Source organism: Onthophagus taurus, chromosome 8 (assembly GCF_036711975.1).
Source record: "Onthophagus taurus isolate NC chromosome 8, IU_Otau_3.0, whole genome shotgun sequence".
In the NCBI taxonomy this organism is placed as follows: domain Eukaryota; kingdom Metazoa; phylum Arthropoda; class Insecta; order Coleoptera; family Scarabaeidae; genus Onthophagus; species Onthophagus taurus.
Window position 1 is genome coordinate 15,903,742 of NC_091973.1, and position 144,179 is coordinate 16,047,920.

A 144,179-nucleotide genomic window follows, 5' to 3' on the forward strand; every position below is an offset into this window, starting at 1 on the left:
TGTTTTGTTTTCAAAATAACGTATCCATGGTAAGTTGCGTACGTAAAAAGAACAAATGCGTAATTTTACTAAGCACCATGCACTACGACGCATCTATCAATGACGACGCTAAGAGAAAGCCTGAAATCATCTCTCATTATTAAAAAACAAAGGGCGGTGTTGACATCATGGATCAAATGGTGTCGACATACACGTGCAAGAGGCAAAGTGAACGATGGCCCATGACATTTTTCTTCAACATCATTGATGTTGCAGCACTCAATGCATATATGTATAGTCTTTACGAAGGAACATCCAAACTACAACATAGGAGTGACTCACAAACGCAGAATGTTTTTGAAAGATTTAGCGAAGGAACTAGTGATACCACATATGCAGAGAAGATCTACTAACCTTAACCTACGGCGTACTGTCCGGGAGTGTATGAGCAGATTTATTGATATATGTGGTCCGCCAGCCGCTCACACAAGTGCAACAATTAAGAGAAAAAGATGTTCAGTATGTCCGGCAAGTATTGATCGTAAAAGCACAATGATATGTATTACTTGTAAAAATAATATCTGTAATGAGCATAGTATTAGAATGTGCACTAAATGCTTCTCTAATCCCTAAAACCAATAAACAATAATGTTTTTTTAACAATAATGTTGACTTTCATATTTAACCTCACGTTTGTAACGTACATACGTATAAATAAATAAAGTTTTGCTTCAATAACTTTGTTTCTGTTTTGACTACACGTGATTTTATATAACGGGTCTCAAAAGCCCGGATTATGTAAATGACGATATTTTATTGGTTAAATATCCTAAGGTTAATCACAAGTTTTCATTACCTGAGGACGCCAGCCCGGTTGAGCTCGCTACTAAAATAGAAGCACAATTATCTTACAACACTAGCATAAGATCTATTTTTGATGACAACCACGATATCATAAAAAATGTTAAGTCCGAGCACGGCAACTCCTTTACACTCCGCTCAATCAGACAAAACCTTAAGTCCTTCAGACAAAAAATTAAAGACAACAAACTTATCATCACCATGGGTGACATGGGTATCCTGCACCAGGATACGTCATTTTAAACGACAATGATTACATAGAAAAAACTGAAAACTTTTTTAAAGAAAACAACATTATTGAAATTAAAAAGAACCCTACTACATATTACAACAACACACTCAGGAAGCACATTAAAGATAATATAGAATGTTTAAAAAATTTTGATATTAACCCATTTAAATCTATTGTAATGAACCCATTTATTCCCACTTTAAAAAGTCTTATCAAATTGCATAAGGTTGAACAACAACAACAACAACAAGGTGATCAACACACCTGCCAGCATGATTGCCAAAGAACTTCAAATATTCCTTCAGAAAACCTTTTACAATCAGTTTCAATATAACATACAAAATTTACTCCAACTCATAGATAAACTTAAAAACATTCACTTCACTAAAGAACACAAACTTATATCATTCGACATCAAAAATTTATATTCCAACATACCCACGAATATTACAGTAGATATCATCAAACAGTTTCTTTTAAAAAATCTTAACACATTTAACATTAGCTTCATTGAAGTTAACACTTTTATTGATACCCTCAAATTAGTAATAGAACAAAATTTGTTCATATTCAATAAACATTTTTACCAGGCTTGCCCATGGGCTCACCAATTTCTGGCATCATGGCTGACATTTTTGTTAATCAATTAGAAAAAAAAACTTCTCCGATAAATACAACCTTTTCACTTCAGACATTTCCTTTTATGGACGTTATGTTGATGACATACTGATTATCTACAAAGGCAACAATGCCAAACTTTTAGCTCTGTTCAACCTTTTCAATAATATCAGCAATCTTCAATTCACTTTAGAAATAGAAAAACAATTTTCACAAAATTTTTTAGATCTTCAAATTTCCAGAAACCTTAACAAAAATAAACTCGATTTTAACATTTACTGTAAACCTACCACCACAGACTCCATAATCCCCAAAAAATCTATTACTTGCCTTCAGCATAAGGAAGCAGTATTTAGATTCTTCTTCAATAGACTCTTTAATGTGCCTCTTGATGATAACAACTACAAACACGAACTCTTGAGAATAATAAAAATAGGTCTTAATAATGGTTATAATTTAAACGACATCCAAGGTTTTTATAATAAAGTACATAACTCTTTAATCGAGTACGGTTTTAACCATCCTTGAGCAAGCACGTGTTTCGTTGTGCTCCGCTTTTATGGTAAAAATCGTTGGTCTGTGGTTATTTCTTGGGTTGATTATTTTTGATAGTGGTGTGTTATATGCATTTTAACGCTTGATTTGTTGAAGGTATAGTTTTATTTGTTTTTTCTTCTTTTTGGGTTTCCTTTTATTTTTCGTTAAAAATTTTTGGTATCGGCGTAGACGGCATGGTTCGTGTTCGCCAACCGGTCTGGTTCACATCAAACCAAACACCCAGGGTGGGGTGTTTCACTCTGCGCCGACCTTTTCTTTCTTCCTTTCTTATTGTTAGTAGTGTTTATCGCGTAGGAGCGACACTATGGACCCCGTTACTATTGTTTCTCAGGGTGCTTTCGTTGCGGAAGGCTCTCCTCGGGACATTGATTTAAACAATTCTACTACTGTTACTACAAACAATTCTTCTGCTTCCAATAGTCAGACGTTTGCTAATGTCACTAAAGCGAAACCAAAAAATTTTATTTGGCGGCATTACAGTTAACGGTAAATTTCTTTCCGCTAGACGAATGGTTTCACCGGCTAAAAGAGTGGTCATATCAAATGTTTCTCCCTCACTACCACACGAAGTAATAGAAAAAGAATTAAAAGCTTTAGGGTTGCAGATGGTATCGTCAATTACTTTTATTGGCGCTGGAATTAATAAGCCAGAATACCGCCACATATTAAGTTTTCGTAGACAAGTGTATTTGATACTAGAGGATAACACTGCCCTTCCCAGTTCTATATTAATCGAATATGAGAAAAACACTTTTAGAATATTTTTGGCAACGGACGAAATACGCTGCTTTATTTGTAAAAAGGCGGGCCACATTGCCAATCGATGCACTTCCAAAAGTAATGCTGGCATTGGTGACATTGGGTTACCGTTGCAGATGTTTACTCTCCTCCCAATGTTGCGTCAGTAAGCGCTACATCAGACAGTGATGTGGTTTCAAATTCAGTTAAAAAAATCACTAGCAGTTCTAATCTTGACGACAATAATGATTTAACTTCCCAACGTGACATTGTCAATATTGTCAACAAGGACACCATTGTCATTGACGATGATTTTGAAATTGTTAAAAAGCGTGGCAGAACTCCTTCATCAGTTGAATCTGAATCCAAAGATGTTGGGAAAACTCCAAATAACCCTACTCCTGTTACGGATTTTGTTAAACCCCGTCCTAAAAAGCGTAAAGAGGAGAATATAGCTGACAACGACACTGATTCCGAATGTTTTTCCGAATAATTGAATAAAGGAACTGTTCGCTAATGAAATGTTTATTTCATATGACAACTTCTGTAAATTTATCACTGATTCCAAAGGCAAACAGGACGCAAACGCTGTAACGTCCGGTTTTGTGTTATTGTGATTTGTCTGTAATTGTTCAGAAGTCGGGGAATTATATACCATTTTGTTTATTTACCTTGTTATAATTTTTGTTGTTGTTTTCTTTTACAGCAAGCCGAACTTGGAAACACTTAAAAATCCTTTTCTTTTCATCACTTTTCGTAAATCCTTTCCTTTCGCTCATTTTAAACGCCTTTTTCTTTTCCATTACCTTCATTACATTCACACAATAATCTTAACCTTAAAACTTTTCTTTTTCTCTTCTTCATTTTTGTATTAAAATTTTTGTCTGCATTTTTTTAAGTTCATACTTTCAATAATAGAGGGAGGGAGTGGTTTTGAATTTTTGATACCGCGCGATTTGGGAGCAAGTTTTTTGGATAAAATTTTGGGGAATGAATACCCGTGCACGATTTTACTCTTCCTCTTTTTGAAACCAGCCTTTGTAGTGTTTGGATGGTTAACAAGAATTTTAAGTCGACATTTTGGTATAATTCTGTGTAGAATTTTGGATCGATTTATATCCGTATTTATCGGGATCTGAGTTAATTAATCCTTTAATTTTTCGTTTGGAAATTATTCAACGATTACGGTTTCACCGGATTTATTGCACATTTTTTTACAAAGATTATTCATTTTGCTGGTTAAAACCTCATACCACCTTGAGGTAGGTTTTTCTTTTTACATTTTCTTTAATTTTGGCTTAATACTAACTTAAACCTAAATTCATTTAAACTCCTTTCACGCTACATAAAATCATCCACCCCTACATTCTTGCCTAATTATCTATTTACATATTTACAGTTTTTTCTTTTTTTACACGTTAGGTTTTTTTTTGTTCTTTGTAAAGACACCTCTTTACATAGAGCCTTATTCGTTATATAAGATCTTGGGAAATCTCCCATCCCGGAAACAAGTACAACCTGGAATAAAGAAGTAAATTAGAATCCACATAACCCAAGTTTCCTGTACTTACCATCGAACAAGTCTTTCCAAATGAGGTGTGCTGGATTTCGTTGCTGTATCTACGTATAATTGTTGTCATCGTGAAGTCATCAACCGTCGTTCAAAAGAGTCTGGAATAAAGGTCAGAATTTTCCTTTTTTTATACAGAAGAAAAAAATATCAGTGTGGTTAGATAATTTTGTATTTTTTTATAAAGTAAGATTTTCTTTTGTACTTACCATTTAATTTTTTTGTTAACTTCACTGGTTCATTTCACTTTAAACCAGTTCTTTATTATTTATTTTTTTTTTCCTTTTGTCATTATTTTTTTTTAATTTCATTAATTAATTTTCTTGTAAAGTTATCGGATTTATTAGGGGTGTTATTAATTTCGGTTTTGATTTCGATTTTGTTTTCCTTTTCCGTTCACCTGATCGAGCGCTCGTGTCATTCGGGAACGTGTCGCGGTCAATACTTGGTTCAATTTTTTTTTTTTTTTTGAACAATTTTCGTTATTTTATTTACTACTTATATACTTGATATTTTGTTTTACCATATTTTTTTCCCTTTAATAAATTTGTTTTTATATGGTATATGATTCTGCGATTTCTTTGTGTTTTGTTATATGTTGGTGTTGTCGAACCTTTTCCTTTCCAGCCCTCTTCGCAGTTAGAGCGATCTGTAACTGAAACTGCGTGGCGCCTTATAAATTCAAACCCACCCCATCTTCACTGGGAAGCCGAGGTGTTACAGATCTGTATTTTTTTAAAGGGGTTCGATTGTGTTGTTGTCGTTTTGTTGAAAAGTCGTCACAAAATTTTGGCGCCCAACGTGGGGCCTGTTATTTTAATAGGGGGGTCATTTTTTTTTTTTGAACCATCTTGTGTCTTACTCTGTGTCTTACCACCATCTGACTAGAACCGGTGTTATTGCGTGTTTGGGGTTAGAGCTTGTCGCGCCACCTATTATCGAAGCGGAAAACCAACTTAATAAATCCAACTTAATATTATCCCTGATAGTATCTATCGTTATGGCTCTTCGTGTGACTGTAAATTATTTGATTAAGGAGGAACTCCAGTATGAGTTGATTGCGAGGGGTTATCCTGTAGGTTCGGTTGAGGAGATGCGGAAAAAATTGACGGAGGTTTTACAGAGGGAGAAGTTGGAAGGAGTTTCATCGTATCCTGATTATCCATATACAAGTGAGGAAGATTCGATGGCTATCACCGCAAAATTGGTCGAGGTTACAGCTTTGGTGGATAAATTTACAGCTAAAGATGCTAAAAAGACGGAGAGTAAATTGTGGTATGTTTTGAGTCGTATACAGCGTATGGATGAGTTGTCTGATGATAGGGCTAGATTCTGTACGGAGGCGATGGCTTTGAAGGAAAGATTTCAAGCTAGGTTAGGTGCTACTACGAGACCTGCCGATCTGGAGGTTATCGAGACGAGTCTGAGGCAGGCTTTGGATATTTCGGGTGCTCCTGGTTGTCCTCCTGCTGCTTCATCTCCTTTGCCCAATTTGCAGCCTACTCCCCTTAGAGTGATGCAGAAGAGCGTGCCTGTTTATAAATGGGATTTAAAATTTTCGGGTAGACCTGGTACGTCAGTTGCAGCATTCTTGGAAAGAGTAGCGGAACTATCAGTTGCTCGTGGTGTCACGTGTGATCAAATTCTTACATCAGCCTTAGATTTATTTGAGGGTCCAGCACTTACATGGTATAGGTCGATTAGAACATCCGTAGGTACCTGGAATCAATTGGAGAGATTGCTTCGTGAGGAATTCCAACCTGCAAATTATGATGAGAAATTGCTCGATGAGATTAAGTTACGTACTCAGGGCGAGTCGGAACCCATTGGAATTTATGTTGCTACCATGACGGCATTGTTCGCGCGCTTGTCATGTACCATTTCTGAGGATGCTAAGGTCAAGATTATCCGTCGGAACGTACTCCCTTACTTCCAGAATCACTTGGCCTTGCGTTCCATTAGAACCGTTGAGGAATTGCGTGTATTGGGTAGGCAACTTGAGGAGAGCCGTCGGTCTGTGGAGGATTTTATACCTCCTCGACGAAGGACAAAAACCTTAGAAACGGATTTAGCCTACGTCGAAGTAAGTCGGATTGATGAGGTGAACAATGTGAGTTCTCCTGGAGTGGCAACGGTATCTTCGTTTAATGGCCAGTGTTTTAACTGTGGAGCCACAAATCACCGTGTTCGGAATTGTCCCGCACCAAGACGAGTAAGATGTTACGGTTGTCAGCAACCTGGGTTTACTAGGAATAATTGCCCGAAATGTAAGAAGAATGGTTCTCAGCAGGTTAACGGGGGTTCGTTAAACTCGCAACGTCACCATTGAAGGGTCGAGCGGTGGACGGCGTCGAAGAAACAAACTCGACTGGAAAGATAAGAGCGGTGTTAGAATTTATTATTGAGCATGCAGGAACAGACGAAAGACCTTACCTTGCTGTGGATGTTTTTGGTATTAGGATTTTGGGACTTCTTGATAGCGGTGCTAGTAGAACAATTCTCGGTGGACCTGGCTTGTTGGAGATTCGTCATTTGGGACTGGAGTGTCTACCTTCGCGAACACTTAAGTGCACGGTAGCAAATGGTGGAGATTGTCTTGTTGAGGGTGAAATTTCGATACCTTTTCGATTGAGGGACAGGATCATCGTGTTGCGGGTTCTCGTGATACCTTCCGTTTCTCAACGATTAATCTTAGGTACTGATTTCTGGATTAGAATGGGAATTGTACCGAATTTAAGACAGAATGAGTGGTCGTTTGGGGATTCCTGTGACGTTTCTTCGATATCAACTGATTGTGACCTTACTATGGAACAACGTGCAGAACTGGATTTTTTATTGGATGAGTTATTTTCGGGAGATGATGGGAAATTAGGTTGTACTAATCTTGTGGCACATATTATTCGCACATCAGCTGAGCCGATCAAGCAGAGACATTACCCTATTTCTCCTGCATTACTGAAATTCGTTAACGCAGAACTGGATCAGATGTTGCAGAATGGTATTGTAAGACATTCAACATCACCTTGGGCTTCACCTATCGTTATGGTACCTAAAAAAGATAAAACATATAGATTTTGTGTGGATTACCGGAAGGTTAACAAAGTCACAGAGCGTGATGCGTACCCTCTACCTTTTGTAACTTCTACTTTGGATAAACTGAGAGACGCGCGTTACTTGTCGTCATTAGATATAAAAAGTGCATATTGGCAGGTTCCAGTTGAAGAAGAATCACGTCCTATCACTGCTTTTGTTGTCCCTGGAAGGGGGTTGTTTGAATTTTGTCGCATGCCCTTTGGTTTGCATAATGCTCCAGCGACTTGGCAACGTCTTATAGATAGGGTGTTGGGCATTGATTTGGAACCTTACGTCTTTGTATATTTGGATGACATTATAATTATCGCAAATGATTTCCAAAAGCATTTAGAGGTGTTGCGTGAGGTGTTGGAACGTTTAAGGAGTGCGGGATTAACGGTGAGCAAGGAAAAGTGCCAGTTTTGTCGTTCGGAATTAAAATATTTAGGTTATATTGTGAACCGGAGAGGCTTGGCTGTAGATCCAGAAAAGGTTGCGTGCATAATGAAAATTCCTGTACCAACTTGTGTGAGAGAAGTACGTACTATACTTGGTATGGCGTCGTGGTACAGAAGGTTTATACCAAACTTTTCAACGCTTATTGCTCCTATGACAGCTCTGCTTCGTAAAGCACAAAAGTTCATTTGGACCGACGAATGTACCATTGCTCTGGAAAATATCAAAACTTGCTTGATCTCTGCTCCCATACTTACTTGTCCAGATTTTCAGAAGTCATTTGATGTACAGACGGATGCTAGCGATTACGGTTTGGGTGCTGTGTTAACTCAGACATATCCAGATGGTGATCGCGTAATTGCATATATTAGTAGATCGTTAACAAAAGCAGAACGTTCTTATTCCACTACAGCGAAAGAATGCCTAGCGGTAGTCTTCGCGGTGCAGAAATTTCGTCCATATATTGAGGGAACTCACTTTCGAGTTATTACGGATCACTACTCGCTGAAATGGTTAAATAATCTTAAAGATCCTTCTGGACGGTTGGCGAGGTGGAGTGTGAAGCTTCAACAATTTGATTTCGATGTGATTCATCGCAAAGGTAGAGAACATTTGGTCCCGGATGCACTTTCGCGAACCGTTGAGAATATTGCTGAGGCTCAAGTGAGGTTAGAGGATGGTAAAGGTGAAAAGGGAATTCAGGATCGGTGGTATCATCGTATGTGCGATAAAGTGGTTGGTAAACCCGATAGATATCCATTGTGGCGTGTAGAAAATTCTAAATTGTTTAAACATGTGAAGAAGCTTTATGGTGATTTGGATGATACAGGGTCTGAGTGGAAAGAAGTCGTTCCTAAGGATGCTAGAAAAGCAATTCTTTATGAACACCATGATATACCTACGGCGGGACATAGTGGTGTAACGAAAACTTTGCATCGTGTGGCAGAAAAGTATTACTGGCCGAGTATGAGACAGGACATTGCGCGGTATGTACGCCACTGCAGGACTTGTATTGCTACAAAACCTGAACAGAAGTCTCCTGCTGGTCAACTTCTTGGTAGGCCGAATGTATCGCGACCTTGGGAAACAATTTGTGTGGATTTGGTGGGACCGCTACCCAGAACGAATCGTGGTTATATGTATATTTTCAGTGTAGTTGATTACTTTAGTAAGTTTTGTTTATTTTTCCCTTTAAGGACGGCTAGTGCTGTGAATGTTGTAAGGGTGTTGGAGGAAAGTGTCTTTTTACTTTTTGGGGTTCCCCGAGTGATAGTGTGTGACAACGGAAAGCAGTTTACTAGTAGAGAATTTCGAAACCTAATGAATCATTATTCTGTGAAGATTTCCTATACTGCTCTTTATCATGCGCAGGCGAACGCAGTTGAGCGAGTTCATCGTGTGCTTAAAACGATGTTGGCTGCTTACGTTGAGGATAATCACAAAAATTGGGATTTATATCTGCCTAAAGTTGCTTGTGCCATTCGTACTGCGAAACATGAAGCTACGGGACTTACTCCCTATTTCGTCAATTTTGGTAGACAAATGAGATTGAACGGGGAGGGCGATGAGGTGCCCGAAGGTTTCGAGGACAGTGTTGATCGTACTGATGATCTCCGGGGAAGGTCCATTGAATTTCAGAAAGTATTTAATGATGTTAGAGCACGTTTAACAAGAGCTTTCGCGAAGAATAAGATCCATTATGATCTTCGTCGTCTTCCTGTACAGTTTAATGTCGGACAGAAGGTCTGGCGACGGAATTACACAATTTCTAGGGCGGTAAATGACTTTTCGGCAAAGTTAGCACCAAAATATTTGGGCCCTTTCGTTGTACATAAGAAAGTTTCGCCGTGGACTTATGTTTTGATTGATGGAACTGGAGATTTGCGAGGTACCTGGCACGCTAAAGATTTAAAGGCACATCCTCCTGAATCATCCTAAACATTTTTTTTTTTTTTCATTCACAAGCCACATTTTTTTTCCTTTCACTTTCTAGCCCACCTGGTTGGGGCTATAATACGCCAGAAGTCCGGTTGTTTTCCTTTTTGTCATATTAACATCTAGCGTTGGTCACGTGTTTTATGATCTTTGGTAGATCGATTTTGATCTATTGCTGGTTTTGGGTTTTTGTTTTTTTGGGTTGGGAACGAAGCACCCCGTCTTTGCTCTTCATATCCCTTTCCAATTTGGTATCCTTTTTTTGTAGTAATAAACCTTTTTTGTTTTGTCCTGTTCGAGTCGTTTTTTTTGTTTTCGGAGTTTCCTCGCTTCACGAAGTTCTCTGTTTTACAGATATTGGTTTGAAGCGCGTATCTGATTGCGTCGTGCGGTGGATGTTTTGGTCTTTTGTAAGCCGTCATTTTTTTTTAATTTTCATTTTCCTTTCACTACCGTCTTTTGGTATTCTTCGCTTTTCCGGCCTCCGAAGTAAAGTAAGTGTAAGTCCAGATAGCTCTTTCCGCTTGTGTACTTGACACATTTTTCTAATCTTCATCTTTTTATTCTGTCTTATTATTTCCATTATTTTAGTTGACGGACGTTTGAGACCGAAGTAGCTACTGCATGTACGTTTGATGGTGCGTGCTCATTACTTTTATCTTTGTTTATTATTTCTTTTTATTTTCGTTATTTTTCCTTCCGGCCGATTTGCCGAAGACCTGGTGGCTTTGGGCACGTGGTGGACCAGGTATTTGTTTCGTTGGGTTTCATATTTATATTTGGGATTGGTTTTTTGTTTTGGGGGGGAGGGTTTATAATTTTTTTTTTAGCTGTAGTCGAGAAATTTGGAATAAATTTCTGGTTGGTTAGGGTGGAGTTTGTAACGTCCGGTTTTGTGTTATTGTGATTTGGCTGTAATTGTTCAGAAGTCGGGGAATTATATACCATTTTGTTTATTTACCTTGTTATAATTTTTGTTGTTGTTTTCTTTTACAGCAAGCCGAACTTGGAAACACTTAAAAATCCTTTTCTTTTCATCACTTTTCGTAAATCCTTTCCTTTCGCTCATTTTAAACGCCTTTTTCTTTTCCATTACCTTCATTACATTCACACAATAATCTTAACCTTAAAACTTTTCTTTTTCTCTTCTTCATTTTTGTATTAAAATTTTTGTCTGCATTTTTTTAAGTTCATACTTTCAATAATAGAGGGAGGGAGTGGTTTTGAATTTTTGATACCGCGCGATTTGGGAGCAAGTTTTTTGGATAAAATTTTGGGGAATGAATACCCGTGCACGATTTTACTCTTCCTCTTTTTGAAACCAGCCTTTGTAGTGTTTGGATGGTTAACAAGAATTTTAAGTCGACATTTTGGTATAATTCTGTGTAGAATTTTGGATCGATTTATATCCGTATTTATCGGGATCTGAGTTAATTAATCCTTTATTTTTTCGTTTGGAAATTATTCAACGATTACGGTTTCACCGGATTTATTGCACATTTTTTTACAAAGATTATTCATTTTGCTGGTTAAAACCTCATACCACCTTGAGGTAGGTTTTTCTTTTTACATTTTCTTTAATTTTAGCTTAATACTAACTTAAACCTAAATTCATTTAAACTCCTTTCACGCTACATAAAATCATCCACCCCTACATTCTTGCCTAATTATCTATTTACATATTTACAGTTTTTTCTTTTTTTACACGTTAGGTTTTTTTTTGTTCTTTGTAAAGATACCTCTTTACATAGAGCCTTATTCGTTATATAAGATCTTGGGAAATCTCCCATCCCGGAAACAAGTACAACCTGGAATAAAGAAGTAAATTAGAATCCACATAACCCAAGTTTCCTGTACTTACCATCGAACAAGTGTTTCCAAAGGAGGTTTGCTGGATTTCGTTGCTGTATCTACGTATAATTGTTGTCATCGTGAAGTCATCAACCGTCGTTCAAAAGAGTCTGGAATAAAGGTCAGAATTTTCCTTTTTTTATACAGAAGAAAAAAATATCAGTGTGGTTAGATAATTTTGTATTTTTTTATAAAGTAAGATTTTCTTTTGTACTTACCATTTAATTTTTTTGTTAACTTCACTGGTTCATTTCACTTTAAACCAGTTCTTTATTATTTATTTTTTTTTCCTTTTGTCATTATTTTTTTTTAATTTCATTAATTAATTTTCTTGTAAAGTTATCGGATTTATTAGGGGTGTTATTAATTTCGGTTTTGATTTCGATTTTGTTTTCCTTTTCCGTTCACCTGATCGAGCGCTCGTGTCATTCGGGAACGTGTCGCGGTCAATACTTGGTTCAATTTTTTTTTTTTTTTTTTGAACAATTTTCGTTATTTTATTTACTACTTATATACTTGATATTTTGTTTTACCATATTTTTTTTCCCTTTAATAAATTTGTTTTTATATGGTATATGATTCTGCGATTTCTTTGTGTTTTGTTATATGTTGGTGTTGTCGAACCTTTTCCTTTCCAGCCCTCTTCGCAGTTAGAGCGATCTGTAACTGAAACTGCGTGACGCCTTATAAATTCAAACCCACCCCATCTTCACTGGGAAGCCGAGGTGTTACAGATCTGTATTTTTTTAAAGGGGTTCGATTGTGTTGTTGTCGTTTTGTTGAAAAGTCGTCACAACGCAGTAGCTCAACTTTATTCTGAAGATATCGATTCTCTGTGTGAGTTGCTAGTTATGGTTATACGTGTTGTTAAAACTAATGCACTTAAAGCTCGTTTAAAACGGCTACTTAAAAAACTACGGTCTAATGGTAGTTCATCTAATGCTGGTTCAAGGTGTGGATCTCAAGATGACTATTCTTCTGATTATTCTACGTATTAATTTTTTTATGCCTCCAATTAAGATTATGCAATGGAATGCGCAGTCGGTGTGCTCAAAAAGAGAAACCTTGGAGCAATTAGTTTTTGATTTTGACATTGATGTGGCACTCATTTCTGAAACCTGGTTTAAGCCTGATACGACAGTTAAATTTAAAGGTTACAATATTATTCGAGACGACAGAGCGGATGGTTATGGTGGTGCGGCTATTTTTGTTCGGAAATCTATAAGGTTTAATAACATGAATTGTCAACTAAATGTTCAGAACTTAAATGTTTGTGGAATTCAATTAGCTGATTTAGACATTTTCATTTGCTCGGTTTATCGGCAAGATGGAGCTAATATGCAATGCGATGATTACCATAAACTGTTCTCTATTTCTGCTCCCCTCTTGATAGGCGATGACTTTAATGCACACCATACTTTGTTTGGCTTTTCTAATAATCATGCTGGTAATGTGCTTTTGAAGTCTATAGATTACCACGAACTTCTACACTGTAATGACGGATCTCCTACCCGTATAACTAGGCCCGGGGAGGGTGCCTCTGCTGTCGACGTCACCATTTTATCGAGCGACATAGCTCACAAAGTAACGTGGGAGGTTTTGGAGGACTCCTTTACTTCTGATCACTTTCCTATTTTTATTCAGTATCACTCTTCCGTTTCTTTATCTCAAACAACATATCCTAAGAACAAATGGAAAATTATACCGGAAAAGTGAAATGATTTTATAGGAACTATCATAGAAAATTTTGATTCTACAAAAATTCATCTTCCTCTTCAAGATCGTTATTCTTATTTAGTTCGGCTGATGACCGAAGCTGCCAATTCTGTTCTTGCATGCAGGCGACCATACAGAAGAACATCCAAAACGTCACCGCCTTGGTGGGATGAGGAGTGCACTAAAGTTATTAAACAGAGGAAAACTGTAATTAAAGTGTACAAACAGCACCTCATCCTGGATAATTATGTTAAGGTGCACGCGACTATAGCCTACGTCAAACGATTTCTGAAGGCGAAGAAACGGAATAAATGGAAAAATTATTACAGTAGTTTAAATAGAAGCACACCTGCAAAAGAAGTATGGGATAATATTCGAAGATTTTCTGGGTTGCCTGGCAGTAGATCTTTTCTTATTAGTGAGGATAAGCTGCAAGATTTTCTGAATTCATTGACTCCCTCCTTTGTGTGCAATAACCTTCCGCTTAGTACTGATCCATACCTCCCCCTACATTTCATGATGACTCCTTTTACCTCCCACGAGCTACAAAATACTTTTTCTTTTCGCAAATCTACAGCGCCTGGTATTGATTATATCACCTACGATCTTATAGAACGTCTTCCTCTGGATGTGAAACATTTTTTATTGGGCGTTTATAATGAGATGTGGGCTACAGGTAATTATGTCAAGGAATTCAAAAGTATTGTAGTTGTGCCCATCCCAAAGAACGGCTCGTCTTGTGGGGCAGATTCTGTCCGGCCTATTTCACTACTGTCGTGTTTTTTGAAAACATACGAGCGATTAATAAAAGCGCACCTTGAATGGTGGCTAGATCAAAATAAGATCCTGCCTTGTCAACAATATGGCTTCAGAAAATCGTTTAGTTCGCGGTAGCGGATTTTGTTACCGAGGTTCAACTTGCTTATTCAAAAAATCAATATTGCGGCAGTTTATTTCTTGATTTGAAAAGCGCATACAATTCCAGCTTCCAGCTAAAGTGGCACGTAGTATTGTAAACATCTTTCGCGATCGAGATATTTATGTCCGAGATCACAGAGGTAATTTTATCGGTCCTATTCTTTTCAATATTTATTCCATCGATTTTCATGAGCGCCTGGGGAGTACATCCAAAATCATTCAATAATGCTGACGATTTTTGCCTTGTATCATCTAAAAACACTTTAGAAGATCTCAATCACAATCTTACAAACACAGTCAGTATTCTAAAGAGGTGAATAGAGGATAACGGGATGACTCTTGCAGCCAATAAGTCCGCAATCTTGTACTTTTCTCGACACAGAAATATCCCTTTAGGTAACATAAGGCTAGATGATATCATCTTTCCCATTGAGAATTGTATAAGATATTTAGGGTTTATGATAGATAACAAATTAACATGGCGGAGACATATCGATTACATTATCGGGAAATGTGAGAAAACTATAAACATATTCCGTATTTTTGTGAAAATAAAGTGGAGCGCAGATTTTCAGACGGCACATAATTTCTATAAAAGTTGCATTAGGTCGCATTTGGACTTTGGATGTACTGTATACGCTAGCGCGAGGGTAAACCAGCTTGAGCGCATTCGGGTCATTCAATGCAAAGCGCTTCGGATTTGTTTAGGTGCAATGAAGTCTACTCCTATTGAAACGCTTAACGTTGAAGCTATAGAACCCCCACTTAACTTCAGACGCAATTTATTGTCGACGAAGCAGATGGTTAAACTGTCAGCTTCGAACCATAAAACGTTTAAGGCTAATTAAACTAAGATTAGAACTAAAACTAGAACTAACACTAGAAACTTTCGGGTTTTGCCGTGCGTCTTTTAATAAAAGGTTTGAAGTTTCGGATGCCATGTTGCAACCTTCTTCAGAAACTTGTTCGAAGTGTCACTTCGAACCAGCATCCGAAACGTCAAACCTTTTATTAAAAGACGAAAGACCGAAAGTTTCTAGTGTTAGTTCTAGTTTTAGTTCTAATCTTAGTTTAATTCACACCGGCCGTGAAAGCCTTCGTACTTATATTTAAGGCTAATGTCGCTAAGTTAGCAGTGGAAGTCACGGGTAGGTTCTGGAAAAACAGGCCTACTCCCCCCCTTGTCGCTGCGTTCAGGTTTCTCTCCCCTACCTTACTTTCTGTTTTGAGATGTTCCGTTTTTCCAAGTGCGACCTTTTTTGAGTACTTTGGCTCGCATCAAGTGATTATTCCTCCATATGGGAATGATGTTTGGCAAAATGAAGGATTGTTTGTTGAGACCCTGCAGTTGATAGAGGGTAGTTTGGTTGTTTATACTGATGCTTCCAAATCTGCAAGTGGTGGTGTTGGTTGTGCTTTTTTGATACCTACTATACCTACCATGCCAGTTTTAAACTTAATCCATAGACTAGTATTTTTGCGGCGGAAGCAACAGCAATTTTGGAGGCCTTAAAGTTTGTAGATAGAAATATACGCCCAAATAATAGCGTTAGTATATGCACCAATTCAAAAAGTGTCCTGCTATCTATAAAACACAGGAAACACTTCTCGAAATACCACCCTGTTATAGTGGAAATTTCGAATAATCTCACTAGGTTGAATGATCAAGGATATGTGGTAAAACTTTTATGGGTGAAGGCTCACGCTGGTTTTGTCCATAATGAGCGCGTAGATAAGCTAGCTAAGGCGGCCTTTCGGGACGGCAAGCGGGTTGAAAACAAACTTTCTTCTTCTGAGGTCTTATCTATCTGCAGGGAGAAACTTGTAAAGGAGGTGCAGACACTGGAATCAAGCATATCAGCACAGGCAGACGCACTACATTCGAGTTAATCCCCGTATACTTTACCATCAATGGTATAGTGGGCGTGATGTTTCTAGACCGTGCCCATCTATATAAAATTAATATTTTACAGTCCCCCAATTGTTCGTGCGGGTTTGAGACGGAGGATTTGAATCATATAATTTTCAACTGCGATAAATACGAATCATATCGACCGGAATTCATCAGTTCTTTGCTATCGCACGGTTTCTCCTTGCCACTTGATGTTATTACGATTTTAAGTACAAATTGTTTTGAGATATTTAAAATTATTTTTGTTTTCATGAGGAAAAGTGCCATTATTATTTGATATCTTTTATTATTTAAAATTACTTCTTGTGAATCTTAATTAGTCGTTTTGCACTGTGGCTTATGAGTTGGGATCCCGCAGAGCCATAAAAAAAAAACTCTTTAATCAACAAGATGATCTACCCTCACCTTAAATCATATAAACGTTACATTACTATCCCCTTTGAACCATCTCTCTAATTTAAATTTAAAAATAACCGTGATCAACATAACATAATTCCCGCTTTTACTTCTGGTTTGAAACTTTGACTATTGATAAATAACACTAAACATAAATTTGAAATTGATGAATCGCGCGAGGTGTATCGGATAGATTGTGGGGACTGTGATAGTTATTACATAGGACAGACCGGTCGCAACCTTAAAACGCTTTTCAGAGAACATCTTACCAAGGACTCATCAGCCATCTACAAACACCTACGACGTCGACGTCGTGTCAGTAGATTTTTTACTGTACATCCGCTGCGCGCACCATTGAAATAAATGTCACAACAAACTTTTATGTCGATGATAAAGATCACGCACTTATAAGGCAGCAAATAGCAAGCGTAGCATCATTGCGCGCAGCGTGTGCACTGTAGCAAATCTGAGGACGCCATATAAGGCAAGTGAGACTACTGATTTAGTTTATACACTCGTTGTTCAGTCGCCACAGCGTTAACACGCGTTTTTGAAGCGCTCTGATTTAAATCGTTGGATTTAGCAGTTAAAGTATTGTTTTTTCGTGAGAAAAGAGTATAAACATTTGTATAAACAGTTATTCCTAGTGTTAAGTTAGTGTTTAGTGAAAAAACAATTATTGAGTGATGTTATTAGTATTTTAGTGTTTTAATCATTAGTATAGACGAAATAAGGTCGATAATCGCAGCACAATCGTCGGGTCAGTGTGGGACGCAAAGAGTCTCTGTGCGAGAAGGATAAAGAGTTTTTCGGTGTGGCGTGATTTTCCGTCAGGTGACGTCAGTTGTTTGCCGCCGGACTTAAAAAAGGTTCGTTCGCCAAATCGTAAAATTTTTCAATTTTTCGAGTTTGGTCGAATAGTTCCAAAGAGGGTTTTCTCGGGGGAGTGAGCAGTTCGGGGTAAGTGGAGTATCCCTACTTATAGGAAATTTCCGCGGGAGAGGAATTGCGGTGAAGTGCCGTGGTTTGCCGCGCGTTGCAGCGCATTGCTGCGCAGTGCCGTGCGGTGTGGCGCGGTGTTGCTCATCGTGGTGGAGCGGGTGTCGACTCGGTCGATTCTGTCGCGGACGACTCGGTGTGCCGCCGTTTGTCGTCCTGTGCGTTCGGGGCCCGTAGGACTTTGATTTGCCGTGATGTGCGGCGGTTTGCCGTCGTGAGCTCGGCGACGGGGAGCGGAATTCTTCACTGTGGACGGTTTGGTGCGCCGCGAATTGCGGTTTTGTGCACTCGGGGGCAGTGGTTTGCCGTGCGAACAGCCGTTAAAAGCTCTTTGGATGAGGAAAGTGATTTGCTGCAGGCGTACGCGGACAATCAAATAGTCCTAATAGGTGATGTACTCGTTAAGAAATTGGGAGGAGGTGGGAGGCGGTTTGGGAAACGTGTAGGGCGTGGGCGGAAGAATGCAAAGTTCAATATGCAGGGGAGAAGTTAGAGGGTATCTTTTGTTCGAAAAAGAAAATTAGAGGGCCGGTTTTGCGTACGTCTGCAGCAATAGTTAGGATGGGTAACGTGGTGAAATATTTGGGTGTGTTGGTGGGTCCGGCACTGCTCTTTATTGAGCATGTACGGTACGTTAGAGGAAGAGTGGCTGGCTGGTATGTTGGGAAGAATGGCGGTGATTACGGGGAAGGAATGGGGAGTGAGAATGGAAATGAGGAAGATGGTAGTGGAGAGAGTCGTGTTGCCGGGTTTATTATACGGCATGGAAATATGGGGAATGAGAGCATTGGATTTAAGAATAGTTAGATGCCTGAATGCGGCAATACGACCCTTTCTCCTTTGGGCGAGTGGGGCGTATAAGACGACGCCGACTGATGCCTTGGGGATAGCATTGGGGATACCCCCGCTACAGCTCATGGCTAAGTATGGGAGAGAGAAATGGATGAATCAGATAAAGGGTGAATGGGAGATGAAATGTAAGGGAAGCGAATGGTGTAGGAGTTTAAAAAGAATGGAAGGGGAGGAGGAAGAATGCGAGAATGGAATAGAAGTATTTACAGATGGAAGTAAAGGAGAGGAAGGTGTCTATGTGGCGTTTGTTGTTAGGAAGAACGGAGAAACTATAGATAAGGGTAAGAGGCGTATCAGCGACCATGCTACAGTTCTGCAGGCAGAGGTGCAGGCAATAAGATTGGGGCTGGAATGGACATGTGGACAGAATAACGGCAGCTTCTGTATTTATAACGATAACCGTCTCGTAGTTGAGAAGATGTGCGGAGTTGGCATGAGAAGCGTTGAGTTGAATGAGGTGTGGAAGGTGCGTGAGAGGGCTTTGTCGGTAAATACAAATATCTCCTGCAGAATGGCTGTATCTCAACAAATTAGTGTCTATTCTTCACCCATTTGAAGAGGTTGCCAGAAACATGAGTGATAGTAATACTAGCATTCGGTAATTCCACTTATACACATTCTAAAACATACATTAAAACTGGAAGACTATAAACCAGATACCTCTATAACATTTAAGTCCGCAATAGAATGTATAAATCAATTTAGAAACTTCTTTGCAATAGCAACATATTTAGTTACTCGTTACAAATCAAAATTTTTTAATGAAGTGACTAAAGAAAATATTGAGCATGAATTGATGAGTTTGTTAGACAGCTGATGCTCCTGCAAAAAAAGAAACGAGCAAGGTTCAAATCGCCATCAGCGGATGTACCTAACAATAATATCCAGTCAATTTTATCAAATATATTGATGAGTAGCGATGATGATGATGATAACACCGCAAAGGATAGCCAATCGGTTGACAAATTCATCATATGGAAGACCTTACTTAATGAGTACAACAAAGAAAAACGTATTCCTGTCAGTGACGATTCCTTGTTATGGTGGAGAGTAAATACAAAATTTCAAACATTGCACTCAATTGCTCACCAATATTTATCGTGTCGTTCAGGGTCAGTGGCAAGTGAGCAACTTTTTAGTGGCGCCGGTCTCATTCATGATCCATTGAGAAAACGATTGAACGGACCGAAAGCCGCCAAGCTTTTGTTTATTAAGTACAATTTGCTACTTTTAGAATCACTTCATTTGATTTAAATTAAATTTAACACTATTAAGATATTTTCCTATTGTTGCGTACCTACGTACGAGTGTGTGTGTAATACCTAATTAATATTTTAAGTATTGATCAAAAAAAACTGATTGCTGTATTATGTTTCTAACATTTTATTAGGATTACTCTTAACAGTTAACTATCACATCTCTCTTGTACTCCGCTTCCTACTCTTGCTCCGACTCCAAATCCGGCTCCGATTCCGACTCCTATAAACCAAATCTAAAAACTCCGATTCCGACTCCGGTTCCGGTAAACTCACCTCCGTAACATCCCTACTCTAAACACAGTAACTTATGGTGTTGCTTCCGCAACATTTTTGGCTCTTAGAACGATTTCAGAGCTTGCTAAGATTTATCATTGTGAATATACTAAAACTTGTGCAGCACTAAACCATAACATTTATGTCGATGATATTGTCACCGGTGCACAATCTTTTAATGAAGTACTTACATTACAAAAAGATTTGATTGCGGTCTTAGAAACAGGTGGATTCGAACTCCGTAAGTGGGCTAGCAATTGTCCCCAGGTACTTGAAGCTGTATCACAAAATAATTTACAACTTTTATTATCACTTTATTATGAAGAATCGACCTGTGTGAAGATACTTGGATTACAATGGGATCCAAATACAGATAACTTCAAATATTCTTATTCATCTCGAACGTCAACTCCTATGAAAAGAGCCATTCTGTCAGACATTGCACGTATTTACGACCCCTTAGGGATCCTAACATCATGTACCATGACAGCAAAGCATTTCCTTCGATGTCTTTGGCAACTTAACTCTAACTGGGATGATATGCCATCTACTTATTTAACAGACAAGTGGGAACTATTTAAACAAAAACTTTCTTCGTTGTCAAGCTTTAATCTACCCCGTATGATGTTATCAAACTCATATAAAACTTCTCAACTTCATTTGTTCTGTGACGCTTCTGAAATTGGATATGCTACAATCGCTTATTTGCGTTGTGAAGAGCTCGATTCATCAATTAAGACTTATTTCATCGGTGGAAAGTGGACAATTTCAATCCCGAGACTTGAATTATGTGGAGCTACACTTGTCGTTGATTTTTTTTCAGTGATAAAGGATGTTCTTTCGACCAGAATTGTTTTTGAGTCAATCAGGTCTGATTCTCAGGTGGTTCAAGAATCAGACCAATCAATGATCACTCATATTCAAGATGTCTTACCAGCAACATCGTAGAAATATGTTCCGTCACATGAAAACCCAGCCGTTTGTGCTTCCCGAGATCTTTATCCGGATCAGCATCTTTCTTCCAATCTGTGGTGGAACGGTCCCAGATGGCTCCCTGAAACTTCAACATTATGGCCAATAAATCTAGGTCACATAAAAGAAAGGGACGAGATTAACAAAGAGAAACGATCATTAGTAGTTTGTTCTACTGAAAATAAAGCTCACCCTTCCTTGACAGAGAGGGTTTGCTCAGGATGGGTGGTCGATTACACCATTCGGGAGTGCCATTTGACCAAAAACATCAACTGTTATTACCTAAAAGTTCGCGATTGACTGAACTTGTTATCGAAGAAGCTCATCGTGTTTTTACATCCTGGAAACCGCACACTATCATCAATTTTGGTGCAATAATATTGGATTCTATCTCCAAGGAGAGCTGTCAATAAAGTGTTATCAAGGTGTCTCCGTTGCTTTCGTGTCAGACCGACGTCACAGGTTCCATCTATGGCCGATCTTACTGCATCTTCTGTCTCCGAAATGAAAGCATTCAACGTAGTTGGAATCGACTTTGCCGGTCCGATTTTAACAACAATTTCACAAATTCGAGAAGCTCGGTCTGTCAAATCATATATATATATATCTTTGGTTGTTCAGTGACTAAAGCTGTACACCTTGAGCTCGTTTCAGACTTGTCTATGGCGGCCTTTATAGCAGAGATTTTCGGATCAAGGAACCAATTCTGTTGGAGCTAACCATAAACTCAAAGAGATGGCCGAAAGCAGTGGATCATCTTTAAACATCATAATGTTTAAAGATGATCCACTGGCGCTTCAATCCTCCTGGAGCACCGCATTTTAACGGCTTATCAGAAGCTGTTTAGTACAATTTTGTCATTTTCTTGAGCAATGTATAAGAACGTATAAGATGCCTCGCTTACTAGGACAACGTGAGTCAGATTTGTGCAAAAGAGCATCAATTATCGCGCGTTATGAAGCAGGAGTACCCACATTGGATATTGCTGAACGTGTAGGCCTATCGGTAATTAAAAAAAGAAATTATAGTTGCAATACCTAGAGTTGATACAAATTTCACTGGTTTGCAACAAAATCTGCCCAATACAATTTATTATGTACTGACATACCTTATACTATTAATTGTAGTCTAAAAGGATAAATAAAGGTGATTTGATTTTAATTTGATATATACCTTTTTTTTGCATAATTATCAGCACAACAACACTTATTAGTTATTACTACATATGTATTACGAAAAACGTCATTATGTAAATTGTATTTTTTGTGATTTACTTAAAAAAAATCCAGAAAATTGTAAACGATACAAAAAAACTTATTTGAGTAAATGTTACTTATAATTAAACTATCTAACAAAGTTCAAAATAAAATTTTAGAATTGCGTAATTTGAGCTTTCAGCTTGAGAAAAAGTAATTTTTTGCAGACTTGTGATTATCTTCATTTTGTATTTAACAAAAACATCATATAACATTATACATTTTTGTTATAAGTAGAGGTTACAAGTAAACCGGTGGCTAAGAAGATTTGAAGAAAACGGAGAATACGGACTTGTGACCAATAGCCGGGTCCTTCACTACTCCTTAATGTGGACCAACAAAGAGAAATCGTCAATTAAGCCACTGACAATCCCTTTACTACTTAATAATAATAATAATAATAATAATAATAAATGACTTTATTCGTTCACTTACACCTATATACATTATACAAATTAATTTATGCATATAAAAAGATGAACGAAAAGGCGAAGTTCAGTATAATACTGATTTTCAACTTAACCTTAAGAGAGCGAGAAAAAAAAAACAGATACGTAATATAATAACGAAAATAATACCAAAAAATAATAATAATACAACCAAAACATAATAATATAAAACAATAATTCAAAAGAAAAAGAAACAGCAAATAATACTGCCATCCGTAGTGAGAACCTTGCACACCCTCTAATGTTTAAACTCAGCGATGTCACGGCGACGGCTGCTATATTATCGTAAATCAAATTATGTACTAAATAAATGAACAAATAATTTATTTTTGAATGACCTTATTGTATTACAACTTCTGATATCTATCGGGAGACTGTTAATAACTGTTGTAATCTGATACGTAAACGAACTTTTAAAAAATTCAAGCGAGTGTAGAGGAGGAGTTAGTGTACCTTTAAAACGGACATTTATTGTGTGTACGTCTGATCGAAATACTATTTTTCTATATAGATACGGTGGCTTTTCAGTTTTTAGTATTGTAAAATATAAACACGCCGAATGCAGAGCTCGTCGCTGCGTCATATTTAACCAATTTACCTCCCGCAACTTATGAATTATATGTTGGCGACGCCGAACACCAAAAATCAGCCTCAAACAAGAATTTTGCACTCGTTGTATTCTTTGAGCTGTAAGCGCTGTAATAAAGGGAGAATACACGACATCGCAGAAGTTGAAATGGGAAAGAACCAAAGCATTACAAAGCATAGTTTTAATTTTTTTGTTTAAAAACTTTCTGTTGCTATATATTGACCGCAAATTAGCGTAAGCTCTCTGAGTACATTTATTTATATGATCAATAAATCTCAGCTTTTCGTCAATAATCAGGCCCAAAGTCTTTGCCGACGCTGCAAAGGGTACCCTCACGTCACCAACACAAACATCAAGGCTAGACTTAATTGAATCACGATATTTCTGAGTTGAGAATAAAACCAGTTCAGTTTTCATGGAGTTAATTTTAAGGCCATGCCTGCGAGAGATCTCAACAACATTCTGCAAGTCATCATTAATGTGTTGATTAGCTAACGCACACTCTGTTGGCAAGAAACTGTGATACAACTGAGTGTCGTCTGCATAAAAATGTATTTTGCAATATTTTAAGTGAGAATAAAATCTACTAGTGTAGATAGTGTATAGAAGCGGACCTAGGACAGAACCCTGCGGCACACCGAACCTTAAATCCATAGGACACGATAATACCTCATCTATAATAACGTGTTGTTGCCGATGCGTTATATAATTATATAGCAAAGTTACTGCAATATCATCCAGCCCAATAAACTGTAACACAGATCGCAACAGTTCATGATCAATTGTATCGAATGCCTTCGAAAAATCTAACAGACACAATACAGTAGCTCTGCCCCTATCCAACTCCCTCACAATATCGTCAACAATTGTCAACAAAGCAGTTGCACAACTGTACCCCGAGCGAAATCCAGACTGTACATCTGGTAAGATTTTATTTTTATCAATATAGCGTTGCAGCTGGCCAGCAATAACCTTTTCGGCAATCTTTGATAACACCGGAAGTACACTTATAGGTCTGAGATCAACAAACACTAAGGGCCGACTAACTTTAGGCAACGGCTTTACCAGTGCTATCTTCCACGCTATTGGAAAAACACCCTCCGTCAAACAATGATTTATTATCTGTGTGATATAATCTGTAATGTAAGGACAACAAAGTTTAATTAGGTTTATATTCAATGTATCTATTCCTGCTGCACTTGTTTTTATAGAATTTATAATTTCGTATATGTCAGAGTTACTTATCCTTTGAAATGTAAAAGTGTTACTATTAATTCGATTACTACTATAATATCTGTACAAATCATCATCGAAAGGTAATAGAGATGAAACAGAATTGACATAATAAAAATTTAAATCATCAGGTCGTTGAAGATGCCCTGGTATTGAATTGCCCGCAATACCGCCCATACCTACCGACCGCAACGCCCTCCAAGGATTACCTTTTTCACACCGAACCCGATACTCCAAAAATGCCTTACGTTCACTGTCAATGGCTGCATTAACCGTATTTGTACATGATTTATAATACTCCCACGCATGCACTGATTTTTTTAATTTAATCTTTTTATATGCATCATCACGGAAGCGCTGCATTAATCTAATAGTGTCCGTTAACCAAGGAACGGGTGATTTTGTAAACCTATAACGTTTTGAGGGAAGATGGAAATCTATTACAGATAGTAAACTGTTAGTAAGGTAGTTAATTTTATCATCTACGCTTACCATATCAAATATCGAGTAAAGGGGGAGCCTATACAAATCATTCAAAAAAAAATGTTCTATACTGAGGATAACGTGATGGCAAAACAGGCGCAATCTCACAAAACATCAGCTCATGATCTGATATACCACGTGCAACACCCTTTGCCCTTATCATCCCTAAATCAGATGTGCAGATCACATCTAATAATTTATCAGTGGTATTTGTAATTCTTGTTGGCGAATCAATTATTTGAATCAAGCCCACTGAATCAAGCATTTCTAAGAAGCTCACACTGTCATTGCCACCATGAAGCACATCAATATTGACATCACCCACCAAAATAAACGTATCGTGCGTTGCAGCTACAGTAGCCAACGCATTTTCAAGTTCTGTAATAAAAGCTGAAGAATTAAAATTCGGCGGTTTATAGACAACGCCCAAGGCAATACGCATTTTATCAACAAGAAAAGAAATCCATAGCTGTTCAATAGTATTCGGAATAGTAATTATTTTATACCTTAATTTGTTGTTTATATAAAAAGCAACACCTCCTCCCCTACCATCTCGATCTGCGCGCTCCAACGTAAAACCAGGAACAGCAACCGTCGCCGAGTCAACATCAGTTGTAAGCCAAGTTTCAGATAAACCGATAGTATCATACTTAGTTTCATTAATGACGTCTAATAATCTACTGAACTTTGCTCTCAGTGACTGAGCATTCAAGTGTGCAATTTTCATACTCTACAAATGGGAATACGAGAAAAAAAAAATATATATATATATATGTTAATAATAGCAAAAATAATAGGAACGTATTATACCCACTATAACTTTTTAAAATAGTAGAATAAATATTATTTACTTTCAAAAAAAAAAGGTTTACTAATTTATAAGTTATAAAAAAAAAAAAAAAAAACAAGTAAACAAAATAAAAGAAAAGTATAATGCAAGGTATAAAACTTTAATCCACTATAAGCAAAATTGAATTAATTCAAAATTGGTATATCTACCAGATCTTGGTCCCAAGCTACCACTTATACCACTTGTACCATTTATTTCATTCAATGTCTTCGGCGTCTTTGACTTCTACTGATACCGGTTTTCTCTTGCGGTGTCGATTTCCGTTCTTGTCGCCGTGGCTCCCGTTCCTGCCCGTGACGTTGTTTTAACACCTCCATATCTTCATTCGTACGTATCGTAAAGAAATCTCTTCCAATTCGCAGTGTTATTCTACCATCCACTGTCCATACTTCTTTATCGCCAAATACTTTTCGTGCTTGTTTGTATAATTCCAATCTACTCGCCGATAACGATTCCGTAATTAAGTACTTCTTACCTCTCAAATTCTTCTTTCTAGACCACACCATTTTCCTTGTTTTGTACGATATAAATTTTACGATAACAGCTCTATTTTTGTCGCTATTCTTCTTCACTCGACCCAATCGGTGGCACCGGTCGATATGGTCACCGTTAACAGTATAATCCGGAATATCCAGTTCGTTTATTATTTTCAAGATTTCGGTTTCCAAACTGTCAATGGATTCACCCTCTTGTTCAGGGATTCCGTGGAATATCAAACAATTTCGCCTGGAATAATTTTCCAATTCATCGATACGATTATCATTACGCTTAATCATATCATTTAATTTATTAATGTAGTCCAAAACAAAGTTTTGAAATTTATCAAAATTTCCACTTAGATTATCCAGAACCTTATTCATTGGTAAATCCTGTGGCTTAATGGCTTGATCGAGTTGTCTACGAAAATCCGACATCGTCTTTCTAAAGTCATCGGCAAACCCGGCGAAATTCGGCACATTCATCGACATTTTACAGTCAAACCGGTTCTCCACCCACTTAGACCGTCAACGAACACGTTGAAATTCACAAAAATACGTTTACAAACAAAATAGCAAAGTTATTAAATCAATTGTTCACGAATTCTTCAAACTCGAACACAGAGAATGTTTATTAGTAACAAAAACAATTATTTTAGTCCGATACAATTATAAATATTCAAAAAAAAACACGGACCGATCTTAATACACCTTATCAGTGCAACATCTCTCCACTCTTATTCGACGTTAATTAAAGAAAATCTGTGATTGGAATGTTCCCGACTAAGTATTCGGGGAGCATTACATAAGGAAGACGTTCATAACCGCGTAACAGCCAAAAAACCCAAAATAACGCCGAAGTTAGTTGCTAGACGTTTACAATTCGCCCGCGAATATTACAATTTCAATTGGGAGCGAGTCGTATTTACCGACGAAAAAATGTTTCCTACGTAATCAGATCATAGAAAACTGCTTTAGCGCCATAACGGAACAAGATTTAATGAAAACCATGTCCAGCCCAATACGAGAAGTGGTCGGATTTCTTTAGGGTTTTGTGGACTATGGTCCGGGGGAATTTGCTGAAATTCAGGGACGATTTAATTCGGCAAAATATATCCATGTGTTACAAGATATATCAATACCTTCTGTAAGGATATTGTACCCAGAAGGTATTATAACCATTGTTGAGGATAATTCACCAGTCTATACCTCAAGGATGGTACAACAATAGTATGAAAATCCCAATGATGTAAGGCGAATACTTTGTCCAGCGCGATCGCCAGATCTAAATCCCATAGAAGATCTATGCGGTTTGGCTGAAAAAAGATTTCAAATGGTAAATGAGGTCTTTGCTGTTCGGAACGGGAACAATCTGCGCAGAAACATAGAAGCCATGTGGGAAAGTGTTCACGGAACGAACATTTGCGAATCGTTAGTGACATCGATGCCTACTAGGCTTCAAATGTGCATCCAAAATAACGGATGTTACACTAAATATTAGTGCTGTGTGGAAAATAACGACTTTTATAACTATTTTAGTATTGTTACATTATTATTAATCATAATTATAGTGTATTTACATAGTTTATTTTTGTTTCATTTAACGCAAATTTCTGCATTAGTTACCTATTTTATATATTAATTAAATTTACATGTTTATTCATTGATAAAAATTTATTTATCTAAAAAATTTCAGTAAAAATAATAAATAAATAATAATAATTTCTGTTTTATTAAATGAATAACCATTTTTGTTAATATTATCGTTTGTTTCCATTTGTTGTCTTTGTTATTATTATTATTTTTTTGTATTTTGCATGTAATTATATTAACCCTTGAACTTGTTTTGTAAAGATTCGATCTTTATAAAATAATCATTATTATTATTATTACTTCTTTTCTTTATATTTACGGAACTTTTAAAAATAAGATCATAAATCACACTAAAATACGCTTACCTGCCCGGGACCGCCACAAGTTCCTTCTCCGCGAGCTTCGTGTGCGTTTCCGTATAATAGGTACGCATTTCCCGTGAACACGACTGTACAGGGTGGGCAAATTTGGGTGTTATTATAGGCTATCTCAGAAACTATAAGAGATACAAAAAAAGTAGGTGCCATGTCCCGGTCTCTTTTTCCGAGACTAATCCAATCCCGTAAAGACCAAATCTCTATCTTCTTTTATTTTTAAGTTATAGCCAAAAAGTCAAATTTTAGTGATTTCAAAAAATGCTCGTATTTCATTTATTTTTCAAATTAGAGAAATGGGGTTAATGCATTCTTAAGACACTTTTTTGAGTAGAATATACTGCCGTTGAAATTTTTTTAACATAGCTGATAATTTTTGAGATATAACATAAAGTTGTATTTTTTTAAATACAACCTATACTTTATTATGATGTTACTGAAAAGAGCATATTTTTAGCTTTCCAATGATGTATCGCACGCATGATGTTTCTGCGGAAAATAAGCGTTATTTTTCAATTTTTAAAATATTAAAGATTAAAATTCAAATTTTTAATTATAGTAGGCGAGGAAAACGCTAAATACTACTTAGTTACTATAGCAACGTGAGTTTACTTGTCATTTCATTCATAAATTTTGTGAAACGAGTTTCCCGTTTAAGAAGTTCCGCATTATCTTTAAAGAAAACGATAAAATTAAATATAGAATATATTGGAGTCCGCTTTGAAGATGATACATAAGTCTTCATATCCCCATTCAAACGGTGTTTCAATGGAAAGTCCACTCCCAGTTTATGATTCCTAATTTTCCTCTATCTCACCCAATTTCAAAAGAAAAGATTGCTGATATCAAAAAACTTCTACATCTTATGTTTGGGGAAAACTGGGAAAATACTACCGAAGATTTCATTCATTGATACCGAACTGTTCTAATCTTACAACCAGTAAGTTGAGTAGAAGAAGATGACAGTTTATGACTCTTTAGTTCCTCAAGTTGTGCATATTTAATTATTCATTAATTAATACATTTCTTGTATTTTTAATAAACAAACTTTAAATGCCAATCATTTTTTATTGGTGAACAAAGTCAGGGATAAGATGCTGAGAAATTTAAATTAACTATTCAAAGTTTTTATTCGTTGGTACAAAACCAACTTATCCTGAATAATGGTACACAACCAACTTTATTCTGTCATATTCGTGCAAAACCATATATTATAGCCACTAGGTAGTATTTACTGTCCGGATCCGCCTACTATAATCAAAATTTTGAACATTAGCGCTTACTATTTTCGAATTGAAAATTAACGCTTATTTTCCGCAGAAACATTATGCGTGCGATACATCATTGGAAAGCTAAAAATATGCTCTTTTCTTTAACATCATAATCGAGTATAGTTTGTATTTAAAAAAACACAACTTTGTATTATATCTCAAAAATCATCAAGTATATTTAAAACTTTTCAACAGCAGTATATTCCACTTAAAAAAGTGTCTTAAGAACGTATCAACCCCATTCCTATAATTTGAAAAATAAACGAAATATGAGCATTTTTTGAAATCGCGAAAATTTGACTTTTTGGCTATAACTTAAAAATAAAAGAAGATAGAGGTTTGATGTTTGCAGGATTGAATTAGTCTTGAAAAAAGAGACCGGGACATGGCACCAACTTTTTTCGTATCTCATAGTTTCTGAGATAGCCTATAATAACACCCAAATTTGCCCACCCTGTACATACTGTACTGCATTCCAATCGGAAGTATTTGCTGTTGACATGAGTGCTAAAACCCGTCTTGAGAGAGGGGTGAAGAACGTACGATTTTTCTCAGACAGTCAAGCCGCTCCCAGGCGCTGCAGGCCGTGAAAACGGTGTCGGCTCTGGTAAATGACTGTAAAAGAACTTTAAACACACTGAGTTGTGATAACAGAATTTCTCTGATCTGGGTCCCAGGTCACTCTAGGGTTGCTGGCAATGACGCGGCAGAAGAGCCAGCACGAGAGGGCAGCGCTAAAGCGTTTTGTTGGGCCAGAACCAGCAGTTGGTGTATCATTTTCGTTGGTCAAACATAGGATTGGACTGTGGGCTGAAGAGAGACTTCGCCTACTGTGGACCAGTTCTCCTGGAATGAGACATGCTAAGTTGTTTATTAACATCGCCACTGTCAAACCCGGGAATAGTTTAGGACTTGCTCGTAGCAGCATTAAAGTTCTAGCAGCTCACTTGGGTCTAGCCGACGATATTGAATGCCGGCTATGTGTGGAGGACGAAGAGACGGTTGAACATGCTTTATACCACTGCCCTGCTGTTGCCCCACTGTCGTATCAGATTTTTGTTTGGGTCGGAGTTTATCTCCCCAAAGGATCTGAATGACTTTTCACACGAGCAAGGTATTAATGTTCGTTATTGCATTGGAGTGCACGGTGAAATTTGATGACGTTATCTATCAGGGCGCAATAGATCCTTAGGGTAGCAATGCAAGGTTGGTTGGTCCGCCTACCCGATATGTTATTTATGTAGATGTAATTACAGACGTTGAATCTCCATTTTTGCGATTTACGAGGTCAAGGATGTGACAATGGAGCAAACATGGCACACACTGTTCTAACCGCACACTAAACCTTGTAGTGAATAATGCGGCAAAAATATCATTCGAAACTGTTAATTTTTTTTACTCAAAAGGTATACAATTTTTTTCAAGTTCCACTAAATGATGGGCAACACTAATAATAATAATAATTTATTAAACATCTGGGCCACAATAGTGGATATGCGTTGTCAAAACACAAAATAAAATAATAATAACATAAGAAAAATTACAGAGCACACAAAATTCACAATTAACATTTTAATGAAATTAGATTACTAAGGTATCAGAGAGATACTCCCGCTGGCTGTAGTATGCGCCCTTTATCAGAAATATTTTAACTTTACTTTTAAAACTGTTTAGTTCATTTATTTGTTTTAGACTATTCGGAAGCTGATTATATAATTTAACAAAATTATATTGAGGACTTCTTTCATACTTTCAAAAATGTTGGGTTCCAATTTCAATAATAGCACTAAAAAAAAAAGAAATCTAAGTTTTTGAACATTTCCTTTAGTATTTTTTATTACTTGTCTTGTAATTTTATGTCCCTTTTTTATTATTCCTGTTAGTGTTGTCGTTTTTTTGTTTATTTTTTGTTGATTGTTATTTTATTGTTTTTTGCATTCTTTTATTAAACCAACTAAAACAAATTAAAAATGTGATTTAGCTAAATCTACACTTGGACATGTTGCATACCTATTAGTTATGACAGCTCAGTTCGATTTTCCCTTGTCAATGCCAATTCAGATTATTTATTTATTTTTTTTTAGTGCTATCATTGAAATCGGAACCTAACATTTTTGCATTTAATACGAAAACGGTGGTTTTTATCAATATTCTCTAAGAGTGATAAAAGTTTTTAAACTAAATTTACTATTAGAAACTGCAGAAATAAATGTAGGGTTTTGATAGAATAAAAAAGTTCTGATCAAATAAAGTTTAGGAACAGCCTGTATAGCATTGTTCCCGCGTAACGATCCAACTCAACAATTGCCTAGTGATTTTAGGTGATATTAGTTTACACTATACCAAATTTCAACGCTTTACCATAAATAGTGTTTAAGATATTTAGAAAAATGTGTTAAAATTTCCTAACTTGGATGGCCTGTATCTTTGCAATTTGAGGACTTTTACTAATTTTTTTTTACATGAATCGTCATCATTTTCACTGTAGTACATGTGGTTGCATTTGTTCCCCGAGTCACCGAAACACCCTGTATATGTGATGTAAACCACCAACTTTCGAATTCTTCAATCACTGCCCTGACCCTGCGCGATACGGTTTCGGTGTCAGAAGCAGCAATGGCAACGGATGTGTCGTCTGCGTACATTGTCCAGTGAACTTACCTGTCAATGTGCTTGGGTAGGTCATTAATAAATAATAAAATGTAATAATAATAATAAAAAAGTCATAAATGAAATGACGCAGTCGAGTATCGGACCACGGATCCCTAATCTGAACAGTTTGTGTCCAACAAACTCCGGAGATAAGGAGTAGAAGGCACGGGTCAAATAGAAAAATAAGCCAAAGACGAAGTTACCCCTATCTATAGTCGTGCCGTTGAATTTGTGCAATGATAAATCGGTAAGTAAATTTCTCATATCGTCGGTCACCCTGTCCGGATTCGTCAAAGTAAGTTCATTTGGTTTGAAGTGATTTTGTGCCTATTAAATATTAGTCTTTATTAAGATCAAGCCGGCACGTCATCGAAAAGAACCGTAACACTATTATGGATACTCCGAAGAGAAAACGTGGTAAGTTATGTATAGAAGAAAAAGTAAGAATTTTAAACATTTTCAGGACCCACCAGGAAGAACATCCAACATCAACAGTAAATAGCGTACCATTTACTGTAAAAGCCGTAGGTAACTATATTGTATATAGCATCGTGCTTCCAATTCAATTTGTAATTGGGGTAGGACTAAGAGGAATAAATTTTAATTACAATTTAAATACAATTTTGATCATAAAGTAATTTTTTAAAGTGACGATGGAAATTTTCATTAAAAAAGGGAGCCTAAATTTTGTTTCATTTGACATTTTATGGTTTTTGAGAAAAAGAAATTAAACCAAAATTCTCCGCCATTTTTGGAGGGGTGTAGCTCCTTAGGGGAGCCGAAGTCGCCCATGGTTCATATATCAAAGTACCCTTAAAATTCACTAAAGAATCACCCCTTGAAGTTTGTTGCAGTCATTCAGATACACCCTGTATATGCATACAACAAAAATAAAAAAAGTTAAGGGGTGAGAATAGGGCTACCGACCAGGGTCTTTCTGCCCGTGATTTTTGTAGGCGGCGGCTTGTTTCAGTCTTCTCTGACGGCCAGGAGTTTTTGGAAGAGAAGATGTGGATTGTTGCGAGGGTGGAGTAATCGAGGCGATATAATTGCTAGGGTTAAAGAGGGGATTACGGGGTTCCTAATTCGGGTGATGGATCTCAGTGCAGATCTTTCCGCTACTTCCAGGTGGTACTTCCTGGAAGGAATTAGTTGATATATTTTGTTGTGGTTCGCGCTTTATGGACATATTATCGGTTCTTTTTAGAATCAATCTGCTTCGATATTTTCGTTAATATTTTTGTGTATATAATATATTGTGTATAAGTGTTGGTATTTAATATATAATATATATATTAATATTTTGCCGAGGCAACGACGTCATTATTTAGGAGCGCGGTCGAAGTTCATAAAGAAATAGTAATATTCAGAAATTTATTTTTATGTTAATAAATGTACCGGGAATTCCTTTTTAACTTCTTTTCGGTAAAAAGGTCACACTTACGCCGGCTTTGGCCAATCATAGCCATGGATATTACTGTAACACAGGTAAGAACTTAATAATATATAAAGGTTCCTCAGCTATTGCAGAGATCAGTTGTTCTGGTTATCTCTTGTTAAGAAGTGACCAGTGAAGATGCCGACGAAATAACTGTTTTTGGGCGATAGTAATTTTTGCCGAATGTTACGTACTATACAAAGTGTTTGTTTTAACAGATGTGAAATTAATTCCTACTAATGGTATATATTTTTAGGACGACAATCAAAACGGACAAGCAACGGAAAATATTTCCTCGATTTAGCAGTAGGCCGTCAAACAATACTAAAACTTTTGCGGCGCGCAAAGTGTATTCCAAAAACATGTTCCCCTTGGTTTTGTGGAGATATTGCTAAACGACATATCGTTATAACGATAGGAACTAACGATATACTCCACAAAACATCGCCATCCCAACTGAAGTCCCAATATTCTCACCTCTTCCGTTTCCTTCTTTCCTTAAATCCTAAAAGAATACAAATTTGCACAGTTCCTCCCTGCAAAAACTTCGAGTCTGTGAACGTAAGATATTATAATTTCTATGTCATGCTATAAATAAATAATCTCCATGTCTTTATAGGAAATCAATCATTACATTCGACGGTTTTGTGCTGAAAAACAAATCAATTGTATCGACATTGAAGCAATTGTTAACAGAAACATGATGGAAAGGTAACACAATGTAAAAATGTTTCTTTTCTTATGTATTTAATACAAATTTCTACACAGGGATGGCATTCCCTCATTGCTACACACGGTAGCAAGTAATTATAATAATATTCTCAATCCATTACGCAATTTAATTATAAGTAAAACAGACCATTAATATAATAAATTTCTTTCTCTATCAAAAGTTTTTTTTCTATCAAAAATCCACCCCCAAAATCATCCTAAAATTTCAGCAATTTCAGAAAGGGGTCAAATTCACCCCCAAAGTTCACGACGCGGTGTATACGTATAGAGTCTAATAACAAATTTTTTTTCTCGAAAACCGTTCAGTGTTACGGTGTTTTGACCGTCGATTTAAATCGCTAAAGGCTTAGAGGATGCCTAAAATTTCATCAATTTCAGAAGTGCCCATCGGTGTTAAATTAACCCCCTAAGTTCGAGCCGCGCTTTGTGCGTATAGAGTGTAACAACAAATTTTTCTTCTCGAAAACCGTTAAGGGTTATGGTGTTTTGACGGTTGATTTAAATCGCTAAAGGCACCCTCTAAATCATCCTAAAATTTCATCAATTTCAGAAGTGCCCATCAGGGTCAAATTCACCCCTAAAGTCGCATGAGGGGTTTATAACAATGATTTTTTTTCTCGAAAACCGTTAGGGGTTACGGTATTTTGAAAATTGATAAAAATACTTAGAACTGTGTTCTATTATGTGGTAGAATTTGGTTTAATTCGAAGGTGTCCATCAGGACGAAAACAATTTTTCAATCCCCACCCCCTTTTACGGGGGTGGGGGTTGAAAATTTTTTTTTTACCAAATGGTGGTTGTAAGCTGTTCTTGAGGGTAAGAGTGACCTGTGTGTAAAATTTGGTGACCCAAATCGTATTAGTTACGGAATTATTAATATTTTAAATTTATGGCTGAGATTTAGTTTTTCGGTGTTGTTCGATTTTCGCGATCTCTGAGAAAACTTTAAAAACTTTTCGTGTCTTTTGTTTTTTTTTCTGTCTGTCTTCGATATATTGTGTATAGATGGTAGAAGGGGTGTAGAAGGAACGAATCGAGAAGGTAAAAGGAAGAAGATGGGGTCTCCGGAAAGGGAAAGCAAGGGAAATAGGGAAGAAAGAAATACTATTGGAAGGGGGATAGACCTGAAACAACGGAAAGGTAAGGGAATGGAAGAAATTGCAAAAGCTCTTGTGAACAAGATGGGGGTAATTAACGGCCTGATACAACAAAACACCGCTGTATCTATGAAGGTTGGAATCAAAGAAGTGCAAAGTATGATGAAGAAACTGCAAAGAGTACAGAAGGAGGAAAAGATGGAGATGGAGAAAAGAATAGAGATGTTGGATATGGAAATGAACAGACAAAGCAAATGTGAAAGATTGCGGAATACATAAGGGGAGAGAAAAGCTCCGAAAAATTACAAGAAATAATTGGGATGAAATGGCAGGAAGGGAAATACAAAAAAAAAAAATTAGAAGAAATAAACGAAAACAGCTACGCGGCTCCTAGACTCATCGTCTTCGTAGAAGCCGACGAGGAAGCAATAAACAAAAACAGGATAGTACAAGAATTGGTTGACGAAGAAACGAAACAAGCACTGGAAGAAACAAAACACGTAAGAGAACGTCAGGAACACCACGATAACTTGGGAGGATAAAACGAATACTTCCAGGCAAAGGAAGAACATATATATAACAAAAATAAAGACGAACGAGCAAACGGAAAGTAAAATAAATCTTTGTTTACTTTTTTGTAAAGACCTGTATGACAATATGGAAGAAATATTACGGGAAAATTGCAATAGGGAAACGGAGATCAAACTCCGTGCTCTCAGCATTAACAGAAGCGAGCGAATCCATAAAATTATGGAATACTTAGCTGTAGGCCTGAATATAAAGGTCCTACTAGAAACAAGAGAGAACGAAGAAAGCAAAATAAGAGAGCAGCTAAAACGAGCCTTAAAACATCGACGAAACAAAGAAAAATTAACGAATAGAAATACGTAGAGATAAAGCCAATGGAAGGCCAAAGCTATGAAGATACCCTCAAACTGCTAAAAGAAAGAATAAAAATAGAAGACACAAACGTCAAAGTGGAAAATGTATTTAAAACAAAAGAAGGCAATGTTAAAATCGCCATCATAGAAAAAGCAGAAAGTGCGGGAGAAGAATTTAAAATAAAGGCAGAAACGACGCTTAACCTGAGAACAACAATTAAAGAAGTAATGGGGAAGACTATCGCATTTATCATCAGAGATTTAGACAACGCAGTGACGGAAGAAGAAGTAAAACGAGGTATCGAAAGGACGATCGGTAAAACGATGAAGGACGGACGATATAAAATCAACATTATACATGATCAAAACAGGAAGGAAAATAAGGTTGCTTTTGTCACAGTAAATCGAGACGATGCTAAGGAACTGTCAGACACAAGAAGAATCAACCTTGAATGGGCCTAATGTAGGATCAGCGAATTGGTAGAACCGAATAGATGTTACAGATGCAGGAGCCTAGAGCACGAAATAAAAGACTGTAAAGAAGTGAAAATGAGAGAGTAGGGGCTTTGCAATAACTGCCAAAAAGGGGGGCATAAAAAGGAAGATTGCACAGAGGAAAGTTTCTGTACAGACTGCAACCAGGGCGGACATGCTCTAAACACAATGAGCTGCCCGATATACAGAGACGCGGTCAATAAGACGAAAGACAGAAAGCGAAAGGCCAGGAAGGACAGTACGGTCAGACTGAGTAGGGCAGAAGCCCCAGAGACGGTGTAAATCCAAAGCCAAAATGACGAATAAAAAGAACTACGAGAATCGGAGGGACTGGGAGAAAAAAGGGGAAAGAAAGACAAAGAAAGAGCATAAAATTAAAATAACGCAACATAAGAAAGAAACGAAAAAGGATCATAAGGGGAACAAAGTGAAAGGTAAGGTGGGGGGAAACGATATCAGAAACATAACAGTATTACAGATAAACACCAATAGAAGCCTGGAAGCTATGAATATGGTGGAAAAAAGTATAGTGAGTAAAGGAATAGACATTGTAGTGGTGTCAGAACCCAACAAAAGAAAGGCGGAGGCGGGAAGGTAGTTTACAAATGAGAACAGAGATGTAGCAATAAAGATAGTTGACGGAAACATAAGAGCACATAACTGGGAGGGATTAGAAGGTTACGTAGCGGTGACAACCGACAAGGTAGTATGGATGGGATGTTATTTAACGCCAAACGAGTCTTTAGAAGCATACGAAAGCAAACTGAACCGGATGGGAGAATAATAAGGAAACAAACATAGTGGTAGCGGGAGATGTTAACGCGAAATCTCCGTATTGGGAGGCGAACAAGGAGGACGCAAGAGGAAGAATGCTCTGCGAGTGGATGGGGGAAAGAGGCCTGGTGATCGCTAATACAGGAAATCTGCCAACTTGGCGCAGGGGGGAGCAAAAGTCATGGATTGATGTTACCATGTGTAGCAACAACATGATAAATGATATAAAAAATTGGAGGATAGACGAAGAAGAAAACTTGACGGACCATGAAAACATTTTCTTTGAGATACACAACAAAACGAGATCCGAACAAAAGGGCGAGGACAGAGAGACCGAATATAGATGGAGAAGATGCCCGGAAAGGATAAACGCCTTCAAAGAAGAAGTTAGAAAGAAATTTATATCCTGCGATACGATTACACCTGAAACATTGACAACTATCACTGCAGAAACATGCGATGAGATATATGGAAGAAAGAAGAGAGTTGGAATTAAACAAAGCCAAATCTATTGGTGGAATGAGAGAGTGAAGGAAGCGAGGGAAGAGGCAAATAGGTGCAGACGTATAACGATACGAGAAAATGCTAAACACGAAAATGATAACAGGAAGGAAAAAGCCAAGCTTGATTACATGGATGCTAAGAAGAACCTTAAAAGAGAAATCAAAAGATCCAAAAAAGAAGCATGGACAAAACTGTGCAATGAGATTGAGGAAGATGTATTTGGAGACGCATATAAGATCGATATGAAAAGGACAAAAAATCTACCGAGAGTTCTTTTGGAAAAGGGGGAGGTTGGCAAACTGATTGAAGAGCTATTCCCAAGCGGAAGTAGAGAAACGTGGGTAATGGAACAAGTAAATGAGACGCAGATGTGTGATAAACTTACTGTCGAAGAACTATATGTATTGTCAAGCAACATGAGTAACGGAAAAGCTTCCGGTTTGGCTAGAATAACAACTGAGATTGTTAAAGATGTTGCGACGGTGGGTGCAAAACAGATGGTTGCTATGTACAATAGACTGATAAAGGAAGACTGCTTCCCGGAAGAATGGAAGATTGGAAGGCTTGTGCTAATTAGTAAACCAGACAAAGAGAACGAGAGGAAGTACAGAACTCTGTGCCTCCTAAATAACTATGATTACTAAGGGAGTGCCACAGGGGTCGATTTTGGGACCACTTTTGTGGAATATCTTCTTTGATGAATTGTTACAATCTGTCAGAAAGACAGAAGAAACAGCTGGTTGCTTATGCTGATGACGTGGCGATAATCGTCACAGGCGGGAATATTGAAGAAGTTGAACAAACGGCACAGAAAACAGTCCGGATGATAGCTGAGAAGATGGAAGAAATGGGCTTGGAGGTCGCTCCTGAGAAAACTGAGGCTGTCCTACTAAAGAGTAGAAAGGCAAAAAAAGAAGATGGAGCTAGTGATTAAGGGATGTAAGATAAAAACCAAAAAAGAGTTGAAATATTTGGGGTAATTATCGGAAAGGACTTAAGATGACACCAACATATGCATTACGTAACGCAAAAAGCACAAAATACGATAAGAGCATAGATAGAACATAGAATAATGGGAAGCACATATGGACCTAGTGCCCAAAACAGGAAAATAATAGAAGCTGTGATATATTCGCAATTATTATATGCCTGTAGAGCGTGGAAGGACGCGGTTAAGGTTAAAAAGAATCTAATGCAACTGACAAAAATACAGAGAGGAATACTTATTAGAATAACAAGTGCATATAGGACCGTCTCAACAGAAGTACTGCAGGTTCTGGGGGATGCTATGCCCATGGGTCTGATGGTCGCAGAACGGACGGTGGCTGGCGACGAAACGCAAGATAAAAATGAAATAAAAAAATGAACATGGAAACATGGAATGACAGATGGAAGAAGGACACTGGGAAGGGCGCATGAACAAAGAAAATACTACCAAACATTGAATCTTGGTTAACAAGAAAACGGGGAAATGTTAATTATTTCGTAACCCAATTCATGTCGGGACATAGGTGCTATAAAGCCTATTTGTTCATTCATAAAAGAGCGGAAAACGAGGACTGCGTCTACTGTGGCGGGAGAGATGACGCGGGGCACACCTTTTTTCGGTGCCCCCGTTACGAAAGGGAGAGAGAGTTAGTAAATAGACAGCTTAATAAAGAAATAACACCAACAAACTGCATTGAGATAATGCTTGAGACCATAGAAAGGTGGAACATGATGGAAACCTTTATAAGAGATGTTATTAGTAACAAAGAGAGAGACGAAAGGGAACCCTGGTGAGTGATGGCGGATACTGGAAGAAGAAGAAGGGGGGGAGGTATATAGCCTCTCCCCCAACCCAGGTACGGTATATGATAAAATATCTTTAAAAAAAGAGTTTGAGAGGCCTCGTCATGGGGATGGAAGGAGAGGTATACAATTTTCGACCTTACGATGGACAGGAAAATAGGGGGGAGGTCTACTGCCTCCACTAAATAAAATAGTTAATTGAAACAAAATGATAATAAAGATAAATAATAAAACAAAAAATCGCAACTGACTAAATTTAATATAAATAAAATTGAAGATATAATTACCTTGATTTAATATAAGTGTGAGCGTGGGTGAACGTGATAGCAGAACGTGAGTTTTCGAATTATTGACACGTGTGATAAAAAGTATGATTGAAAAGTAAGTGAGTGAGAGTATTTTAAACTTGAAAACTCCAGGTTGGGCCGGCAACAAACAACCCGTGCGACGATAGCAACAAACTTTTACCCGTAATTTCCTATCTACTTTCTTAGCTAATATTTTCCTTATAATTAGGGATAGCTAAAAACTAAATGCACCACTTGAAAGCTTGAATCTTTCTCTATCTAAAACCGGGTTTTCGTCTGCCAATAAGTTGATATTAAGATCAATAAAAAATGAAGAACACCGCGCTGTACTTAAAATAGCTCAAAATTACCAAACCTCATGGCCTTGTGCAATTGTTATGAAACCGAATTTTAAAAAACTGTTATCACAGTCAGAAAGGGCACTCCTTCAGCTATCTTAATTCGGGTTTTCGTCGGTCAATATCTATCAGCGTCATGCTTAAATCACCCTTAATGTCCATCCCTACACGCAGAAACGTTTTTCTGCTCACAAGTACGTTTTTGGTTAAAAACTGCAAAATTCATACTTTTTAACGATTTTTAAACCTTGTTCGGGTCGATAACTTTCTTATATGACCAGGAGAAAACTCTAGAACCACATCTATCTTATCGAAAGAAAATTTCCTGCTCTTTCTAGTGGTGTATAACACGCGACGATCACGCGCTTGCACAAGCACATTTTTGGCCAAAAACTGCTAAATTCATACGTTTTAGCGATTTTTAAACCTTGTTCGGGTCGATAACTTTCTTATATGACCAGGAGAAAACTCTAGAACCATATCTATTTTAACGGAAATTTCCTGCTCTTTCTAGTGGTGTATCATGCGCCTGCACAAGTAAGTTTTTGGCCAAAAACTACTAATGTTACGGATTTTTCTGTTTCTAGTTAAGTCCCATTTGTGACTGTACAAGGAAACCCACCATTTATCGTATTGAAGATATTGGGAAAAAATTTGCTTTATTGTGGGCTGTGATAAAATGCTTAAATTGGTAATAACATTTGCATATTGGGGTAAACTTAACAAGTAACAAAACCAACCTTGGATAATTCGGACGTAAGATATACTGAGCGATACTTAGGTGATACAGTGGTGATGTGAGTACCAGGTATTAATACAGGTCTGGGTGGGTTTTATTGTATACGGACACATTTGAGTCAATATTACTTTTGTTTTGTCATTACAAGAAGTTTTGTCAGTCAAAAAGTCAGTGTATAACATTGCAGTTTTCTTTTAGAAAATTTTTTTTATAATTTATGAACATAATTCGCAAAAATATGGTTGACTGGTTTTGATAAGTAACAGTTTTGCTGGGTTACAGTCTCTGTGGATATATTGACCACACTTTTTACAGATTATATCTGCCTCTTTTTCTGCGCAATACAAGCAGTGTTCTTGAGTTTTATCATTATGTTTTTCAATTGTGTTTCGTATTTGCTTCCTATAGGATGTAGGATTTATGCTACAAAATGGGTTTTCAGATAGCAAGCATTCAACGTAATGGCATATGTAAACGCCACAATTGTAACTATCTTGTTGTTTGGGATAGTCTGAAATTTCTATTAATTTGTATTTGATGAATGGGTACGGACGTGATATTGGCTTCAGAATAGTTTCAAACAATGATAAATATTCAAGAGAAGTCTGCTTACTTAAACAATGCAGAGGATCGAGGACAAAAAACGTATGAGTATTTATATTGGCAACGGCTAAACGCCAATGGTTGTTGTTCACGTTTAATGGAAAAATTAAACATGAAACATGTGGTGCAGGTCGAACCGTTATTTCTCTTATCGATACAAGATGTTGACAGGGAAATATTTTAATATTATTGTTTTTATGTAACTGCACTAAAAAAATGAATAAGAATGAATACTCTAATGCTACCAAAATTTCAAACCTCTACGAATAATGGAACCTTAAAAAGTTCTAACGAACCTGTTACGTGACACAGCCTGTATATATATACTTTTTTATTTTTTTATTTATATATAAATATTTTTTACAATTATATTTGTTATATTTATTACATCCTTGCTTTTCACACTAACTCTGTGGGTTGGGTTAAGTGAGTGAATATGTATTTTACTTATGTAAAATACGTTTTCACTACTACTTTCTCACTAAAGCAATACATTTTTTAAATATTTGAAATTTTTATATTTCAAATAAAGACCAACGCTAGCAGCGCCTTCTGCGGTTTGAGGGAACACTACATACACGATTGTGTATACGGGGTTAACGTCCCCTGCTACTGCTATTTGTATCTAAAATTATTCTTTATAAGATAGCGTGGCCAGATCTTATATACAGTGTGTCCCAGGATAGATGTTACAAGAGGTATAATGACTTAAAAATTTTTGAATTTTATTTTAAGGCTAAGGAATTAAGCCCTGCTTGGTGTGGAGAGAATTTTAAGTATATTTTCATATTTGGAAAATCAACTCGGCCTTGATAGTGAAGCGAAAACTATTTTTAGTTCAGGTAAAGTAAGCTTTTTGTTCCTGATACGGCAAAATATCATTAAGAAAAGTTGTTCAGAATGAGAAATTATGGCACTATGCAAAATTTTACAAAGATCTACCTACAATGATAGAAGAATGAAGAATTGACATTGCTGATAGAAAGACAGGCACGTATTCTACAGCACGTGTAGCTGGTTAAATGTGTGAATGTTTAAATTTAATATTTCGAGAAAAGATTATATCTAGAAATGGTCCAATTACGTGGTCCCGATCTTACAATATTAGATTTCTTTCATGGGGTCGCCTTAAACAACTAGTTTTCGCTCAACCAATACAGAACAATCGAAAAATATTAAAAGAACGGATAACAAATGTTATACGACAAATACGCATCGAAGAAATTCAGAACAACTTTAGAGAAATTAGGCATCGTATAGAAAAGTGTGCAACAAAATGTGGATGTTATGTTGAATAAACGACAGTTAAGTTTACGTTCGATTTTCTATAAATAAAATAAAATTATACAATATTTATGTTATTTAAACTAAAATGTGATGGTTCAATTAAAGTAGATAGATCCTTCTGAAATTTTGCATAGGACTATAATTTCACATTTTGAACAACTTTTCTTAATAAAATTTTTCAGTATCATGAACAAAAAGGTTACGTTATCTGAACTAAAAATAGTTTTCGCTTTACTATCAAGGCCGAGTTGATTTTCAAAATATGAAAATATACTTAAAATTCTCTCAACACCAAGCAGGGCTTAATTCCTCAGCCTTAAAATAAAATTCAAAAATTTTTAAGTCATTATACCTCTTGTAGCATCTATCCTGGGACAGACTGTATATATGTATATATACACAAAAAATATATATATATATACAAAATAAATATACATATATATACACAACAAAAAAAAATATATATACACAAAAATTATATACACAAAAAAAATATTAAACTTAAAACTAATCATTACAAATATACATAAAAACTTATATGCAATTATATATACAATAGTGTATTTTTTTTCTTGATGCCTGTCTCTTCAGGCATTTCAAGGCACCAATTTTTTTAATCTTATCATTGATTAATGCAGGTCTCGACTCTTTTCCATTTAATATACTATTTACATTTTTTAACCACATCACCAAGTGATATTTTCCAAAATTCTGACAAATATGTCAAATAATTTGTGTTTTTCACACATAAACTGTGTTACAATGTTCAACTTGTTTAGTTGAAGTATCGAAAACTTTTGTATTCCAGGTTTAGTGCAATTAGCAACTAAAACTTGATGGATCACAGCTACGGAAGCTCCAAATAACTTGATGAGTGTTGTATTGGGTTGCAACAAGCTATCCCGACAATACGTCCTCGCTTCCAATAGCTCGTGATCAGCTAGCACCACCTCCGACAATAGGTCTTTTTTGCAAACCTTGCAATCCATCCTTTTCAGCATTTTTTTCGCCATGGTGCTAACAATATATGCGTGCTGAAGGGCAGCCAATGGGGTTGGTACAGTTCTTCGTGGGTATTCGCCCGTATCTTCAATGTCCACTCTTCTTTCTATGTTATCTGACGACAACAAGCGCTGTAAACTATCCAACACAGTATCACAATTATCCAATTCACAATTTGCTCCTGGCGATTGTGCGGAGGAATAATTGTTGATCACTAATGTTTTAAAGCTGTGGCGAAAGGATGCAGGTGTTGGATGTGTGTTTTGAACACCATGCATCCTAACATTCCCAAAGAAATTTTCGAGAGGGTCCTGATTAAAATTTCTTGGGACAAGATGTTGCATCCCACAGGCTTTCACCTTTTTCCACAGCGCTTCAAACCCTTCAATAGTTACTAACCAATTTCTACCGATTGGGGGAACCAAAAATCTATTGTCGGCTTTTTTAAAGAAAATACTTTTCAAGATAACCTTCGCTTCCATCCAAAACTCGAATTGCTTCTCATTTTGAGCGGAAACTGTTGATCCATTAACTGAATCGAACAGTTTATCGGCAAATAAAATAAACTTTGATGTCCCCTCCGCTTCCGGTGGCATCTTGTCAGGTGCTCAAAGAAAATAAATATTAAATTAATTATTATTGAAATAGGAACAAAAATGTTAAATTAATAATAAAGTAAGAAATAATTACCATTTCTGGCTATCCATCCCATAATGGCACCAACACGGCGTGATAAAACTTGTGCCGCAAGTTTCACAGACATTTTTTTTCTGTGGTGGGGAAAAATATGTTCTGTTGTTAAATTGTTTAACATTCTGGTATCATGATCCCCTTCATCCACTTCATATAATTTGATAATATGTTTGTACGATGCCGTGTACTTCACACCACCACTTTCAAACATGACATCGTACTTCATCAAATTATTCCTCAGTCCCTTTAAGAGATGAGGGGGATCGTACAAGATGACTATGTCCTGATCATCAACCATATAACCAGAACCTGCATATTCCTTCGATAGCCGTAAAAATGTGGCACGTGTTTCTTCGGTCAACATTTTTAGAGCCATGCTGTTTGTCGAGAGCTTATCACAAACAGTGGCTATGATCTTCAACCTATACTATTGCATATTACAATAATCTCTCTTATGTTGTCTCGTAGGACAGTGGCTGACATGCCATATTCGGTGAAATAAAATGCGATGGACTGTTTCCATTTCTTCGTAATGCCTCTCACCATGAATACCATGGCATGGTCCGCAAATTGAGGAGATCGTCCCCGGCCGCAATCCACCCAACAAAATATTTGCAAAATATATTTGCCAATTGGAACCTGACTCAACAAATTCATGAGCGTCCTCCTACTCGGCAAAGCAAACATCGTTCGCAGTAAGCGGTATGCTCTTGGGCTGCTTTTGAATATTGTTAACCCAAATTTTTTTTTTTTTTTTTTTTGCGATAGTTTTTTCAATGCTCATCGTTAGGTAGTAAATTAATAAGTAAAAAAAGAAAAAATTTTTAACGATGAATAATGTTTATTATTTAAATTCGGTGTGACAATGTTTCGATTGCCTAGCAATCTTCGACGGGCACGACTAAAAGTACAAATATATGGTTAATATTTAAAATTATACAGATAATTATGTTTATAAATACCCTCAAAAGGATGAAAAATACAATATAACATTATAACAAAAGACAAATGGCGACAGCGAAACATAGAATCGGAAGAAAACAGGTACTCACACCGCTCATAAATTTTGGCAGACTGAATAAATGTTCAAAAAAGAGTAGCGCGTGCGCGTTTAAACAGGTGGAGGTGGTAAAGTTACTCTAAAGCAATTGACTAAAATGTTAAATTTGATTGACGTATTTAAGAAAAAATCTGTTGTTGTTGATGTCTGTAAGATCATTTAGAAGAAGGTCGCTATATATGTTGTTATATTTATGTATGAACATTTCCTCTAGAAGATTTAGTTCTTTAGACTTTTTAACCTTTTTTAGTAAAATTATTTCGTTGTCAATCTTATGTTTAGTGTCTTGTATATGTTTATATATTGCAGAATTTTCTCTTGATATATGTTCTTTCGTTCTGGTTTTTAAATTACGGCCGGTCTGTCCTATATAGAAAGATTCACAATCAGTGCAATTGATTCTGTATACGCCGCTCAATTCATCTTTAATGAACTTATGTTTGTTGTTTAAAATGTATGTGCTTATCTTATTGTTTGACGTATATGCGGGGATAATGTTAAATTTATTCAGATTTTGTTTAAGTTTATATTGAATTGTAGGTATGAAAGGGACCGACAAATATCTGAACTTCTTTGTGTAATGTGGGAAGATGAGTTTGTTAATGTGGGATGCATGAGTTTTGTTGTAAATCGTTTGTATGTCTGAGATATTTTATTTATTGTTCAAACGCATCTTTATGATTATTCCCATTTCGTTATTATAGTCATTTTCGTGTAAGGGAACATTAAATATTCTATTAAATAGAAATCTAAATGATGCTTCTTTGTGTTGTAAGCAGTTATAAGAGTGTTTCGGAATTATGGTGTCAGTAGCAGTTGGTTTTCTGTAGATCTTATAAGATATAGAATCATCAACATTATCTCTCTTGATGGTCAAGTCAAGGAAATTTAGTTTACAGTCGTGTTCGATTTCTATTGTGAATTCCAAGTTTGATATGTTATTAAAAATGTTGGTAAGGGCTAGTAACTTGGCGTTGTTACCCTTATATAAGATGATAATGTCATCTACGTATCGGCCATAGAATATTATGTCTGACACAAAAAGGCTATATCTATCTGAAAAGAGCATCTCTTCGAAGTGCTTAATATAGATGTCGGATAGAATTCCCGAAATTGGGGAACCCATAGGCAATCCATTTTTCATTTGATAAAAGTTCTTTTCAAAAATGAAAAAGTTTTGATCACAAACCACTTCCAGAATATTTATAAAGTTGTTGATTTCAATTATGTTAAGATTTAGTTCCATATATTTGTACTTTTAGTCGTGCCCGTCGAAGATTGCTAGGCAATCGAAACATTGTCGCACCGAATTTAAATAATAAACATTATCCAAATATTTTGTTTTGCAACGTAAAGCGTTGCCCTTGCTTCTTTTTCGGTTGCTCTCGTAATTGACTCACAATAAAGTTGAATGTTGGGGCATTCACTGTTTTTTTTAATACATTTTCGGCAATTTCTAATTTTTTTGTTTTCGTCAATATCGATTTATCCAATTTTTTTTATATCTGCCTGCTGTCCGCTTATACTTGACCGCCAGCTTGTGCACCCTCCTTGTCTCCATACTTAAATGAGCAGTTCTTATGCTGACCGGTTTTAAAAGGCAATCTAAACAGAAATGAAAGATTCACCATCAGTTTTTAATAATTTTAATTTTATACATATACTAGTAAAATTACATCATCTCAGTTATAAGTAAAATATGATGTAAGTAAAAGTAAAAACTTTTTGAGAAACACTAAAATGTTTAATTCAATTCAAGCAAACATGTTTCGAAACAAGAAACAAATTAACAAATGTTAACCGGACGTATTACTAACGGTAAGGAGAAATCGGAATTTGAAAAGGAACTTACTTAGAATATTATACAAAATAATGGAAAAATATTTTGTTAGTAGGTGGGGTTTAGGAATGGATTTAAATTTCTTTCAACTTAATTTACATATAAAAAATTATTTTAACAAAATCAAAATATTCAATATTTAGTTAAATCTTGGAAGGTAACATATGATACGGGTGAGGCGTAAAAAACGTTACATCAGTACACGTACGGAATACAAAATAAGGAAAAAATTTTTGAAGTAATCAGTTACATTTGTGGTAAATTTGATATCAATTGTCGCTGAACAAAATTCATAACGCAGCGCTAGCATACTATTCTTTTAACAGATTTTGTGTTTTAAGCTTTATTACATTTACGGCTGCTTTACTTATAGCTACTTAAAAGTATAGGGAGTTTAAGCACGATATCAAAATTTATACAATGCGTTCAAACAAAACTTCAAGAATTTTTCTGCTGTATAGAAGGAAAAGAAACGAGGTTACCGTTTACAAGACAGTGCCAAACACCTAATTAAATTGGAGAATTCTTACATTCAGATATTTGTGGACCAATTAATCCAATAACCAAATAAGGTTATAAATATATTCAGATAATTTTGGATGATTATTCACATTTTGGAATGGTCTGTTTATTAAAAAATAAAAATGAGGCAGAACAGAACTCGATTAATGTCATAAAATTATGTAATAAACGTAAAATGTACGTCCTAAAATTCACAAAACGAATTAGAATGGAAAATGGAGGAGAATTTCTAAATTTAAAATTTAAACAATATTGTGAGAACAAAGGAATGGACAGACAATATACTGTCCCATACAGTACAATGTACGAATTGAACAGATCACTAACAGTTTGTAACAATGGAATTACACAAGCAACAATTTGGTACGGTAATAACGACTTAAAGAAATTAAAAGTATTTGACAGTAAAGTGTGGTATACTATACGGGACGTTATAGAATATGGTATCCACAAGAACATAAGATAATAATATCAAAAGATATAATATGTAATGAAAAGAGTATGAAACATGAAGACCACCTAGAAGAGAATCAATCAGAGAAGAATATAGAGAGTCAAGAAGAAAATAAGATAGATGGAATAATAGAAGATGATGAAGGATGTGAATTGAAAAATAATGGGAGAAAAATAAAGAAACCAGAATATTTGAACGAATATGAATTGTACACAGCTTATTGTATGTACGTAAATAACAAAGAACCTGATAGTTTTGACACAGCAATCAAGGACGAAGAATGGAAAAAGGCTATAAACAAGGAAATAAACTTTTTAGAAAAATTACAAACGTGGCAAGAAGCAATGCTACCAGATGAAAAGAAAGCGATAGGAATTAAATGGGCGTTTAAAATAAAAGAGGATGATTCGAGAAAGGCAAGACTGGTAGCTAAAGGTTTTGAATTACAAGAAAACTATGTATTAAGTACGCACCAGTCGCAATAAGAATAAGTACATACAGTACAAAAAGGTTGGAATATTAAAATTGAATATTCCCTCAGGTTTTTTAAATGGCGACTTGGACAGTGAAATTTATATTAAAAAATCAGAAGGTTGTAAAGCTGGAACAAACCATCTAAAATTGAAAAGAACGTTATGCGGGTTAAAGGAATCTCGTTGAGTTTGGAACAAAACATTGAATGAATTCGCTTTGAGAAATAATTTATTGAGATCAGTACATGACTGTTGTTTATATTACAATGAAAAAGTTTGGTTCATAGTATATGTGAATGATCTAAAAATAAGAGGAGAAGCAGATCAAATGGAGAACCTAATAACTTTATTAGGATTTACAGACTTTGTTTGGGCAGCTGACAGGAAAGACAGGCGAAGTATTAGTGGGGGGGTATTATATTTTAGAGAAGAAACGTAGTTCAGTGGTTTTCGAAAAAGCAAAGAAGTGTGGCGTTGTCAAAAGCGGAGCCGGAGCATTTGGCGGCGGTATCAACAATACAAGAAATAATAAACATTAAAGGAGTGTTAAGTGACTTTGGAGACATTCGGAAATTCAAAAAGGTCAAAGTATATAGACATTCGCTATCACTTTATTAAAGACGTGATTCATTATAAAACAGTTAGTATAGAATATGTTATGAGTTCAAATAATGTTGCGGATATATTCACAAAGCCGGTAATCGGAAATTTATTTGTTAAATTAAGAAATAATAGATTGAGCGATCTCAAGTTTGAGGAAACTTATAATCGAGGGAGTGTGTCAAATATGTACCGCTAGGGCCATCTATCTATCTGTCTGTAAGTAAGTAAGAGATAAGATAGAAGAGGTGTGGTTTTGTAAAAGGCAGATAAATAGTAATAAGTTTGGCGATAATTGATTCAATGTTCATCGTGGGTTGTAAGTGACAAATAAAGAGTCCTTGCGAACGATGAAAAAATTTATTTTGTTATTACAAGATCAGTGCAACATGTTTCGAGATTCAAAATCTCTTCATCAGGCACGACTAGAAACATAAACTTAAAGCAAGATCATTGTTATACATAAATTTAATTTTGTTTAGTTACCGTCAATTCTTTACGGAGCATAAAATTGATCATTTGACAAACAAGGTAAAATTTGGAAGCGATTGGAAGAAACAAGGCAAGAAACAAGGGCAACTTAGTTTAGTTAAAAATATACAAAAACAAAGTAAAGACACGTGTTATGTTAAAGAAATCGAGAAAAATGGCCACTTACTTTTCATCGTTAAAAAACTGGTTTTTATAGAAATTGAAATTAATTGAACTGCTTAAAATCTGAAAGGGGAAAATTTATTTAGTAAAATTGAAAAAATTAATTAAGAGTTGCATAAACTTACAAGAAGAAATTTTATAAAATTATCGAGAAATTAAACTTTTATTCTTAGGAGTCCATCTGCGACGTGATGAAACTTGCGCCGGAAAAGTAAAATGGAAATGGAGGGGAGAGGTTAAATTTTAAATGAATTTTAAAAATTGGCGGGTATTATTGAGTTCTGTTGTGTCATTTAGAAGTTTGTTATTGTGATTGTTTAAATTAATATGCAACTCTTCAAGAAGGTCCATTTCTCTCGATTTCCCCACATTTAAAAGTAATTTAACATTATTAAATTCTATTTCATGTTTATGTTCATTGATATGTTTATAAACTGCAGAAGAGGGTTGGGTTGGGTTGGGTGCTTAGGTGTTCTTTAAAACGTTTTTTAATGCTGCGTCCAGTCTGACCAATATAAATTTTATCGCAATCTGGACATTTGACTTCATAAATACCACTCAGCTCCTCTTTGTTAAATTGATGTTTATTATTAAAAAGATGTTTGTGAATTTTGTTTTGAAAGACAAAGGCCAAATTTCAATAAATTTTGTTTAACGCGGTTAACAATAGATGGGTGGTAAGGTAAGGCTATATATTTGGTTTTGGACTTAATGTGAGGATAGATTAATTTAGTAATTTGTGAGTTCTGCACTTTATAGTAAATGTTTTGTAAATCTTTTATAGAAAAACCATTATTGAGTCCTATTTTATAATCTTTTTTATTTCAAGGTTGAGATTATCATTATTTAAAGGAACGTTATAAATTCTATTGAAAAAGAAGCGAAAACTGGCAAATTTATGTTGATCACGAGAATAGGAACTTTTTGGTATTATACAATATCAAAACACGTGTCTATACTGTGGTAGTGGGTTTTCTAAAAAATATTGAAGTTGATAATATTTTCTTCAATGTTTCTAGAAATCTCCAAATCTAGGAAATTAATTTTATAATTATTTTCTTTTTCGAGGGTGAATTCTAAATTGCAAATGTTGTTTACCAGATTGAAAAGACCACCTATAGTCGAGCCGTCGAATTTGTGCAGTGATAAATCACCGTGACAAGTAGGTAAATTTCTTACATAGTCGGTCGCCCTGTCCGGATTCGTCAAAACAAGTGACCACACCCCTTCTGGGGGTAGCGCACTGAGCGCGTTACTGGAGACAAAAAATAATAAAAGCCGCCGACGCACTGTGAACGGTATTCACAACTTCTTATCTGACTGTAAAGGAAGGTTTATTCTCGTATAGTGTAGCTGCGCCTTATAGACCCTGGTGGGAGTAGGCGGTTACATAACGAAGGAACCGACTACCCCTTTTTTTGTAAGTACCTGTCACGGTGATTTACCACTGCACAAATTCGACGGCTCGACTATAGTTTAGCATGACTTTCTTCATAGACAACAAGAATATCATCCACGTATCTGGCATAAAAAGCAATATCCTTATTGAAAAAATGGTTTTTATCTGACAATAGTTCTTTTTTAAATTCATTAACATAGATATCTGAAAGAATACCCGAAATAGGTGAGCCCATAGACAAACCGTCTTTCATTTTGTAAAATTTATTGTTAAAGATAAAAAAGTTCTGACTACATACAACCTCCAAAAGACCAATGAAACTATTTAAGTTTTTAATTTTGAAGTTCTTTAGTTTATTTATTAGATCAGTACAATTTTTGATTGTGTGTGTGAAGTTGTTGTGAAAATGTTTATAAAGGAAGTTTTATTAGTTGTGAAATGTTATTGGTTGGAGTGTTATGATTACTAATAATTGGTCTTATGCTTTATTCGGGTTTATGTAATTTAATTAGACTTTTTAAGGAAGCAATCCCAGTCATTGCTTCATTTCTAAAGCGTTATATGAATTAATGTTGAATTTAGACAAATAGGTTGAATTTTCTCTTTAGTTTATTACTAAAGGTATTGGTGGGATTATTTTTGATTTCGATGATGTTGTTGTCCATGAAGAAGTCTAAAGTTTTTATTGAAGAAGTCATTTTATCTAAAATGATCGTGCCCGCACCCTTGTCTCCTATTGTTATAATTAAATTGTTGTTTTTAACTTTTTCTTTAAATTTTTTGATATGATTAAGAATAGCTGAATGGTTTACATTTAAAGAATTAGGAGTTTTATAGACATCTCCAATCAATTGATGGTTTCTAAATTTGTTTTATATTAGGATTATTAATGAGTTGAGATTCTAATTTTATTGCGACCTCGATAGGTTTAATTTTATTAGGGAGTGCAAATTTGTGTCCAAGATTTAGTATATCCATATCTTTCTCATCAAAGGTGCAATTACTAAGATTAGTGTAACGTGGGGCGAAACTCATGTTATCCATATCAGTCAATTTTATGGACAACATAGGTTTGGCTACCAACTAATTAGTTCCTCAAAAAATCTTTTTATTAATAACATTTTTAATTTTATTATAGCCGGAAACAAAATTTGGGTTGGGGTAGTTTAAATTGAATCGATTAAGCTGGGTTGAATTGGGTTGCATTAATTATGTAAATCAACAAATAGATTTCCGTGAGTTCCTACTAATTCATTCCTCAATAAATCTTTTTATTAAAAACATTTCTAATTTTGTTATAGCCAGGCAAGAACGCATCCGGAAACTAATGCACCAAACTAAGCACAGCAAGTAGAAGAACTAAAAAATGAAGTGAATACGACGCTTCAACACAAACTGAGGAGCTTCCGTTTTCAGCTAAACATTCTCTGAGCAGTACAACGGAAGAAAATTCTGTTATAAGGTAAGTAAATTTATTAAAATATAACATTTTTAGGCTTATATCTGAATAAATAACGTAAGATTTCTGTTAGTTAAACCGAAGTCGCCTTCTCTGGAGAGAGAAAACATCGCCTCCACGTTCCTCTATTTCTAAAATATCTGCAGAGAGAATCATGAATGAGGAGAAATCTGATCAACGAAAGAGACCAACGAACAGATATAGCTTGGCAAATCTGTATGGACAGACGAACAAAAGACTTACCAGTACTTTGAGATTCCACGGTTATTGACTGGATATAAGGTCAATGTTGAAAGTCATACATTTATGACCAGATCAGGTGAGTCTTCGCTGGATCCAGTTTTATGTCGCATAACGTAGTCACATCTTCATTTTCTATATCATTTTCAGATTATCTTCATAACAAGATCAGGCGAGTCTATTAATTAAATAAAAAAATCTAAATTAAGGAACCAAAAAAGAAACATAATTAAAACAAAATTTTAATTTATTTGGATAAATTTACCTCGTGATATAATCGTTGCAGTTTTTCATGAAGCATCGTTTTCATTCCCATAATTACTTGAACCATCACATTATGGCTTGATCTTTCGATACTAAAGGTGTCAACCGATTCGTAACCTGTTGGTGATGAATAGATTGCCATTTTTGATGGTTGTAATCTCTGTGCATAAGGTTTCAGTTTTAGAGGAGTTTAGAAGACAATAATCTTGAAGCTCTATCGGTCCTTAAAAGATTATATTAATTTATAAATCAATTTATTAATGAAAAAATAATAGTAATTAGAGTTTAAATTTAAATCGTTTGCGATTTGGTCTTAGTTCTAGTGTTAGAGTTCGCTCTAGTTTTAGTTGTTATTCAACGCTAGATTGTGTACATTTTTATTGAAGTAAAAGTAGAACTAACACTAGACTTAGAACTAGAACCATTCTGGTTTAGCCGTTTAAAGAGACTTATGGCTAAACCCGAATGATTCTAGTCTAGGTCTAGGGCTAGTTCTTGTTTTAATTCAACAAAAATGTATCAATTTTCTTGAATCTTTATTCAAATCATATCTTACTAATAATTAAATAATATTATGTTTATACTTATATGACAAATTATGGTTAAAAATTAAACGCCACTACTTAAAACACGTTGAAGTTATTACGTCTTACAATAAAATGCAACGAACCACGTTGAAGTTTAGGAACAGGTTTTTTTTTGGTTTAAACGAGAACTTGAACGCATATGTGAAATGAAAGCTTGGGAAAATAACAAGGTTTTGTAAAAAATTGAAATATTGAATTTTAAATTTAAAAATAGTATTTGTGAAAATTGGAAAAAAAGTAAACTCGAAAGAAAAATTCTGTAGAAAAGAAAATCAAAGAAGAATTAATTCTAAAATGAATTACGAAAATTAAACTACGCGCTACAACTAATCTTGTTGTTTTCAAGCCTCTAAAGATCCTCTGACAGGAACAGGATGCTCAATATAGAGATTTTAGGTTCCAAAAGTTTAGAACCAACACAACTTTCCAAGCTTTTCACAAAAAAAAAGTTTACTCACTGTCAAACATAAAAGGAGAAAAGGAAAAGAAAAGGTCTGTAGAAACAAAAGGAAAAAATAAATAAAGAGCTTTTAAACAAATGATATATAATCAACTCTCAAAAGAAATCTTACCTCAGGAGGTCGAAGCCGAACACCAGACCAAATTAAATCGTAAAGAAATCGGAAAACATTACACAATACGCAATCAGCGATAGTTTTAAAATCACAACAAACAAAATTACGTCGTGACGAATCCCAAATACCAACCACAATGTTGAATCAAATCCTCACTTCACCAGCGTAATTAATCTTTCGATGTCTGATGTTAAATTGAAAAAGAGCGAATTCGGCGACAAAACCGAAAACTGGCTCAAAAAAGAAAGACCTGCGCAATAAAATTCAATCGTAAAACGAAAGATGAACTTTCCCCAAAAACTTGTACAAAATTTATTTAGAAATTGTTGAAAACTGAAAATTAAGAAAAAACGATTAATTCGAACATATAACAAATAAAATTTGAGCCAAAATGACGATGACCTCTATAGGAGAGTAGGAGGACTGAGGAATATTATTACAAAAGGAAGCGCAGTTTTCGTCCCTGTATGTATAATTTGTTATAAATATGAAAAATAAAATAAAATTTTAAAAAATCGTACCTCAAGAACCAATTGAGATATAATAATAAAATAAAGAACACTTTAAAACAAATTTTATGAATCAATGTGCCACAAATAATTCTTTATTTTCCAGTTTGATTGGTTAAAGTATCAACTTTTATACAAAAGTTGTTTAATATTGTATTTTCCATAATAAGACTGCATTCAATTGTTTTTAATTCAGAAAACAAATGAGTAACGAATAATACTTCAATTTTTTTAAATGGCAAATTACCCTTTCGTTAGGGTCATTTGATACAGATTTTTTTTCTCTTTGCGATAACGTAAAATTTTAGAACCCTTATATCAGAAAATGTAAAAATTGATTATTAAAAAAATTTGACTAATAACATCGTATAATAATAACATAACATAACAACGAGATACCCGACGAGTCCTAGAATTATGATTACTATTATTTTTATATGCTTAGTTATATTTTTTTTTGTTTGTTTCAATTTACGTTTATTTATTTTTTAATTCAGTCTGTACGAAACTATTGTAGTTAAAGCAACAAGAAATAAAACTTTTTTAAAAACGGTATCCGAATCTTATTGTTTATAATTCACTCACACACGCGAAGGAAGAGAAGAAATTTCTATTCTTTAATTTACTAGGGACACACTCCGCTACCTTTTTTTATGATTGTATACTATATTGTAAATAATTATTGTTAAGATAACTATAACTATAAGTTGTTTTGTATCATGTCTTTAATTCCTTGTATATACTTTTGTAAACCTGTTTTGTAAATTTGTATAAAAGTGTGCTTGTCTAAAAATAAATCTTTTTGTCGTCCAGTCTTCGCGAAGTGTATTATTTTTCCAACCAAATCGAGAGACTTGATTAAAATATTAAGTAACACTGTAATTATTAATTCATTATTCTGAAAGTAGTAGAATAAACGTAACGTTATAAACAATGATGTTTTAAGTAACTGATGGCTGTAACAAATTTACTGACAAAATACACGTTATCTTTAGCAATCAAAATATTATTAATAGCAATATCTTAATAAAACAGTTCTTATGTGGTATACCTTGCACGTTAAGAGAGGAATTTCTGCCAAAAAACTATAACGACAAAATTTTGAATCAAATAAAATCACGTACACAAGGACAAAATGAATCAATTGGATTGTATGTGGCTTATATGAAAAATTTATTTAATAGATTAACATCTCCCGTAGATGAACAAGTGAAATCGAAAATTTTAAGAATGAATATTTTGCCTTATTATCAGAAACAACTTGTTTTGCTTGAAATAGATTCTATTGATAGTCTAATAGAGCTTTGTAGAAAACTAGAAAATGAAATATATTTAGAACTTAACTTTATTCCACCTACTATTGACAAAAATGTTGTTGAACCAGATTTAGCGTACGGGGGAACTGTTGGACAAATTAGTAATATCCAAATGAGTAGACCACAAGTTAATTTTTCTGATGTTACAACATACCCAATAAGAAAAAATAATAATAGAGACAACAGAGACAGCCAAGATTATAGTAGTAATAGAGAAAGAAGTAATAGTAGAACAAGAACTAATTTAAGACAAATGATAGGCGGGATTCTTATGGGGAAAGCAACAGAACTAGGGAAAGATCTAATGATAGATTTCAATTTGAAAATAGACATTCTTATCAAAATGAAAGAAAAAGCAGATTTACGGAATTCGGAAATAATAGACAAGGAAATAGATACAGCAGTTCTCATAGAGATAGAAGTTTTAATAGAGAAAGGAATTTTAGTAGAAACAGAAATGATGATAAAAGTCAGGAAGGACAGAAGAAAAATTCTGATATAATTTGTTACAGATGTTTGGAAAAAGATCATTTTGCAAAACACTGCACAGTAAAAAAATGAGAACAATGGAGAACGAAATGGATCATTATAATAATAAAACTAAACCTATATTAGACTATTTAATGTCGCAAAAAACTGAATCAGAGTGTCCTTATATAACAGTATCTATATATTAATGTAACATAAATGGACTCGGCTCTGGGGCAAATGGTGTCATTTTGGGAGAAAAGGGATTGGTACTTATTAAAAAGCTGGGAATAAAAATACACTCAATCAAGAATTTTTCATGTAAATTAGCAAGCGGCGAATGCGTTGACAATATAGATTATATTGAGATTCCAATAAGATTGATGAATAAAGTCCAATTGTTTACTGCGTACATATTTCCCAGTATTAAGCATACTTTAGTACTCGGTACTGCATTTTGGATAAAAATGGGTATAGTGCCTGATTTGAGAAGAGGTGAATGGTATTTTAGTAACACTGAACCTATTACAAACAATATGTGTAACTTATTACAAACGAAAGACGATTTAACAATAGAACAAAGATTTTTATTGAATGAAATGTTTACGGACTATTTTGATGGTGTAAAGAATATACAACTGGGATGTACAAAGCTAACAGCTTAAACGTAATTGTATTTTTAAGAATGTTCATTTTATTAGAGATCTATCGGTTGAAATTCACTGTGAATTATGTGCTGTAAGTGTCATGATGAACAATAATGAGATTACTTATGTGTGTTTGTATAGGTCGACGGAGGGCTGTTTTCGGATATTTCTTGATGCCTTGACGCGGCTGCTGGAGAGCTTAAGGGATCGTAAGTATGTAATTGTGGCTGGTGATTTTAATGTACACTTTGGTAGAAGTGACGCTGCTACAATCGAGGTATGTGATCTCTTTCTGTCCTTCGGCTTTGTGCGAACTATTAATGAACCAACTAGAATAAGTAATTGTATTGATAATATATTTTTGAATTTCGGTTATAATGATTGTACAGCAGGTGTACTTAAGAATAGCAACCTATCAGATCACTACGCTCAGTATCTAAATGTGCCAATGACTATTACATCAGAAATAACGTATGAGAGAAAGATAACTCGCCCAATTACTCGGTACGGTTTGAATATGTATTACAATATACTAAGTAAACACAGCTGGGATGTGTTGCTGTCGGGCGATCGCCTTACGGCTAATGATAAATATGAATTGTTTTCCAACATATCCTGGAAGCTTTCTATGTGGCGTTTCCCTTACGCCGTCAAGTGTCAAGGTCCACTGATGGCAGTGTAAAATGGTTTAACCAGCCATTATCAGACTTGAGGTCTAGGTACAACCTGCTTTGTGAATTGTACACAGGAAAAAATATAGAGTAAAAATCAACTCTAAAACATGGTTCAGATCGGTCCAATTTATTTAGAGTTATTTTTTTGCACTATAAAGTGTAGGTGAATAGATTAAAAATTTACACTAAATAGTGAGAAGATATTGGTGTATATGGTGTTTATTAAATAGTGTAAAATCGTTACTCTATAACAGTGTATTATATGTAATCTAACTAGATTTTGTCGTGACTCTAATTAGACACATTTCTAATCTAATCAGTGTAAAATTAGCACTATAAATTATTAAAGATTCGCTCTAATTTTACTCTATTAATTGACAAAATATCACTAAACAGTGTGTATCTTTCACTTATTAGTGTTAATTTTTAATAGGAAGTAGAGTATTTTTAGGGAAGTTGTACGTTTATAATAAAAATCAAAATTATAAAATATTTGTTTTTACTTTTACTTGTAATATAAGTACTATTATTAAAGCTTAAATTTAAATAAAGTATTATATATTCACAAACGAGTTTTAATTTTTTTTAAATAGAAAAAAACTACTTAGAGGGCTCGGGTGATTGAACTTAATTGAGTTGTTAAATTCAACACTTTTTTTTTATGTAGAATTATATATATCTACTAGATATATTAATATTTTGTTCAACTTTTTATCTCCTAAACTAAAAACAAAACTAATACATTAACAATCGTCCGAGCACTTGAATTATAACAATAACAACTGTGAGTTCTAATGTCTATTTAAAAACAAAACAATATTTGGGCACAATAAATAATTCATTGCTTATATGTGACATATGTGCATTGTAAGGTTCTCTATAAAGTAATACGTTTACATGAATTAGATCGAAATCTTCCGTTGGAAGAATTTTAAAAGCATTAAGTTTATTCACGAACATCAGTGTTTTCATTTTTTTTGTTATAAAGAAAACATTACATCTTGTGCGCTCTAATTATAGGTGACAATAACAGCGGAGGTGCTGGTTTCAAAAATTAGCAATAATAAAAAAAAAACAAGATGATTGTAATAAAAAAATATAATTCTTAATTAAAAAAAATTAAATAAAACAAATGATAATTGATTAATTACCTTCTGAAGCGGCGTAGCGATGCGGTAGAGAACTAAACTGAATTTTTGGCGGATGCGTAGTATTCAAATACGGGTCAACTGAGCTGAGTCGTAATACGTAATAAAATTAAAAGCGGAGTGCGTTAAGGGTGCGCATGCGGACCAAGCGGGTAAAACTCACACTGAGCGGGGGCGAATGTCGCACATACGCACTAAAAATATAAGCGGAGCGAACAAACACCCGCCAAAAACGAATGTTTTTAACAACAAGGAAAAGTAACTAAACATAAATTGTGCCGCGAATAACAGTAAATGTACAAGCAACTTAAAACATGAAACAAAATAAAAATCAACAATATTCAATTGGCAACGGACAAAGTTGCGAAACAGGTCGCTGTAATCGACCATGCGCGGTCTTAACCGTTACGACGCGGATGACACCATCTCGCCCAGGAAAACATTCCTCAACGCGGCCAAACTTCCATGTCAAGGGCGGAAAACATTCATTTCGAATGATTACAAGTGTTCCAGGTGAGATATTGTTGTACGTTTTATTCCATTTTGCCCTTTGCTGGATGGTATGAAGATACTCTTGACTCCACCTCATCCAGAAATGCTGGACCATTTTTTGAAGCAATTCCCAGCGCGACAATCGGTTGGACGGCGTATCCTGGAAATCTTTACAGGGAATTTCAGTATTTAGCGGTGTTAATACGAGGAAATGGCCAGGAGTGAGAGCTTGACAGTCAATCGGATCCGAACTGAGAGGACAAAGCGGACGAGAATTGAGGACGGATTCTATTTGGGTAAGTACGGTATAAAATTCTTCGAATGTTAAGATTTGGTTACCCACAACCCTTTTTAAATGGGTTTTTACTGATTTAACTCCAGCCTCCGTCAAACCATTAAAATTAGGTGCAGCCGGAGGGTTGAACAGCCACTCAATACCAAGTCGTCCACCCGCCTGTTGTGCAATCTGTAGCATTTGATTGTAGGCGCCTACGAAATTAGTTCCCCTGTCGGAAAATATTCTGATACATCTTCCTCGACGTGCCACGAAGCGCCTAAATGCAGCCAAAAATGCATCGGAAGACAAATCAGTCACCAATTCCAAGTGCACCGCCTTTGTGACGGCACAAACGAAGATGCATAGGTAGGATTTAAAGGCTTTGGCTCCTCGATGTTTCCGTACTGTGGTTGTGAAAGGTCCAGCAAATCAATGCCCACCGTAGTAAATGCCTTCATCTGATTCACTCGAAAAGCTGGCAAATCGGCCATAATTGGTGTATAGGATTTTGGATTGTTTCTAAAACAATTAATACATCGCGATAATACTTTATAAATTGTGTTTCTGGGCGATAAAATCCAAAATTGGTTGGCAATAATGGCTGATAGTGTACGAAACCCTGGATGTAAATGTTGACGATGCAATTCTTCGACGATCAATTCACTCATTCGATGCTTGCCGGGTAAAAGAATTGGATGTTTAGTGTCGAAGCCGAGTTCCGAGTTCCGAAGACGTCCACCCACTCTTAGCAATTTCTCCCGGCTTATGAAAGGTGCGAGTTTTCTATATTGTTTTGCAGGCAGCTTATTATTTTTTATTTGTTGGTATAGTTCAGAAAAGTACTCCTTTTGGACTTCACGTGCGATTGTGTGTAAAGCCTGTTGCTTTTCGAAAATGGAAAGAGCTTGGTGATAATGTTTGTTCTGTTTCCGACACCCTGAAACAAATCTCAAAACATATGCGGTTATATTTTTAATTTTATTCAAAGATGAAAAGCGATTGAGTAAGGTAATTAGAAAGTTATCAGGTTTTTTTGTTACGTGAGTCACAGTTTGTTGTTTTTCTTCGGATAAGGCCCCATTGTTGCATGTAATGGTCCGTCTGGATGGCCAGTTCGATGATGAGAGTGACAACCAATCAGGTCCCTGCCACCACAGCCTGCACTGAACCAAATCGGCGGGAAGAAGCCCTCGCGAACCTGGATCGGCAGGGTTTTCGTGCGATGGTACATGATGCCAACAATCTCTGGGGATGATGTCCTGAATGTGGCCTATCCGATTGGCAACAAAAGTCTTCCAGCGGTGCGGAGCTGAATCAAGCCAATTCAGCACTATCATGGAATCACACCAGGCGAAGATCTTCGGTTTAAGGAATGATGGGAAGCTTGACATCAGGAATCTTGCTAAATCCACTAACAGGACAGCACCACACAACTCCAGCCGAGGTATAGAAATAACCTTTAGCGGGGCAACCCTAGACTTAGCATAGACAAAATTCAGTTTAATAGTATTGTCAAATAAAACAGTACGCAGATACGCCACCGCACAGTAGCCCACTGAAGAGGCGTCCGAGAAGAGATGAAGTTCCACAGTTTCACTTGATGATGGTTGTATTTGTCGTGGAATCTTCAATTTTGACAGAAGTGGCAGCTGCATTTTATATTGATGCCAATAATTCTGGATTTCCTGAGATGGAAGATCATCCCAATTTAATCTCTCCAGCCAAAGCTTCTGAATAAGATGTTTAGCGGCGAGAATGCAAGGAGTAATTAGCCCCATTGGATCATAAATACAAGCTATGCTTGATAATATAGCTCTCTTGCTACATGGTGTCTCTTGAGGAATGTAGGAAAACCCAAAGGCGTCGGCCTGAGGATCCCAATGGAGACCCAACACCTTTATGAAACCATCCTCCTTTTGATCCAATGATACAGCAACCCCATCCTTGCAGCCGTTGATTGATTTGTATAATTCTGGCGAGTTACTTGCCCACTTCGCGAGCTCAAAACCTCCCAATGATAATAATTTTATAATTTGCTGTTGCAGACTTAACGCGTGTTGTACCGAGAAACTGCCGGTTACGATGTCGTCAACATACATGTCGTTCAAAACCACTCGCGATGCTTCCGGAAACTGCTCCGAGTAAATTGTAGCAAATTCTCTTACCGCCCGCAGTGCCAGGAATGGAGAAGAAGAAACCCCGTATGTGACCGTGTTCAACCGATATTCAAGTAGCTCATTAGTTTTGTAATCCTTCCAGATAATTCTTTGAAAATCGCGCTGATGAGGCACAATTAATATTTGGCGGTACATTTGTTTGATATCACAAATGAATACAATAGGAAAACAGCGAAAATTAATGAGAATGGAAACGAGATCGCGCTGCAGTTTGGGACCGGTAAGCAGAATGTCGTTTAAAGATTTCCCAGAGGAAGTCTTGGCGGAAGCATCAAAGACAACTCGGAGTTTGGAAGAGTTAGGATTCATAACATAATGATGCGGGATGTAATATGCGGTAGTATTAGAATAATCTGTCTTGGGAACAGGAGACATGTGGCCCGTTGACAGGTAATCTTCCATAAATTGCTTATATTTCTCAAATATATCAGAATCTTTGATTAATCTCTTTTCTAGAGATAAAAATCTATGAAGAGCTTGGGAATAAGATTCACCCAATTCCAAATCTGTTGCCCTGAAAGGCAACATGACCATGAATCGACCAGTCTCAGTACGTTGGTACGTGGATTTGAACCGATCTTCACATTGATTATCCTCCGGTGACCCAGCGATGATCCCCTTCACCTGATCAACCTCCCAAAACTTCTGCATACAGATGTCCAGAGACGGCTTAGTCATTAAAGACGTATTGGACGTTGACGGTGGAAAATCAGTCAGTTTACCCATCACCAACCACCCGAAAACAGATTCCAAAGCGGCTGGCTCATCCATTTTACCTATTTGACGATTTCCAGTTAAAATATATGGCACTAATTCGGACCCCAACAATAAATCAATAGATCCAGGTAATAATTGACTCTTTGTTATGTTGAGATTACGAAGATGAGGATATCTTGACAATTCAATAGGTACTCTTGGTTGCTTGGAACAAATTTTGCTGGTTACGACAGCAGAAAATTTAATCGTAGATTGCATAGAATTACATGGTTTGATGGCACAAATGACACTGCCCTTCTTACATGTCGAATTACACGAGCGAAGTCACTAATTATAGACCGATTAGCATCCTTCCCGTGTTCTCCAAGGTGTATGAGCGAGCGATCTATAATCGAATAATGTCTCACGTAAAAAAATATAATATATTGTATGATAATCAATTTGGATTTCAGGGGGGTAAATGTGCGGAGGATGCAATAATAAAGTTTACGAATGTTTGCATGGATACTTTCGAGAATGGCGAGTATTGTATTTCTTTGTTCTTGGACCTGTCTCGTGCCTTTGACTGTGTATCGCATACTATTCTAATACATAAATTAATAAATATATATCACTTTGATGATCTTTCTATCAGTCTCATTCACTCATATCTAAACGGGAGGACGCAGGTGACAAGAGTTAATAACTCTACATCTGACTCCTTGCCGATAGTGAGAGGGGTACCACAAGGATCAATCTTGGGCTCTCTCTTATTTCTGTTGTTCTTCAATGATTTTGCTTATTACATAAAACCAGGTCTTGATAACTGTGATTGCATCCTATATGCTGATGATGCTACGGTCTTAATAAGAGGTAGAAATCGGGATGATACTGCTAGTGGGGCTGAGATGGCTCTGCCGAGGGCGCGGGACTGGTGCCTTGCGAACGAGCTTTGTCTTAATGAAAATAAAACTGTCACACTTCCGTTCATATTGAGGCAGATTAACGCTCCTTGTCCCGAAGTAACCCAGTTTTTGGGCCTCTACGTCGCCGCTCCTGCGTTGCGTTTTCACGAACATAGTGTGGAGATGGGCAAAAAAGTTAACCGTAATATATTTCACCTAAGGCGGCTTGCAGTAACTGTTACGCCAAAAGTAGTAAAAAGTGCTTATTTTGCATTTGTTCATTCCATACTGTCTTACTCTATACTAGCATGGGGAGCAGCCCCTGAAGCTGCTCACATGTTCGGGCTGCAGCGCAGGGCGGTAAGAATAGTAACGGGTTTAGGTTATCGTGATGATTGCAGAAATGCTTTCATTGCGCAGTCTATACTCACCATTCCATCTCTGTACATCCTTCGCTGCGTGGGATACATCTTGGAGAGCATGAACTCCTTAAGGATGCACGGTGATATTCACCCGTGTGAAACGCGTGGGAGAAAAGACCTTAAAAGACACAATCAGGTCCTATATACATGGGACAAAAATTGTATAATCACCTGCCACATAGTGTGAGAGCTCTTCCAGCGGACGAGTTGCTTGGGAAGTTAAAAATATTCTTGCTAAAGAAGGGATTCTATTCTATACGGGAATTCCTTGAGACCTCCGTAGACCTATTTAGTGCTTGAGATTCATTTTCTCTTTTTTTGTATACTGTAATTTTGTGGTTTGTAGGGTCGTTTTATTATATTCTAATTAATTAATTGATATTTTATTGTACTACTGATTGACGAGTGTAAAGAGTGTAAGTTTCTTATTAGCACAATAAAGAGAAAAAAAAAAAAATAACACAACATGAAATTATAACAAAAAGTTTACCAATTAAATCTCGCAATTATCAAGTTATATGCAGAAAAAATCGATCAAGAAGTAACAATAATGCTAGATTTGGGAGTCATAGAACGAAGTAATAGTAGCTGGAACTCACCAATTTTGATGGTGCCTAAAGATAAAAACAATTATAGATTTTGCGTGGATTTTCGTAAATGAAATGCTGTAACCGAAAAAAGTGCATACCCTTTACCAAATATAAATACGATACTGAATCAGTTAGGAAATTGTAAATATCTCAGTAGCCTTGATATAACTATTGGCAAATTAATCTAAAACCAGAAAGTAAAAAATATACCGCATTTTCTATGCCAGGGCGGGGTTTATTTCAATTTGTGAGAATGCCCTTCGGCTTGACAAATGCGCCTAGTACCTTTCAATCTTTGATTGATGAGATTTTTGGTCCTGAACTGGAACCTTACTTATTTATACAGGGTGGTCCGTTACTAATGGGACACAGAGCAACAGTGAATTCCTTACATATAATTATTACGATTTAACCCAATTTATCTTAGTCCAATTGTTAATAATAACGAAGATACAGATGGTTAAAGTTAATACTTTATTTTCGTTTTTCTTTAATAATTTCGTTGTCTCTTACATTACGAACATGAAAATTGGTACATTAGTATTTTTTAGACGATAAATAATAAATTGGTATTAGTTTTGATTTCTTTTTCAGATGGCGTTGTCTACCTTAAAAAACCACCCTTAAAGCAGTCATATCTTTTTCATCGTTAAAATTTTTACAACTCACATAACATAAAACAGTTTCTCAGACATTTTTACATAAATTTGGTATACCTATCAATATTCTCTAAAGTTCTCCGTTCCCGAGATAATCACTGTTTAAGCGCACATTGCAAAATTTCACTATGCTCAATAAACATTAGTTGGCGGTGAAAAAGTCTTTATTTACAATTGGACTAAGATAAATTGGGTTAAATCGTAAAATTATTACGATTTAATTCAATTTATCTTAGTCCAATTGTTAATAATAACGAAGATAGAGTTGGTTAAAGTTAATACTTTAATTTCGTTGTTTTTTTAATAATTTCGCTTTTTCTTAAATTATGAACATTAAAATTTTTATATTATTACTTTTTAAGATGATAAATGATAAATTAGTATAGTTCTGATCTATCTTTCAGATATAATTTAACTATCCACAAACATAAGTTGATGTTACAAAAATATTAACATAATTACTATATTAAAAATCGATTTTAATAACGACTATAATTTATTTAAACATTTTAATAATAATAACATCGAACAAAAAGAGGAAACAATAATAACAATTAAAATGAACTGCATTAGAGTAAGTGTTCAAAGTGACCACCGTTAGCTTCAATGCATTTTCCAATCCGTTTAGAAAATGATCTTCTTATGTTAAATAATATTTGTTCATTCCTAATGATATCCACTGCCTTTACAATTTTTTGCCACAGTTCCTCACGAGTTTCAGGATTGTCTTTGTAAACAAGGGATTTTACAAATCCCCATACGCAAAAATCCATAGGATTACAATCGGGACTTCGTGGTGGCCAAGTGTAATGACTACCTCGGCCAATCCATCTTCGTGGAAAATTCATATCGAGATAATCTCGCACTTGCCTGGAAAAATGGGGTGGTGCTCCATCTTGCATAAACCACATGACAGTCCAAATATTTAATGGTAACTCAGCCAACATATCGTCTACTTGGTTTTGCAAAAACTGTAAATAATTGTGGCCGTTCAAATTATTTGGTAATTCCCGCGGACCCAACACATAATTTCCAATTATTCCACACCAAACATTTATTTTAAATTCATGTTGAAAATGCCGTTGCCGTGTCATGTGTGGGTTTTCAGTTTCCCAAACATGATAATTTTTAAAATTAAAAACCCCACTACGAGTGAATGTCGCCTCGTCAGTAAATAAAATGTTGGCAATAAACGATGGGTCAGAATTTTGCCGATTTTTGATAAAATTAGCAAATTCTAACCGAACTCTTAAATCAGTAGGCAGTAAGGCGTGTACAGGTACAAAATGGTATGGATACAGTCTTTCTTTTTTTAATATTCGTAGAATTGACGACTTGCTTAACCCGGTTGCAGTTGACAAACGTCTAGAGCTAACTTTTGGGTTGTTACTAACTCGTACTAAAACTTCATCTTCTTCATCAACGGAAATCTTTTTTGGACGACCTGTATTTCGTTTAGGACGAAATGAACCAGTCTCACCTAAGCGGTCATACAAATTTTTAAATAACTTGTGATTTGGTTGTCTTCTGTTGGGGTATTTTAATAAATATCTTCTGCACGCTTCCCTTCCATTAAACTTTTCTTGAGCGTATATGCACACCATATCACGCATTTCCGTGTTAGAAAAAAAATTATGCCGGGGCATTATTTCAAAGTAACAAATACATTGATTACAATAATACTGAGCGTAAAATGAAACTGAATGTCAAACTGATTGTCTAGTGTTTGACTAAATAAAAACTTTGTCAACGCCAACTGATGTTACTGAGATATTAAATTTTGCAAAGTGCCCTTAAACAGTGAATATCTCGGGAACGGAGAACTTTAGAGAATATTGATAGGTATACCAAATTTATGTAAAAATGTCTGAGAAACTGTTTTATGTTATGTGAGTTGTAAAAATTTTAACGATGAAAAAGATATGACTACTTTAAGGGTGGTTTTTTAAGGTAGACAGCGCCATCTGAAAGATAAATCAAAACTAACACCAAATTATTATTTATTGTATTAAAGAATGATAATGTACCAATTTTCATGTTCATAATGTAAGAGACAACGAAATTATTAAAGAAAAACGAAAATAAAGTATTAACTTTAACCATCTGTATCTTCGTTGTTATTAACAATTGGACTAACATAAATTGGGTTAAATCGTAATAATTTAATGTAAGGAATTCACTGTTGCTCTGTGTCCCATTAGTAATGGACCACCCTGTATATTTCGATGACATAATTTGCACATCAACGTTTGAAAAACATATAGAAATACTTCAAGAGATTTTCAGTCGCCTAAGACAAGCAAATTTAACACTGAATAAAGAAAAATGTAGATTCTGTAGGAACGAACTTAAAATTTTAGGTTACATAGTAAATAGAAATGGGTTAAACGTTGATCCTGAAAAAGTAAGCGCTGTAATTAATATGCCAACACCAAAAACCCCAAAACAAGTTAAAACATTATTAGGAATGGTATCATGGTACAGAAGGTTTATACCAAATTTATCTCCAATAGCTGCTCCATTAACACACTTAATAAAAAAGAATATTAAATTTAAATGTGAACTGTGAACAATCTTTCTAAACAATCAAGAATACCTTAGTAAGCGCACCAATACTTTCACATCCAAATTTTAATTATGAATTTATTTTACAATGTGATGCATGTTCATATGGGTTAGGAGCGGTACTCACTCAAAAATATAACAATGAAGAATACCTTATCTGTTATTTATCACGAGCTTTGACAAAAAACGAAATCAAGTATTTAGTAACAGAAAAAGAGTTACTTTCAGTTATTTGGAGTACAGAAAGGAGGTTACGATGTTATTTGGAACATTATATCGTAATTACAGACCACCATAGTCTTGTGTGACTAAATAACTTAAAAAATCCTAATGGTACGCTTAGTAGATGGACTTTGAGACTTCAACAGTTTGACTTTGATATTATTCATAGACCTGAAAAAATTCATGTTGTACCTGATTGTCTTAGCCGAGCCATATCAGAAGATAGTTTAGGAAGTAACAACAATAATAGATTCACATTATCTAATACCTTTATGGTTGACGATGGGAAAGACCCTTGGTATGACAAAATGTGTAATAGAATCAGTATAAATCCTTTACATTTTCCAAAATGGCGTTTGCATGACAACAAAGTATACAAGCATCTAAAAGATAATGAATTCAATAATAGCACAGAAAATTGGAAATTAGTAATAAAAAAGTCACACAGGAAAGACATTTTAAAATCATTTCATTGCGAACCTACAGTAGGACATTTAGGCATGTATAAAACTTATAATAGAATTCTATCAAATTTTTATTGGCCAGCTTTGAAGAGTGACGTATATCGTTTTGTAAAAAAATGTAAAGTATGTTGTGAACAAAAACCTGAACAACAAATTAAACCCGGAGAAATGAGAGAAAAATGTCTTCATATTTAGAAACCAATCAAAAGAAATGGGATGAAAACTTAAATGAATTATGTTGTGCATATAACACTGCTAAAAACGAAGTAACCCTGAATACTCCTTACTTTGTAAATTATGGTACGGAAATGGTACTTCATGGCTCAACATATTGTAACGGTCTGATTGTTTGGTAGGTCTTTAATGTATTGTTTTGGTGTAAATTTGTTTTGTGTTGTCAAAGAAGGAAGATTTTGGGTTGCATAATACGCGTAACGTAATATGTTTATTTTTATTGATTATTAATACATTTGTTTGTATTTTTTTTTTAGCAGCGTACTTCTAGAACTTCCTTAATTTTCCAATTTTATATTCCTCTTATTTGTAATTTCAATTCTCTTTCCTATTTTCTTTTTATTTCTTTTATTCAAATTTTGTTTATGCGCAAGTTCAGTTTTTTATACAACGAGAGTATTTTTACAGCTCTTCAGAGACTATTCTCGCTCTCTTTAAAACCAGCTTTGATACGTGCCACACCTGTGAGTTTCGGAAATTTTTGGTGATAGCCATTTTGGTAATCTAAAATTATTTGGGTTGAAATTTCCATTTTCCTTATTTGGAGGATTTATCACTTGTGTGCGAAATAGTTTGGGAATTGATTATTTCATTCCTATTTACGGTTTATCCGGATTTTCTTCGTATCATATTTAAAAACAAAATTTTTATCCTGGTTAAGGCCTCGAAGATCTGAGGTAAGACTTTTCTTTTAATCCTTAATTTACAACTCTTTAACAATCTTTGCGTTATTTAACAAAATTCCTTTTTTTCCTTTTTCTTCTCCCTTCTTTTACATTTCTATTTTTTTTTCCTAATTCTCTTTATTTTCGCTTTAGGCCTTTTGTATTGGAGAGCATTTTCTTTGGTTTATTTGTATTTCCTGTTGAGAGAAAACAAATTATTAAATTTTGTATTGGAAGTCAATTTTTGGAGTCCAATAATGGAGTATATCTTTCATCAATATCCTTTTCTAAGTTCTGGAAGGCGTTACTGAGGAAGAAGACTTACTGGATTAGGTTCATCACAGTCAAGGTCAGATAAAAATCTAAAATAAAATAAAAAATTAGAACTTAACAGTATTGTATATAATTCAGTTACTTTTTTTTGTACTTACCGTTTTTTTTTGATCTATTGAATTAATTAGTTTTTTTGTTTTACCAAAAGTAATTGTTTGATCATTTTTGATTTCGGTTTTATTATTTTTTATTACCACGGCTTTACTTTGAGCTCAAATATCGTGCGGGTTCAATTTAGGGATTTTCTTTTTAGGTTTTTTTTTGTCTTATTTTCATTCATTGTTATCACTAATGATATTATTTTTTTTAATTTTAATTATTTATTCTAAATTTAATTTTTTTCTATTTTTTTTTGTTGCTTTTCGTTCTTTGGGTATTATCCCAAATAAATATTATTGCAACTCAAATCGACTTCGACTTATTTTTGTTGTTGTATTTGTTATTTTTGTCATTTGTTTACAACACTCACTTTACCAACTTCACGTCACAGTTCGTGGACAATACGGAAGCAACTGTGTGGCGCCTTAAAGAAATTCTACCCAACCCAATCTCCAATTGAGCTAGGCGAGGACCCGTGTTGTGTTTGATGTTGTAAATGTGTTGGTTATTATATGTATTTTTTTGTTGTCGTAATTAAGGTGTGACAATATAAATTATTACGTGAAAAAATTTGTTAAATGAAGACAATACACAGAATAGAGATAATATTTTATAAAAAGTAGATAAATTAAATCAATTGAGAAAATTTGTGGAAGATAAATTAAAAATTGCTCATGAAAAGACTAAACATCACTATAATTTAAGACACAGACCAATAACATATAAAGTAGGAGATAAAGTATGGAAGAGAGAGTATAGTTTATCAGACGCAAGTAAATCATTCTCAGCTAAATTAGGAAAAAATATAGTAGTCCTTATAAAGTAAGAAAAAGTTAGGTATAAACACGTATGAATTAGAAAATAAAGACGGTAAAAAATTAGGATCGTGGAATGTAAAAGATTTAAGAGCGGATTGTACAGAACTGTAAGTAGAATTAAATTAGAATTTAACATATATTACTGCATACAAAAAAAATTTTTTTCTGGGAGAAAGAGTTATTACGGTTTATTTTCTTAGTTTTATTTATTATCGATATATTTATTTATTATAACTGATGAGGTATTTTTTTAATTTTATTGTTTTATTTTTTCGCGATTTCCCTCAATGGTTATTTTTAAGAGTTGATCGATATTCAACATGTGTTCACGGGATTTATATTTTTCGGCGAGATAACGGGTTTTTTATTTGATCGTTCAACTTGTGGGAGGAAGAAAGTTTAGTCTCTGACTGAAAAGCAGTCCGGACGTTCCTAGAAGTAAAATTGGAAGAGATTTCCATTTGGCGTCTTTAAACAAATTGGATAATTGGTGGACGGATAATTTAATTAGGAAGGAATCCATAGAGATTGAAGAGTAGATCTTAGTATCTATTTTTCTTTTTCGTTAATTCGGATTGCTCCTTTTTTTTGTTTTATTTGAACACCCCGTTGTCTCGGGTAAGCACATTATTATTTTTGAAATTATAGTCGTGTGAATTGTCGATCACTCATTTGTTTTGTATATAATTTAGGGTGTTTAATGGTGATTGTAAACCATCAAGGGGAATAAGTTGACTTCAAGTTTGGAAAAGATCCTGTTATTGAAGAATCAAGTCGTGCCGTTCCGAAACGTGAAAGGATCGCCATTTTGGAGTCGTAATTATAGAAATTTATTTTATTTGATATTTGTTGTAAGGTTAGATTAGATTTAATGAATAATTATTTCGGCTCAAATTGAAACCAACCTCAGTCAATAATTACTAATACAAGATGTTTATTATTTTACATATTGATTTTTCTTGAAGTAATAAAAATTAGCCGTGGCAAACCCTTGACGAAGACAATACAAAAGTATTTTACAATTTTAAGAAAAAAAGTAATGTTAACAATTGGAAAAGTAATAAGGGGATCCTAGAGCAACAGGTAGATAGTAAACAACGACATTTTAATCGTTGTACGTCGAAAACCTAAGATGGAAGGGTATTTTACCCGAAAATGTGTTCTAAAAAACTGTTAATTCTTTCATTGTTGTAAAAATTATTTTATTTCTAATTTTATTGGATTAATGTAATGTGATTGGTTGTGAAACATAAAGAAACGATTGGCGTTATCGGTAGTGCTGCGAAAATATACTCACATCGAAACTTTAAAGGGATTTTTCGGTAAGTTATACACTTTTCCGCGCTTTTATCCAAATAAATAAATATATTCAATTCTAGCAACAGTGATTCTCCAACAAGCGCGCCACCACACAATGTCCTTCCTGTTCGAGTTTATTTAGACCAATTACTTCTCAATCGATGGATTGGGAGAAGAGGCCTAATTGACTAGACTGCAATATCATCAGATTTGACTCTGCCGGAGTTCTTCCTTTAAGTTTACACCACTGGATCAAATACTTCGGATGAACAAAAAATCAGAATTTGAGAAGTTCAGCGAATAATTCTTGATACCTTAGGGAATGGTTAGAAGAATTTAAATATCGTTTAGGAGCTGCCCAAGCTATATTTTTGGAACATTTAGCTTAATTTTTGATTTATTTATTTAAATTATTAATTTTATTTGTTATTATCATTAAAACGATTGCTATCATAGTCGATCATACTCCTTTAAAAATATCAGAAAAAATTTTAATCTTTAACTCGTTTCAAGAATTTTTTCGTAAACCGTTTATAATAATTTTATCGCATGAAACTTTCTGATTTTTGACATTAAACTATGTGACTTCTTTATAAATCACAATAATTGCTTAGTTTCCTAATCGCAGACAAACGTTAAGAGATAAAATGTCAATGACATTGCATAATCAGTTTAAGCAAAAAAAAAATGTTGGCTGCATTTTTGAAAAATTGAATTAAGAATTTCCAAATTCTGTATGTGCTTGAATCTATAGCAAATATGATAGGTCTAATAGGAAAATTATTTTTATGTAACTTGATAAGGGAATGAAGTAATGGAATTTTTGGGTTCATTGCTAAAATAAAGGATGCATTAATATTGTTGTCTTCTAGAAAAGTATTTATAAATAAAAAACACTTAAGTGTGTTGAAGAAAAATTATTTTATTATAATGCTGCGTTTTTATTAGCGTTTATCACAATGAGGGAATTAGTTTTAATTTTATTTTTTATCTTACGTAATATCTTGTTCTCTTCTTTCCAGTGTATGTTATGAGTGTTGTTGTGTGTGTTGTTTTACTTTTATTTTGAATACATTGTTCTTTTGTTTTAAGCATTGTTACGTTTTTATTTTTTTTTCTGTTCTTAGTGTTTCTTCTCAATAGACAGGTAGCAAAATTTGTTTTATATTTTTTTTTGTTTCAGCAGCAGAATTCGAGAATCCTTTGTCCTTACCTTTCCTTTTACCCATTAGATGTCGTTATTCCTTATTTCTTTAAAATTTTGTTTGCAAAATATCTATTAATAATCTTATTAATTTTTTTGGGGAGGGAGTTTTTTTTTGTTTGTTAATAAGGGATTTAGTTTTTAAATAAAAGACAGATGTTTAATACCTACAGTATTTATTTTGACTTTTACTTTTGGGAGTTGCGCGATAAGGTACATTTTTTTTGGAAATTCGAGTCGAGTATAAATTCGAACGGGTTTTGAAAACTCGGTCTCTTTGGTTTTGGTGACAATTCTCTCCGTCGGTGGTGAAGAAAAGCAACGACGAGTGTAAATCAGCGTAGATAGACATTTTGGAAAATTTGCGATTAAATTTTGACGTCTTGAGGCTAATCCGAAGTCATCGGAAATATCACTCCCGTTGAAAAGTCGCGGTTAAGTCTTTTCTATAACTCGACCCGGATATTTTAACCGGATTTAATATTTTTCACCATATTCCATAAATTTTGGGCGTAGACCTCGACCTCTTTTTTTTAATCGGTAATTACGATCCGTAGGTCTTTCTTTTGGGGGAAACATTTTTGTTAATGAAATTCTTGGTCCTAAAATTCTGAGCACATTTTAATAACTTCAATACCACTGGATATCCACTCCTTACCATACCATCTCGAAGGAAGCTGCTGAAGATCATCCAACTCATACCTTTTCGAAGTTGACTATGAAAATATAAAAAAAAAAAAAGAAGACAACTTAAGGTCAGATCAATAATTCGTTTTAAACTTTGAATTTTTTTTTATTCTACTTTATTGTCTGTTTACTGTTTCAATTATTAAGTTTGATAATTCAATTTTTTTTTGTACATTATAATAATACTTACCTAGTATAATTTAGAATCCTATTTTTTTTGTTTAAAAAAAAAAAAAAAAGAATAACATACAAACTAAATTTAGGATATATAATTTTGTTTTGTTTTGAATTTGCGAATCAATTGATTATAATTTATTTATTTTTTTTTTTTTTATTGTTTTGAAATTCAATTTTTTTTTTAATTTTAATCGATTTCTGAAACAAGTACTTGAGGTAGACAATCGGTGTCGCGGTCAATCAGGTGTTTCATTTTTTTTTTGGTTATCCAATTAAATCTTCTTAGTTTCATTTTTTTTTTTTTTTGATATTTATTTTTCGTTAGGTTGATATTTATTTCGATTTGATTTAACCTATATAATTTATTTTATTTTATTTGATTTTTTTTTGCAATATATACATATTATTTTGTTTACCTGCATCTATTGAGTTTCTTTATTTTCTCTCTATATCTTTGTGTTGTTAAATTTTCGTTATTGTATGAACTCTTGTTTCCAACACCACTTCACAATCAGTGCCCGTTGCGAATTAACGGATTGTGTGGCGCCTTAAATAAATCGAACCTTCCCTTCTCCAAACGAGTTTGCCGGGGAGTTCGCAACAAACTGGTTAAGTTTAACGATAACGTAAATTGTTTTGCGGGTTGTGTGTCGATCGGGTAACAATTTCAAAAATTGTCATAATTTTCATTTCGGGTGCGTTTTGGTTTACCTTTTTTTTTTAAGGCGTAACAAATTGGCGCCCAACGTGGGGCCATACAAAAAAGAATATAGTCATTTTTAAGGATAGGGAAAAGCTATTTTTTTTTTTTTTTTTGTAATCAATGGAGAGTAATTTAGATGTAGGACGATTAACCGCGGACGCGTTGAGATATGAGCTTAGAGTTAGGGGCGTTACTGAACAGTTGGCGCATGATGAAATGCGTCATTCATTGCGAAAATTTATTCGGTTAGAGAAAAACGCGAGCTTTACATTGCCAGAGTATCCGTTCACATTCGCACAGGACTCGAAAGCAATACGAGACGATCTAACGAAGGTAAAGGCTAAAATAGACGATTTTACGGGAATCGCGACATCTTCCGAATTTAAAAGGCTTAATACTTGGTTAAATTATTTGCTGGGGCGTGCTAATCGAACCTTACCTAAAGACGCGAATGAGATACAATTGAAAACGGAATTTATTTCTGAAATTGTCACATTATCATCGCGATTAGAATTGAAAGCTAGAGCTGCTTCTACACCTACTCGGGCCGCTGTAAATATTAGTACGGTTAATTTGAATGAGGACTCAAGTTCAACAGTATCTAGTGATACTTCTTCGGACGAGGGTGATGCTAATGGCGTGGTTGCTGGACCTTCAAAATTGATTTCTGTTGCTAAGTGGGGAATTTCTTTTGCTGGGGACGGTCGTTCTTCGTTAAATGCTTTTTTGGAGCGGGTAAACGAGTTAAGATTTGCAAGGGGCGTTTCAAAGTCGGTTCTTTTTGTTTCGGCTGTGGATTTATTTCGCGATCGAGCACTTATTTGGTATCGTGTGAATCGTGATAGTTACGCGTCGTGGGACCAATTAGTAGAGGGTTTAAAACTAGAATTTCAACCTATTGACTACGATGATAGATTATTTGATGAAATTAGACATCGAACACAGGGCCCTACAGAATCGATCGGAATCTATGTATCCGTGATGCAAAATCTATTCTCGCGATTAAATACCCGAATTCCGGAAAGTACGCGAATTAAAATAATGCTAAAGAATTTAACACCTGCATTTCAACGGCAATTATCATTGGTAGACGTGGCTTCGGTGGATCAATTATTGCAACTTGGACGGAAGTTAGAAGCTACCAAACTCTCCGTTGATAGCTATGCGCCTCCTGCCCGTGCTACCAAAACGCTTGAACCGGATTTAGCTTATGTACAAGTAGACGGGAGAGTCGGCTACTGAATCAAATAGAAACGAGACACGATTAAATTCATCGATTTGCTGGAATTGTCGAAAAACCGGACATAGGGCAAAAGATTGCAAAGCGCCGCGAAAGTTACATTGTTTTCGTTGTGGGGAACCCGGGGTAATAACTCGAAATTTTGTTAAGTGTTCGGGAAACGGGGTAGTGAGACGACGATAGGTCGGTGTCGATCTCAATCCTCAGGAAAGCCGATCGGAGTTATCTTAGATTTTATTTTTGCTTGTACTAACGGGGACGAACGTCCATATTCATTAGTTGATATCCTGAGAATAAAAATCGCGGGTTTGTTAGATTCTGGAGCCAGTAGAACTATCGCTGGTGAAATCGGTATTCGAATGTTGAGAAAATTAAAATTGCCAGTTAAGAAAATGGATACACGATGCACGGTTGCAAATAATGAGAGTTGTCTAGTTGAGGGCGCTGTAAGTGTTCCAATCACGGTCGAAGGTCGGAGTAAAATCGTAGAAATACTATTAATACCAGAAGTACGGCATACTTTGATATTGGGAGTGGATTTTTGGCGTAAAATGGGAGTAGTGCCTGACTTGAGACGCGGCGAGTGGACCTTTTCATGTGACCCTCCGAAAATATCGGTCGACGCGATTCAGGCTCAGGTTGAGCTTAGTATTAGTGATCAAAATAAATTATCGTTATTTCTGGATCGGGTTTTTGACGCGAATTCGGAACATAAATTAGGTCACACACATTTAGTAGAACATCATATCAAGGTAAATCCCGATGTTTTGCCTATTAAACAGAGGTTGATGGGCATCGTAGAAAAATCTGATAGTCCATGGGCGTCTCCAATTTTATTAGTACCCAAACGTGATGGGGGACATCGCTTTTGCGTAGATTTTAGACAACTAAATAAAGTTACCAGAGCGGATGCGTACCCGTTACCCCAAATATCGTGGACATTAGACAAACTTCGTGACGCGCGCTTTCTATCCTCTATTGACATTAAGTCAGCGTACTGGCAAATTCCTATGGCCGCCGAAAGTAAACAATACACCGCATTTACTGTGCCAAATCGCGGGCTTTTTCAATTCAATAGAATGCCTTTCGGGTTAACGAACGCTCCGGCTACGTGGCAGCGTTTTGTTGACAATGTATTGGGGAGTGATCTTGAACCTCATGTTTTTGTATACTTGGATGACATCATTATTGTCACGTCAACTATCGAGAAACATTTTGAAATTTTGGAGTTAGTTTGCGAACGTTTGCTTGGTGCGGGGCTCACTTTAAATCGTGAAAAATGCGTTTTCTTTCGAGACTCACTACGGTACTTGGGTTATGTTGTTGATCGAGACGGGTTGCATGTGGACCCCGAAAAGGTACGGTCGAAATTACAAATACCTGAACCTCGGAAGGTTTCAGACGTGCGTAGATTGGTAGGAATGGCTTCGTGGTATAGGCGTTTTATGCCGAATTTTTCGACTATCATATCACCTCTGACGTCATTGCTGAAAAAGAATAGCAAAGGTTTTAATTGGGACGATAAATGTGATAGGGCCTGGGGTACAATTAAAGAAAGGTTAATATCAGCACCGATTTTGACTAGACCCGACTTTAGCAAGGAGTTCACCATTCAAACTGATGCTTCTGATTTCGGAATCGGGGCGGTTTTAACACAACTGGATGATGGGGATAATGAGGTCGTTATTTGTTATCTGAGCAGATCGTTAACTACGCAAGAGCGAAAATTTTCTACAACAGAGAAGGAATGTCTGGCCGTATTATGGGCGATCGAGAAATTAAGGCCATATATTGAAGGTGGACATTTCACCGTTATCACAGATCACTATTCGCTGGTATGGTTGAATAATTTGAAGTCCCCTTCAGGGTGATTGGCCCGTTGGGCAATAAGACTCCAGCAATACAATTTTTCCATTAAGCATAGGAAAGGGAAAGAGCATGTTGTACCCGATGCTTTGTCTAGGGCGGTACCCGCGTTGGTTGATGAAATTGGACACGAGATTAAATTACAACCTTGGTATATTAAAATGTTGCGTTCGGTAAAATCACAGCCGGAAAAGTATCCGTTGTATCGCGTTGAAAACGAGAAATTATTTAAGTCCATACGTACTCAACATAACGCGCTTGAAAATCGTAATGACACGTGGAAATTAGTAGTACCAAAAGCTCAGAGAATCGAATTGTTAAAAAGATATCACGATTTACTGGAAACGGGTGGACACTTAGGCGTGGCAAAGACAATTTCGAGGATATCTCAACGGTATTACTGGCCGAAATTTAGAACCGATGTAATTCGCTACATTCGTTCGTGTGATACGTGTTAACGCACAAAGCCCGAGCAGAAAGCACCTGCAGGTCAAATCCAGAGTCATATAAATGCCATACGTCCGTGGCAAATGATAAGCGTTGATATTATAGGACCCTTACCGCGTAGTAATAAAGGCTTTTCTTACATTCTAGTCGTATTAGATGTTTTCAGCAAGTACCCGATTTGCTTTCCGTTACGAAAAGCAACGGCGTCGTCGGTTATTAAGAATTTAGAAGAGAACGTGTTTCTTACTTTTGGGGTGCCACAAACCATCATTGCAGATAATGGTGTTCAATTTCGGTCGCATCAATTCGAAAAATTAATGAAAGATTATCGTGTAAAGATTAAATTTACTCCTTTTTATCATCCTCAGGCCAATCCAACCGAAAGAGTAAATCGTACCATAAAAACTATGCTTACGGCGTATGTTAGTGATAACCACCGAAAGTGGGACGTTTTTCTACCTAAGGTTACCTGTGCCTTAAGAACTGCGAAGCACGCAGGAACGGGTTATTCCCCTTATTTTGTAAATCATGGGCGCGAAATGATTATTAAAGCATTTCATTATTAAAATTTTGTTTGCAAAATATCTATTAATAATTTTATAAATTTTTTTGGGGAGGGAGTTTTTTTTTGTTTGTTAATAAGGGATTTAGTTTTTAAATAAAAGACAGATGTTTAATACCTACAGTATTTATTTTGACTTTTACTTTTGGGAGTTGCGCGATAAGGTACATTTTTTTTGGAAATTCGAGTCGAGTATAAATTCGGACGGGGTTTTGAAAACTCGGTCTCTTTGGTTTTGGTGACAATTCTCTCCGTCGGTGGTGAAGAAAAGCAACGACGAGTGTAAATCAGTAGATAGACATTTTGGAAAATTTGCGATTAAATTTTGGCGTCTTGAGGCTAATCCGAAGTCATCGGAAATATCACTCCCGTTGAAAAGTCGCGGTTAAGTCTTTTCTATAACCCGACCCGGATATTTTAACCGGATTTAATATTTTTCACCATATTCCATAAATTTTGGGCGTAGACCTCGACCAACTGAGGTAAGAATTGCTTATTTCGGTTAATCATAATGGCGTACTTTTCCCATCCATATCACAACATTCTTATTATTTACTGATTAGCATAATTTCATTGATTAGATTTACCCTTTTCATTGAAAAAAAAAAAAAAAAAAAGAAAATCAACCGTTCACACTTACATCCGTTCATTCTTTTCATCCATTCCCTTAGCGAATTTTTTTTTTTTATCGGTAATTACGATCCGTAGGTCTTTCTCTTGGGGGAAACATTTTTGTTAATGAAATTCTTGGTCCTAAAATTCTGAGCACATTTTAATAACTTTAATACCACTGGATATCCACTCCTTACCATACCATCTCGAAGGAAGCTGCTGAAGATCATCCAACTCATACCTTTTCGAAGTTGACTATGAAAATATAAAAAAAAAAAAGAAGACAACTTAAGGTCAGATCAACAATTCGTTTTAAACTTTGAATTTTTTTTTATTCTACTTTATTGTCTGTTTACTGTTTACTGTTTACTTTCAATTATTAAGTTTGATAATTCAATTTTTTTTTGTACATTATAATAATACTTACCTAGTATAATTTAGGATCCTATTTTTTTAGTTTAAAAAAAAAAAAAAAAGAATAACATACAAACTAAATTTAGGATATATAATTTTGTTTTGTTTTGAATTTGCGAATCAATTGATTATAATTTATTTATTTTTTTTTTTTGTTATTATTTTGAAATTCAATTTTTTTTTTAATTTTAATCGATTTCTGAAACAAGTACTTGAGGTAGACAATCGGTGTCGCGGTCAATCAGGTGTTTCATTTTTTTTTTGGTTATCCAATTAAATCTTCTTAGTTTCATTTTTTTTTTTTTGATATTTATTTTTCGTTAGGTTGATATTTATTTCGATTTGATTTAACCTATATAATTTATTTTATTTTATTTGATTTTTTTTTTGCAATATATACATATTATTTTGCTTACCTGCATCTATTGAGTTTCTTTATTTTCTCTCTATATCTTTGTGTTGTTAAATTTTCGTTATTGTATGTCTTGTTTCCAACACCACTTCACAATCAGTGCCCGTTGCGAATTAACGGATTGTGTGGCGCCTTAAATAAATCGAACCTTCCCTTCTCCAAACGAGTTTGCCGGGGAGTTCGCAACAAACTGGTTAAGTTTAACGATAACGTAAATTGTTTTGCGGGTTGTGTGTCGATCGGGTAACAATTTCAAAAATTGTCATAATTTTCATTTCGGGTGCGTTTTGGTTTACCTTTTTTTTTAAGGCGTAACAGCATATCCATGAGGTCTTTTCTTAAGCTGTCTTCCTCCGGCAATCCATTAATGTTGTTTTCTAGTTTTATGGCAAGTGTAATCAGGTTAACTTGACTTGTTGGAATGGAGTACTTGTGTCCCTTATCGAGAAGGTCCTTTTTTATAAAATTGAGTATTGGAGAGGTTGGTTATTCGTGGGTGAAATTTGTGTTGGTATGTGCTGTGAATCTATTGTTTCCGTGGTGTTGTCTCGCTTTTCCCGTCTTAAAGATTTGATTTTTTTCATTTTTCTCTTCCACAAGGCATTTAATTCTGGTTTTTGTTTAGTTTTTATTTGATCTATTACCTCTTGCAATGCAATATAATGAAGTTTTTTGATTAAAGTATTATAAATAAAACTTTTGTTGATCTGGTTATGGCGTAAAAATCTTATTTGTGTGTTTGATAAATGTTGTGGTAATTTATATTTAGTATATTTTGGAATTAAATCTTCAGATTTGCAAGTTTTGTTGAATTTGATGTGCTGAAGTACTTGGTGCATTTTGAACGACATTCTTTTGTAGCTATGGATTAATTCAATAGTACCAAGATTATTAATTTGATCAATGTTAATAGTAAAATCCATTTTACCAGTAAATGTAAATAAGATTTGTTATTTAAGTTAAGTTGGGTGTAGCCACAGGGATCCCAAAATCACACCCAACTCCTTGCTACACTCTATCCTTGTTTTCCCAATTCTGCATTATTTTATTAATTTAAAGTCCAAATTTTATTACCCCATTTCCTTGCCTTAACGTTTAACGCCTGGAAATTGTTTCCTTTTTACGTCTCCAGACAAATTTTGTTGGTGTTGGTTTTGTTGGCGTATATTATATGATGAAAACTCATTATTTTTCATCTATTCTCTCATTTTTTCATTATTTTAATACTCGCAGAAATGATTTGTTTTCTTTCTGAACATCCTCTACATAAGTTGAAAATCAGTATTTTACTGAACTTCGCCTTTTCGTTCACCTTTTTATATGCATAAAATATAATTTGTAGAATGTATATAGGTGTAAGTGAACGAATAAAGTCATTTATTATTATTATTATATAGTTTTATATTCTGGTAAAACCTTATTTTTTTTTCTTTTCGGTTTTGTTAGAACTATATAAAATCTTTTCTTTTTCTTTGACGTTCATTTTCATTTACATCCTGTTTAGGATCTTTTTTTTTAAAGATTTACTAGGCCTAGAAAATTTGTCCTTAATTTGAATTTAACTTCATTAATTTCATTTGGTTTATCAATTTTATTTTGCTTTTTATATAGTTTGCGTGACTTTACGGTCATTGTATTTTGATTTTGTTTGTTGTTAGAAAGATTAAATCGCCAATTTTTTTTCCAAAATTTTTTTTTAGATGATTTTATGATTTTTTCATTTTGTTTCAGCTTGTGGACGAATTGCATGAATTTAAGATGGTCAATCATGGTGCAACTAAAATGGAGCCACTATGTTGACAGTAAATATTTTCTCTGATATTCAACGGAACTTCCTTCAGTAGGTCTACCAAATTAATTAGAAAAAAGGAAAGTTGATGCTGAACGTGACTTTCCACTGTCACATGTGGGTTAGTATCAGACCAACATAAATTTGTGTATTATTTCCACTATATGCTGCTGAGTTCAATGATTTCATATTTGTGATATGTTGTTAGGAACCAGTCTTTTTTGGCTGTGCTATGGGGAGGTAGACAAGTTTTCTACAACGAATAATTGCCACAGAGCTTTAGAATAATTCTTTGTAGAATGCATGTGTACGTGCAACCTGTGCATTTTGGGATTTCTTTTTGATAATTTGTTTTGTTAAAGTATCTAAAATGTAACTGTTCCTTATAACTCTGCTTATTTTCTGTGTATTGGGTATTATGTAACTGTTCACACAATTATTTTGAGTCATCCAAACTTCTGTGTAAGTAACATTTTTAAAATTATAACCAAGAACTCAAATATTAATAATATAAGTTTCACCCAATGTTTTGAATTTTGAGAATATCATGATGCTATCATGCTTAAGTCATAATGCTTAATGTCTATAATAATTGTTTTAAAAAGGACAGTAGTATAGAAACGCCGATTCTAGATAGGAAGTTGCTCCACAGCTCCACATCCGCTCCACATGACGTCATCAACCCAATGTAAAAGGATAGGGAAGGGTACCAACCTATGGCTGTGGAGAAAACAAAAATAGGTTGGTATTGGAAAAGTAACTAGATCTGGTGACTTTTAAAAAAAGTAACGCGCCACCTAGTGGCTGGTAGTGGAACTAAACCACTACCTACCAGGTAGACTGCTACTTTTTTAAAAAGTCACCAGATCTTGTTACCAACCTATTTTTTCCCTCAAGCGTTTGGTTGGCACCCCTCCCTATCCTTTTACATCGGGCGGATGACGTCACGGAGGAGCGGAGGAGCAACAACTTCCTGTCTAGAATCGGCGTTTCTGAAAGATGGCGCGTTGAACGCATAAAGGCGCGCCTCACAACTCTTGAATGCGCGTGCGCAGGAACTTGGGAATATTCCGGAAAATAATAATAACACAATTTAACACAATTTAATTCCCCCCCCCCCAATCAACCCAATAAAAGTATTAATAAACATTTTTATAATAATAAACATTACATAATAAATAGTTACAAAAAAATAATAAAAACCTTAATGTTATGGTACTTTTTTTACAAATTCAATTATATGAGCGGGCTTCGGTTTACCACCATCCTTTATTATTATACACGATACATTGATCTTGTAACTCCAAAAAATTTCTTGATCGGTAGGTAAAAAAGAAACGTTGAGAAGCAAGCCCGCTTCTAACTCCACCACAACGGAAGGTGACGACCATGCGCAGCTCGTAAGACGTTTTCCATTAACAATAAATATGGTAAAAGGGGTAAATCCAACTCAACTTCGAATAAATTTTTTCTTTGGTTTAAACTCACAAAGACTGAAAAAAAAAAACACAGAGACGACTATGAGACATTGCGCGCGGTTTACGTTTGACGGGTAAATCCAACTCAACTTCGAATAAATTTTTTCTTTGGTTTAAACTCACAGAGACCGAAAAAAAGAAAAACACAGAGACGACTACGAGACATTGCGCGCGGTTTACGTTTGACACGTTCGGTTTCTAAAGTAAAACTGATTATGAGTTACGCGATACAATGCTTTCCTCGCCGGGGCGGAAGTGTTAACTTACGACAATCGGCGCGGCGCATCACCAAGTAAAGTGCAATGCACCTCGCCGGCGGGAGTGTCAAGTTACAATCAATGCTGAGCAATGGAATAATTGACCTAAATGAAATGCTATACATATATATAATTAATATTAAGAAAGTAAAAAAAAATAATACAAATTATAAAATTTTTTAATGCGTTTTCATTAACAAAAATGATGTAAGTGAAAAAAAAATACATTTAAATAAAAGAAGGAAATGGTTTAAATAATACAATTTAATTTTCCCAATTAACCCAATTTAAATATATTGAAACATTTTAAAATACAATCTTGAAAGTTTATACACAATTAAATATATACAAAATTTAACAATCGGTAAAATTAACAAATATAGTATTTGCATTACGATACACATGCCAATAGTTATAATTGTAATAACAATCGTTAATATATTCAAAATCATTAACATTAATATGGTCGTCAATAATTAATTTAGCTGATTCATTATCAGGAAAGTATCCGTTAACTTTTAGGAAATCTTTAAATTTTCGATGATCTTCAAAGTCTTCATCACTACCAACATACAGAATATCACCCTTGCGATAAACCCTCCATATGTTATTTTCAAATTCACAAAATTGTACAAATTACGAATCATTTATTTTATCACCATCGATGTCTCGTATGTCTACAAGTACCAAATCGAGCTGGGTAATTTCTTCTGGGAAATCGGTATTTAAACACTGCTTCAGTTTAAGCCGAAAGTCAGTCCAAGACATTATGACCACGATGTGAACACTTCGATTTTCAAAAGGTAACTGAGGCACATATGATTTAAATTTACAATTAAACATAATTTTTTAAAAGTCAACTAAATAACAGCAGAATTTAACTTACAACTAAAATGGATTTACATCAAAAATTTAAATAATAAAAAGGATTTCGATGGAGTAACGTTAACAAATACCTTAGTGGCCGAATTGAACTTACAACATAAAGGGAATAGAAAATTACATTTAAACGCGATTCGCAATTCAACCATCGAAATCCTTTTTTTACAATTATATAATCAAAAAATATAAACTATTTATGATAATGGAGTGTTGATACGATAGTGACCCCACGCTAATGTACTCACCCCATCATCATTAATATAACGTTTCGAATCACGTGATGAAAGAGCCAATTTATTTTTAGCATGGTATATATGCTGTGCTTTTGACTTCTGAACAAGTATTGTTTCATGTAAATATCTCTTTTTGACGTTAAACATTCCAAATAATGTTCAAAGGTAATTTTGCGTTTAACCACAGCCTTCTTTACACCTTTAGCCTTTTTAGTGATACGGCCGGAACAGACCCTATTAGCGTACAATTTAGAACGTAAACCAATAAATTCTGACATGATTCTACCTGAATTTTCATCTTTCATCAACCCCAATACCGCTTTATTTTGTAGTGGGATGCTAAACTCATTATCCGGAAGATAATTTGACGTATCGAAGCGTTCTAAATTATCTTTTACGAATGCATACACATCATCTGTGGTAATGGACACAGTGAAGCTGTCGGTATCCATGTAGCACAATTGAATTTCAGAACCAAATTTAGGTTTCAAAAAATCATAATAAAATTGGTACATAAGTAATTTAGAAATTTCCAAAACTGCAAACCCTACATATAAGGGTTTATCGTAAACCACATGCAGATGTTCCATTTGAATAGCCGAAAATGTTTCCGTAAAAATTTTTATATTTTTAAAATTTAATTTAGCAATTAGACTACGTGCCCCTAATTTTGGTCTACCCGTTCTCTTACGTATATCTTCCCAACTTGTCACTAACCTCACATCGACCCTTTTATCTACATTTTCCATAGTTTTACCGAAAACCGCATTATTCATTAATTTAAAAAAGTCCTTTTCAAAACTATTCTTAGCAGTTTGACGTAAATGTGTGTTAACGTCGATGTAAGGTTTAAGCCAAGCTGATTGTTTAAAAGATAAAATACGATTAATTTTTCTAACTATAAGACCGTGAGCGACGGCATGGTTTAAATTTCTATAATGAATTACATAATTTTTCTTATTAAATAAATTTGGAATAAGTCTTTTATCGCTTACGCTTTTAGAGTTTGGCGGGCATATATTTTCGGCTAGAAATGGTAGGTCGTTATGCAAATCGTGTAATTCGCGCGGATATTCAATATCAACGTCCAATATATACCCGTAATCTGAGGTATCGGATACGTTTCTAAATTCGAAACTTCCAATTTGGGCCGCATCCAACCAAACAAACTCATTAACGGGCATATATTGAGACATTGCCCATCCATAGAGGTTATTTGCATCCCAATACATTAAATAATTTGAAGGTAAATCGGTGTTGAAAGTACCATCGGCCATATATTTATTATTTCCCTTAGCGTGACGATGACCGCAAAACGAGATGCCCCCGCGAATTCCCTTTTTAATGAAATGTACCTGATCTATATCTGTTAAAAGTTCGAGTTTGATCTGCGTGAACTTAAGCATAGCATCCCAAGATAAACCTGGCGCTGTATAATAATGGGCAGGGTCTAACCCATAAGTACTAAAACAAACCTCTCGAAACTTTTCAAAGATGTCTGCAAGTAAAAGTACATCGGTCTTTAGATATAGATCTGAATACTCACGTAAATTTTGACACCCGAATGTACGCCAAACGGTTTGCGCATGATTGTATTCATCTTCACTTATACCATCGAAGCTCAGCTTATTCATAAAAGCATCTTTAGAGGGGAATGATGTTTCACCCAATCTATCAATAGAATCAATATACTGATAAGGAAAAATACCCTTTCTTGTTAACAATTTAAACTGTTCGTGACGTATGAAAAATTTTTTAACGTGGATAAAGTCATCGTCCACAAGATTGCTGGCGAGCGAATCGAGAGAGGATGCCATGAACCTAAATGAATCTACAAAGCGCATTTTCATGTAGACGTTTTCAAAATCATTTTTGTGCTGTTTTTTAACGCGATCAACTAAAACGTTTTTACTAAAGCTAATGTATTTTTCCTTGTTGTTGGGTAAAACATCGATACCACCCTCCGAATCGATATCAGCTAATTCCTTTACGAATAAGTGTGAATCATACCCGCTAAAATTGTGAAGAAATATCGGAATGAAATTAGGGAGTTTGAAATTAAGGTTACACGTTGAATGTGCGGCACCTCTAAATCTGCCGGTAATATGACAATGGTCGTGAACCTTATTCTGATTAAAACCATCAAACGGTGACTTACAAATATGGCATAACGAAGCCGAATTAAATTTCAATTCCTCTTCAGCGGTTAGAGGTAGCATTGGTTTAATACATTTTAAATATTCGTTGTAAATAAATTTAACGTCCTCGATTAATTTTGAAACAAAAACTTTACCACAATCGAGGCCCGTATACGTTTCGAATTTATAATATTTAACATCGGATGTTGAAACGATATAATAAGCAAAGCTATACGGCATGTGTATATCTACCGCTTCGGTAAAAGATGTTGAAGTACTAGGTTCGCAAAACTCTACCGGCTTTAAAATCGATTCAAAATCCGCATATATAACAAAGGGAACGTTTTGAGTATTTTTATAATTATTAAATTGTAAAATATTTTCAGGCGTATACGAACCTAGAAAGTTTGGCCTTGAGCGCACATTTTTCGATGGTGAAATGGTTTTAATATGATTACAATCATGCAGTTGATGATCGTTTAACAACTTTTGTGTGGAAAAGCGTGTTAAACAACCATCGCAAAGGTGTACAGAATGACCGTGGTTGTATACTTGTTTAGAAATCAAACGTGATAGATTTACAATTAAAACGTAATGTCCGTGTCCATTTTCATATAAATAAAGTAAATTTATATGGGTATCCCGTCGATTTTTTGTAAAATAAATTGGCCCTTCCACCACGTATTCTTTGGATGATTTAACTAGTTCATAAATATTTATACTTAAATTATTTAATTGTTCAATTTTAGGAATGTCTTTTAAATGCACGGGAAAGTTTATATCTTTTAAATTTAATACGGTTGAAAAGTGCGGGTACGATGATATTAAGTTTCTATTACTTTCAACCGGTCGCAGATGAGATACGAGACTCCAAGCTAAACAAGCGTTGTCATCGTAGTTTTTGATGTTGATGCACGCTTTCTTGGTAGCGATTGATTCAGGAAGCGGGATGTACGACGAGCCGGGTATAGGTTGGAATTTGTTGATGTTTAGAAGAAGGTATGAAATAGAGAAGAAGGCCCAACCGGACCCCCTTTCCTGAAACTCTTCAGCTTGATGGTTAATACTTGCCACCATCTCATCATAAGTTTCAATAAAATCGGCGAATTGTGTAATTACTTCGAATTTGGTATTAAAATTCTTTTCGGACGCGGTAACGGTCTCATCTCCATTTTCATTAATTGTTGTTTTAATAAAAATGGATAAAAGCTCGAGTTGCACCTTCACCGAGCCGTTCAGGTTCATGTAAGATGTGATAATATTTCCGACAGTATTTCGGGAACGCGCAAGATATGTGGAGATATCATCATCATCATCATCACGATCTCCGGATATTTTATAAGACGCAACTCGATCTTTGTAACAAGTTGCAATCTTCTCAACACCTTTCTCAACCTCTATCGTATGATTCATCGTGAGATGTGACTCCAAAGCCATATGATTTGTGAAAGAAATTCCACACAAATCGCATAGCTTTGATCTATTATCACCTGATAGCGGTTGAGGAAGGTGTTTAGAAGGTTGCAAAATTGACCTTACAGCCGACGTCGATGATGTAGATGGTGGCACATCGATGGTGGGTTTCGCTTTCGAACAATTTGCCATTGCAGGAGGTGGCGCTTGGCGTTGAGGACCAACTTCTAAACCATTATCACCCGATAGCGATTGAGGAAGACGTTTAGAAGGTTGCAAAATTGACCTCACCGCCGATGATGTAGATGGTGGTACATCGATGGTGGATTTCACTTTCGAATAATTTGCCATTGCTGGAGGTGGCGCTTGACGCTGAGGACCAACTTCTAAACCATGCACTAATCTTTTATGTCTTTGAAAACTATCGAATCTCGAAAAAGATTTATCGCATAAAGAACACTCGTTCTTAACGTTATTAGTATGCGAAAGTCGCGTGTGCCGATCGAGGTTCCTTTTGGCAGTGAACGACTTTTGACACTTATCGCACGCGAACATCTTTAAAGAGATTTGAAATTGACAGTGTCAAATATAAACTTTAACGAGAGCAACCGCTTATTAAAACTGCTGATGTTGCGAGTACCACAGATGACTGTGAAGTAAAAAGTTTCTAGAAATAATAGGTATTTATATTAGATAAAAATGCAAACTAAGCAGTTTTTATTAAATCGTCGAGGTTCAGTAAAGTTCAATGCACCACGTCAGTGGAAGTGTTAAATTACATTGTGGTTACAATAATGCTGAGCAATAGAATTATTGGTGTAAATGAAATACGGATAAATAGAAATTTAAAACGCTAATTAATTATAAGGATGTAATAAATTAAAAGTTTTTAAATAAATAATAGGATTTATTAATATTTAAGTTGACAATAATGTAAAGTAAATATACGTTTTACTTAGAAAAAAACATTTAAACCTAAACGATATTGTCTTTCGGTATCCAACTGTTATGGGATGAATCGAATCCTAACCACTTAACGAACACTTGATTCTTTCTTCTGTTTAACACTTTTTCAACAAGATACACATCAGGTTGTTTGGATCTTTGAAGTTCGAATTCATAAAAAGCTCCTTTAATAGGTTGTCCACTCATATCTTCTAATAAATAAGAAATTGGATTCGTAATTTGTGTTTTAACTATTTTAAATAACTCAGTGGTCCAGTTGGGTAAATATCCCTTATCGAAGACATGCTTATGCTTGCTAATGCGAACTACATCTCCAACATTAAAGTTTCCCTTACCGGCAATTTTAATATGATTGTACACCGTATTGAGAAGTTTATTTTCTACAGATTTCGAATTTATTTGAGATGGTTTCATTTTCGTGGTTGAATGCTTTGAATTATTATATTGAGTTGTAATAGCATCCAATAAGTGTAACCATTTATGATTTCCGTAAAGACTAAACATTTTATACAACTTTTGTTTTATGGTTCTAATTACGCGTTCAGCTATTGCAGCCTTCATTACGCTATACGTTGAATAATGATTAATTTTAAATTCCATCATCAACTTTTTGAAGTGTGTATTGTAAAATTCCTTTCCCTGATCAGTTTGTAGATTTTTAGGTACACGACCTTCAGAGAGAATTGAACGTAACGCGTGTATTACATCTGTTGAGGATTTATTTTTTAACGACCGCATCCAGAGATACTTTGAAAAACAATCGATAACCACTAAGATGTATTTATGTCCAACATTGATTTTACCAAATTCAATCATTTCAATAAGATCAGCTTGCCATAAATCATCGATCCCCTTCAATATAGTTCTGCGTCTAGGAAATAAACGTCTAGCGGGACGATGAAGTTCTTCAACTATAGTTTGTTTCGCTTTCGATACCTGCATTCTTACGCTCATGGATTAGGTCCAACTTTTTTTTCTCCAATATATCTAGTCGTGAATTTATAGTGCTTTCCATATCAAGTAGACGATCTGCAACACCCTGTATCCCATTTCGTAGATTTGTTGTGAGTATATCAAATGCATTTAAATTAGTGTTGAATGATTTTGTTAGAGTTGTAATTTGCTGACCATTTAATAGGATTTCCGCGTTAATTTTTTTAATGTCGCGTAAGAGTGTAGAGTTTTTAATATCAATTTTTGTTGACACCTGATGTATACGTTTACTATGATCTCCAATAATTCTTTGAACGTCCGCTATTATGACCTTAATTTCGTTTAAGATTGTAGCTTTCAATGTTTCACATATTTCGTCTACATAAATTTTTATCGCACAATCATTTTCATACGTCGGTTGTTGAACGTTAGATAGTTTACGCCCCTGGATATCATAATCTCCATCTACGGTTAAAGGGAATCCAATATGGCGTTGAGATGTAGTTAAATTCTCATCATTCAATACTTTATTCCGCGCAGAACGTAATGTACGACCAAACTTATCAATGCTCACACCACTCACGCTTGATCCACCGTTCATTGGTACGCATAAATTATTATTATTATTATTATTATTATTATTATTATATAACGCCGCTCTCCTTCAGTTCTTCTATAATGGATGTGATTTCATTAATATGGGAATTGTTTCCTGCCGCATGTGAAGCGTACAACAATTTCAATCGATCTACCAATTCGTTAACATCATCCCAATATTTATACTCAACGATTTTCGAGTTCACTTCAAGATGTCGTCCGGGTATTAATCCATCCCCCGACTTATTAAATGTAAATAAAGGTTTAATAATTTTAGTATACTTGTACGATTTATTTCCAACTATAGGACCCGTAAAATTTCGCTTATGCGCACCCGTATACGCTAGAACAGATTTGTAACGTTGTAGATCCTCTTCGGTATAGTTCGTAGGTCGTTTTAACTGTATAAGTTCATATAACCCCGTAGAGGCTTGTATGCGTTTTTCGCCTCCGAGAACAATATGAGAAGGTTTAAACTGGACAGTCTTCGATCCAATCATCCAATCGTTTTCATCAGGATCATAACGTATACCCATTCTCTCATCAATTTCTCCTCTTTTACCAAACGTATAATATAAATCCCGAATTTGATTCGGTAGATTTTCTATAGGTAAATCCTCCGCCTTCAATTTTTGTTATGCATCCGGCGGCGTTTTAAATTCATCATCACTTTCAGGAAAAGTTAATTTTTTCCTAAATGCCGGAGTTTTAAAATCGGTTTCATCAAATTTCGTTTTAACGTCAACACCGACATCATCAGTAGGTTGATAGTGGTGATGGTAATGTACAGAAGAAGAAGGTTTCACTTCACTTAATTTATTAGTCATATCTTTTAATGAATCGCTTAAAGGCTGATGTAGTTTAGCGATAAGACGGTCATCGTTTTCTCGACCGAGTTTAAGCGCTAAATATTTTTTCTTAATAGTATTTGTTATGTTAGTTATAGCTTTATCCCTCTCACGTATGGAACGCTTAGTCATTTCATCGTTATGTGACATGCTTACTCTCACAAATACCAGATAACAATGCAATAATTTAGTCCGGGTAAATAAATTTATCCATTCCTATACGATACCTTCCATCCTTTACTTCAAAATCTTTCATAATAATCATAGGGTTATATTTATCATCATTCCAACACCGTTTAAAAGCGTCCTTGAAAACATCAAACTTCATGTCGGTGTTAACGTGTTCATCATACATATGTTTTAAATTAACCTCATCTTGTTTGAATAGAATTAAGACGTTTGCATTGTCTCGTATTAGGTGTTTAGGTATCCGCGTATAGGTTTGCGTAAGGTAGAACGAATCAATATTATTATGTCGTCCCATACAGAAAAATGATCGAATCTTATCCTGTTTATCGCATGCTACATCGTCAAATATGAAAATTGAGTTTTGTTTAGCTTCAGACGGATCTATAACGGCATCATTATCGATGAATCTATAAAGTCCTATTTCGGGTAACTGTTTCATAATCATTTCTAAAAATTCATATTTCGGTTGATGTAAGGATTTTGAGTATATATAAATATTTTCAAAATTTAAACCATTTTTATCGAAAATGAGATTTAACATCAAGTTGGTTTTCCCACATCCGCTCGGACCGCATACTATTGCTCGTATACTGTTCGGTATGAGATCACCATGCCTACGACTGGTTATCGGTTTCATCATCGTTAATCGAGATCGGTTAATGACATTGTGAGAGATGGGTGTTGCACTACACGCATTATAAAACTAAAATGAGTTTTAATCTTCATGTGCGGGTATATAAGGGATGTGAAAGCGTAAACCGCATCAGTTGAGTATGCTGTTTACTCGAGATAGTACATCTGCGACGGCGGGGGGAAGCGGAATACTTAATACACTTATCAATAAACTACCCGTTGAGTTACACGTTCCAGGCTATCAATTTTGTGGACCAGGAACAAAATTGAAGAAACGTTTGGCTAGAGGCGATAAAGGAATAAATCCATTAGATCGGGGTTGTAGAGAACACGATATAGCGTATTCGGACAATAATTCTTTAGAACAACGTCGCATGGCCGATAGACGTTTGGAGGAAAACGCTTGGGAGAGAGTGAAAGCGAAAGATTCGACATTGGGGGAAAAAGCATCAGCTTGGTTAGTTACAAACGCTATGAAAGTTAAACGAAAATTGGGAATGGGTCATAAGGGACAAAAAATAATTAAAAGATTAAAAGATAAAAAAAATAAACCGATAGCATTTAAAAGCGTGTTGGTAAAGCAAATCGCTAAAGATTTACCCAAAACAACAGATAATTTACGGGAAGCGGCTAGATTAGCTTTGAAAAGTGCTCGTATAGCTGTTAAATCCGCGGGTGGAAAGAAAAAAGTTAAAATTCCGCGTACAATCCCGTTACCTATTACAAGTGGTGGTATACTACCGATATTACCAGCCATATTTGCCGGACTATCAGCTCTCGGAGCGTTATCAGGCAGCGCGGCTGGTGTGTATCGCGCGGTGAAGAGTGGTCAAGAGGCTAAAGAGAAGTTGAAAGAAGCTGAACGACACAATAAGGCGATGGAAGCTATCGCGATTGGCGAAACCGGAAGTGGACTTTACATTAAAAAATATAAAAAAGGATTGGGTTTATATTTAAGTAAAAAGCAACAAAAAAACTTGTAACTAGGCTACCTAATAGACCTCTAACAAATCTCGATATAATAAAATACGCTAAAACACTTAAAATTCCAAATTTTCGCGGAGTGTATATGCGAAATGGATTGCCTAAAGAAGGTCCTAAATATTATGAGTCAGCTGTTGTAAATTTAGATGATCACCGAGGTAGCGGAACCCATTGGGTAGCCTATAAAAAAATTGGCAATAGGGTGTTATATTTCGACAGTTATGGAGATCTAAAACCACCTAAAGAACTTTTAAAATACTTTAAAAAATGTCAAATTGTGTATAACCACGATAATTTTCAAAAGGATAACCCGTATAACTGCGGTCAATTATGTATAAATTTCCTACTTAACATAAGAAATAACTCATTTGAGTGAAAATGTCACAGACGTTCACACTGGTCAGTACAAAAAGCGAAATCTCCGAAGACTATTATCCGCCTATAGAATTAGACCCTAACTCGAGTTACTCGCTTGGTCTTATTGGATTCTATACGTATAACAGTATACCAAACATTGAACAAGGAGTAAACGATAAATTTTACTTTACCGAAAAATTGCCCATTAATAAAAGCCGACAATCAACTATAGACGAGGGGGCATTACCACAGGAAATCAAAATTCCTACTGGTGCATATGAAATAACGGCCATTGAGAAATAGGTTGCTATATAGCGATGGGTGGATAAATCAATCAGAAGGTCTAAATGTAATTGATACCTTAATTTCCTCCTACGATCAAATATTTGTTAAGGGAAATCAAAAGAAGCAGTTTTTGAAAACACGTAAAAGCAATTCAATACTAACGGATATTGCGTTAGAATTTGCGGAAGAGGATGAGACTAAATTAAATTCATCCAACAATCAATGTTCGCGCGACAAATGTCGGGAATAATTGTAGGTGTTGGTTCGAAAGAAAAATTGGAAATTTCTTACTTGAATTGGGGTTCTAAGTTGAATTCTTCAGAGGATCGAATAAAAGGCGTCGTTTTAATAACGAATACAATAATGGCTGCTTGTTTTATTTGTAACATTTGAAATCGACAAAATTGTCATGGTTACATAAAATTTGGTTTGTTATTTGGGTTGCCTAAACATTCCACCCACCAAAAAATATTATTTTTTAACAATTAATATTTGAATAATAATAACAATACAAAATACAATGATGAATTAAAAAAGAAAACAAATAAATAAATAGCGAAAAGAAATAAAATACAAAATTCAATTGACGGGTAATACAGATAACTTTGCGACGGGGCGCATTAATCTTCCGTTAGCGGTCTTCACAACCACTACCCGTACAACGCCATCTTGCGCTGGATGTATTTCCACTACGCGTCCGATCGTCCATTGCAATGGGGGACGCTGTTCATCCTTAATGACCACCATGTCTCCCATTTTAATCATAGGAGTGATTTTGTTCCATTTCATACGTTGCTGCAAGGTATGTAGATATTCAGTCCGCCAACGGCCCCAAAAATCTTGTACCATACGCTGCAGCAAATTCCAACGGTCGAGACGGTTTATTGGACTCTTGGTAAAGTCTGGACTAGGTAATTCCACATTTAACGGTTCCAAACATAAAAAATGTGATGGTGTCAAGGGCAGCAAGTCGTTGGGATCGCTTGACAAAGGGCATAACGGTCTTGAGTTTAACACTGCTTCGATTTGAGTTATCACCGTGTACACTTCTTCGAAGGTAAGTATTTGTTCTCCAATTACTCTTAATAAATGACTCTTCACAGATTTCACCCCAGCTTCAACCAATCCGTTAAAGTGAGGTGCTCCTGGAGGGTGGAAATGCCACTGAATGCCGAAAGTCGAACCAGTAGCTTCGGCAATCTCTTTTAACTTGTTGTTCGCTCCAATAAAATTAGTTCCTTGGTCACTATACAAATTGATGCAATTCCCTCTTCTAGAGAGGAATCTTCGGAGAGCCGCGATGAAAGCATCAGTCGTAAGATCTGTAACCAACTCCAGATGAACAGCTTTAGTAGACATACAAAGAAAAATACACAGATACGATTTTACAGAACGAGATCCCCGTGATCGGTTCATGGTAGTGCGTATGGGACCTGCAAAATCGACTCCTGCTGCTGAGAATGCCTTCACTTCTGATATTCTGTACTTTGGTAGGTCGGCCATCAATGGAACTTGTGGCCGTGGATTCATCCGGAAACATCTGATGCATTTAAATAACACGCGATGGATTGCTCTTCGCGGAGACAGGATCCAATACCGTTGAGCCAATAATCCATGAAGGGTGCGTTGACCAGGATGTAAATATTCACGATGAATTGTTTCGATTATTAATTCACTTAGTCTTGAATCACACGGCAGTAATAAAGGATGTTTATGTTCGTATGGTATATCCGAATGTCTTAATCGTCCACCCACCCTGAGCAACCCGTCACGATCGATGAAGGGTGTGAGTTTACGAAAGGGTTTTGTTACCAACTGGTTTTTGATAAGAGCATTGAAGACACACGAAAAATGTTGATTTTGAACATGTTTTATGAGAACATGAAGTGAATCTTGCAGTTCAAATTGTGAAAATGATGAGAATAAATTAACGTTGCGGTTTTTCTTAGAAAGTAGAATAAACCGTCTTATGTACGAAATAATTCTTTGGATTTTTGATAAGGAAGAAAATTTAGTAAGTAAGTGATCCAGAAAATGTGTTTGATTTTCCCCACAATTTACTAAAATAGGTTTGCTCTCTTTAGCAATTGCTTCATTATTTTCATATTTGAAAATGGGGTTAACTGGCCACTGATCGGAATCTTCTTTCAACCATGATGGACCATTCCACCAAAGATTAAAAGATGACAATTGACTTGGACATAAACCACGGGAACCACAATCGGCTGGATTATCATGAGAAGGCACATAACGCCACGATGAGGGAGGTAATGCGTTTTGTATATGAGAGACTCTGTTGGCTACGAAGATTTTCCATCTACACGGAGCTGAATGAAGCCAGTGAAGTACCACTTGTGAATCGGTCCACGCAACGACTAAATCGACAGGTAAATTCGACAGTGTGTTGGTGATTGATGAAAATAAATCGGCCAACAAGGTGGCTCCACAAAGTTCCAGTCGAGAAACTGAAATCGTCTTTAAAGGGGCCACACGTGATTTGGCGCAAACGAACGAAGTCGTTATGAGATTGGATGTGGAACATCTAAGGTATGCGACAGCGCAGTAACCCGTTTGCGATGCATCACAGAAAAGGTGAAGTTGGATGTGTTCGGGTTGATCAGGAATGATCAAACGAGGTAAATGAATATCGGATAATAAACTAAGATTATGTTTAAAGGTTTTCCATTCGGAATGGATGCTTGACGGGGGCGATTCATCCCAATCGAGATGAAGGGACCATAATTGTTGAATGAAATGCTTGGCTTTAAATGTGCATGGTGTTAGAAATCCGAGCGGATCAAAAATCCTAGCAATGTCTGATAAGATGGTTCTCTTATTGCAAGGTGATTCATGGGATGTATATGAAAAGGAAAACTGATCGGAGCAAGGATCCCACTGAAGACCGAGGACCTTAACGGAACATGTTTCATCATAGTCCATGGAGATGGGTCGTTGTAAATCGGATTCGGAAACCGCAGTTAGAACATCAAGGTTATTACTGGCCCATTTTCTTAATTTAAACCCGCCTTTGTTGAGAAGGTTTATTAATTCTTGTTGTAGCGTAAGTGTCTCATTAATAGTGGAAGCTCCAGTGACAATGTCATCAACGTAAACGTTGTGTTTCAGTACATGGGAAGCTTTAGGATAGTCATTTGAGTACACATTAGCCAATTCAAGAATTGTTCTGAGAGCTAAGAACGGTGCTGAAGAAACGCCATAAGTAACGGTGTTTAATTGATATGACTGTACCGGTTCTTCAGGGGAAAAACGCCATAAAATGTTTTGAAATGTTCGATCTGAAGGGGAGATTAAAATCTGCCGGTACATCTGCTGAATATCACAAGTGAATGCGTATTTAAAAAATCGGAAATTGATTAAAATATTAACGATACTCTGTTGCAATTTTGGACCAATCAACAGAACATCATTTAACGATTTGCCATTAGATGATAACGCAGAGGCATCAAAGACTACTCTAAATTTTGACAATTGATTATCATCACGAATTATGCAATGATGAGGAATATAATATTTAATAGACGTAATATCTGGAGAAGGAATGAGGGACATATGATTAGTCTCAAGATAATCTCTCATGAAATCAACGTATTTTTTATGTAACGACACATTTTTCAGTAGGCGATTTTCCAATAAAGTAAATCTTTTTAAGGCGATGTTGTATGAATTTCCCAGAACAGATTCATCCTTCTTGAAGGGTAAAGATACGATGAATCTTCCGGATACGTCTCGTCGATAAGTATTCTTGTAGTGATCTTCACATTGTTCTTCTTCTAAAGACATTGTTTTATTTTCAGAAATTGATTCCAATTCCCAAAAACGTTGAATTACTGAATCAATAGAATCATCAGTCGTAGAAACGCAAGTTGATAATGAAGTCGATGTCGATAATTGAGATTTTCCCATTAATATCCATCCAAAGACGGAATGTAAAGCAATAGGATCGTTCTGACCACCGCAGACACGACCACCAGTAAAAATTTGAGGAACTAATTCTGCTCCCAATAGTAGATCAACATCTTTGACTGAGGTATTATGTTCAGGATGAAAATCCAAACATTTAAGATGATCGTAAGAATTAATGATACGTGATAATGAAGGTTGAGCAGAACAAATAGACGGAGTAACAATGGCTTTCAGATCACAAGAGAAATTTTGGGATTGACAAGATTGAATCTTGCAATTAACGATGCCCTTATTACAAATTGATGTCATAGAGTTCAATCCATGAATCTCCAATGAATGACTTTTACGTGGCAACCGAAGTCTTTGCGATAGTTTGGTGGTAATAAAATTAGACATGCTCCCAGAGTCTAATAAAGCTCTTGCCAAATGAAGTCGACCAAAATGATCACGAATCTGTACGAACGCGATAGGTAAAATGACCTGATGATTAGCGCCTTCTATGGATACGTTGCCATTATTACATGCAGTCGTCCCTACATGCATAGTTGGTTGCTTCTTAGTTTCAAAATGTAGCAATGTGTGATGACGTTGATCGCAGGAATGACAGCGATAATTGGATGTACAAGAACTTGTATTGTGATTTTTGTTTAAGCAGTTGCGACAGAGATTGTGATCTCTTGCTATGGATAATCTTTCTGAAGCTGATTTTGCAAGAAACTTAGAACAACGATATATTGAATGTGATTCTGGGCATAATATGCATTTAAAAGATAGTTTTACATCTTCAGTTTTGAGGTTAACCGATGTTTTGCCACGATAATTTTGAAAAGGTTTGTTTTTGTTCATGGAAAGTTTATCAGATGTGAGTAACACTGAATCGAAAGCCTTTGCTTGGTTTTCTAGGAAATTAATTAATTGAAGGTATGTTGGAATTTCAAAGGTGGTATGTTCGGATTCAAACTTGGTTTTTGTAGAAATGTTTAACTTCTGAAGAAGAATATTAAACAAAAGAAAGTCCCATTGATCAACGGGAAAATTAAGCATCCGAAAACCGTCTATATTTTCTTTGAAGGTATCTATTAAAAACCTAAAAGATTTCGATGACTCTTCTTGTATTGGTTTCAGAGCAACGATCTCGTTAAAATATAAAGTAGCAAGATGACGTTTATTCTGGTACCTCCCCTTTAACGAGTTATAGGCAATTATATAGTTGTCATTGGTCACAGGAAGACCTTTTATTAAATTTAACGCTTCTCCGGACAGTGAAGTGAGAAGATATTGATATTTGGCTACGGCTGATAATGAATCATTGTCATTAATCATTGTATTAAATAAATCGAAAAAGGTCGGCCAATTTTTGTAATTGCCGTCAAAAACAGGAATTATGATTTTGTTTAGTTTTGGACATGATTGCGGAATAGGAATAGGTGCAGGTGACGATTTATTTTTTATAAGGATCGATTTGATGGTAAAATAAGCTTTATCAACTTCTTTCCTTACCTCATCATGTTGTGGGAAGTCACCATCTGAGATAAAACCCATGATCTGGTTGTGAATGTCTTGAAATTGATCATAAACAGTATCAACGCGGTCTGCCCGTGCAGAAAAGATACATTTATCTTCTTCCGAGATCAAGTTTTGGCCGTAGGTAAGAGTTTCATTTAATCTATTAAGCAAACTAGTCCTTTTTAAAACGGCCTTTTGTAATTTATCAGTTGTCGTTGTCATGGTGAATAAATAAATTCAAAATAAACGAAATTAAATATAAATTAAGGGAAAAGGAATCTCGGAAACAGCGTCGTGCGTCCGGATCACCCCAAGGTACCGGGAATTAAAGCGCGGCAACGAAGGGCCCAACAACGCACGCTGGCGAAGATGTGTCCGATAACCGGGGAAAAGAGAAAATACCGACAATCCGGTAATACCGACAATCCGGCTCGAAGGACCAAATGTTCGCGCGACAAATGTCGGGAATAATTGTAGGTGTTGGTTCGAAAGAAAAATTGGAAATTTCTTACTTGAATTGGGGTTCTAAGTTGAATTCTTCAGAGGATCGAATAAAAGGCGTCGTTTTAATAACGAATACAATAATGGCTGCTTGTTTTATTTGTAACATTTGAAATCGACAAAATTGTCATGGTTACATAAAATTTGGTTTGTTATTTGGGTTGCCTAAACAATCAATGTTGGTTCCACACCGGCTCTCCAGCAGTATGTTCACAAAACAATGTATTAATTTTACAAAAATTTTTATATAATCACAATAATGTTACTTGTATTTAAGTTGTAAATATAATAATTTTTAAATAAAAAATTGATTGTAGTTTTATTATTATAATAGTTGTAAAATTTATTGGGAGAGGGTGGGGGTGTGAGATATATCATATAATTAAAAAATTAATGTATTCAGTTTACAACTAAATTTGATGAAATATGGATGTTAACACTGGGTGTGAAATTTCTGAAAGCCCTTACTGGGTATCAATTAATAAACAATGGAAGAAGTTTCGTGATGATATAGAGAAAGAAAATAAATTTATTGGTGAAACCTTATATTCGATCGATAGATTTAACATAAAAGTTGGTATTAGTGTGGCGAGATGTTTTATAACATGTGTGAAATTGATTTTTAAATCTTGGAATGATGTAGAATCGAAATCACATATACTCTCTTTTCTACGTGAAGATTGGGAACAATTGATTAATGTATTTAAAATCATTCGTTTTAAAATGAACTTTTCTGACCAAATTATACCGTTAGCGGATGGAATTCTTAGAGTTACTGCAGACGTTGAGAATTGTGTGTGCATCACATATGAAGATATGGACCCTGAAAATAATTTTTTTATTCCGATTATATTAACCTTGATGGAAGTTCAAGACATTTTATCTAAGGAATTTTTAATTTCATACAAATTAAAAGTATTAGACAATTTGCATTTTAATGATTACATTGATTTTATTATGAACACTCAATTTTCGAAGGATCAGTTAAAATTAATTCGAGAATTTTGCTTGCAAAATTTATCTGAAATAAATTATTACTTAATGGAATATATTGATATGATTTCATGAGTTTAAACTTACTACTATTAAGAATGTTGACGAATACTTGCGTTAAAAAATTATATTTATTTTAATTTAAACAAGTTTAAACATGTTGAAACAAGTGTTGGTGAGGTTCAATGAACTTTACATAACTTTGGTGATTTAATAATAAAAACTGCTTAATTTGCATTTTAGATAACAATAACACCTGCGTGCGAATTGCATCATCCTTCTAGAAACTTCTATTACACAAAAACTGCTTGATTTGCATTTTAGATAACAATAACACCTGACGTGCGAATTGCATCATCCTTCTAGAAACTTCTATTACACATTTCCCCACCCCCATTATTTTCATACATATAATTACATGTTCTAAATAATTTATTTAGTATGACAGCTATTTCCAAGCTAACAGGTTACGTTTTATTATTATTAATCTACGAAACAAATCATGTCTCGTCTAAGTCAATTGGGTCAGTGCAATTTCCCACCGAAAAAATCAATTTCTGCGCTTCAAACAGACACTCCATACCCGATTAAGTGTGCGAAACGGCTTAAAAAGTGTTCTTGGCCGTCCGTGGTACTTGAACTGGAGGCTGGATTCGTAATTTATTTACCAAGACGCATCGCAGAAGATATTACCGACGAAGAAATTATGGAACTTAGCAAAATGTCTATAATTTATAAGGGTGCAAAAGACATTGGTAAAACACACCCTGTATATTTATTGGATTTCGTCAAGAAGCTTGAAACGTAAAAACTTTCCGACCGATGACCCTGATGTTCATCTGTATTAATATAAATGTAATTGTATTATAAAAATTATATATTCTTAAAAATTAAATAATAACAAATGTATTTCTTAAACACATCATTTTGTTGTTTCTATTTCACCTTACAGCCATCAATTCAATCCGCTTAAATTCAATTAAATAAGTAAGTTTTATATATTTCTTAAACACGCATCTTTTTTGTTTGTATTTCCGTTCAACTGCTAGGCTTTTAATATTAAATTGAAAAGGTTTCGGTGGTTCAGTGGTTTATTATCTTTAAAGTATTTATATTTCACCTTGCAGCTATCGGTTCAATTCGCGTAAAATTAAATTAAATTAAATAAGTCTGTATTATATAGTTCGTTAATTTACATCACCACTGAGCCGCCGAAACCTTTTCCTTCTTTTATTTAAATGTTTTTTTTTTCACGTACATCATTTTTGTTAATGAAAACGCATTAAAAAATTTTATAATTTGTATTATTTTTTTTTTACTTTCTTAATATTAATTATATATATGTATAGCATTTCATTTAGGTCAATTATTCCATTGCTCAGCATTGATTGTAACTTGACACTCCCGCCGGCGAGGTGCATTGCACTTTACTTGGTGATGCGCCGCGCCGATTGTCGTAAGTTGACACTTCCGCCCCGGCGAGGAAAGCATTGTATCGCGTAACTCATAATCAGTTTTACTTTAGAAACCGAACGTGTCAAACGTAAACCGCGCGCAATGTCTCGTAGTCGTCTCTGTGTTTTTCTTTTTTTCGGTCTCTGTGAGTTTAAACCAAAGAAAAAATTTATTCGAAGTTGAGTTGGATTTACCCGTCAAACGTAAACCGCGCGCAATGTCTCATAGTCGTCTCTGTGTTTTTTTTTTTCAGTCTTTGTGAGTTTAAACCAAAGAAAAAATTTATTCGAAGTTGAGTTGGATTTACCCCTTTTACCATATTTATTGTTAATGGAAAACGTCTTACGAGCTGCGCATGGTCGTCACCTTCCGTTGTGGTGGAGTTAGAAGCGGGCTTGCTTCTCAACGTTTCTTTTTTACCTACCGATCAAGAAATTTTTTGGAGTTACAAGATCAATGTATCGTGTATAATAATAAAGGATGGTGGTAAACCGAAGCCCGCTCATATAATTGAATTTGTAAAAAAAGTACCACAACATTAAGGTTTTTATTATTTTTTTGTAACTATTTATTATGTAATGTTTATTATTATAAAAATGTTTATTAATACTTTTATTGGGTTGATTGGGGGGGGGAATTAAATTGTGTTAAATTGTGTTATTATTATTTTCCGGAATATTCCCAAGTTCCTGCGCACGCGCATTCAAGAGTTGTGTAAAATCCGCCCGATGTAAAAGGATAGGGAGGGGTGCCAACCAAACGCTTGAGGGAAAAAATAGGTTGGTAACAAGATCTGGTGACTTTTTAAAAAAGTAGCAGTCTACCTGGTTGGTAGTGGTTTAGTTCCACTACCAGCCACTAGGTGGCGCGTTACTTTTTTTAAAAGTCACCAGATCTAGTTACTTTTCCAATACCAACCTATTTTTGTTTTCTCCACAGCCATAGGTTGGTACCCTTCCCTATCCTTTTACATTGGGTTGATGACGTTATGTGGAGCGGATGTGGAGCTGTGGAGCAACTTCCTATCTAGAATCGGCGTTTCTATACTACTAAGGACTCCTCTTGGCCAAAGAGGTTGTGGTGAAATCTTTTCGAGATATATTTCAGAATATCACGTATATTGCACCATAATAACTACAAGATATCAGCCGATCTTATTCATAAAATACATAGGCTGATTTTCTATAAATGCGATAATATTAAATTCAGATTGGTTGTCGAAATTTAAGATTACTTTTTTATACAGTGGTTCCAAGTCAAATTCTTTGGAGCTTCTCTTACTAAAAATGTTTAAATTAAAAGACTTCGAAAAAAAAAGCAGACTGATACTACTGAAGTTCAAGCTCTTTGTTATTTCTCGCATTTTGTTGCTTTTCTACTCACCAACCTGTTTGCTTTATAACTAAGCTTTCTAGTTTCAAATAGCCTTTCTTGCCACTTGTCCATAGCTTGACCAGACCGCTTATCATTTATAATCATAATCGATATCATCCTCCAATGGACAAGCTTCTGCATCTTCTACTAGACTTACACTTGGTTCCTCATCTTCAACAATATTATTCCGCCGTTAGTAGTGGTGGAAGACTAATACAGTCTCGTTTTCAATTTGTATATTTGTATCCACCATACTTTTAGGGTTGCCATTTTTAAAAGTAACTATAGAGGAGATAAAATTTTTCAAATTTCATTATTATTCTGTTCCATTTACATATTTTTCTGTTGAACGAACTTTTTTTAATAATAATTTATTACTTTTTATACAGTCAAAACTGTTTACATCTGAAATCATAATTTAAAGTTATGACTCGAGTAATTCTGACTTTATTAAATCAACGCAAGACTTATTTCTGGTTTCGGTGCATTTGTTTGCCATTATACTAAAAATACGTTCCACATAAGCAGTAGTTGCAGGTATACTTAACCTTTCCGCGTGGAAGTTAAAAATTTCAATTACTATGTGAGTTGCGGGAATGCGATCTACTTTACAGGGTGTATCTGAATGACGTGCCCAAACTTCAGGGGGTGCTTCTTTAGGCAATTTTAAGGGTACTTTCTCATATAAACTATCAGCGATTTCGACTCCCCTGCGGAGCTACGCCCCTTCAAAAATGGCGAAAAATTTTGGTTTATTTTATTTTTCCCGAAAACCATTAACACCAAGAAAATGAAATTTGGGAAATATGTAGTGTAGCTTATAATAGGGCATGTTTCGTGCCTATTTGTACTTTCAATCTTCCCTTCTAAGTTATTAAACATAACCACCCCCGTTCAATTTTTGTCTAGATCTTTTTTATGACGATGATAAATACATTGGAAATATTTTACTTAGATAGACGAAAATATTCTAAAACTTTTTTGCCTCTCTGATGTTCTTCGAAAAGTTAATAGTTTCTGAGAAAAAAATTAATTAAGCAAACACTAACTGTTAAGCTGTAGCGTTGTTAATCGAAAGTTGGAATGAATTTTTAAAGAAAAAATCTTAGCAGGCTTAGCAATCTTTGTCAGAAATATTTTTGACGTTTAAATGTCAGTGGTTTTCTTACTATTATTATTGTTTTATTTAAAATTTTGAAACGTCGAGTGAACGAGCGTAAATGCGGTAGAACTTTATTCATAAATTAATTTGAAAAACAATAATAATAGTAAGAAAACCACTGACATTTAAACGTAAAAAATATTTCTGACAAAGATTGCAAAGCCTAGTAAGATTTTTTCATTAAAAATTCATTCCAACTTTTGATCGACAACCCCGTTGTTGAACGGGCACGAACGGGCACGAACGGGGTGTTTGCTTTATTATTTTTTTTCTCAAAAATTAGTCGTTTTTGGAAAAAATTTAGAGAGACAAAAAAGTTTTAGGATACTTTCATCTACCTATGTAATTTTTTCTTTAATGTATTTACCCTCTGCATAAAAAAATTTTAGCAAAAATGTAAAGGGGGTGGTTACGTTTAGTAGTTTAGTATCCTTCTAGGTTGAAAGTCCAAATAGGGTGAAAACGTGCCTCACTACCAGTTAAACATATTCCCCAAATTTCGTTGTTCTAGCGTTTATGGTTTTTGAGAAAAAAAAATTAAACCAAAATTTTCCGCCATTTTTGGAGGGGTGTAGCTCCTTAGGGGAGCCCAAGTCGCCCATGGTTTATATATCAAAGTACCCTTAAAATTGCCTAAAGAATCACCCCCTGAAGTTTGAGCATGTCATTCAGATACACGCTGTGTATGTACGGCACTGCGCAGTAGAAATAATTTTATACATGACGTAAACGTGTACGGCATTTCACGCGGAAGGGTTAACCACCTGGTGATGACATGATGGAATATTTCTTGATATGAAGCGTTATAAAATTCAAACATTTCTTTCAAGTTTTCTCTCCTTTTAGCAGATTCTGAGAAATGGGTGTAAATCTTAAGAACTAAATTTTCAACATCGTAATCTAGTTTATCTAAAGCATGGTTTACACAATTATGGAGAATGTTTGCATAGAAGTTAGCTTTAAATGTATTGCCCCTCCACTTGTTCTCAGTGGTGTCCTAGAAAACAAGTCGGTGGCGTCAACTCAACTCGCCTGATCGGTGGAAGTGGGTGGACGTACGATGGCGACGATCGGTTTATTAAAATATAAAAGAAAAATAATATTTTATAACTTTGATTCAAACATGATAATATTAATTACAAATCGAATATAAAAATATTGCTGTTAACGCATATTGAAACTCTAAATTTAATTGAAAATCTCTAAATTTTCTTCTGTAAATGAAGTTTTAGTTGACGTTAAAATGTGTTTGTACCTAGAAAGTGATCTTTCAACGCCACAACTTATAAGTGTAGCATAAATAAAATACTGAGATATTGAACCATATTTTTCCTTAAGAGTTAAAGGTATATTGTTTTCGGCAATTTGTTGAACAATTTTCAAATCCGAAATTTGGGTTCCGATCGAAAATTGGTGTAATTTTTTTATTAAACGATGAGTGGACACCGGTAATATTTTTAAAATGTTGAATAATAGTTGATAATTTTTTTGTTGATTCATATGATCTTAAACCCTGTTGTTCAAAATATTTTATATTATTCACTAAATCAGAAAAATTGTCACGTATATAATTTAAATCATCAGGCAAATTCGGCACCTGTAAAATATTTTTACACTCAGTTACACTTACAGCGTCATTTTTCAGCATTAATAAGCAGTTTTTTATGTCAACGAAATGTTGAGCATAAAATAAAGAAGCCTCTAGCCAAGTAGCCCATCGTGCAACTACGGGTGATGGAGGTAACGGTAGGTCTAGACACATTTCTCTATACAATGAAATTCTTAGAGCAGCTTTTAAAAAAAATGTTTGCAGGAGCAAATTAATTTATCTACATCTGGAAATTTTTCCCAAATGAACTCACAAAATCGATGAAGACCTGATATGCAACGCATGTTTCATGAAGTAAATTTGAATATGTAACTTTTAATAATTTTTCAGCTTTTAATATGTAAGCAGCAGAATCGCTAACAAATAACACAAAGTTATTGTAGTAGCTATCGGATGTATCATGGAACACATTGGCTAAAACATCATTAACTATTTTCGCAATTACTTCACCATTTACATTATCGATGAATTTAATTGCCAGTAGGTACGATTTAACAACATCAGACGGACGCAGTATTTCAGCAACAATATTTACAACGCATCGACCTACAACGCACTTAGTTTCATCAGCACTGACCCAAAAATAATTATTCGTAAGATTCACTTTTATAGGACACATTACCTTTCTATATATTTTTGGTAAATATACTTTACGCAAAGTGCATTCGTCATGAGTTTTCTGCTGAGTGTATTTTTCCAAAACCTTTTTTAAAATTGGATTCTTTAGTTTGTATAAAGGAATATCAGCAGCTATAAATGTTTCGCATAAATCTTCGTTAAAATTCTTTTTGTAGTGGTCGGTATTATTTTTATGCCTTGTAACGTTCGTTTTCATCGTTTGATTTTTGTTTTCTTTTATTTCGGACCTTTTCTAGTGTTGGAGGTCGTTGATCAAGTGTGATGATGGGTACATTAATTTCATTGGTAGATTTGTCGATCTCTTTTTAAGATCTATTAATTTTAGGGGTGGGGCTGCGGATACATTCTTCCGTACCACGCTTCCTCTTCCTCTTTTGTTATCGAGCATTGGTGTCGTATAGTTGCGAATTTATAATAAAGCTAACCGCGTGGTGATAGAAGTTTTGTTGGAGAACTTTGTTTGATTTTGGAGATTTTCTAGTCGAGTTATTCGGATTTGTTCTACATCATTTTTTGACCTATTGTTATTGGCGTAATCGGATTTTTGTTCCGGCTTTCCTGGTTTGGCTTTGTTATACACGTTTAGCCGTTTAACAACTCAAGGTAATGAAAATAGTGTACTAATTAATATTTTCAGAGCTCGATCTCTTAGTTTTGTTTCCTTTTAGGCTTTTTCTCTTTATTGGTATCGATTCCTGCGATTTTTGTTGAATCGTAAAATTTTGGAGATCCTGTTATAATTCTGATGCGTATTAGGGACGCCATTTTGGACGCCAACTAAAAGAACGTGGTTTTGCTGCGGCGCAGTTTATTGGATCTTCAACTAGTTCGCCCTCTCGTCGATTCACGTGGCGATCTGCTGTACAGCATTCATCACCCTTGCTCATCACACCTGTTCAACACACCTTCACCGTTACTATAACTAGATAAGTACCCTTCCATACAACAACAACGACAATAACTGGTATAATTTAAAGATAGGCTAATTTCGGAAAACTTTTGTTTAATCGTTCTTTGATTGATTTAGTAAATTAAAAAAAAAAAGATCTTAATTTAAAAAAAAAAATAATTATAATTTGTAATTTTTCATAATTTTATTGTTAATTAATAATTTGTTTTGTTCACCTGTTCGCTCGATTTTTTTTTTGATTTCAATTTATTTTTTTTGACACCAAAGGAGTGTCCATACATTATTGACTCAGCTGACTCAATTATTGTGTATTTTCTTTCTTTTTTTTTCAGGTTATAGTTTTGATTCTATTTTTGGAGAATCTTTAGAGCAGTCAGGTTCTTTCCTTTTTTTTTATAAATTGTTTATCATATTCGAATTTAATTTAATAATCCTCTTTATTGGTCATAAACCAATATATTTTATGAAACTCAATGTTTCTTTTCTAATAATATATCTTATTATTCAATATAGTGTCAAATCTCAACTGCAGGAGTTTGTCTTTTTGTGTGTTTTGTTTAAACCTCTCCACTTGGTTTCGAACTTAGCTAGCTGTCCGAGGGAAATTAAGTGCGTGGGTATCGGTATAAGTTCGTGGCGCCCTTTTATTAACATCGTAACCCCCACGTCTCCATTGAGTGAGCTGGAGCCCGTACCTATCCAACATATTTGTGTTCTGTCTTTTGTAATTTTGGTAAACTTTTTTTTATTGCCACAGCCTTCCCGACTTTTCATGGCGTCAAATGTGATATTTTCGAAGGCACTAGAATGCACAGAGAACGTTTTTTCACAAACATTGCAATATACTTTACAAGTATCCACAATGGAATAATTTTCCCCAAATTCTAGTACCCGTTTATCTAAAGATCTTTTAAAAGTCGACATAATAATCGTTAAGAAAAAATAAGATATGGAACAGAAACAATTTTACCACAAAGGGAAATTAAAAATAACAATTCTTGAAAAAGAACAATAATACGAACTCAAACAGAACTCCAAATTTCAATGAAAGATAATTAAAGAAAGATAAAAGCAAATTTGAGGAAATTATGCGGATGAAAAGCGTCGAATACTTCACACTCGAACAACAGTGAAACCGTCCTGACAGTTGACAATTTTCGTCAATTCATGCTGTTTTTTCTAAAAATATGAATATTTAATTATTATCGTCTTTATATACTGTAGACTATAGTGTATTGTATAGGTTAATTTACTTCTTATACACTTAGTTATTTACGGAACTTAATCCTTGAGTTTTAATTGAGAAATGTTTAGTACGTAAAGTACACTGAGCATATTCATCATTAATTTTAGAAGATTTTAGCCATTTGTATGTGTTGGACCACTCTTTTCGATAAGTAGATTTATACTACAGCTTCTTAGTGGGTGGTGCTTTAATTTTCTGGTTCTCGTCTATATTTGTATCATTTTTCTTTTCTTCGTCAATCATTTTAATCTTATTATACTTTATATCAAATTTAATAGATGCACAAATGTATTTGAACCACAGTAAGTAGTTGACAACAGTAAAGATTTAACACCAGATAGTCACGTTCAAAGCAGCAGACGCCCTCTGATGGAGAGTTTCGGTAACCACCGCCTAATGACAGGCCATATGTACGTTAAACGCAACAGACGCCACCAGAGAGCGCTACCATAGACGTCAGCTCATCATTTTTTTTAGTTTACGCGTTGCATAATTTTGTAAAAATAAAGAAATAGGGGAGGATTAAAGAATATTAGAGAAGTGAGGAGATAGCCTGTTAAATAGAGGAAACTCCTGTGAAATAGAGGACAGTTGGCAACCATTGAAATGTGCTGCATTATTTCTATTTAAATTTACTTTTGCTTCATTTATGGGAGTCTCCGAAATGCTCATAGCATAAAACTGCTAAAAGCAAGTTTAAAACGTTGATTAGTTTGACGCCTTCAGTCTTCTTATGATTTCTTGTAGTTCTTCATTACTTCATTTAGATTTTCTACAGTGCCTTCCTTATTTATGCATTCGTAACTTACTCTTTTCACCGATGATTATTTGTTCTTCTTTTAGTATTAAAACTTCAGACATTTTGCTACTTGATTTGTAGACTGAAAATTTTGAAAAAGCACGTCGTTCATAACTTGTGTGGCTACTGATGTCATAACTTTTACAACTTCTATTTATATGCGGACTTTATTTTTTTAGTCAGTATTTTCAAAGTTATTGTTTTCGATAATTTATTTTGTTATTCTGCTTACTTTATCTGTAAAATAATAGATGCTGCTGAGGTGTTGTGCTTACCACCAAAGCTCGGATATTTCGGTATCATCTCAGTAGCGTCGCCAGCGCAGAACCTATGGGGCGCGAATATAAATGCTCTCCCACCACCCGATCTACCGTTCCGATCGCTCACACATCTACAAGCATGCTAGGCCTGCATTTATCTGTGGTGCGTTCCGAGAATTCAGTGCCAATTTATTTAATATCCTTTATTTACCGTTAAATCCATTTCATTTTCTGAATTAGAATTGTACTATTGTTTCAGTTTTTATAATTTAAAACCGAGTGTATTGAATATTTTATTTAATTATCATCAAATATTTTCTTGCTTTTTCATAATTAGAAGGGCTTGTTGTTTTAGGTTTTATAATTTAAAACTACTTCTATTAAGAGTTAATTTTTTGATTTTTATTAACTGAATTACGCTATTGTTTTAGTTTTTATAATTTATTCAACACTTAATAGCGAGTTTTGACGATACGTTCACATTAATTGACGACAATGTAGCATTTGCGTTAGTTACCAGTTGTGACGTCGAAAGAACATTTTATAAACTCAAAGACATTTTAACACCCAAACGGTCGTCATTTTCTGAAGTAAATTTAGAAAAAGTCATTATTATTCAATCATTGCACCAAACAGGAACTGAGAGTCGAGAAAAATTATGACAAAGTACATAATTACTTGCTTATTTAGCGTTAATCGTGATAATGCGTTTGCTAAATTTAAAAAAACAAAAAGTCCTGTTGATTTTACTTCTTATAAAGAACTTCGGAACTTTACTAATTTATCTATTCGGAGGGAAAAAAAAGCGTATCTTGAGCATATGCTGAGCACTAGGGGATGTCGGGAACTTTGGACCGGTTTTAGGGCGATGGGCATTGTTAATAGTAAACAGCGTTCTATTCCGGACTTTTTAGCGAGTGTTGATGCTATTAACGACTACTTCCAAACTTCTCAAATAGTTGCTACGGGTGATATGGACACTATTAATTATTATAACTTAAACATAGTACCTGGTGTTACTGAGAAGCTGACATTAACGCTTGCAACTAAAGAAGAGATTTATGACGTACTACTCAATCTCAAATCAAATGCTATTGGTACTGATGGTATTGGTATAAAGATGTTGTTGCTGTGTTGCCCGTTGATTTTGCCTTATATTTGTCATATAATTAACTATTGCATTCAGGGCTCTGTGTTTCCTGACTGTTGGAAAACTGCTCTGATTACGCCAATTCCAAAATCTAGCAATCCCAGCCAATTAAAAGATTTGAGACCGATTAGTATTTTGCCGGTTATATCTAAAATTCTGGAAAAAATTATTGCTGACAGGTTGCGAGAGCACTTAGATAAGTTCAATATTCTACCTATGCGGCAATCTGGCTTTCGTAAAGGATACAGCTGTACTGCTGCCCTATTGGATGTGACCGACGACATTGTTCGTGAGATTGATCAGAAAAATGTCACTATTTTAATTTTACTGGATTATTCAAAGGCTTTTGATACCGTTCATCATAAAACTCTTTTATCTATGCTTCATTACATTGGACTTTCTGATGATTCCATTTTGTTTTTCTGTAACTATTTAACTGGTCGTAAGCAAATGGTAGCTCTAAATGGCAACTTCTCTACTGAATGTGCTGTATCGTGCGGAGTTCCTCAGGGATCAGTTCTTGGTCCAATTCTCTATTTAATTTACACTTGCAATTTATATAATGTACTGAGAAGTTGTAAGGCTCACATGTATGCTGACGATACGCAACTTTACTATTCTTTTAACATCAATGATCTTGCTGATGCACAAAATTGTATAAATTCTGATTTGACAAGATTGGTTGAGGAATCTTCAAAACTTTGCCTTCAATTAAACCCGGATAAATCGTCGGTTATGGTCTTTGGGGGGCGGCGAGCCGTTGGGGAAGTCAAGGCATCTGTGGATCTAAAATTAAATGGCGTTAAGCTAAATATTACTGATGAGTCGCGAAACCTGGGAATCACTATTGATTCTACTCTTAGATTTCGTAAACATGTCGCTTCTCTTCTCCAGCGTGCTTATGCCACGTTGAAGCTACTATATGGCAATAGACAACTGCTTAATCAGCGTCTGAGAGTGCAGCTTTGTGATGCACTGGTGTTAAGCATTTTTAATTATGGGGATGTTCTGTATGACTCCTGTTTAGATGTTGCCGAGTCGTTGCGTGTTCAACGTGCGCAAAATGCATGCTTACGCTTTATATTTGGCATTCGAAAGCGAGAAAAAATATCCCATACCTTAAACTGGGTTGGGTGGTTAAATATGTCTCGGCGTCGTAAATTGCACTCTGCTTGTTTTTATCGAAGAATTATTTTCAATCAAAAGCCTCCCTACTTGTTAAATAAATTGAGATACCGCTCTGACGTGATTTAAGATAAACAAGCTTTTGCTTGACGGGATATATATATAGTATGTATAAAACTATCCCTTCTTTCTTATTCTTCCTCTTCTATTTATTTTTCTTTTTCTTCTTTTTCTATTTCTCTTTTTTTTTTCTCTTCTCTATTTTTTTTTCGGCTCCTGCCTTTATTCTTCTTTTACTTTTACTTCTTTCTTACCTTATTGTGTTGCTGCATGATCGGATTCTGTTTATATATATTTTCTATATTGATCAAGGGACCAATGAAAAACAATAACACCTGAGTCCATCAGGTGCATTGACTCGGTTTCCTTTGGTAAACCGCTTATTATTTATGATTTAGTACTGCATTTTTTTTTTACTTTTTTTTTACCTGATATTTTCTTTTGTAATTGTAAATTGTACTCTTTTTTTTTGGTTTCACCAATAAATATATTATTATTATTATTAATACAGATTCTTGCTAATGCGCGCCTATGGATTACCATGACAACGCTGCAGACCAGTGAACTCGGGACCTTGGCTATGCGTCGCTCGTTAATAACGCAACATTCATGAACTGGTCGACTGGACTTAGGTACCGAAGAATCCGAGCTCTACTTATCACAGTTTACTTCTATGTGTAAGATCTCCATTAAAGTCCAACCTGCAACATTATAGTATTTATGTGTTAATCTTATCTCTAAATGAATTGTATCAATCTAAATGAACATTAACTGGATAAGAATGAATGAAAATATGGCAGAAGTAACTATATACAGGGTGATTCGGGAGGAAATGGAAATATTTTATTTTAGGACATGTCCAGGAAACAAAAATAAGCAAAATAAGGCTATATATTCAAGTCCAATTTTCATTTGTTTCATATTTTGAACAATAGTAATTTAAAAAGTGAAGGAAAATGTATTACTAAACTAACAAACCAAAACAAAAATAAATAAATAAACAAGTAGCATTAATTCACGTAAAATTTTCGAAAACTCCAGCAGTAGCGCATCTCTTGTGTCCACTTTCATAGCATAAACTAACGAATCATCTCAATTTTTCAAAGCTATATTTCGGCGGGAGTTTTAAAACCAGAGAGGATTTTAAGTTAACTGTAGTTACGAATTTTATTCCGTATTTATTTAAAAAATATTTCGTCCCCTTAATACTACAACTAGGTAACTTAAAATTATTTAATTTTCAGAGGAATTTTTAATTTGCTATTAAAAAAAAAGTGGTGTAATAAAGCAAATTTATTATTTTTAATATGTAACAACAAGCTTTAATAATCTAAGTCCTCCTAACATTATTAAATATTTATTTTTTGTTGCAACCTTTTTTTTCCGTTTAACAAAAGATATCTAGCTTTAGCAGTTAACCCTAGGATACTTAACCAATAAAATATATCATGTATCGTCATTTACATAATCCGGGCTTCTGAGACCCGTTATATAAAATCACGTGTAGTCAGAACAGAAACAAAGTTATTGAAGTAAAACTTTATTTATTTATACATATGTACGTTACAAACGTGAGGTTAAATATGAAAGTGAACATTATTGTTAAAAACACATTACTGTTTATTGTTTTTAGGGATTAGGGAAGCATTTAGTGCACATTCTAATACTATGCTCATTACAAATATTATTTTTACAAGTAATACATATCATTGTGCTTTTACGATCAATACTTGCGGGACATACTGAGCATCTTTTTCTCTTAATTGTTGCACTTGTGTGATCGATTTTTATGTGGAGGTTCTCCGACCAACATAAACTAAACCACCCAAAGCATAACCAGACGTAGATTCACACATCCAAAATATTTTAAGTTCATATTTTGCCGGTTTACTTGGCATATATTGAACGAATGTGCATCTACCTCTAAACCCAACGAGTTGTTCATCAATAGTTACATTAGTATCAGGTATAACACACCTGACACCATTGCTAACTTATCGGTTTCCAAACGCGCATTCCGGGTTCTCTTGTCGTCAAATCTGACGAATCTTCGTATTTCTTCAAAACGAAATATGGACATTGTGGCTCGATATACAGGATTGGCAAATTCATCACAAAATAATTCTCTGGCAGGAACATCCCAGGTTCTGTCAACTCCCGCATGAATAAGTAAACCACAGAATGCAAGAAATTCATCAACAGTTACATCTTTACACGGTTTTTCTATTGCTCCATAAACACGTTTGCCCTCTAAATTAGTACAGTTCACAATTTCTTGTACAATAACTGGAGTTACAAATAACTGAAATGCTTCTTTTGGTGTTGCAGCCATATGTTTCCTTGCTAGTCCTGGCGCACGCCGAATAATGTTGTGTGGTTGCATTTTATTTTTTGCTGGAGGTTCGAAACTCCATACCAGACCACTTGGAGCAATGTAACCGCTCGTTGAAGGCTTACCAATATCATCAACATCATCCTCTGAATTATCGTCACCATGATCAGAACTGGATCCAGAATACTCGTCAGGAACCAATTCGAAATTTCTATCTTCTGTGTCATCATTTTCTGCTTCTGACACATCACTTTCTTCAAAAGGCAGATCATAACATTCAGCTGCCCACTGCACCAATATTTCTTCATAACCGGGGTCACCAAATCTCACGCTTTTCACATTCCTTTTTGACGCCATTATCATATGATAAAGACGTGTTTAGAGCATATCTAAATGCTCAAGCCGATTAAAATTATTTTAAGAAAATTATGAGTAACTAAAATCTCGGCGTTATGCATCCTAGGGTTAAACGCCAAGAATTAGAAACATATATCAAATTAAATATTAAAAGATTCACAATATACTATGGTGATAATTATTTATTTTTTCGTCTAAATCGGTTTCAGGCCCTGCCCTTCCTCAGTAGTTAGAACCCTACAAACGTACAAATCTTTTTTAGGTATATGTTGTAGTAAATCAAACAGAATACAATAAACTAAATGAATAGCATGAATAAAAGACAACTTACGTCAGGTTAAAATCGTAAAAACAAACATTGAAACTTTATAAACTTTAAGGAAATGTTCAGCGACAACCGTTCATTGTAGCATTGGTGGTAAAATTGTAAACAGGTTAATAACTGAGGTTAGGAATGTTCACTAAGTGGGTAAAGTAGAATACTACGTGAAACTAGATTGACAATTGATCCGACTTATAACTAAATTCAAATTATATAATGTAAATTATAAACGATAAACGGTTATTACAGGAGCAATTCTCTTAAGAAAACAACATATAACAAATCCATCAATATCAATATAATAATAATGGCAACTTAACAAAACTAGTTTTTTGTGGGGACATTTGGCATGGGGTGGAAGTGGTGCAAAATTGAGCCGCCTCCAAGCTCAATCTTTTCGTCCACTTGCACATTATTATGTAAAAACTACAAGAATCTAGATCGCTAATCAAACCGACTTAAAAACCAAACTCAAAATTGTGAATTAAAATTACAAAAGATGAAAATAATATTACAGGACTAACTCTCCCTCGAAAGCAAATAAAACAATTCAAAGAACTTTTCAGTCAAAAAAAAAGAGCAAAGGCAACTTAGCAAATTATTTCTTGTGGGGACATTTGGGGCATGGGGAGCAAGGGGTGCAAAATTGAGTCGCCTCCAAGCTCAATTTTCTCGTCCACTTACACATTGTTTAATTTTAATTTTAATTTTTGATCTTTATTTTCGGGAAACGATCCTTCAGACACTGATATAACAGTGTTGAATTGGGAACCACTTGTTCATTTAGGCTGACAATATTTTGGTTGTTTTTAATAAACCGGTTAATTTCGTATGTTTCCAGCAATTCCATCAGATTGCTCTTTTTCAAATGGTGAAGTAGCTGTACATTTTATTTCCTTCACTCTCGCAATTAGGTGTTCCGTGATCCCTCTCCTCCCACAACTTCTCCCTATCCACCTTATCAAAAGCCGCCTTCAAATCTATAAACAGGGCGTACAATTTCCCTCCCTTCTTATCCAGCTCTCTATCTGCCAGATGCTTCAACACGTATACGTTGTCGATTGCTTCCCTTCCCTTCCGAAAGCCTGCCTGCCCATCCGGCAAAATTCCCCCCAATTCTATCTCCTCCTCCAGTTTTCCAGCAGTATCTTCGTGTATACCTTGTATGCCGAGTCTAGTAGGTTAATTCCCCTGTAGCTCTCTACCCTTCCCTTATTACCTTTTTTATATACTGCGCAAATTACCCCCACTTTCCAACGCCACCTTATTATTAGAGAGTTAAGGAACTTTTCTCGCCTCCAAATAGCTTTTTGAAGTTACAGTCGGAGAATCCAGGTTTTCGGTAAGGGAATGAAAACAACAAAATTCGGGAAACAAACAATCATAAATTTTATTAACAATAAAATAATCGAAGCAGAAGAGCGATTTATTAACTTTAACACGGTCGGAGAATGGGGACGGTGGGAATAAATTGACAAGACTTTGATTTTAAAATAAATAAACATAAATGAAACAAACGAAATGAGGCGGAGATATAGAATACACCTGGAAACCTTCCTAAGGTGTAAAGGAATGGAATGCTCGAAAACCTTCCATGAGTATTAAGGTTGGGACAAAAATGTGCAAAAATTAATGAAAGTTAACAACAAAATAAAATCAAAGTCTATCAAAATAAATCGGGCTTACGGTAAATTTGAAATACCCGTATTTATTTATTTTCGGAAACTAATTTCAATGAAGATTATTGTCGAAGACAGTCGTAGAACTGATGAAGAACTGTTTCAGAACTGTTAAAAATCAGAATTTTGGCCGGCTATTTATACCATTTTAGGGCGAAAACTGGATTTTTCCGCGTGGGGGATCCTATCAGTACAAGTTGTCAAAGACTAATTTACAATGCGCTGCGCTAATTAATAAAAATAGCAAAAGTCTGACGGCGATATCGGATGCGGGACACAAAATTACATAATTACAATCTTTGAACGGATAAAATCGGTTAAGAAACGGCGGAGTAATTAACAATTAATCAACAATAATTAACGGAAAAATTTATAACACAAATCAAAAGATACCCTTACTTATACGGAAAATCACAAAAATATTATTAACAAAACCGGCCACTGCTTACGGCACTTATATTCACAAACGTTTTCCCGACCACGTGTTTCACGTTAAAACCAATTAATCGGTATTAATTTACGCGCACCTTAACACAAAACAATTCCAGCAGTTGGGCGATGTTCGGGGCGATCCTACATGGGCAATATTTTTTATGGATGACCATCAGAAACGGAGTAATTTAATATAGAAATTTTTGTTTTACCGAGATTCAAATTTTTTAGTCGTATATATAAAACACCTCTTCTCAGTGGTAATTTGTTTTATTTTTTATAAAATTAAAACAATATTTCTTCGACGTTTCGAGCTTTATAATGCTCATTATCAAGAAATTATTGCGCAATCTTACATTGTAAATTTTATTCTAATGATATCACGTGTCGCTGACTGCAAAATTATCGATTCCATCGATAATAATTATAATGAGCATTATAAAGCTCGAAACGTCGAAGGAGTAATTTAATTAATTATGATGCGGGATGATTTGCGGTTAATAATCGTGTATTATAAACAAGCGGATCATCTTTAAAATCATTCAACGGTTATTTCATGATGTTTGTAAATGTTTGAAATCGGTTTGATCGGTCTACGATTACTAATTCCGCATCATAAAAAATACTCGCTGTACGGCTGCTAAAACTTCCTCGGGACGGTCGGCTGGACTGATAGGAACATGTTGCTTGTCGTATCTTGTTTGAAAATTTGTTAATTTCGGAATTATTTAATTATTTGATAATAATTTTTCGGTGAGCACATGTTTTCGTGATTCAGCAATTTTATTAATTACTTTCATTTATTGATGATTCGGTCAGGGAACGCTGTTGGAATTTAAGGTAACGGTTTCGAAATGGAAAACGAAGAAAATCAAAGTTTTATTAAGAAAATTATCAAAATTAATAAAATGTGAACTGGGTTGCATAAACGGGCGGTGATAAGATATCTTTTCGGAATTTCTACAAATCGGGTGTAAAACTGTAACGTATCGAGGTAGTGTGGGAAGTAGGCTCGTATATATTTAATTTTCGGTAATTTTTCCGAAAATTAAAAATAAGAATAATATTTTTCAAAAACCGAAAATCCCGAAACTTAAAATTTCGTTACACACCCCCTTTTATTCTGTAAAAAAAAACGTAAGCTTTTTTTTTCTTTAACGCTGTAACTTAGTGAATCTAACTGTCTGGCGGTACGGTCACACTTCAAAGAAAATAATAAATTCTTGGAAATGAAAAAGATAAAATAATGAATCATTCGGTTATTAAAATAAATAAAACAAAATTCGGGGAATAAAAAATAAAAATAGAAAAAAAGAACGGAGAAAAAAAATGAATGCGGTTATCTAAACCGAAAGAAAAATTAAAAGAAAATAAAAATCACAGACGACTATGTCCCAAAAAAAAGTCGGTATCCTCCATATATCCTTGCAGGAGCTGCAATATGTACATTTGCACCACCGGGACATCGTGCCCGTCTTCCCACATCTTGAGCAGAAGAGAATCGGTTCGAACTGGCAGTTTTGCCAGAGATGTTCTTTGTTGTCGGTTCGCCAGAGATGTTCTTTGTTGTCGGTTCGCCAGAGATGTTCTCTGTTGTCGGTTCGCCAGAGATGTTCTTTGTTGTCGGTTCGCCAGAGATGTTCTCTGTTGTCGGTTCGCCAGAGATGTTCGTTGTTGTCGGTTCGCCAGAGATGTTCTCTGTTGTCGGGGGAAACGGATGAGTCGGATCGATAGCACTGTCATTTTCCTCGAAATTAAAGTCATCCCAGGACCCTAATGACACGATGTCTATGTCCATATCTGACATGTTCTGTAGAAGAGAAAAGTTATTACTCATAATTTCAAGGCAAATTAATTTTATAGGGAAGACTGGCGGTGGATAACAGCACAACACAACGGATTATATTACGGTAATTAACGGGGAACGGTGGCTCTGACGGTTCGGCCATTCCGGGCTGTGAGGAGCTGCCGAATTCTTCGTGTCTTCCCCTCCGCTCTGAACCTTTTTAATGCGTTGGCATAGGCGGGAGTCAATGGTTCGCCGCTAAGGATCGCCTCCGCCAAATCCGCATCGGTTATCGGGGTTCTTCGGGTTTCGGTTCGGTGTCGGTTTTGTCAGAGGGAGAAGCGGTTTGAGAATCCAGATCGGTGAGAGATGTTGACGGAGAGGGCCTGTGTTGCTTAGATTTAACCTTGAAGTTAATATTTTACAAGGCAACAGCACCGTCTTCCTCTTCTTGGCCTCGATCTCTTTTTTTTAATTCTCTTGCCACCTCTTTGGCCCTCTGTTCCCGCTGGCTTTCCCAACTCCTCTGCCTCGCCCGGTCGATGGTTGGATTTATCGCAAATTCCGGCTCGCCTTTCGGTCGTTGTACCCTTTTCGGTATCTAGAGTACGGTAAATATTCGGTTTTAGATCTTTGACATGGACTCGGTAGGATCTGTTTCCACGGACATTTTGGACTTCATATACAATGGGTGATAGGATACGAGACACCACATAGGGACAGGAGTATTTCGGAGCTAGTTTCGCCGCAAAACCTTTCTATTGGGATGAGAGTTGATGTTCTCTCTTCATTACTAGTTTTAATTACGCTTCATTACTCGTTTTAATTTCGGTCACCTTCGGAGGTTATAATGATGGCTTTGTTCGTTAAATCCTCGGGCTATCCTCATGTCTCATGTCTTCATTTTCCAATTCCTTTGACTCTGGTTCATTTATCCGGTAAACACCTTTCGGGACTTCTAATTCTCTTCCGAAGTTTAAAAATGCTGGGGAATATCCGGTAGTGTCATGTTTTGCGGTATTGATTGCGAAGACCAAATCGGATAAAAATTCATCCCATAATTTGTGATTCTCTTCACAAAATTTAGCAATCATGGTTTTAATCGTTCGGTTGGTCCGTTCAACGGGATTTGTATGCGGAGTATACGCTGGAGTCGGAGGGTGATGAATTCCAAGATCATCCAATAACTCTTGAAATGGCTGTCCGGTGAATTGTGTTCCATTATCGGTTATAACGGTCTTTGGACATCCAAACTTTGTTATTACGGTTTCATACAGTGCTTTGGACACTGCCTTTGCTGTGGCGCTTCGTAGAGGTCGGCACTCTACCCACTTGGTAAAACGATCTAGGAAGACTACTAGATAGCAATTTCCCTTTTTTGATCGCGGTAACGGGCCTACTCAATCGGTGCTTACTATTTCCCATGGACAGTTATTTGGGTACGGTTGCATTTTTCCCGGCTTCTGTTGTTGTGACGTCTTATATCGTTGACACGACTTACAACTTCTAACATATTTTGCGATGTCTCGGAAAATTCCCGTCCAGTAATATCGTTGGGCGATCTTAGTAGCCGTCTTAGCAATTCCCAGATGTCCTGCCGTCGGTGAATCGTGATTTTCCTTAAGAATCTGGTGTCGTAATGATTTCGGAGGACAAAGTTTCCACGGATCGGTCATCTCCATCTCATTAAAGTGTAGTGTATCCCTAAAATGTCGGTAGAGTCTCCCGTTTTTAATGTAATAGTCCGGATACAATTTTGGATTTTTCTCAACTTTGGATTTCTTCCTTGAGTACCATTTACAGTTTTCAGCCTCTTCGGTGTTAATGATTGCTGAGTCGGTGGTTAACGGAGCTCGGAATAATGCATCAACAATTTTATTTAATACTCCCTTTCGGTATTTGACATCAAAGTCAAATTGTTGCAGGTACATACATAGCCCATCTAGCTATTCTTCCTGACGGACTTTTTATCGAATGTAACCATCTGAGGGATTGATGGTCTGTTATTACGGTAAATTTATATCCTTCAAGATACGGTCTCATTTTCTCTATACCCCAGACTATGGCTAAACATTCTTTTTCTGTTACGGAGTATGATTGTTCGGTTTCGTTTAAAGAGCGGCTGGCATAGGCAATCCCAGAACAATTATGTCGTCTAAATAGGCGAAACAAAACGGTGACCTATGATCCGCTCCATTAAACGTTGGAAAGTAGCTGGAGCGGCGTGGAGTCCAAACGGCATTACTCGGAATTGATACAGTCCTCTTCCTGGTACAGTGAATGCGGTAATTGGTCGGCTTTGGGGTGTTAATGCCACCTGCCAGTATCCTTGTTTCAGGTCGATACAGGAGATGTATTTTGCGTAGCGGAGTTTATCGGGTATGGCATTAATGAACGGCAACGGGTATGCGTCTTTCCTGGTAATGGAATTAACTTTTCGGAAATCCACGCAGAATCGGAATTTACCATCTTTCTTTCGGACCATAACGATCGGTGAACGCCATGGGCTTTTAGATGGTTCGATGATGTTTTCGTTCAACATCTCGTCGACTTCGGTATTAATTGCTTCCTGTATATACGGATTCTGCGGACGATATCGTTGTTTAATCGGTTCAGGGTCCAACAATTTGATTTCGTGTTGAATCAACGGGGTTACTCCTTGAATATCCTGGAATCTTGGTAATTGATCCTGTAGGAATTTACTTAAAACGCGGTCTTCATCTCTAGTTAATTCGGATGATGGCAATATCTTGCAAATATTTCCAATTGGGCTACATTCGGATTCTAAAAGAGAAAATTGTCGGTTCTGGATGGTATGGGTGAATTGATTGTAATTAAGACATAATTTCTATCTTCGTATTAAATCCATTCCGATAATCATATCGGTGGTTAAGTTCGGCAGATACGGTACCACGGCGGTACATTTCACTTCAGCTATATCCATCTTGAGTCGGCATGCGAATGGGATTTCGGTAGTAGCTCCATTTGCTAAACGAGCGGATGGGACGGGTGATTGTACTGGAGATAACTTTTTGTTTTGGAATCTACGATTAACCGCATTACCAACATACGAATAAACTGATCCGGTATCAATCAATGCGGAAAAATCTTTTCCCAAAATTCTCACTTTAACGTGCGGTCGCACATCAGGTGATGTTGAAAATATCGGTGAAGTCGCGGATCGGTTACAAGGACAGTTTCTGGATAGAACTGCTTGTTTCTTGCATCTGGAACAGAATAATTTCGGTTGTCCAGTGCATTGATGACGGTAATGACCAGTCTCCCCGCATCTCCAGCATAAGGGGTTGTCATTTCTCGGTGGTGTGGTCTTTGGGATGGTACCGGTAGCGTTTTGTCGATTGTCGGTGTTATTTTGTTTTGGTATTCCCAAAACCACATAATTAACAACCTTGTTCCACCTTTACTTGTTTTAAATAGTGGTGGGGAAGTGGGAAGAAACTTTTAGTTTAGTAAACGTAACGTTAAAAACTCACACGCACAAAGATAAAGGATAACGTCTCAGAGACGTATGGCATGTAATTATAATATTTAAAAAAAAACAGTGTCCTTATTGTCTAAAATTAGTACTATAAATAGTTGTTAGTCTATAAATATTAGTGAAATAAAACTGATCGCGCGACAAGAAGCCTGGACAAATATTTTAAGGTTATGGTGGATTTCGATAATAAAAGAAGACAAGAAATAAAATAAAAGATATTTAAAATTGATCTTACTTTTAATCCTTCCCCTTGTACTCACAATATTTAAATTAGTTGTTAGTTTAATTAATTCTTATCAATGACGCGCAACACCGATCTTCTTCCGCTCACGCCCGGTCGAAGAGAGATTTTTTATTTACAAATTGGACACGGTCGTTTCGGGGGTGACGTAACCGTGAGCAAGCGCGATTCTTACAATTTTTAAATTTAGATCTAAAATAATCTGAGATTGGGGCGAGGGACGAACAAAAACAATGACTTACCAAAAATAAAATATATTTTGAAAACAGCAAATAAAAATGTAAACTCCCTTACAAATCAAAAAAAAAAAAATTATTTTCTAAAGGAACTTCTAATAGTTTATACAAGATAACTTCATTCTGCGGATTCTGCGGCAGGCTCTTCTTCATCTGTCTGATCACTATTTTCAATAACCTGTGGCAGCATTTCCGATATGTTCTTCCGAAGAGTCCTCTTCAAAGTTGGTGCCTCTTGCCTTTTGCCATCAGAGGTGAAGCTCTGTACTCAGTTTCTTCATATAATCTTTAAGTGGCTTTTCATTTTTTGATAGAATGTTGTGACAATAAATGACATACGAGTTCACGTTCAAAAGCTCAAAAGCTATGTTTAATATGCTGTGTTAATATGCTGTTTGTCTTTCTAGAGCACGACATAGACGAACACATTTGGTCAAAAGTGTCGTCGACACCTCACTTTCTCTGGTTATAATAGATGAATCATCTCTGGTTTTCCAGTTGTTTGATTAATTGTACCAGCCTCATCACATGATGATAACAAATAAACCATTTTTGATGGTTTTGGTTTATATGATACTAGAGTCAAAGGACCGTCATAACAGAACATTGAAGTGCCGACTGTTCGCGATGGAGTATTTTTCATTTGTTCTGGAATCTCTCGCTTGTTTGAACGTTTAGTGCCAACGAATGTTATTACATACAAACGATGTCTACAAAAATCTCACAAAAGTTTCATAAAAGATAATCATACGTCTCTCGGACGTACAGTATAGCCATATCTAGTTATTACGGGTACTTACTTTTACGCCACAGCCATCCCGTGTGAGCTTCGGTCGTCAACTGAGTTGGTTGAAACAGACAACATGCTGCGGTTTACAATGAAAAAGAAACAACACTACTTTGCCGCGCTATATGACTCACGGACGTAGATTATGTTTCTAGGGTTAAAAACATTACTCTCGTTAAACAAGATTCGAAATAAATTCTCGCTGGAGTTAGATTGACGGATGTAAATTGAAATTATGATGAAAATAATTAAAAAAGATGAATTAATAACCCTTTAAACTATTCTTTTTTAATTTATTTATTTTATAAATCAAAAAAAGATCTTTTATTTTATTATAAAAATAAAGGTTTACAAGTTTTATTATAAAAACAATTAAAAATGTTGGCCATTATTTTCTAAATATAAAGTGATTCTTCTTTTCATATTATCGAAGACAAGTTGCTCTCCGGTTATTTGTTGAACATTGCATCTTCCAATTCTTCTGTAGTATGTAACCGGTTTTTGTAGATAGAACTTTTTAAATGACCGAATAAGAAGAAATCTAGAGGGGTAGATCGGGTGAGCGAGGTGGCCAACATCCTATACCAATTACTCGATCATCATAAAATTCTTGAAGGAATCTTTCGGTTGTTCGTGCAGTATGTGCGATCGCATTATCATGTTGAAAAAATCCTTCTTGTAATTCATCAACATGTAATTATTCAATGAATTCTTCTAACAAAGCACTTTGACAACTTTCTGCATTGACTGTGTCATGGAAAAACACATGGCCAATAATTCTACGTCTTGACATAGCAATCCATACTCCTGTTTTAACGGTATGTAACTGTGCTTCAATGAAAACATATGGATTTTCAGAACTCCAATGTCGATCATTTTGTGAGTTCACATAACCATTTAAATAAAACCAAGCCTCGTCAGAAAAAAATGTTTTGTCCAATACATCATTATTTTTTAAATTTTCATTAAACCAATTACAATAAGTAATACGGATTTCAAAATCTAGGGGCAGCAATTCTTGTACTACACGAACTTTATAAGGTGTAAAATGTAATTCTTTTTTCACAACGGTGTGACACGATCCGTAGGACAATCCTGTTTGTTGTGATAATTGTCGTAAAGGTTTCCGGGGACTTCGCTCCATACGGGTTCGGATATCTTCAAGAACTTCTTTGGTTAATTTTTTCGGTCGACCAGGACTTTTTCCAGGACCAACACTTCCAGAATCATCAAAGCGTCAACTTTCCTAATGTGATGACATAAGGTATCATGATCTAGAAAGCGGCATTTCTTGCTCGCGGAATAATGGGTAACGAAAATCTCCACCGAAGACATATACCTTTCCTCCCATCGGACGATCGGGCCGCATAACATCTTTTAAACATCTATCAACGGCGTGCACCGCGAAGAGAGGCGACATGGGAGTCCCAAACAATCAACTGCACGTCGTCTCTAATAAAAGCGGATTCGGGACTATCGACAGCAAATCCTGACACGGTATCTTCGTTTAGCTGTAATGGTAACTTAAACGCTCTGTGCACAGTTTTTCCATTTTCTAACAGTACGGCGGCTATACCGGTCCACGCCTCCGAGATGACACTCTTTCTATAACGACGTCGCACGTAGTTCAACAGAGTATTATACAGGAACGTTTTTCCCGTTGTGACGTCCCTTTTCTGGTACGGTCCTAGAAAAGGACCTGTTGACGGTTCTCGGGCGCCACCTTATGTTTAGAGAGTTAAGGAACTCTTTCGCCTCCAAGTAGCTTTTGGGGGTTACATTCGGAGATTCAGGGATTCGGTAAGGGAAAGAAGAAAACTACAAAATTCGGGAAACAAATAACCCTAAACTTCATTAACAATAAAATAATCAAATAAGAGAGCAGTTTATTAACTTTTAACCACGGTCGGAGAATGGGAACGGTGGGAATAAATTGACAAGACTATGACTTTATAATAAATGAGCTTAAATGAAACAAACAAAAAATGAGGAGGAGGTATTGGATACACCTGGAAACCTTCTTAAGGTGTAAAGAAACGGAATACTCGAAGAACCTTCCAAGAGTACTAAGGTTGAGTACCAAGGTTGATTTTGTACAATGAAATGTACAAAAATTAATGAAAGTTAACAAAAATAAAATCAAAGTCTTTCAAAATAAATCGCTAAGAAAATTATTAAAAATTTATAATTTAAAATTATTTAAATTATTAAATTAGCGGATATCTTCGGAACTAATGAAGGCTGTTTGCGGACTGTTGAAAACTGTCGTAGAACTATGAAAATCATAATTTTGGTCGGCTATTTATACTGTTTCGGGGTGAAAACTGGATTTTTCCGCGTGGGGGATCGTATCAATACAAGTTATCAAAAACTTATTTACAATGCGCGGCGCTAATTAATAAAAATAGCAAAAATCTAACGGCGCTCTGGGATGCGGGACACAAAACGGATAAAATCGGTTAAGCAATAGCCGAGTAATTAACAATGATTAACGGAAAAAATTATAACATAAATCAAAAGATAGCTTTACTTACACGGAAAATCACAAAAATATTATTAACAACCAAACAATCGGCCACTGTTTACGGCACTTATATACACAAACGTATTCCCAACCACGTGTTTCACGTTAAAACCAATTAATCGGTATTTATTTACGCGCACCTTAACACAAAACAATTCCAGCAGTTGTGCGATGTTCGGGGCAATCCTACATGGGCAATATTTTCCACGGATGACCATCAGGAACGGAGTAATTTAATTAATTATGATGCGGGATGATTTCGGTTAATAATCGTGTTAATAATAAGCGGATCATCTTTAAAACCGTTCAACGGTTATTTCATGATATTTGTAAATGTTTGAAATCGGTTTGATCGTTCTACGATTTCTAATTCCGCAACATAAAAAGTAGTCACTGTACGGTAGCCCATCGGTAGTTCGCTGATCGCTGAAACTTCCTCGGAACGGTCGGCTGGACTGATAGAATCATGTTGCTTGTCGTACTTTGTTTGAAAATCAGTTAATTTCGGTTTTATTTAATTATTTGATAATAATTTTTCGGTGAGCGCATGTTTTCGTGATTCACCAATTTTATTAATTACTTTTATTTATTGATGATTTGGTCAGGGAACGTTGTCGGAATTCAACTTAACGGTTTTAAAATGGGAAACGGGGAAAATCAAAGTTTAACCTTTCGTTACTCACCTTTGAATTCTGTGATCTGTTACTCACAGCGGACTACCAGTCCGCACCACAATTATTAGATCTGAAGTGATGCTATTGAATCAGAAATATATTTACAAACAACTAAACGTCTTTTAATGTAAGTATGTGTTAAAAATTATATATTTCAGATTTAAAGAATAGAAATTTTGAGTGTGAATGATTGTATATAAATTCCATAAATAATAGATATACATATTAGACGCTTTATTCTAAAATGAAAATCAATAACTTTGTACAATAATTTATTTACATGTAACTACAAAAATGCGATTATATTTCTTCGAAACATTCGGAACATACTAGAATAGAATGCTCACCACAAATGAATCGAAAACATCTTTTACAAGAAAATCTTGTTGCGTGAATTTTTACACGATTGCAAAAATTACATCTTCCTCTTACATTCGATTATGTTTGCGGTTGTTGTTCCGTTCTTATATCGAGCTTAAGAATTTCTCGGATTCTGAATTTGATCGCTCTTGGTACATTAAGTTGTTGCAGACATTAGCGGAGGGAGGGAGTCTTCCACCAACGCAGCTGATAAATTTTGAAGAAATTCTCTTCGACGAAACCGTATTATTTCTGTGTTATTCAATAAATAAATAACTTGCGCATTTTTTCCAGCTACATTTAGCAAGGCGTAAAAAATCACCATTGGCCACCTTTGAGTATTTTTTGCACAGTTGTATGCAGCACATAACTTGTCCAATATATCTACACCTCACATCACCTTTTGTGCGATTGTAATCCATTATCATGTCAGGTTTGCCAGTTTCTTCATCAATTTTGTAATCATGATGTAAACTTGATAACAATAGAATATTTTTGTTTCTTTTAGGAATATATGAAACTAAGGTAATGTTTTTCTGGAAACCGTACATGGTGGATCCAATTGGTCGTCCTTTAGGGTTTGAAAACTCAAGTGGTAATTCATGTTTGTTTTTTCTGACAGTCCCCAAAGAGGTCAATTTGAAATTAGTTCTTAGAGTATTGATTAGAGCTAACGACGTAAACCAATTATCGGCTGTCACATTTCTATTTGAACCTTTTAGTATTTCGCATAGTCTTTCTACTACAGATTGAGAAGAATTATTACATGAATATCGCCCCATTGGTTGAATGCCTACGTACACTTCTAAGTTGCAAGCAAAGTATGTCTTTGCATCTGCCAAAGCAAATATCTTAATTCCATATTTATTTGGCTTGCTTGGAATGTATTGTCTAAAGGGGCATCTTCCCCTAAATCCCTCTAATTTTTCGTCAACTGTTACATACTCAAATGGAGCATATGCATTTCTGCAATTTTGAACAAAGATTTCAAATATATCTCCCACAGGAGCTAATTTGTCGATTTTCTTTCATTCCGCATCTCCAAATCGTCAAAACGTAAACTTTGTAACAAAAATTGAAATCTAGTTCGCGTCATAACTAACCGAAATAATTCTATACCTGTTCCGTTCGTGCTCCACTAATCCGCAACGTGTAGTCGATTGGATTTCAACACTCCACCCAAATAAAGTAGTCCAATTAGTCCTTTTATTTCCGACAAACTAGTCAGTTTCGTATCCATTTCTCTACTATAGTTTTCTTGGTGTTTTTGAATGTATTTGTTGGTGCAAATCATAATGATATTTATTATATCTATGTTGAAATATTACTTCCAAATTTCTAATTAATTCTTGGTACCTTTTAGCAAAGCTTTTGGACTCGGCAAATGTTTTATTATATTCTCGGGACGCGTTCTTACATTTCGACGTGGACCATGTTTTTGCCATTTTGTAGAATCTTTCCCAATGAAATATGGACCTATTGATGGTTCTTGTTCTGCATCCGATACTACGATAATTTTCAGTAATTTTCCGGGTTTTTCGGTTTTTGAAACATAAAAATAATGTAACTTCGTTACACCGTGCCTCCCGGCCCGTCTACGTATTATAAATTACGTCCAGTCCGTAATCCTACCATATTAAATCCGATTTCCAGCGTCACTTCGTCGTATACCCGCAATTGCTCTCCGTTTAATGTCCTTCTGATTTCTTCTTCTTCTTGTTCCTCTTCTCCTCCTACTCTTACGTCTTCATTCGCCGTTCTTCTCGCGTTTCGTAACGCTTCCTCGTCCACCCACGATAATCCGATCGCCTGCAGCGTTCCCGTTTCGTCGTAGTTGCTCTTCGATTTCTCTCAACGCTTTAGCTTCCACTAAGCTTTTGTCGTTACCGGCGTAAAGGAGGATGATTTCCGCGATTCGTTCAACTATAGTTGATTTAATTCTAACGCGTCATTATCTACGGCCACCAAACAAATAAGAGCAAACACGCGCCTAAGACGTTTCGTAGCAGCGTTATTCTCAACGCTTCGAATGATGTGGAATCCGGTACGTGCGCCAATAGCATTCGAAGCTAAAATGTTTCCATTTTTCATTTCATTTCAAGGCATTCCTTTCGTTGCGCTATTCCATTGTAATACAATGCGATCAAGAAAGCCGGTCCGTTAGAAACTACTTTCCCTAGCGCTTGATACCAATACTTACTGCCCTCGTCACACCGGTTACACCCTCGTTCGACCTCTACTTGTTTTAAATAGTGGTGTGGAAATGGGAGGAAACGTTTAGTTTAGTAAACATAACCTTAAAAACTCACATGCACAAAATTGAAAATGTTACTCTCTTTAAACAAGATTCGAAATAAATTCTCTCTGGAGTTAGATTGGGGGATGTAAATTTAAATTGTGATGAAAATAATTAAAAAGGATTAATTAATAAAAAGAAAATCCTTTAAACTATTCTTTTGTAATTATTGTTGTGATTTCTTAACATCGTGTCTATGATGAAAGTAAACGTCGATTTATTTATACTTTAACGATGTTATTCTTTATTTATCTTTCTACATGTTTCGAGGAACTAGTCCTCATCTTCAGGAAGAAATCGTCGGATTCATGAATATAATGTTACCATAATTGAATCTGTTGATTGTTTTATGTGATGTATATGGACATTAAATGTTATCTCCAAATTACCTTTCGCTCTATGTGCATAGAAAGTGCGTTAAAGTATAAATTAATCAACCTTTACTTCCATCATATTCTTTTGTAATTAATTTATTTCAAAAATCAAAAAAAGATCTTTTATTTTATCATAAAAATAAAGGTTTAGAAGTTTTATTTATTATAAAAAGAATTCAAAATGTTGACCATTATTTTCGTGATTCTTCTTTTCGTATTATCGAAGACCTGTACAAGTTGCTCTGCCGTTATTTGTTGAACATTGTGTCGTATTGCATCTTCCCATTCTTCTATGGTATTTGAAACGGTTTTTGTAGACAGAATTTTTTAAATTACCGAATAAAAAGAAATCTAGAGGGGTTAGATCGGGTGAGCGAGGTAGCCAACATCCTCTACTGATTACTCGATCATCATAAAATTCATGAAGGAATCTTTCGGTTGTTCGTGCAGTATGTGCAGTTGTGCATTGGCATGTTGAAAAATCCTTCTTCCAATTCATCATCATGTAATTATTCAATGAATTCTTCTAAAAAAGCACTTTGACAACTTTCCTAATGTGATGACACTGATGACATAAGGTATCCTAATTCACTACATTTCCCGGGAATGTATCTAAATTTCTCAACACAAAGACCTGTTGAATATTTCCATACCCCATTTTGATCTTTTACTCCATTTCGAAGATAAGATCGGAGAAGAAACTTTGAAACTTGTCTTCTTCTAAGGTGAACGGCATGATTTAACCTAAAAATAAATCAACGAAATGTATACCAAACCGATTTAAAACAAAATAATTATTTACCTTATAGAAAAATCACAATCGAATTTTAGTCTTAATAAAGACAGATAATATTAAATAAAACCGCAATAAATTCAAAATGAAATATTGAAAATACCGAACGCCAAAACCAAGACCACGACTCTGAGCTCAGCCGCTCGAAACCATTGAAACTAAAAATCAATATCACCTCGTCAACCAATAAAAACGTTGAAAATTTGAAACAAGTAGAGGTGGAAGGAGGCTGTGATGAGGGCAGTAAGCATTGGTATCAAGCGCTTGGGAAAGTAGTTTGTGACGGACCGGCTTTTTTGATCTCTCGGTACAATCCGGTAATTTGTGCACGTTCTTATGTAAATATTTTACAGAGGCCAACAATCCGCATATCTCGAAGTTTATTACCACATCTCCCATTTGGATCGATCGGCCGTCGTACGGTCTCTTGTATTGCGGCTGTTGTATATGACCCACGTGCAACATCGTTTGTTCTCTTCGTGCACGCTCCGTCGCGCATACATGAGGCGCTGGGATTGTGTAGGCCGCATGGACGATGTATATAACACTCGGCGACTATTCGATGTAATCTGGGCTGTTCGTTTTCTTCCGGCAAACGGACGGATATTAATTTATCGATACTTTCGACATCTTCAAATTTATCTTTGGGTCTCATTGTAACTAAAATGTGGGCGTGCGGTAAACCACGTTTTTGAAATTCGATTGTATACATGTAATTGAGCACGACTCCATAAAGTTGCTTATTGACGATGTCGTCTATGAATTCGTTTAATTTCGCTTTAAACACCCTCGCAACCAAGTCCGGCTGGTGCTTTGAATTTAATCCCATTACGGATTGCACGTCATTGTATAGTCTTCCACATCAAGATCGGTTTTTATGACTATCATAAATAAAAGCAGGGGTGATTTTTGTCCGCTCGAGTACCTGAAAAGATTTATGACAGTCAGACAAGGACAGGGTCGAACTTAAATTTTTTTAAACTAAAATTTAATAAACAACCAAAGTATAGTTATAACAACTAAAATTTAATTATAAAAACTAGTATAAAAGTCAATGTATAAAATCTAAAATTTAATTATTCGTCGTCGTAATCACAGCTATCATAATTTTCAAAGCTGCTTTCATCGGAACTCTCATTTCCTATATTTATAATAAATCGTTGAATATTTGGCGATACATAAGAATTTTCTACGTCCTTTACGTGTTTTACGCAGTTGCGAATCTCTTGACGAATTCAATGCACCACTTTGGCGTTTAAGGTTGGATCTGAATTATGTTTTCTAATATTTCGCTTTAAATTGCTCCAGATTAATTCTATGGGGTTCAAAATACAACGGTAAGGTGGTAATCGTAGAACTATATGTCCCGTTTCTTTTGCCATGCCATCGATTACGTATTCGGTCAACTTCATTGACTTTCGCTGACAGCTTATCTTTGGTAATCTTTCCGTCCGGCATGGCAATATTATATTCTTGCATGTAGGATAATATATATTCTTTTTTATGCCTCTTTGCAGGTTTGGGGTGTAGAATTCGAGAATGATAACTTGCGTTGTCAAGAACAATTACCGACCTCTCCATGAAGAATAATAATACGTTTTCCTCTTGAACACGGTATCTTCAATGCACATTTCCACTACCATTGGAAAAGCCCTTTTTTATTACATCATGGGTATCATACCAAGTTTCGTCTAAATAAACAATATTCCACTTCTCTTCCCGATATTTCCTAATTTGTTCAAGAAATTCCCACCTCCATTTTTTTAGCCGGGGAGTTTCGGTAATATGAGCTCGTCCGTCCAGTGATTTATACTTAAATCCAATTGTTCGAAGATATCGTCGAAAATGCTCTTCAGAATAAGGTATTTCTACATGAAGTTCTTGTAATTTATTCTTTAAAGAGGAGATAGTAGGCACGATATTTTCTGAATACGTATCGTAAATAACTGTTTTTATTTCCGTTGTGTAAGTATCCGCAATTCTTAAGCAAACCTGAGAAGCTTTAGTGGGTCGATCGCTTGCAGATTCTCTATTCTCCAATTGCGCAATGAATCTTCGTACCGTTGTTACAGGAACCCCTGTCAATTCACTGGTAACTTGACACGCAGCAGAACAATCCCTTTCTTGTAATTTAACCTAAACGTTAACAACAATTCTTTTACTGTCTTCGGAATAAGACTGTCTTGGCGAAGTATTCGTAGATGGTGACTCGTTTACCCACGGACGAAACATTTACGATACCTCCCACGTGGCGTTTAACAAAATACTCATCGACAATTTCCCCTGTCCTCTTTTATAAGTAGTTTCCATAAGCTATTTCAAAGTGTTTCTTAGAAAAAAATATTACTTTTAGGAATGTCTAAATAATAGAATAACAAAATTTTAAAGAATCTAATTATCCTCCGTCCTCTTTTGTAATTAGACAATGTATGCCTTCTCAAAACATTTCTTAGAAAAAATATGTACTTAATATTAGAAACACAACAAATAAGAGAATAATGAGTATTTATGTATCACTCAACTATTTTACAATTTGCAAGTAAACTATGTTCCTTAATGCGGCCCTGAGTGAGGAATCCCAGCATTCTACAATGGGAAACTACCCGTTTGCAACCCCGTCTTTGTTCGTTTTATAACTACAGTAGGAAAGTGACAGTCATAAAAACTGATCGCCGTGTGGAAGACTATAATAAACCTTTCAGGTATTTTCGATTCTTGTATCTTATACCGTATGCGATGTAGGTAACACCCATATTCTGCCAATTCTATTATCTGTACCTCTGAATTGGTCTTCCAAACGTCGTCGAACTACATCGGCCGACACGAGCCTAAATCTGTCTTGATTTTACTTCGAACACCATAATTCGCTTGCTTCCGCTCTGACCCACGCGTCCACGATATGTTGTTGAAACAGTTTTCCGAAATTATGCAAAATTGAAAATTCTTCCCGACACTGCAGCATGTACTTGTAAAACTTCCCTTATGGTAACGGTCTTCGCCGTATTCAGTTGATGTCGTAGCGTTACGTCGCAACCGTACTCTCCGTACGGGAAAATCAACGGATATACCATCGGATCGGCTAATTTATTCAAAATTTTCAATTCGTGATGTGCGTTTTTACTCTTAGGATATATTTTTAAATCTACGTCGAACAGCGGCTCATCTCCAACAAATACGGCAGCGACGTCGTTGCGACTTTCCAGTAAATTGTGAGTTGTCAAGTCGTTGCATATATTTTCTTTAAAACCCACCACCATATTTTCTGCGTCAACGTCTTCAACTCTTGTTCCTTTTTCTAAAAATTCTTTGATCGTCCTGTACGCCGATACCACCCATACGTTGTCGTGGCGTAATATATTTTCGATCACGTCGACGACCTCTCGCACAACTCTATCTCCAATTTTTTGCATTAGCCATTCGGTCGCGTCATCGGCATCGATAAAATAATATTGATTCCCCCTCGGATTTGCGAAATCTTCCGCGCAAATTTACACACAGGACAGATATACCATTTGCAAAATGTAAAATTTGCAAAATGGTATATCTGTCCGTACATTGTAAAGGACGACGCTCCTTGCCCAACGTTTACGCCGTCCGGTATCGAGGCGGTAAAAGATGCCATCGCAAACAGGTCCTTTATCGCTCTAATATTTTCCCTATAATTCCTACCCATCGCGTCTCTCTCGACCAATAATCTTTTGATTTCCTCCGGACAACGACGTAACTCCGTACGTCTCCATCTCTGCAGCATAACATTCTCTTCCGGGATCTGGTTGTAATTTCTTTTGTAAAATATTTCGCGTCGCAGTGTCTACAAACATCGTCCAAAGCTCCGGTATTGCACAGCGCGACCGCCGTCTTGACGGACTCGTTCAACGTAAGCGCTTTTCTGTACGTCATTTTGTGCGGAATCTCCGCGTGACGTTGTAACATTTCTTTTTTTAATTAATTAAAACAATTAAAACACGTAGATTTTTCCATTAAAATAATTTAGGAGTAATTTTATTTAAATTCTGAATGGAGGGTTACATAAAAATCAGGGTTTATTTTTCCTTATAATTTCGAATTTTCCCTTTTTTTGGGCGTTTTCACATCTACCGATACGATACCGACACGACTCCGGCACGACAGCACGACACGATAATTATCGGCAAATTATGCACATTTACCAGCAACGGCAACCGACACGGTAACACCACCTCCAGACACAGTGCGTTTAAAACAAGCAATATGGCTAGAACTAACAAACTATATTTACTTTATTTATTACACCTAAGACGAAAACGGCGAAATAAGCAAAGGCAATTATGGGTACATCCAATAATAAAGGTTAGATACTGAGAGGGTACCTATTATACTCTGTTTGAAAAATTGTGTGGTGACCCAAATAAGTTTTTTAATTATTTTCGCATGAGCAAAAATACATATATATTAAGTATTGTAAGTGACAAGATCAAGAAGAAAGACACTCAATTTAGAATGGCTATACCAGCTGAAGAAATGCTAGCAGTGACATTGAGGTAAGTTATAATAAAAACTGGAAATTATTTAATTAATTCATCTCATTACTGTTATGGTTAGAAAACAAACAATAAACAGGTACTTTCTCTGGTGTATATTGATAAAATACTTTACAAAATATCTTATTTACATTTCGAAATCATTAAAATATCTGACGGAAGGTTCTTGTTGTTGGTCCGTAGGATTGGAAGGAATAGGTTGATTCGAGGTTGATGCGACGGATTGGTAGTCAAAAGTTTGCACAGAACTTTGGCGAGAATCAGACAGATTCATGGCAGGTGAAGGCATCGATGTATTTACGTGAATCTGTTGTAAAGTGGGAATGGAAGTGCGTCGACGTTTAATAGTCCTTATCGTCGTTAGAATTTCCATTTGTAAATCCATCAATTCTGATTCAGTCATGTCGCGGGTATATGGAAGAAATGACAGTAACAACATTTCCTGATCTGACCTAGGAGCAGGGTAAACAGTCGTATTTCCTGAAGATTGTTGTCCTCTCTTCAGTTCCGCCAGGATTTCACGCTCTATAATGTCTAACTTTTTTTTTGGCCTGACCCTATTTTAGGTTGAAGTTGATGGAGTGGAAGCAGGAATTGGTTGCTGTGAGTTCGTAAACTCCACAATTTCCGTATTGTCTTCTGGCATGCTAGATTGGTTAAAATTACTTTCTGTTTCGTCTTTCTGTGATATCTTTAACAGAAACTGGAGATGTTCGCTGCATATATATTTTTTTTTGCTCCTTGGCCGCTTTTAGTTCTTAATGATCGTAGGAATGAATCCCTAATGTTCGCCCATTTATTCATTATACCATCTCCTGCAAAACATCAAATACAATTTATATTTGGCATTTATTTTGTTTGTTTTAGATATTTATCTACTGGATGATATGGTACGCTGACAGAATTGCATTATAATTATAGGATTGGAATGTCAACTCTAAGCAAAAATATAAACATTGTGTATAGTGAAATATGGAATGATCTTCGAACAATTCATTTGAAAGAATTAACACAAGAAGACTGGAAACACGTCACCAATGAATTTCAAAGAAAAGCGAATTTTCCTATGTGCGTTGGAGCTATTGATGGCAAACACATTCGAATCGAAAACTTTCCCCATGCAGGATCGATGAATTTTAATTACAAGAAATTCTACTCGGTGGTTCTTTTAGCAATTGCCGATGCAGACTACAATTTTTTATTCGTGGATATCGGGGCTTATGGAAAAGATTGCGATTCGTCTTTTCTTCTAAAATACTGAATTTTGGAGAAGATTAATGAATAATGAATTAGATTTACCGGAAGCAAAACCAATATCTCCAGTAACGGGCCTGAAAGTTCCATATGTTTTTGTTGCCGATAATGCATTCTCAATTAATAGACATATCTTAAAAGATTTCTGAAATCATAACTTAAGTATTAAACAACGTGTTTTTAATTATAGACTAGCAAGTTTCTTTAGCTTTTTTTTTGTATCGAATATACATTTTTTTTATATTGAATTATTCCGTCAACGTGCCGATATCGTCTTGATACGTATTGCCGCCATTTTGATCCTGAGATCTTCTCCACTGGAGCAATCAGTCATTTAGATACGCTAAAAAAGAAAAAAGATTTAATTCGTATATATTGTATAGTCTCCGATATTTCTGGTGGTTTTTATGACCCTCAGAAACAGTAGCGGCAGTAATTATCACCCCGAAAAAGTACCTGGCTGTGATTTATGATAGGCCCTCGTAGCGAACTAGGTCCAGGGACGCACTTCTTTTTTATTTTATTTCATTATGAATTATTTAACATTTCTAACCGGCGATTGTCGTTAATTCAAGTTTCTTCATCAGTGTCATAACAATTGTCACTTTCTCTGCATTCTAAGTTATCGTCAGGAGAATCATCAACACTAATAATAAAGCGCTGAACATGTGGCGACACATACGAATCTTCGACATCTTTCACGTGTTTTACGCACTGCGACCACAACTCGGATGAAATATTATTACATTCCTCACGTATTAAATCCACAACTTTGGCACTTATCGTCGGAGTTATATTATGTTTTCTTATGTTCCTCTTTAAGTTGCTCCAAATTAATTCTATAGGATTTAAGACGCAATGGTAAGGTGGCAGTCATAATACTGTGTGCCCTGAATTTTTTGCCATGTTGTCAATTACGTATTCGACCGTATTATTATTTTCATTAACTTTTTCTAATAGTTTATCTTTAGTTATTTTTCCTTCTGGCATAGCATTGTCTTTCATATAATTTAAAATATACTCCTTTTTGTGCCTTTTCGATGGTTTGGGATTTTGAATACGGGAGTGATAACTGGCATTATCGAGCACTATTACCGAATTTGGCTTTAAATTCTTCAATAACTGGTTCTTGATGATAATCAGCAGAGCAATGTTTGATGTTTTTTGCAGACACTAACAGGGCATTTTTTGTAAAACCATTTTCTCCGCCTGCATGAAGAATAATCTCACGCTTCCCTCTTGAACATGGAGTTGCCAGTGCGCATTTCTGACTTCCATCAGATAGACCTTTTTTTAATACATCGTGAGTGTCATACCAAGTTTCATCCAGATAAATTATGTTCCGCTTCTCTTCACGATATTCTCTGATTTTTTGTATAAAGTTCCATCTCCATGTTCTTAGTCGCGGAGTTTCCATAATATGAGCACGTTCATCAAGTGTCTTATAACGAAATCCAATGCTTTTAAGGTATTTTCGAAACTAATCATCTGAATAATTAATTTGTAGATGAAGTTCTTCCAATCTACCTTTCAGTGTAGATACATTCGGCACGATATTTTCCGAGTACATACCATAAATAACTTGCTTTATTTGGGTTTCATAGGATTGTGGAATTTTTTTAAATGTCCTTGAAGATTTCCGTGGCTGAAGGGTTTCAGCAACTGGTTTCTTTTTCTCACTAATAAATCTGCGTACCGTTGTTAGAGGCACCCCGGTTACTTCACTAGCAACCACACACGCAGTAGAACAATCTTTTTCCGTTAATTTGGCGTAAACGTTAACAACTACTTTTCTAACTTCTTCACAATATTTCTTGCTACTCAAACAATAAAAATGTGATTCAGTTGACGTAATTGCTGTTTCTTCGCAAAGTTGATACATTTTCTTTCGTTTCAATAAGTATATCTCCCGAAAAGTAAAAGAATACTGACGAATATTTCTCTCTGCCCTGTTTTATATGCAAATATTACAAAGAATTTTTACTTTTAAAAAACTACTTAAAAACCACTTAAACAACAATGAATACCCTTCATTGTTTAGACTCTAAAAATATAAATTTGAAATAAATTCAAAAGAAATATTTACGCCTTAAAAAAAAAGAATCCTTAAACAGTATTTAGAGTACTAATTATTGTTTACATTCGAAAAATAAAATGTTGTATTTTCACACAAAGTAATGGTATTTAAGTTTTTAAATATTATGTTTCTGTAATTTCCGTTAATGCGGTCCTGAACAACTCACGCCAGAGTTTGGGGTTCGTCAACTACCTGTTCACAACCCCGTCTTTGTTCGTTATATGATTGCAATTAAGTCATAAAAACCACCAGAAATATCGGAGATTATAATAAAATCCCTGTTTCCGAAGAAACAAAAAAAAGGCTAATTAAATTTAAGATCTTTAATATTATAGATTAGGATAAGTAGTTACGTTTTGTTATAATTTTCGGTTAGATTTAAGAAAAATTTGGGCGATGTGCAAGGAATAGGTAATTCCTTGAATATCCATGACCTTCAAAAAGGGTATATAAGGCCGCGCAAATTGACATCGGGGAGAGTTCTTATTTGGCTGGAGCCAAGCGTTGTCGAATCTACGTCAAATTAACCGTACATTTTCTAACCTAAGTCTGAACAACTCATTTTTTTTTATCAAGTAAAAGTAAACAAGTGTTTCTGAATTATCTTCGAAGAAATCGAAACCATACCTGAGTTCGAGTCCAATCTTCCATCCTGTTCCCGTAGGACCGGCAAACTAAATTTCCCGAGAATCCTAAACTTCTAACACCGAAGAATACCCATTCCTCAAGATCAAGGTCAGCCAGCCATTTTTAACTGACATGTCACACCTCCGGAAAGAAACAAGATAAGTGAACATATTTCCTTTTATCGGTAATCAAACGTTACTTACTTGAACTTAATCGTATACCTGTTCCTCGTTTAAACCATTCCGTTTCTTCAGAACTCTTTAATTTTTATAACCATCGCGATTAAAAATCAATCTTAAAAGACACTCATAAAATTAACGCGTATAAGCTTTGTCTACGACAACACTGTTCTAAAAGAGTCCTCTTTCTTGCACAGACGTATTTATTTAGGCTCGTTTTTATGTTTAGTCCGTAAATTTAAAAATTTAGTTAATAGATGTCTCCATGAACCTGCAATTTATTTTTCTATTCCCTGAGATTCATGTTTTTTAATTTAAAAATGTATTTTTGTTCGTTGCGAATCAAATAAAATATTTTTGTGTGATTTATCGTTTGTATAATTAATTTGTAAAAATTGGTTTTTTAATTTTTCAATTAATATTCTTAATTTTGTCAGCGACCTATAAATATATATTTTTTTTCTTGTTTCTATCAATTTAAATATACTGTTAAACATATTGTTTTTGATTTCATTTTTGTTCACGTCACTCATCTTTCACTTCGGAGTGGATCTTGATGTGATTGGTAAACGCAAGTTGGACTATCGCGGATCCACTGACGCCCTTAAATTTTTTAAATCCAGCCCCGTCTCGACTGAGATTTGCCGACATCTTGTGTTATTGTGGCGTTTTAATTTTTTTTTTAATATCGTCGTTTTTTTTGTACGCTACAACGTTTTCTACCGGCTTGCGGTTCTCTTAATGGTTGCATCACAATCGGTGATCTTCTCGATCTACGAATTCTCGTAGGCGGTTTCGACGCTCGCGTGCTCGGTCCAGCTATTTGTAATTTCTCGTCCTCCTCTTCTTCCCTTATAATCCTTAAAGCGGAATGTCCTTGCAATTCGAACGGTCCCGCTATGGCAAAATCTGCTTGCGTGCGGCTTCTCTGAGAGATCATCACGTACGGTCTTCCGGGTCGCCGTAACGCCGCTTCGCTTTTTGGCGATAAAATTGCTCTATTCGCCGTATTAATATTTCTCTGCGACCTCCTCGTCGCTTGCGAACTACATTTTCCACTACTCGTCTATTTTGATTTCGACCGAACCATTTGATTGAAAAATTGAAAGTTAAAGTAAAATGCAAAAATTAATAAAATTATTACAAATTAAATATAAGAAACCAAAAACTTATGTTTTACACTGTGAAAGATAAAAAATTAAATAAATTATTCCACTTACCCAACCAATAAAATAAACCTTTATGTAGAAGTTGATACCGCTATACCGCTAAAACCACCACACTTAAAAATTTAAAAAAGAACTATTAAAATACAAATTAATTAACACTAGAAACACTTTTACAATTGCAATGAAAATTACAGAGATTCGAACTTTTACCAATATCTGAACTGATCAGAATATTAAAGTAAAAATTAAATTAGGTGTACTCTGTCTCGATAAACTCGACGAACTGCGTCAAAATAAAGAGCGTTGCCGCCTTTTAAGCAGGACGCCCACTTAATCGGCTCGGCTCAGCAGGGTCGGGATCGGCGCTTTCGGCGGAGTTGCTATACAAAGAAACTAATGGGCGCCCCCTCACTGATTTCGACCGGCCGGCAACGACCGGCAGGCTTCGGCAACGGCAGCGTATTCTAGAAGGGGCAACTCTGTTCCACGGTCTATTGTTCATTCCATTAGAAACCTCTGTGTGAGATGTACATCGCGCGCCATTGATCATGTTTGATGAAATGTTAATTGAATGTGTTCGGGAATACGACATATTGTATAATCCACGTAATAAGTATTACCATGATAACAACCAAAAGGAAAATGCTTGGGCAGATGTATCTAGAAAGATGGACTGTTCTGGTAAGTAAAAATGTATTTACTCAAGTAAATTCAAATAACAAAATATAATTTAAGGTTGATTGTTCCTTCCTGCATAAATTCGTTGTAGTTGCCACGGCACGCTTCCTTGATTTGACACAAAGTATTCTTTAAATTGGTCTCTGATATTCAATGCATCTTTCTGAAAGTTTCCTCCTGCGTTTGCTAACCTAGTAACACCTTCCACCATTACTTCCTGTTCTAATTCGCCTGGCTGCCAAGTACAAGTATCATTACGCAAATAATTATGCAGAGCAGTCCAAGCTCTGCATAAAATGCTATTAAATTTTTTCAAGAAAATTCGAAACATTTAGTCATTATATCAAAAGCATTCTCGCTAACCCGTCTGGCTCTACTATGCCGATAATTATATTATTTGATAGCTTCGTTATTCAGCATTTGCGTTCCTGGATAAGGTCTCATTACGTTGGGCATTAAGGGAAATGCCTCATCTCCAACAATTACGTGTGGCAGAACCGTATTTGTCTCAGGTAGTTTTTTATCTGCTGGGAGATGTAATTGTTGCGACATCAGTGTTTTTTCTAGTTGTGAAGAACGAAAAATACCTCCATCACTATTGCGCCCATACGCCTCAACATCTACAGTGATGAAACGGTAGTAAGCATTCACTAATGCAAGTAGAACAATGCTAAATTCCTTTTTATAATTATAAAAAAGAGATCCTGAATTCGGTGGTTTTTCGAAAACAACGTGTTTGCCATCAATGGCACCTACGCAGTTTGGGTAATTCCATTTATTTCTAAACCCTTCTTCTATGCTCTGCCAGTGTTCAGTTGTTGGAGCAGGTATTACAATAGGTGCTATTTTTGACCATATTTTTTCGCATGTGTCGTAAATAATCGTTCTCACAGTTGTTTCCCCTAATCTATAACTGAAAGATATTGACGAAAAAGAGTCCCCATACCCCAGAAACCTAAAAATAAAGAAAATATTTTTACTGTACCAGTCAAAAATAATATTTTTTTATTACTATTCGTAATGCCACATTAATTTTGTTTACTGCAATGTTTACCGTTGCGCAAAATACGGTACGCACATTGT

At 35.3% G+C, this 144,179-nt stretch overlaps 2 protein-coding genes and 5 long non-coding RNA genes across 8 annotated transcripts; 2 read left to right on the forward strand and 5 right to left on the reverse strand.

The window, feature by feature from the left end:
- Positions 1-4,818: 4,818 nt before the first annotated feature.
- On the reverse strand, positions 4,819-7,599 carry LOC139430917 (uncharacterized). The gene is made up of 3 exons (XR_011641271.1): positions 6,990-7,599; positions 6,363-6,924; positions 4,819-6,316 (listed from the first exon to the last, which is right to left on the reverse strand). It is a non-coding gene; the product is annotated as an uncharacterized lncRNA (long non-coding RNA).
- Positions 7,600-53,785: 46,186 nt separating this feature from the next.
- Positions 53,786-55,370, reverse strand: LOC139430924 (uncharacterized). The gene is made up of 3 exons (XR_011641283.1): positions 55,200-55,370; positions 54,042-54,263; positions 53,786-53,954 (listed from the first exon to the last, which is right to left on the reverse strand). It is a non-coding gene; the product is annotated as an uncharacterized lncRNA (long non-coding RNA).
- A 4,940-nt stretch (positions 55,371-60,310) lies between these two features.
- On the forward strand, positions 60,311-64,089 carry LOC111428980 (uncharacterized). Its single transcript, XR_011641353.1, has 8 exons — positions 60,311-60,752; positions 60,942-61,505; positions 61,564-61,741; positions 61,808-62,177; positions 62,259-62,934; positions 62,993-63,300; positions 63,367-63,755; positions 63,819-64,089. It is a non-coding gene; the product is annotated as an uncharacterized lncRNA (long non-coding RNA).
- A 16,205-nt stretch (positions 64,090-80,294) lies between these two features.
- LOC139431026 (uncharacterized) lies at positions 80,295-81,276 on the reverse strand. Of its 2 annotated transcripts, none has more exons than XR_011641365.1 (3): positions 81,210-81,276; positions 80,577-80,634; positions 80,295-80,520 (listed from the first exon to the last, which is right to left on the reverse strand). It is a non-coding gene; the product is annotated as an uncharacterized lncRNA (long non-coding RNA). The 2 variants fall into 2 exon arrangements; XR_011641366.1 differs by having other exon boundaries at positions 80,295-80,528.
- Positions 81,277-92,926: 11,650 nt separating this feature from the next.
- On the reverse strand, positions 92,927-93,568 carry LOC139431275 (uncharacterized). The gene has a single exon (XM_071198919.1). The coding sequence runs from the start codon at positions 93,566-93,568 to the stop codon at positions 92,927-92,929; it is 642 nt and encodes a 213-aa protein (XP_071055020.1).
- Positions 93,569-95,766: 2,198 nt separating this feature from the next.
- LOC139431276 (uncharacterized) lies at positions 95,767-100,839 on the reverse strand. Its single transcript, XM_071198920.1, has one exon. The coding sequence runs from the start codon at positions 100,837-100,839 to the stop codon at positions 95,767-95,769; it is 5,073 nt and encodes a 1,690-aa protein (XP_071055021.1).
- A 6,375-nt stretch (positions 100,840-107,214) lies between these two features.
- LOC139431142 (uncharacterized) lies at positions 107,215-115,031 on the forward strand. Its single transcript, XR_011641442.1, has 3 exons — positions 107,215-107,848; positions 107,916-108,019; positions 114,412-115,031. It is a non-coding gene; the product is annotated as an uncharacterized lncRNA (long non-coding RNA).
- Positions 115,032-144,179: the final 29,148 nt, after the last annotated feature.

Excerpts from the sequence above, each read along its gene's own strand:
- LOC139431275 (XM_071198919.1), bottom strand. The coding sequence starts at position 93,568 with ATGATGAAACCGATAACCAGTCGTAGGCATGGTGATCTCATACCGAAC.
- LOC139431276 (XM_071198920.1), bottom strand. The coding sequence starts at position 100,839 with ATGACAACGACAACTGATAAATTACAAAAGGCCGTTTTAAAAAGGACT.